The sequence below is a fragment of the Colius striatus genome, chromosome 23, assembly GCF_028858725.1.
Source record: "Colius striatus isolate bColStr4 chromosome 23, bColStr4.1.hap1, whole genome shotgun sequence".
Classification (NCBI taxonomy): Eukaryota; Metazoa; Chordata; class Aves; order Coliiformes; family Coliidae; genus Colius; species Colius striatus.
In genome coordinates this window covers 2,202,121-2,315,561 of record NC_084781.1, presented here as the reverse complement: position 1 = coordinate 2,315,561, position 113,441 = coordinate 2,202,121, and the positions used below count along the sequence as shown (strand labels likewise).

The 113,441-nt window shown below is 47.7% G+C and overlaps 2 protein-coding genes across 7 annotated transcripts; one reads left to right on the top strand and one right to left on the bottom strand.

Annotated features, from left to right (window-relative positions):
- The first annotated feature begins 20,783 nt into the window (after positions 1-20,783).
- Positions 20,784-30,091, top strand: FEZ1 (fasciculation and elongation protein zeta 1). Of its 2 annotated transcripts, none has more exons than XM_062014132.1 (10): positions 20,784-20,852; positions 22,278-22,604; positions 24,374-24,470; positions 24,907-25,005; positions 25,592-25,790; positions 26,963-27,231; positions 28,323-28,403; positions 28,660-28,735; positions 28,862-28,927; positions 29,732-30,091. In XM_062014132.1, the coding sequence occupies exons 2-10, from the start codon at positions 22,330-22,332 to the stop codon at positions 29,746-29,748; spliced, it is 1,179 nt and encodes a 392-aa protein (XP_061870116.1). In that variant the 5' UTR covers positions 20,784-20,852; positions 22,278-22,329; the 3' UTR covers positions 29,749-30,091. The 2 variants fall into 2 exon arrangements, with proteins under 2 accessions (XP_061870116.1, XP_061870117.1); XM_062014133.1 differs by having other exon boundaries at positions 20,787-20,852; positions 22,302-22,604.
- A 1,216-nt stretch (positions 30,092-31,307) lies between these two features.
- Positions 31,308-112,380, bottom strand: PKNOX2 (PBX/knotted 1 homeobox 2). Of its 5 annotated transcripts, XM_062014011.1 has the most exons (15): positions 112,320-112,336; positions 70,093-70,248; positions 68,661-68,767; positions 64,546-64,697; positions 64,162-64,247; positions 55,894-56,002; positions 50,872-51,011; positions 45,851-46,022; positions 42,850-43,038; positions 37,282-37,414; positions 36,281-36,378; positions 34,939-35,058; positions 33,955-34,031; positions 33,414-33,592; positions 31,308-32,594 (listed from the first exon to the last, which is right to left on the bottom strand). In XM_062014011.1, the coding sequence occupies exons 6-15, from the start codon at positions 55,975-55,977 to the stop codon at positions 32,341-32,343; spliced, it is 1,446 nt and encodes a 481-aa protein (XP_061869995.1). In that variant the 5' UTR covers positions 55,978-56,002; positions 64,162-64,247; positions 64,546-64,697; positions 68,661-68,767; positions 70,093-70,248; positions 112,320-112,336; the 3' UTR covers positions 31,308-32,340. The 5 variants fall into 5 exon arrangements, with proteins under 5 accessions (XP_061869995.1, XP_061869996.1, XP_061869998.1 ...); XM_062014012.1 differs by lacking the exon at positions 70,093-70,248 and having other exon boundaries at positions 68,661-68,784; positions 112,320-112,372; XM_062014014.1 differs by lacking the exon at positions 70,093-70,248 and having other exon boundaries at positions 68,661-68,765; positions 112,320-112,337.
- Between the last annotated feature and the right edge of the window lie 1,061 nt (positions 112,381-113,441).

Here is a 113,441-nt window from a genome sequence, read left to right as displayed (position 1 = left end):
GCTGTGAGCTTCAGAATAGGGAGGAAACAGTGTAGAGTCATGGCACTTAAAATACACCTCTGCTGTTTCTTGGCAACCCTTGCAATTACATTAATTTGCCTCCTACAGACCCACCTGTCTGACCGAGCTGGAGTGCTGGCTGCATCGACACGTAGCTAGGGCACAGGTAGGAGAATGGAAATCTTGTCACTGCCTGGCTGGAGTGGTTAGAAAAGGAGAGAAAAGCATTCTATGGTGTGGTGTAAGCAGCCACAGTTGGGGGTGCTGAGAGTTTCTAAACCCTGATTCTCTCATTCTCCTGAGGATCTTGTGTAGGGCTACAAGTGTTTTATCAAAAAGCATAATTGGGAGAGTTGTACATACCTGGCAAAGGCTTTGGAGAGAATGAAGTTTGAGATTTAAAGGCTTTTGACTCTGTTGATCTCCTGTAAATTTTGCTTCGTTGAAGACAGACAGCCCCTGTTGGGAGTAGGCAGTGATGCTTAGCAGACCATTACAAATCTAAAGCCTGTATGACTGTATATGAGCACAGACTGCTGCAAAGCTAAGGCAGGACTGCTAAAACACATCCCTTTGATGGATATCGAGCTTCAGACTTGTGGCTTGAGTGAATTTTTCCAAAGCACAACCATACATTTCATTCTATTTGAAACATTTTGTAGACAGCCTTAACAAAGCAAGTGCACCCTTTTGAAGTTTTCCCAGGGCTCACTTCTAGCATTTAAGCATTTTCATTCCTGACAGTAATGAAGTGCAATTTCTTTAGCACAGAGGAAAGCATCTGAGATGAGATTGAGCTCATAGCTACCGAGAACATAGTAGAGCAGGGAACAGGGTTCTCCTTCTGCACCATTCCTGTGTGTGTGATACCTTGTTGGAAATGAAGCTGCTAAGAGGAACCTGGCTTGGATTTATGTATAAAGTGCTTTTCACAAGCTGTTTCTGCATGCTGCATCTCCAGAGTCCTGAGCATAACTGTCAGCACCAGTCTTAGAGCAGAGATTGCTGTGAGACCCTGCAGGGGTAAGTGCAAGAGCCTCAGCTGCAGCTCAGAGATGTGGGTTTCAGTTACTCTGGGTTTGGGGAATCTGGCTGAAGATTAGAGAGCAACTCACGAGGCATCTATTTGTCTTATCTCACTTGAATCTTTACCTCTGACTGTTGAAATCTGAACTCTTCTATGCCAATTTTGAAGTGAATGACCTCACCATAGGAGAAGTGCTTTGTACGTTAATTTGTGTGGCTTCCTTTAAAAGGTAACAAGTTTTTTTCTCACCAAGTGCTGCTTCTTTCCCTGTACACACACCCACAATCTGCATGTGCTCATTCAGAAGGAGCCTTGCCTGTTAGCCCTTAGAAACCTAAGTCTGGAGTGAAAAGCCAAAGGCATGGCTTCCCGCACTCCTGTCTCTAAACAAGCTTCTCCACAGGGAGACAGGACTTAGACACAACATGTTATTGCAAGGAAGCAGATATTGGGGATTGTTTTGGAGAGTAAGAGTGTTGATGGTACTTCAGTACATCTTTCTACACATAGACTCTGACATTTTCCAGGCTGTTTCTAAGAAAAACAATGTCAGCTACAGACAGATTGAAGGGACATCGAATCAGTATGAGCAGTATTCACTTATGCCAAAACAAAGCAGAGTCCTTCATTACTTGTTGGCTTAAAAGCATTTGTGTCTGCAGTGCAGTATAGCTTTCAGGTTACCTTAGGCCCAAGATAGCCTCTGGCTTTGGTGCCTCTAGAAAGACAGAAAGCTGCTGGTAAGATGGATGGTCTGAATTCTCTGCAGGCAAGGGAGGTGTCTCTCAGGTGAGCATAGCTCTGAGTCAAAAGGGAGTAAGCAGAAGCATGGGGAGAAGAGGAGGGAAATCATGATGTGTTTTTGTGCTGGGAGAGGAGGTGACTCTCAATTCCAGGATCTTCTTGTTTTGTCTGTAAGTGAAGAAGACGTTGTGACACACAGACACACAAGGAGAAATGATCCCTCAGGGTTTGATGCTCCATCACTGCAAGGTGACAGTCCGCTGGCTTCGGAAGAGCAAGGTAAATTACAGTCCCAGTCCACTTAAGCATTTAAATAGTCTGCCTTTCCAGATACGTGTTTAAATTGCTCCTTAAGAGCTTATCCATTTTGTGTACTTTATGTTTGCCAGTTGCTTCTCTGACTCAGCACAGTGTATTTTATAGCCTATGTATTAATGGGGTGCACAGAACTGCCCTTGGAGAGTTTTTGTGCATAAACAAACCCTTTTCACTGTGTAAAACAAAACTGGAGAGTAAAGACACCAAAGCAGGGGGACTAATAGGCAACAGAACTCAGAAAACCAAAACATCTCTCCAGGGTAGGACTTCATCTTCCCACAATTTAAACAAGAAAAATAACAAAAATCCTAACAAAATCTTTTACATAACCTCAGCCTTGACGTGACAGCAATTATAAACAACAGTTATGCAACTGCCTCCTTGATTGAACTGAAATTAATACCGAGAAAGAAAGAGCCAAACCAAGAATGAAATGGCTTTGGGTTGACTTAGTTATGTTTAAAGTAAATAAATCAATAGGAAAATGCTCAGGTCAGCCTCTTGTTTCAAAAGTGAGCACGAGCCCAGGGTGAAAAATCCCCTTCAAGATCTGGCAAAGTGAATCGCTCTTCGTTGTGTGTCACAGGCACAAGTTGCCTTTTCATAAAAAGCTCAGGGAAATTCTTCATCTTAGCTGGCTGTGCCCAAGTCCTGCCCACACAGTTGTGCCCAACTCCTTTACTGCAACCTGCCTGTTCTGTTCACTGCCATTCATGGTTTTGTGAGGATATGAGCTAACCTCCTGGAATTAATTTGCCATCATGAGATAGGTGTATAAAACAATGCCAGGGTGGATCTCTCATCAAAGTAATACCTTGGCTTTTATGGCTCTCCTGTTGATACAGGGGATAATGCATCCAGGAAGAGATGAGGGATAGAAATTAAACCTCTTTTTGTTTGCTCCTCCTCACCTTTTCCACCCTGAGTGGTAGGAGACAGAGGAGCCTCGAGCTTTTGGCTTCCAGTGGGTGAGAAGGAAGCAGATTTTGGAGGCTGCTACACAAGATGTGTTGGCCACACTGACGTCTGCTAGTGTGAGTCATCCAGGGAATTCACTGCCCTGTACACAACAAGTTCAACGAGCAAAGTGCCAAGGTAAACCTGCAGAATATACCACACTCCTGCTTGTACACACATGCTCAGCTGGGATGAGCTCTTGTGCTCCAATCCCTACCAGGTTTGCCACAAGTAGGCATTGGATAGGCAGCTTCATCCCTTCTAGCCTTGTTGTTGAGGGGGGGGGGAAAAGCTGATCTCAAAGCTACTTAACCTTATCTGCCACTTGTTTACACTTGTCTTTCCCTGGCCAGTAACTCAGTGTTGCATACCACCACTGGCATGCTGTTAGGTGACGTGAAGAGAGCAGTTTCTGCAGCTATCTCATCCTTGCTTGCAGCTTTTCCTGCTTCCTTCTTTCCATCAGTCGCTGTGGATGGGAAGGGAGTGAGGGAAAAGTGAAAGCTGGCATGGCCTCTGACATCTCTCCAAGCCAGAAATAAAGCACCAGGAGGTTAAATTTTATGTTTTGCTTGGCCTCCCCCTCTGGAGACATGAAAAGAATTATGGGAGCTTGATCTATAGTGTGGCTAGGCAGCTGTGATGGGTGCTTTGTTAAAAGTCTCTAGCAATCGAGCTAACACAAACCAGAACCTTTCCCTGTAGCTTTATGTAGCCCTTTAAAAAGTGATGGATGTTTTGCAGCAGGAGTAGGGGGAAAATCAGTAGGTTAGGTCAAACTGCACAAGATGATAGCCACAACAATTAATAGCACTTAGTGTGAAATAGCAAGCTCTTGGTTCCTCAGATGTTCTATAGTTTATAAGGCAGGACAGATTCCCTTTAGAGCACACTCTCATCAAAACAGTGGCCACAGAGCCCCTGGTGCAATAAAGCTGTTCCATGGAGATGATCCTTTTCACTGCTACTGGCTTTGCCCCTCTTTGTCTCAGCACTGTAAGAGCTTTGAGGGAGAGAACAGGATTCCTTTCTCCTAAGACCTGGCAGCTGAACCTGTAGCTGAGCTCTGGTGGCAATTTTGCCTTTTCCCCATCAGTTGTAGCTGGTGCAAATTTACTCAATCAGCTGCAGAGCTGTAGCTGGGCTTGAGCTGGTTTTGTCTTTATTGGTAGTGATGATGCCAGAAAGCCTGCAGCTTGATTTCTCATCTCAAAGGGGGTTTGCAGGACTTGTGTTCTGAAAAAGGCTTTCTTTTGTTTGCTGTCCAACACACAGACGATGAGCTGGATGTTGGGAGAGACAAAGAATCTAATAGCACAGATTGCAACTTGCTTGAACGCACCAGGGCACATTTTCCTCTCTTTTCAGCACTTTGGTTGGTTTGATCCTTTAGTTAACCTGAGACATTCCATTTTCTAGGTACCTGCTAACAGAACCAGGCAGCTAATGATCTGTCTTCCTTCTTAAAGCCAGAGAAGGAGGAATCAACCTCCTGAGGAAATGAGAAGAATCGAACCACAGCAGGAGGATTCAAAGAGAAAGAGGCAATTCCTGCTGAACAAATGTCACTTTTACCAGGATGTTAAAAAGCAGCCTCCTGGATCTCCTTGCCATCTATGGAGGGGCTAGAGGTGTAAGTTTACACTCCCATCATCTCCTCATGCAGTAACTGGAACCTTTTAAGCCATGCTGTGTGCTGTTAGGGTTTTCTCTAGCACAGGGTGAAGCCACATCATCTCAGGGTTTCTTGTGAGACGGGAGCAGAAGTGCTCTAGTGGACTCAGAGACTGAGCTCCTCGTGCCTCTCATGCTTTGTATACAACTGCAGAGAATCCATTCCTTTGTCTTGCTTTTTTTCTAATCAGGCATGTCAAGTACATCCTCTTTTCTCATTAAAGCTGACTTTACCCTTCTGAAGGGAGATGGGGGAATGAAGAAGTGCAGTTTTGGTTTTCTAAAAGTGTCTTGGAAAGAAAATGACTGGGTGATTGTAATTATCCCCAAGCCAAGCACATATAAACCCCACCAAACTGGAAGACAAATTTTACTGCAACTTTTTAATTTAGAAAGGAACTTTCATTCTGAGCTGGTGCCTCATTTTGAAAAGACTCTTTTTTAATGACATACCTCTGTGTGTTTGAAATTGCCTCCTGGAAATGTCCCTGCTTTTTTTCCTGATTGCTGTTAAAAGTTTTCTTCCTGACTTGGAAAACAAGGTAATTTCAGATTAGTAACATTTTTCACACAGATGACACAGTTTCCCTGCAGGATTCAGGCTTTTGGCAGACTCTGGGAAACCAGCAGTCCCTTACTTGCATTCAAGTCATGTTTGGTAATCTGGCTGGAGGGCAGAGGGTGTTTTGTCACAGCTTTGAAGGCTAAGAAACAAATCCGTAATTCCCCTTTTGAGAAAGAACTGTGCTGGAAGATGACAACCCACCTTAAAAGTACCTCAAGAAGGGCAGGTATTTACAGCTTGCTTTCAACTAAGCCATGTGTAGTTCCATTGCCATAACCATGGAGCAAAATGCTCACCCTCCCTATTCTATTTATAACAAACAAATATCATTACAGCAGGAGAGAGGGATGGGCTTCATAAATTGCATTAGTATATTGGCAGAGTGTAGATTCCTGTCCTGGAAGAGCTTCCATAACAAAACAATCTGCTTAATTACCCCTAGGTCTAGCAGCCTGGAGTGAGAAAAGCCAGATTTTTTGCAGTTCTGCTGTTACCTTTGGAGCTGACTGTCCTTAAACAAAGCAGATACACCTCTGTGTAACCTTGTGGTGAGTGAACTTCAAGTCTCTAAGCCAAATCTGAATTTAGCCTGTGTTGGTTTTTTATCTCCAGAGGTGTTTCATTAGCTCAATTACAAGTGACATGTTCCACTATGAGCTGCTGGCTGAAAAACCTCAGCCAACCTTCAATCCCTCTCCAAATAGAATCCAATTAACCTCTTACTTCCCCTTGCTTTAATCCCCCTATGCCTCGTGACTTGTTCACAGCCACACCTTTTAAAGAAGACCAAAGTAAACTACCTGAGATGACTACATGTGTAACAACTGAGGTGTTTGTACTTGATTTTTCAGTGCTTAAGGTTAGGTTCAGCTCTTTGGGCTTAGGTGGATGTTGTTGCTGTTCAATAAGTAACAGACAATGGCTTTTGTGATGGTGTCCAGTGACAGTTCTGTTGCACAACCCACCGTTTGGACAAGTGTTGAGACTGATCCTGGGTAACATTGTTGGATACAGACCTGTGGGTAGCTGCTGAGACCACCCAGGGCCATAACTGTCCTTGCTAACCATTCCATTCACTTGCAGGAATTTCAGATCCCAGTTCAGCTTTGTTTGGAAGGTGGTTGAGGTACCTGGGTGTTACAGCAGCTTCCTGCTTAGGGGTGAGTTTTGCCCTAGATCCATTAATGATCTGGCAGCAGTGCTTCCTCTCTGGTGTTGTCTCAAGATAGTTAAATGCTAAAGTCATCAGCAAGGCACATAACCCTAAATGGATGGGTTGGATCAATGACCTACTTTAACATCCAAGCCATTCACAAGTCTGACCTTCTCACCACCATCCACCCTGAGACTGATCTCTTACTACCAAAGCCATCAGCTGGGGCCAGGAGCTGTGATTTGCCAACCCTGAAGTGCTTGATTTGGCTCCACCCTTGCTTTGCAAACCCACACAAACATCTCATTTTCCCAGGGCTTTTTTATCCCTTGTATCCACAGCCCGTGTCCTGAAGGACTTGTACTCCCCATGAATTAGTGGTAGGATTAGGACTGGTATTTTGTCTGCTTGCATGCTCAAAGATCTCAATCTGGATTGAGATTTAGGCTGCAGCAGTTATTGCATTTTGGTTTATTGGCAGCCAGTTGCTTTTGAAAAGAGTCATTTTCATCTTAAGAGCATTTTCCTCCAAACATCACCACCACAAATAAGCAGTAAAACAGAAGCAGAGGGGCATAAACGTGCTGATGAGGACAAAGCAGCCCTGGGGACAGATCAAAACAGGTTACAGCAGAGGTGTGGGTTACACCACATAAACTGAGGAAGACAGTAAAAGAGACAGAAACAACTTAATCTCTTCCAATAAGGATGCTCTGTGTATTCTGTGGGTCTTGGATCAGCACAATCCAGCTCCCAGCCTTCCAGCCAAAGCAGCTTTTGGAAGCATTGCTACAAATAACACCATAAAAATCCCATATCTTCATTGAGTTTCACTTGTTATTCTTGTAGATTTGAGCAGCCTGACAAGCACGTGGCCTTAAAACCTGCTGCAGGGACTGGGGCTGGCAGTTCCTGTCCAAAACGAGTTCGTTGTCTTACGTGGGGGATCAGCATCTTGTCTTGAGAGGCCTGACAGGATTTGGGATGAGTGCCAAGGGGGTGTTTTGGGGAGGTAACATGGGGGCAGATGGGCCAGACTGGTGTATGTGTGTGTGTGTGTGTGCCTGTGTTTAGATACGTGCTTGCATCTGTGCAGCTTGCAGAGAGATAAACTGGGATGAGTGCCCTGGAACGTGGGAAGGCAGCGACCAGGCTGTGCTTAACTGCAAAGTCAATACAGAGAGAGAACTAGTCTGGTCAGGTTTTCCTCAGACAGTTATCTATTTCTCCTCTTTGTATAACATCTCTCTAAATCCCCTTTTTGGCTTTCCTGCTTTTCATTCCCCTTTCCCTCGTCACTGCAGCCGTCAGCCCCCTCCTGCCTTTGCCACCTCCCGTCAGGACTCTTGGCTGATAACAAACCTTTACACAGTTTCTCTGCTTCTGGGCCCAGCTTCTGGCTAGCACTGGGCTCAATCCCAGCCCTGACCTCAGCCTGCCTAGAGGTGCTTTCCTCATCTCACAAACCAAGCTGAGGAGGTTCACAGGTGTCCTGGCCACTTCAAAGCAGGGGTGAGCCACGTCCCTCGGCGCTCCGGGCTGTTTGAAATCCACACAGCATTTCTGTGGCTTTAGCCTAGTTCTTCATTTAATGTTCTTGGAGATGTTTTGTTTCTGCCTATCCCCTTAAGAGGTCAAGTGCTTCCACAGTGAGGTTAGCCTGTAGTTTTCCATGCACCCTGACTACAGTGCACACGAGTGAATCCGTCCTGTGATAATCCAGCTGAGCAGTCAAAACCACAAGTAAATCGAACTGGGTTTGTTGGAGGTTTTTTTTTCCCCACTTTTAATAACAGTTTACTATTCTGTAAGTGCATGTAAAGCACATGCCTTACTCTCCCAGCCAAGGAGCTTGACAGCTTGTCAGCAAGAACTACCATAGGTCTAGAGTGGCTGATTTATACAAGCAAAAGCACACGTGCCAGGACCTGGCAGCAGCTCGCTCCCTTTTTTTTGTAATGGCTTGGCAACCTTCTCATTTCTCTTCTGCTCTATCCAAACTTTTGCCTTTTATAGCCTTTGAATAACACCCTTTTAGGTTTTTTTTTCAAGGTAGGTAGCAGTTTCCCCTCCCTTCTCTTTCAGCCATTTGCTCTCCATATCTGAATTGGCCATGAGATACGAGATCTTGGCTTCCCAACGAACAGCTCTTGACTGAGCACACGTAATCCCAAACCCAGCTGCACGTGGACTCGTGCTTTTGTGCATTGGAGTGAGTGCATCAGGCCTTCATTTCTCATCCTTACCTGTGCTCTGATATTCCCCATGCTTGTGCTAAAACTCACCTCCCTTCACAGAAGCAAATGCACATCCATCAGCTCACGCTGCTGCAATCAGGCATTAACATTGACCTCAAGGGTCTGGCGAGGAAAGTCCAATGAAAAGAACGACACAGATTTGTATCCCAAGTGGGAACTCTTACACACATGCATACACAAACAAATATAAACCACCCTGCATAATCATATGGCCTCCAGTGTAGATTCAGACTTGATTCTGTAGGAGGGTTTATCGATTTGCTGTACCTCACTCGAGGTACAGGCTCACACACAGCTGGGCAGCCACGCAGTTTCTCAGACAGCCTCTCACACATAAGCTTATAGATTTATGGTTTGTTGTGAGAGTGGAAAACAGCTGCTGCAGGCTAATCAAATACAGCAGAAGATCTAATGCAAAATATTGAAAAAAAACACTGTCTGCTTGGAGGGTGAAATCCTTGAAAACATGCTGCTCTCATGGCTCTAGGCCAGAGCAAGAAGGTTTGCACCTGGCCATGAGAAACGTCAGCAACGGGTCTGGAACAGGCTGCTTCGCCCTCAGAGGCTGCCAGACACATGGGCTAAAACTCACTTTGGATTTGGCCCTGGGATCGAGCTGCATAAGTCTGGGGCTGTGGTTTTTCAGGGATGCACAAGCAAAGCCGCCCAGTGTGGACTGGTAGGAAAAGAAAGTAAGTCCCAGCTTTGCGGTGCATTGGAAGAGCAGGTTGAAGTTCTTGCTACTGGCTCGCTTCTGCCCGTCTCTGGGGACGAATGGAAAGCCTGTTTCATCAAGGCTGTCAGTTCAGCACCTTTCACCAGTTCTGCTAAGGCTGCAAAGGCTTGGAAATAATTAACTGCAAAGGAAAGAATTTCATCTCGAGTTTCTGCTGCCTGACGACACAGGCAATTTATGATGCCACAAGGAGCTCAGGCTGGGATTATTTCTATGTAACTTCCAACGCTGCTGCTTGGCAGCTCAGTGACTGTGTTGGAAGTGACTGAACTAGATTAATACCTTGTGGATTTGAACTATAAACTTCCACGAGTTTTGAGTTCAGGGGCTCTTGCTTAGCTGAGTAAAGACTGGAGCCGCAGCGCTTGCAACGTCCTCGTCTCCCTTTGCCGGTGCTGGAAGGTGGGACTTGTCAGCATAGCTCTCCTCATTCTCACCCAGCAGGTATGACCTCACTCATCCATCTCCAAAGGTGAGACTGTGAAGGGATGGGATGTGAAAATACCAAAGGATCTGTCTTCAGAGTGTTCTTCCTGTGAAGAAATTGGCTTGGCAGCCTCAGCGGGCCTGTGCTCTCTGCAAAATGAAGCCAGTGGCTGCTGTTTCCTTGGGTGCTAGGCAGAGAAGATGGGATACCTGAGCAGGGTGCTCAGATGTTGCAGATAAAGGATGGGCCTGTTTTCCTCCTGCCTGCTCTTGGTCTGCAACAGGAGATGAGAGGCTGCAAAAAGAGAACACTTCAGCTGATGGTTGCGGGTTTAGTCCTTGTTATTTACCTGCAAACATGTATCAGCCTTTGTGATCAGAGACTCCCCAAGCACAAACAGCTCATCAGTTTTCTCATGCACCCTGCTGCGAGCCAAGAGAGAAGACTTTCTAAAGAGAAGAGCTGTGAGGCAGTTGGACCAAGCCAGCAGCTTGCCCTCAATTCTTCCTGGTCTGTCCTACCCACATGCGCTGTGAATACATCTCTTTCCCTCTTTGCTGTGCTTTTGAGGTCATCAGTGCTGTTCCATGTGTTCTTTGCAGCGAGACACCAACTGCACATCTTCACAGCAGTGAACCAACAGCTCTCTGACTCATGGCTGATGGGCTCCTCTCCCCTTTCTTTGTGGGTAGACAGCCCTGGGTGGCATAAAGTACACGTTGAAACGCGCCGTCTGGGGCCATGGGAAGCATCTGTTCCTTCCAGATGTTCAATCATCTCCTTGTTTGTTAGATTTCAGGACAGGAACCCCCTTCAGTTATGTGAGGCACTCACTGTTCTCAGATGTTTGGGAGAGTGTGTGGGGTGGTGGGGGAGAATTGGCTTTGTCTGACACCAGCAAGGAACAGAGGCAGAGGTTTCGTGCTTTTTGGAAAACACTTGAAAGGCCTTTGAGCTCTGGCTCATCTCCATTGTTCTTGTGTTTTCCAGCAGCAGAACGAGAAGGGAAGAACAGAAAGAGGCAAGAGAGCAGAGCTGAGAATTAGGACTGGAAACCTTTCCCGTGCTCAGGCAAGCTTGGCAGAACCCGTTGTGGCAAATGGATGCTGGATGCAACAGAATCCAGACTTAAGCTTGGCTCAGATCTTAGACCCAGCAGAGCCTCTTTAAATCTGCAGGAGCTTTGTGAGTAGATGAATGCATTTCAGCCGGCCTCCATGAACCAGACACAAGCACAGCTGTTGAATTCAGCTGTGGAACAGGGCAGATGGCAGCAGCACCCAAATTTGAGGCCTCTTTTGCCCACAGCCATTTTGTACCTCTGATTTTTCTGCAGACTTTCCTCCTCCTGCTGTAGATCATACAAGGCTGTCAGAACTACACACACATTTGCAAGCTTTCACCCATTGATCTGTACGAATAAGCTGAGGCACAAACCTGCACAGTGACACGTGCAAAGTTGCCAGTAAAGGTTTATCAGAGCTGTGTGTTGTCCCTGAAATGCACTCAGTTCCACATTAAACCCCTCATGCCCTCCTCTCCCAGCACACTGCAGTGGTGGGTTTGTCAGTGTGAAGTGAGTGGTTGGACTCAGTGAGCTGAAAAGTCTTTTCCAGCCATCATGGTTCTATGATTTGAGCCCCGTGGGGGCCATTTGCAGGGTGTCAATTTGGTCTGTCTGCATCACTAGATCCTATCTGACAGGTGAGTGGTTTGAGATACAGGGTTCCCATCTGAGTTTCCTTTCTGATGGAGACATTTCTAAGTGCAGTGATACCTGAACCAGCCATGACTTGAGGAATAGAGGCAGTGTGGCTCTTTAGTCTTCTGTATGGCCTCCACCAGGTACAGAGTAGAGCAAGGCCAGAGTAGAAAGCTGACATCAGCTAGAGGAGTGCCAGAAGGAGCTGTCCCTTCAGTATATCCCTCCCACTGAGGGAAAACACTATGCAGCCCTCAAAACCTTTCCCACTTCATCCCTTTTCTCTGCCACCAGCAGCAAAGCTTTCTGAAGAGTCGTTTTCAATTCAAGATGTTGAATGTTTTGTCCCTGATGGTGAGTCAATGATTTTTCCAGTCCCTCCCCCACAATAAACAAGTGCAGGCTGAGTGTGGTCCATAGGAAAATGTGAGTTCCACGTGTCCTGGCCACATGCTTCTCTGGTACCAATGATAACCATATGGTGGCTTTCAGACCCCATCTCTCCTGCTAACAAGCAGCAATCGATGCAAGCTCCTGCAAGGGTAAATATGTGACCCAGGCCTCGCCTGGAGCTGCTCCTGTGTTTCCAGTGAACACCTTCACAACTTCACAGGGTTGTTGGTACTTGTTTTGTGGTTCAGCTTCATCTAAGCTGAGGAGGATTGGGCTGAGGAGCTTGGATGAGAAACTCCTGCAGTACAGGAGTAACAAACTCTCTTTACTGAGCTCACAGCTCTGATTGCATTTCTCTGCTCCAGCACTTTGGATAAAAAACCTGTGTTTTCTCCTCTGGGAAAGGAGGTGATAGGGCTTGGGGGAGGGCAGACACAGGCCTTGGGCTAGTTTCAAGGTTTAGGGGCAAACCAAACACATTATCATGTTGGCACCTCACTCATCAATCATAGAAATACAACCTAGCATCTCCAGCTAGAGCAGCCCATCAGTTGCTTGTCAGATTTGAGGGCTATCGTAGAAGCAACTCTCCCAAAAGCATCATCATCACCATTTTCTGGAGAGTAACAAGAATTCCTTGATTATTATGAGGTTCATTGATTATTTCTAGTGTAAAATCTCAGCTAGGTAACCTTCATTAAAGCTCAAGCTAAATACACAGCAAACATGGGCTTTACTGAGGCAGCAGCAGCTCACAGGAACTTGGCAGAGGCTTGCCTGCATTTCAGAATCCCTGTCCTTTTTCTAGATGAAAGCCCTGCAGAAGGATTTGTTTTTCAGACAGAAGGCAAGCCAAGTTGGTGATTTCATCCCAAAGCAGGCTGTGTCAAGCTGGTCCTATTCAAACACGCAGGAAATCAACCTTGGAGCTCGTTCAGAAATGAGGATGGAAAGTGGGGGTAGAGAGGGGGCCCTGAGGAGGACAAGATCTTGGATTTGTAAACTGAGCTCTGAGCAAGCAGGGAAGATACCTGCTGTCAGAGTAGTGCTGTAGGCACCCATCCCTCACCCTTTGAAGGATTAACTGGCCAGGTTTCAAGTAGCATTTCTTAATCTGCAGCTCTTCCAAGAAGTTATCCCACCCCTGTCCCCATGGAGCCCTGCGAGGGCCATGCACAGCATTGCTCTGATAAGAGGTCAGGTGGCTGCCACAGGCACATTTTCCCACAGTCCCCTGATTTCAGCACTGTTTTCCTATTTCAAACAAGCCCTGTCCAATTAAAGCAGTTGCAAATGTGATTACTGAGGAGAGGAGAGACAACTTGCTTTGAACACGGGGATGGGGAAGGGAGAGAGGGAGAGAATCTTGTCAAGTTGTTCTGTCCAAGCTGTCACAGTGATCTCCACTAAAACATCTGTTGGGCAGCTATGGAAGGCAAGAGATGGCAGAATTCAGACCCTTTTCCTCTTGGGTTTACTACACAGTCTCTCAGATCTTTGGGCAGGGTGGAAACAAAACCCCCTTGGCATAATTCTACCTACTGCATTTGTGCAGCTGCAAGCTTGCCTGTTTGCAGCCTCCACTGCTATGGAGCACCTTGAATACAGCTAATCAGCTGGGAAATTAGTGAGGGAAACCTGTTTGTGATGGATGTGTGAGTGTGTGTCATTCTTCATCCCTGAATAACACCTGCAGGGGCTTCTCAGCAAGGCAGAATTTGCCCTTGCTGCTGGGAAAAGCTCAAACCTACCCCTTTACACTTTGTCCACAGCAGAACCTCAAGGACTCCAAGCTTTCCTTTCTAGCAATTGCTTTCATGGATCCAGATTTTAGTGGTTTGGGTTAGTTTGATTTGTGATGTGAATAACACCAACAAAATGTTTGTAACTTGGCCTGGAGGATGGGAAAAAAAGAAAACACAGACACCAAAAGCCGAGGCAATTTCTTCATGTCAGTGCTCATTAGGTGCTTTTTAACATTAGTGGCTGGTGCTGGAATCTGCCCACGCAGGCTGGAGGCTGAGGGAAGATTATTTGAGCACATCTGCTCCAAAGAGATACAGTCAGACTTGGGGAGCATCTTGTGGTAATTGAGGGAATTAATTTCCTTCTTTAGTGCAGCTGAGCTTTCCTGGTGGGGTTCTGTCTGTTTGTTTGTTTGTTTGTTTGTGTGGGATCCTTTAACATTTTCTTTCCTGTGTCAGGTTTTTTTTTCAACAACTGAAGGGCTCTTGGGCATAATTAAGATCCTGTGTCCACACAGAACCTTCTTCCCTGTTGCAAAGCACCTGGCAAAGAAGGGTTTTGGAAGTAAAGGAAGAGAAACTTGCAGCCAGGGGCTCGAAATACAACACAGAGCTGCAAGCCCTAATTGCCTTTCCCCTTTCTTGTCCCTGCCATATCTTCTGCCTCCTCATCTCCCACCCTATATGTGTGCCTCTGCTCTCCAGACAGAAAGCTCCTACAAGACCCCAGTGCTGGGGTTAAAGCAGGCCAGTTGCCTGCTTTGGACTCTTCTGTCCAAAACGTTGCCCTGATGGCTGTTGTTGCAGTGACCTGCACTTTAGCTGAGAGAGAAAAGGCTTGAACCACATCAGCCAATGTCTTGGGCCAGAAGTGCCTTCTTCCTCTCCATTCTTGCCAAAGGCAGGGTGGTACCTGTATCCCCAGCTCAAAACTCAATCCCCCAGCAACTTTCTTGGCCTCCTGAGGGCTACTTAACAAAATCCTTTACAAAGAGGGCGGCTTGAAGCCCTTCTCCTTTTTCTTTCTGAGAAGAAAGGGGGCCCCTGCCATAAGGTTTAATTAAAAGCTCCTTCTGCAGAGATCCTTTGCTATCAGCTTGGAAATGCTGTGCATTTTCTTGCCCTTCTCCTTCTTTTGTGTGTTTAAATCAGCCCATTGCCAAATAAGGGGCTTGTGTGCTCTCTGCAGATCTCTGCACTCACTCCTTGAGCCTTACTGCTTTTGTAGTGCCGAGCAGTGACAGGGTTACGTTCACCTCTCCGCTTCACTAGGCACATTTGTTCCCTCAAAATCAACACAGCAGCTGGAGGCACTAACATCTGAAACAACCCTGGCTCTCTTTTATGGCACAGACTTTCTCTTGGGGCCGTGTGGATTGCCACATCCTCGGCATGAGATCCAGGAGACCAAGCTGTGCTGCTTTCAGGATCCCGTGGTTGGCAACATGCAGGAGAAAAGCGAGGTGGGAAGGGAATGGCACAGCACAATGCTGCAGGACAAAGTGCTTTTACAATTGGGGTAGGTGGTGGAAAGCTGGGCCAGTGACTCTGTTTCTAGCTAGTCACACTCTGGGGAGTGGAGAGCTAGGGAATGCTGCTGGGAGAAGGGGCAAGGGTACGTGTGTTTTAGCTTCTGTAAAAGCCTGAGTTGAAGCCAAGATGTAAGAACATTGCAAAAGTCATGCAGGATTTCTTCCCCCTCCTTAATTTCCATTTCTAGCTTGACCAGCTGCTAGAGGCCTTGCTCAGGTGGCCATGGATCTAGCAGCTCTTTCCTCACCCTAAAGCAGGGGCAGACAACAAATGGCTGTCTTGAAGAAGTGAAGCTTCTCTTGGGGCAGCTGTTTTGTAGCTGGATGAATGTGCTGAGAGGACAAAGCAATGAGAAGGTGCTGACACAAAAGCAATGAAAGGCAGAGGGGAGGGTTTACCTGTGTGAGCTGTTTTAGGTGCCTGGGAGGCAGGCTGGCAGGGTGAGGGTGCTGCTTTGCTCAATACCTTTTGCCTGGACCAGGGCTGTGTTAGTGCTGAGGTCTGAATAGTTTTAATTTCATTCCTAATTCTGAAGCACTGTGCAGAGATGGTAAAAATCAGTGGTGTGGGTTGCCAGTGGAGATGAAAGCTTCTTACCTGATGTGTTGGGTGAATAACAATGAGAGCGAAGTTGCCCATTTTGGAACTGTTCCTGCTGTTCCAGATGGATGAAGCTCTGCCATGAGATGGTGGATTTCCTTAAGCTTTGCCTGTTTCTTTAGCATCCACATGGTTAATTTCCCTCTGACTTTCCCATATGCTTGTCACAGCCACTGGAAGCCAAATGCAAAGAGGTGACTGCCTGGCACCTGCCCATATTGCTTTGGAAATAGGGAAGATTGTGACCCAGAAGGATGAAATTCAGCTGCTTCCTATGAGGTATGGTTATGGGGGGAGCCTCTCAGTTAATGGGGAGCCTATGTTACCTTCCCAGGTGTAGTTCTGTGCATGGCATGACCAATGGAGAGCCCTCCCAGGATGGGGAATGGAGGCAGTGGTCATGGGCCCTGTGTCTTCAGGAGTCATTTTTGTTTTCTGGTAGTAAGAAATGAGAGGTTGTCATGGTTACCAGGCCTCCCCCTTCCTGGTCTTGCCAAATGTCTTCTCTAGAGCCTCAGGCTTGGAGTAGGATTCAGTGCTTCTCTCCAGTTGAGATTGCAGTCTGAATTCCAAACCTGCCTGCTTTGGCACACTGGTGTGACACTTCTGTGTGCTTGTGCATCTCATGAGCCTCTGGTGCTCATCTCCTCTTACTGATCCTTACAAGCAGGAAAGAAGTGAGTGAAGTAAAACTCACCTATGGGGATGTTTAGAGACGCTTTGCAAGCCAGGCAGAGGGTGACTGGGTGGGCCTGGGATCTCTTGGTTCACTGTACCTGATGCCTTCCATGGAAAAAAAGGAATCAGCAAAGCTCTGTCTTCTCTCTCATTCTTGTTTTCTGTGTTCAAACCACAACAAGTCTAATTATGAAGTGACCTGAACCATGGAGGTCAGCCTTTGCAAGCCTTTTGGCCTGAATTTGATCCTTCCCCTCCCTTTTCTTTCCCTTTTTCCTCTCAGTGCCAGTAGAGGAAGCTTAAGTGGGAAGTGAACAGGTTCACAAGGAGTCTGTTTGGGTTGGGGTTGTTTCCTCTAACCTGAGTTTGGTTTGCATTGCTTTAGAGAGTGAAAAAGGCTCCTGCAGGTCATGCTGTAGAAATGTGAGGAGGAGGAAGGTGAAGAGTCTCAAAGGAAACATGAGGTCATTTCCCTTTTACCAGGGTACATTTCAGAGATACTTTAACAGCTAATCCACATCTCAATCTGCAGCCTTGGCAATGTGTCATTTTATAGCCCAGCAAATGGGAGCCTGCCTGTGCTAATAGGTTGAATCCCTGAGCTACAATAAATGTTACTATCACATGGCAAGTGATAACTTGCTCCTCCATGCCCCTGTTGAGATGAGGTCAATTACATTTACCATTTATGGAAGATATTCTCCCCATTAAAATGACGAAGATGCAAGGAATCCACTTTTGCTTTCTTTGTTTTAAGCTTCTCAAGTAATAATTGCTACCAAAAAGCCAGGAACGAGGGGCAGGGGAATCTCTCTGCTCAGGCAGCCAAGTGTTACAACACTGCTTTGGCTTCAGGCACCCAGGCTGTTGCTAAGCCTCTTCATAGCCCATGCTGGAACATCTGGTCCATCTCAGGATGGAAGGTCAGCCTGAACAGCTGGGCAACCGAGTCTGGCCCTGACTACTGCATGAGTGCCTGGACTGTGGGGGCTGAACAGCTGTGTCTGGTGTATGAGGCACAGAGCTGGGAGTCTGTTGCTCCAGGGGCTCCAGGGGAAAGAGATGGGTTTCTGAGGTTGCCCTGGGAGGTGTAGGCTGCAAATTGTCATCCTCCCTTTACCCTTCTTCATGCTCCTTCCCCTTCAGAGTCCTGCAGCTGGCAGGAACAACCCCCTGCACCAGCGTGACCTGCTGGAGAGCAGCTCCAGGAGAGGGACCTGGCAGTGCTGGGTCATAATAAACTGCCCATGAGCAGCAACGTGGCCTTGTGGGCAAGAAGCCAACGGCAGCCTGGGGTGTATATAAAGCTGGGCAGCAAGTCGAGGGATGTTCTCCTCCCCCTCTGCCCTGGTGAAGCCTCATCTGGAGTCCTGTGTCCAGTTCTGGGCTCCCCAGCTCAAGAGAGACAGGGAGCTGCTGGAGAGAGGCCAGTGCAGGGACACCAAGATGCTGAGGGGATGGAACATCTCTCTGGGGAGGAAAGGCTGTGGGACCTGGGGCTGATCAGCCTGGAGAAGACTGAGGGGGGATCTTTAGGTACACAAGTACCTAAAGGGTGGGTGTCAGGAGGATGGGGTGACACTTGTTTCTGTAGTGTCCAGCCACAAAATGGACATCAGCTGGGACTCAAAAATTTCCACTGGCACAGGAAGAGAAACTCCTTTGGTGCTGAGGTGAGGGAGCCCTGGCCCAGGCTGCCCAGGCAGGGTGTGGAGGCTCCTTCTCAGGAGGTTTCCAACCCCACCTGGACACGCTTCTGTGCCCCCCGAGCAAGGGGAACCTGCTGTAGTGGGGGGGGGTGGGCTAGAGGAGCTCTGCAGGGCCCTTCCAACCCCCACCATTCCATGATTCTATGATTCTGGCTCCTGGATGGCTTTGTCTAGGAGAATTGTTGGACTTGCAGGTTGCCTGGGCCTCCCCAGCCCTCTGACCAGGGTGCCAGTGGGGTGTTCTTGGCATGACATGTGCCTTGTGCTTAGGGCAGCGAGCCTATTCTACTTTGCAAGCCTGTACTTATTGCTCTGCCCTGCTTGCATGGTTAAAAACAAGCTTGGGTCTCTCATCTTTTGGATTAACCAACACACTTCCTTCATTCTGCACAAAACCACATCACATTTCCCTAACTTCTGTCTGGAAGCTCATCTGGAGTAGTGGACAAGGAGCAACTCGTGGTTCTCTCATTAAGTAACCTGAGCCCCAGTGGAGATGGAACTGCCTGCTGCATCTGCTGTGGGGTTATCAGTGAACAGCCTCACAGGGCTGTAAAGGCATCAGTCACTTAATTAGCATTAATAGGGCAATGATTAGCTTAGCAAAATGACTGATTATGACACTGAAGTTGTGTCTGAGGTTTAACAGCTGCAGCAGACTGGCTGAATTGTGTGTTTGTTAATGCTCAAGGAGGGTGTCCTGTTTCCCTGAGTGATGTTTGTTTAACATGCAGTAAGTGTCTTGGTGAATCTCTGTGAAAGGCATATGTGGGAACCTTCATCTGAAGCATGACAGAAGAGACTGAGACTGTTCAATTCATGAAATCCTGTTTAAACACTGTGAGAGCCAGTGCCAAAGCAAACTGTATCCTGTGAGCTCTGTGCCAGCTGTCTCGTGTGCGCTACACTCGAGGTCCAAAGAAAATAAGGTCTGAAGGGAACAGTTTGGCCATTGAAGCTCCAACCCTATATAAAGGGGTTTCATTTCCACTCAGGAAATACAAACCTCTTCTATATGGATCCTGTTCCAAGTGTGTTTGCTGAACAACCCTGCTCAGCAGCAGCAATTCTCAGCCACACCTACGCCTGTGAAGGAGAAACTACACGTGGTGGGAAGCTTTGGGACATATCCTAAACCTTTCCAAGTCTGAGAAAGAAGAGACAGCAAACGGGTTAGAGGTGTCTCTGGGTGTTTTGTGGGGCACCAAGCAGCATGTCAGGCACCCCAGCTGTGCTCATGATGCTCTAGCTCAGATGAAGCCTTAGTCAACCTGAGTTTGTCTTTCCTGCGTGTCCTATGACTTGAGGTAACTTTACTACTGAGGTTTGTCATGGGCAGGCTGCTCCAGGACACTGAGGAATTCACTGAGATGGAGAGCCTGGCTTCACTCTGAACCTGGTCTATTTCTCCCTGAGTTGCTCTGTATGGTATTTTGCAGGTACATGCACGTTTGTTTTGCCTGTGTTCACACACATCTGCATGTGACCCAGGTCTGCACCAGCACCCTGTAGCTGCAGTGAACTCTGTCAAGAGGACAGATCCTTTGATGAAGATCTGACAGAGAGTTAACACAGCCACTGTCGGCCTCTGTGCTGGGAGCTGCTTTCACATTGAGGGAATCATAAAAATCACACAATCATTTGGGTTGGAAAAGCCCTTGAAGCTGCTGCAGTCCCAGCCCTCCCTTCACCCTGCCCAGCCCAGCACCACCCCATGGCCTCAGCACCTCAGCTCCAGGGCTTTGGGATCCCTCCAGGGCTGGGCACTGCCCCAGCTCCCTGGGCAGCCTGGCACAGGGCTGACACCCCTCTCAGGGAAACAGTTCTGCCTCAGCTCCAGCCTCAACCTCCCCAGCTTGAGGCAGCTTGAGGTCGTTTCCCCTTGTCCTGTCATTCATTATTGGGGAGCAGAGCCTGACCCCCAGCTCCCCTCAGCCTCCTGTCAGGGAGCTGCAGAGAGTGCTGCTGGCTGCCCTCAGCCTCCTCTTCTCCAGGCTCAGCACCCCCATTCCCTCAGCCCCTCCCCAGCCCCTTGTGCTCCAGCCCCTTCCCCAGCTCAGTGCCCGGCTCTGGCCACGCTGCAGCCCCTCAGTGTCCCTGTGGCAGTGAGTGAGGGGCCCAGCACTGACACAGCCCTGGAGCTGCAGCCTCCCCAGGGCCCAGCACAGGGGACAATCCTGCCCTGCTCCTGCTGCCACCCCACTGCTGATCCCAGCCAGGCTGCCCTTGGCCTTCTTGCCCCCCTGGGCACGCTGCTGGCTCCTGTTCGGCCGCTGGCACCAGCCCCTGAGGCTGCATCTGGCTGGAGCTGCCCTTAGGGCACCATCCCGAGGTCCAACCCCTCTCTCATCCCCCGCAGCCCAGCCGGGCCGCCTTCCTGCAGATGTGCAGCGAGGAACACATCGACACGGCCGGGGCGCGGAGTGCAGCAGCAGCTCAGCGCTCACAAAGGGCCGGAGCCCCCCCCCGGGTGTGTGTGTGGGGGGGGGGGGGGGGCAGATGACGTCAGCGCTCCCTCAGCCACCTTCCCGATGACGTCACCCCTGCCCCGCGCACGCGCAGCGCGGCACCGCTGCCCCCCCCCCGCGCTGCCCGCACCCCCCCAGCGCGGCGCGGAGGATGCGGGGCCGCAGGTGAGTGCGGGGCTGGGGGGCGGAGAGAGAGACGGGGGTGTCCGCGGGCCTGCGGTGCGGGTGCAGCCCGAGGAGGGGATGTGCGCTGCGGGGGTGGGTGCGGGGGGGCTCCCGGGCGCGGTGCGGGGTGCGGGAGGGGTGCGCTGGCGAGCAGGCGCGGGGGAGGGGTTTTTGGGGGTGCGTCGCAGTGCGAGCTGCGGGGTAGGTTTAGGGACGCTGTGTGTTGGGGGGGTTTGTCTCGTGCCGCAGCGGTGCTTTGTTGGGGGGGGGGGGAGGATGCCCGAATGGAGGGTGCGGGGGGCATCGGGGGTTGCGGTGACACGCACGGCGGGGGAGGCGGCCGTGTGTGGATTTTGGGGGTGCAGCACGGAGGGGAGGTTGAGGGGATGTCAGTGTCGGCGATCAGGGGATGGGAGCGGGGCGCTGCCTGCCCCGGGGATGCTGCGCATCGGCATCTCGGCGCGTCTGCTGCGGCGTGGGGTGCGCAGGCGCCGGCGGTGCGGGGGTGTGTTTTGAGGGGGGGTCCAAGCTCGTCCCCTTGCCTCACATCCCCCCTCCCCACCACACCTCCCTTTGCCAGGAGGGGACCGCGGAGGTCGCCCGCAGCCCGCGCAGGTTTGGGGGGAGGGTTGTGGGGGGGGATGTGCACACAAAGCCCCCAGTCAGACAGTCACAGAATGGCAGGGGTCTGAAGGGACCTTTAGAGATCAGCTACAGCAGGTTCCCCTGGCTCAGGGGGCACGGGAACGTGTCCAGGTGGGGTTGGAAACCTCCTGAGAAGGAGCCTCCACCCCCTCCCTGGGCCAGGGCCAGGGCTCCCTCACCTCAGCACCAAAGGACTTGCTCCTCGTGTTCCAGTGGAGCTCGTTGTGTCCCAGCTTCTTTCCATTACCCCTCGTCCTGCCAACCTGACCAGGGTTCCCAATCTGGTGGGGTTTTGCCCTCCAAACGCTCTCCTCCCCTGGCCCTGGGTGGCACCTTTACTCAGCTACTGCTCAGATACCACCAGGATACTCCCACCAGCCTCGTTAGAAGCTGTGAGATGCTACCAAGGCACAGCTGAGATGCTCTCAAGATGCTCCTGGGGTCAGGGTTGGAAGGGCCCTTGAAAGCTCACCAGTGCAACCCCTCTGCCAGAGCAGAACCACCTAGAGTAGGGCACACAGGAACTCATCCAGCAGGGGTTGAATGTCTCCAGGGAAGGAGCCTCCACAGGCTGCTCCTGAGCTGTCAGGATGCTCTGCCTCTGCTAAGGCCCAAAGCTCCTTGGGACACTCTTTGTAGCTCCTAGTAAAACACTCCTAGGACAGCATCACCTTGTCAGTACTGAGATGCTGTTGGGATAATCCCACTGGCAGCAGGGTTTTAGCAGGCACAGGGGCAGCGAAGGGAACGGGGAAGCCTCACGTTGTGACCTGTGAGCAGCCCAGCGCCTCTCCCCTCCCTCAGCTGAGGCGGCGTGCGGGCGCTGGGCAGCATGGAGGCACCTCTGGTGAGCCTGGAGGAGGAGTTCGAGGAGGGCCCCGGGGAGGATGGCGGGACCCCGCGGCGCGGCGCGGACCCGGCGCTGGCCGAGCTGGAGAGTTTCTCTGCCGAGATGATGAGCTTCAAGTCCATGGAGGACCTGGTGCAGGAGTTTGACGAGAAGCTCACCGTCTGCTTCCGCAACTACGACGCGGCCACCGAGGGGCTGGCACCCGTGCGGGGCCATCTGCAGGCCCAGGAGGAGGAGGAGCGGCTCCAGGATGAGGAGTGAGTAAGGCTTCTCCTGCTGCCAGATGGAATGAAGTTGGGTGTGAGGGCAGGAGGGCCCTGGCCAGGCTGAGGGCTGAGGGCAGTGGGATGAGGTTGAACAAGGCCAAGGGCTGAGTCCTGCCCTTGGGCCTCCCCAAGCCCAGGTAACAGGAGAGAATGACCCTGAGATGTTGATGGATGGCGGCTGAACAGGAGCCAGCAGCATGCCCAGGGGGGCAAGAAGGCCAAGGGCATCCTGGCTGGGATCAGCAGTGGGGTGGCAGCAGGAGCAGGGCAGGGATTGTCCCCTGTGCTGGGCCCTGGGGAGGCTGCAGCTCCAGGGCTGTGTCAGTGCTGGGCCCCTCACTCACTGCCACAGGGACACTGAGGGGCTGCAGCGTGGCCAGAGCCGGGCACTGAGCTGGGGAAGGGGCTGGAGCACAAGGGGCTGGGGAGGGGCTGAGGGAATGGGGGTGTTGAGCCTGGAGAAGAGGAGGCTGAGGGCAGCCAGCAGCACTCTCTGACATTCCCTGGCAGGAGGCTGCAGGGAGCTGGAGGTCAGGCTCTTCTCCAGATTAAAACAGCCTCAAGCTGCCCCAGGGGAGGCTGAGGCTGAAGCTGAGGCAGAACTGTTTCCCTGAGAGGGGTGTCAGCCCTGTGCCAGGCTGCCCAGGGAGCTGGGGCAGTGCTCAGCCCTGGAGGGATCCCAAAGCCCTGGGGCTGAGGTGCTGAGGCCGTGGGGTGGTGCTGGGCTGGGCAGGGTGAGGGCAGGGCTGGGACTGCAGCAGCTTTCCCAACCAAAATGATTCTAGACAGTACCTTGGACTAGCAGTGCAACCTCAAATCTCCCAAAGCTGATCATTTTGGGGGCAGCTGCTGAGTTTTGGTGGGGTTTTATTTCACCAAAGCCCTGCTGAGGCCAAACTGCTTTTTATAATTGGCCAAACTGTCAGTTCCTAAGAGAAAAACACATCCAGGCCCCGGGAGCTCCGTGCTGGCTCCGGCAGACGGCTCCCGGCGCCGCTTTGTGCTGCTGATTGTGTCATTTTGGGTCACTTTGGGCAAAAACAGAGCTTTTTTTTTCCCCCCTCTCTGTCTCTTGAATGAGCTCTGTGTGCAGAGGAGGGGGATGGGCTGGGCTGGGGCCTTAAAGGCGCTCGTTTCCCAGATTCTTAACCAATTCTTGCCCTAATTAACCCAGAAATCGCCGCTGCGAGGGAAAACCAAAGCAAATCTGGGGGAGGATAATCACTTAATTGCAGTGATTTCATTAAAATCGGGGACACAGGGGGTTGTGGCACTTTTGTGGGTTGGGGATTACTGGGTTTAAGGGAGAATTGAGATCAGGTGAGGAGGGGAATGAGGGAAATACTCAAAAATGAGCATTTTGGGGCGTGTGGGGAGGAGCAGGTGGTTTTGGGGTGAGTTGGAGGGAACTGGGAGGTGTGTGGATGTGGCACCACGTCTCCACTTCCCTCCTCTTTTCTCTCCTTTCCCCCATTTGTTCTCTTCCTCCTCCTTTCCTCCTTTTTGCTTCCCTTTTCCATCTTTTCCCTCATTTTTCCCCCCCATCCCCCCTTTTTCCCCTACATCTCACAATGATATTTAGAGAAGCTTTGAGGCCTTTTAGAGCAGCACTTGGGGGTCTCCCAGGGAATGATTTGGGGTGTTTCGGGCTGTTTTGGGCACCTCAGCGGTGTTTTGGGATTTGGAGGCATTTCAGGGTGTTTCCAGAGCTGCATTTTGGGGTGTTTTGGGATCCTGGTTCATCACCCACCTCCCTGCAGGGTCTGGGATGCTCTCACCGATGGCTTTGCCCCCCGAGGCTCCCCCCGGCCCTGGCTGCTCCCTGGGGCTGAGGCCCCCGACGGCACTGACCCCCAGGTACATCTCAGCACCCCACTCCTTGGCTCCCCACAACCCCTCTGTCCCTACATGATCCCCAAGCCATGCTTCACCCTAAGGCTCAACCACCATCAGGGCACTGCAGACCCCACAATGGCAAACGTGGGTGGCCACGTTTTGAGGTGAAATCACACTGAAACGGGCAAGATGAAGCGTTTGCTTTGGCCACGTGGTCTGTGCCAGTTTGCCTCCAAGGCAGGGGTGAGGTGGGGTATGTTTGGGGCTAGAAAACAGCGTTTTCTTCAGTGCAGTAAGTTCACACTGTGAATGGCTGCGTTTGGGGTTTGGGAGGGTTGCAAAGATGCCCCTAAATCCATTGAATTGAACCCATTTGGATGTTCCACAACCTGTTGGTGAAGGGAGAAGGGAAGTTTCTTGATGCCACTGAGGCCACTCAGCCTGTTACCTCCTGCAGCTCTGCGAGAAGGAGGAGGAGGAGGAGGAAGAGGAACTGACTGAGAGGAGTGAGCAAGACTCAGGCATCAACGAGGAGCCACTGCTGACAGCTGAGCAGGTACCTATGTGGTCCCCTGAAAGCCTGTGTGCCCCCCAGAATCTGGCCTTTGGTCCCATTCCCCCAAAAGGGACCAAATCCCATCCTCTTGGGGTGCAGATCTGGGTGCCAGTGGGGGGTTTGGGTTCGGGTGGGAATGTGGGGTGCAGGTGCTGGATGCAAACGGGCAGCATGGGATGAAGGATGGGAGGGTGGGGGTCAGGCAGGGGTGGGGTGTGGGTGCCAGATGGGGTGTAGGATGGAGGGATGGTGGGGCTGCAGGATCCAGGATGCAGATTTGGATGTGTCTGTGGGGATGTAGGATTGGGATGCAGAGAGGGATGTGGGATGGAAAGGGTACAGGTGGGTGCGAATGCAGGTGGAGGATGAAGGGAGCAGGATGCAAGTGGAGAGGAAAAGGGAGGATGGAGGAGAGGATGGAGAAGATAGAGAATGCAGGAGGAGGATGGAGGATGGAGTGGGAGGATGGTGGATATATGGGAGGTGCAGAGGGAGGATGAAGGGAGCAGGTTGTGGATGTGGGTGCAAGGAGCTGGGGGTGTAGATGCAAGGTGAAGGTCAAATGGAGCGTGCCACTGCCCTGCAGGTCATTGAGGAGCTGGAGGAGCTGATGCAGAGTTCTCCTGACCCTGAGGCTGACCCTGAGGGGGATGAGGATGATGAAGAGGAGGAGGAGGAGGAAACTGAAGGTGATGCTGAAGGGGAAGGCGGTGGCACGGAGCCCATCCTTCTGCGTGAGCTGCGTGCCTTCTCCCCTGCCTTCAACAACAACTGCTCCCACGAAGGTACAGCCACCAGAAGCCAGGCCAGTCCCTTTTTGGAGGCAATTCCAACCAAATATAACGAAGTTGGGGAAGGGGCTGGAGCACAAGGGGCTGGGGAGGGGCTGAGGGAATGGGGGTGCTCAGCCTGGAGAGGAGGAGGCTGAGGGGAGACAGGAGCACTCTCCTGACAGGAGGCTGGAGTGGGCTGGGGGTCAGTCTCCCAAGTAAGGACTGATAGGATAAGAGGAGATGGGCTCAAGTTGCCCCAGGGGAAGTTGAGGAAGGGTTGTCAGCCTGAGAGGGGTGTCAGCCCTGTGCCAGGCTGCCCAGGGAGCTGGGGGAGTGCCCAGCCCTGGAGGGATCCCAAAGCCGTGGAGCTGAGGGCTGTGGGTCAGTGCTGGGCTTGGAAGAGTGGAGTCAGGGCTGGGACTCCATCAGCTTCAAGCTGTTTTCCAACCCCCGTGCCAGGCTGCCCAGGGAGCTGGGGTGTTGAGCCTGGAGAAGAGGAGGCTGAGGGCAGCCAGCAGCACTCTCTGCACCTCCCTGACAGGAGGCTGAGGGGAGGAGGGGCGGCCATCTTTGCTCCCAGGTCACAAGCCACAGGGCGAGAGAAAAAGGCCTCAAGTTGCCCCAGGGGAGGTTGAGGCTGGAGCTGAGGCAGAACTGTTTCCCTGAGAGGGGTGTCAGCCCTGTGCCAGGCTGCCCAGGGAGCTGGGGCAGTGCCCAGCCCTGGAGGGATCCCAAAGCCGTGGGGCTGAGGTGCTGAGGCCGTGGGGTGGTGCTGGGCTGGGCAGGGTGAGGGCAGGGCTGGGACTGCAGCAGCTTTCCCAACCAAAATGATTCTAGACAGTACCTTGGACTAGCACTGCAACCTCAGATCTCCCAAATCTGATCATTCTGGGGGCAGCTGCTGAGTTTTGGTGGGGTTTTATTTCACCAAATCCCCGCTGAGGCCAAACTGCTTTTTATAATTGGCCAAACTGTCAGTTCCTAAGAGAAAAACACATCCAGGCCCCGGGAGCTCCGTGCTGTCTCCGGCAGACGGCTCCCGGCGCCGCTTTGTGCTGCTGATTGTGTCATTTTGGGTCACTTTGGGCAAAAACAGAGGTGCTGAGGGGTCAGTGCCGGCTGGGCAGGGTGAGGGCAGGGCCGGGACCGGGCTGTGGGCACCGCGAGCGCTGGCTGTGCCGCAGGGCTGGGCCGGCTGTCGGCGCGGGAGCTGTCGGCCGCAGCGGGCCGGGCGGAGGCGGCCAGCCGGGCGCTGTCGGCGGAGCTGGTGGCGCAGCTGGCGCGGCGGGACGAGCTGGCCTTCGAGAAGGAGGTGAAGACGGCGTTCATCGGCGCGCTGCTGGCCGTGCAGGGAGAGCAGCGGGAGCAGAGAGAGGCCGCCCGGCGCCGCCGCCGCGACCGCGGGCTCAGCCTGCAGGGCAGGCCCCAGGGCGGCAGCCACATGCCGCGGAAGGTGTGCGAGGGATGGGGATGGGGACAGGGGGCATGGGGCAGGGGGATGAGGGGTGGGGATGGGGACATGGGGCAGGGGGATGAGGGGTGGGGACAGGGGACATGGGGCAGGGGGATGAGGGATGGGGATGGGGACAGGGGACGTGGGGTTGGGGGGAGATGGGATGGGATGGGACATGGGGCAGGGGGATGAGGGATAGGGGGAGATGGGATGGGAATGGGGATGGGGACGTGGGGCAGGGGGATGAGGGGTGGGGATGGGGACAGGGGGATGGGGATGGGGACATGGGGCAGGGGGATGAGGGTGGGGACATGGGGCAGGGGGATGAGGGATGAGGATGGAGACAGGGGGCAGGGGGATGAGTGGTGGGAGGAGATGGAATGGGATGGGGGGAGATGGGATGGGATGGGGACATGGGGCAGGGGGATGAGGGATGGGGGGAGATGGGATGGGACATGGGGCAGGGGGATGAGAGAGAGGGGGAGATGGGAGGGGATGGGGGCATGGGGCAAGGGGATGAGGGGTGGGGAGAGATGGAATGGGATGGGGGAAGCTGGGATGGGATGGGACATGGGGCAGGGGGATGAGGGGTGGGGATGAGATGAGACAGGATGGGGATATGGGACAGGGACATAGGGAAGGGGATCAGAGATGGGGGGACATGGGATGGGACAAGGACATGGGACAGAGGGATGAAGGATGGGATGGGATGAGATGAGACAGAATGGGGACATGGGACAGGGGGATGAAGGATGGGAGGGCATAGGATGGGACATGGGCATGGGGGAGGGGGATGAGGGATGGGGGGAAGATGGGAGGAGATGGGGAAATGGGATGGGGCCATGGGGCAGGGGAATGAGGGATGGGGAGGACATGGACTGGGGATACAGGGCAGAGGGATGAGGGGTCAAGGGAGTGCAGAGACAGATGTTGGATGATGGGGGAAGTGAGGGATGGGGGGACATGCGACAGGGAGATCTGGGATGGAAGGATGGGGAACAGGGGAGTGGTTTGGGCAGATGGGGCTGGGGGGATGGAGGGATGTGGGAGGGAGTCTGTGGGGACGTTGGTGATGAGGGAGGTGTCCCCAGCGCTTCAGCATGGAGGGCATCTCCAGCATCCTGCACTCCGGCCTGCGCCAGACCTTTGGCCCCACCACCAACGAGAAGCAGGTGCTTTTTCCCCCTTTTTGCCCCCATATTGCCAGAATCTGTCCCCTTTCACCCCCCACCCCTCACACTCCATTCCCCTCATCCCCCAAGCCCCTTATAAAATGTCATTATACAACACTGCTCCAGCCCATGCAGCCTGCTAATGCAGCTTGCCAAAATCACTGGGTTTCTCCCCAAAATGCCCTCCCTTGCAAAAAAAAACCCCACCCCTGAGGCTGTTGTGGTCCATCTGGCTGTTTTTGGGGTGTTTTTGCAGTACCTGAACACGGTGATTCCCTATGAGAAGAAGGGCTCACCGCCCTCTGTCGAGGACCTGCAGATGCTCACCAACAGTGAGTTATGGGCTCAAGCTGCCCCTTGGGGAAGGTGCTTTTTACCATGAGGCTGGGTTTTTTTTGGGGGAAAGGGCCATTTGGGGGGCAATGGAGCCAAGCTTATAGCTGTGTTCCCCCTTGCAGTCCTGTTTGCCATGAAGGAGGGGAATGAGAAGGTGCCCACGCTGCTCACGGACTACATCCTCAAAGGTACCCACCTGTGTCCCTCCCATGCAGCCCCTCCTGCATCCTTCAACCCTTGTGGCCCTGTGCATCTGCTGTGGATCCCTTCTGTGCATCCCTCATGCATCCTCACACCTTGTAGCTCACTGTGCATCCTCCCTTGTACCATCTGCCTCCTCCTGCAGCCTCATGGGCTCCCTCTTTGCCCCCTTGTGCCCCATCCATCACACATCTCTCCTCTGCATCCCTGTTCATCCTGGTCACCTGTGCATCTCCCCACACAGTTCTGCGTCCCCTGCACACCCTCATGCATCATTGTGCACCCTTGCCCACCTTTGTGCATCCCACTGCAAGCCTGCACACCCTTGTGCACCCTCATGCATCACTGTGTGTGCTCATGCATCAGCATGCCTCCACATGCACCTCATGCATCCCTGTGTGCTCTTGTGCATCCCCTGCACACTTGTGCATCCCTGTGCACACTTGTGCCTCCTTGTGCACCCATGTGCTGCCTCATTCCCCTCTGCATGCTCATGCATCCTTGAGCATCCCTGTGCACACTTGTGCCTCCTTGTGCACCCATGTGCTACCTCACCCCTCCTCTGCATGCTCATGCATCCCTGTGCATGCTTGTGCCTCCTTGTGCACTCACATGCAGCCTCATCCCCCTATGCCCTCTCCTGCATCCCCACACACTCGTGCATCTCAGTGCACCCTCATGCTTCCTTGTGCAGCCTCCTCCCCCTGTGCATGCTCCTGTATCCCCACACCCCACATCTCAGTGCACCCTTGTGCACGCTGGTGCCCACCCCGTCCTCTCTCTCTTTGCAGTGCTCTGCCCAACCTGATGCCCTCGTGCCCTCACCCCGGCGCCCCCCCCACCCCAAAAAAACGAGGCCAAACCTGAGGAAAATGGGTCTCCTGCAGCACAACCCCCTCCTCTGCCCTCTCTCCTGCCCCCCCTGCACCACCCTCCCCTCCCCCTTTGCACAGCTGGGAATAAAGGATTCGTTTCATTAATTAAACAAGGTGTCTCTGCCCCTCCCACGGTGCTTGCTGACAAAAAGCCACCTTTTAGGGCAGAAAACAACACAAGCTGCTGCTGCCACGCTCAGGAACTCCCCAAATTAACCCAGATGCAGCTGGAAGTTCCCTCTTTGAGGGGGAGGGTTTCTGCTGCTTTTCCACAGCCTCATTTTTCTGCTTCAAAAGATGCTCAACTCACCTTTCCTTTTCCTCAATAAATCAACCTAATTGTCTCATTCACCAAGGTGAGGGGGGGTGGCTCTGGAACTGCTCAGCTTTGGGGCTTGTCATTCATTTTGGGGGACACTCCCTAATTTGGGGGGTGGGGAGGGGGGAAATCATTGCTCATTTTGGGAGAGCATCATCCATTTGGTGGGGATTGACTCATTTATTTTAGGGGAGCATCACTTTGGAGGAGGAAGAGGCAGATTTAGAGGGGAGGATCACTGGTTGGGGGACAATTTTAGGGGAACATCCCCTTTTAGAGGCTGTTTCTTGGATGGGGGGAGGTGGAAACATCCTGGTTTGGAGAAGATTTGGGGGCACCAGGCCAAAAGCCTTGATTTTGGAGGAGCTGCCCCTCATTTTGGGGGGAAAATACCCCTTTTATTTAGGAGGAAAACAATGAGCACGTTTTTGGGGGCTGCATCACTCATTTTGAGGTGGGTGACTTGTTTTTAGGGGAGCTCACTCATTTTGTTGAGGACACACAAGACAGTTTGGGGGAGAACCAATCATTTGGAGGGGGGAGATTGCCTCTTTTGGGTGACACAATACCTTTTTGGGGAGCATCCCTCCTTTGTTGGTGAGTATAAGTCATTCTGGGGTGAGCATCATTTATTTTGAGGGTCCATCATTGGGGGAGAACATTCATTTGGGGTTTCAAATGCAACTGGAGCTCATTTGGGGGGGGAAAACACTTATTTGGTGGGGGGAGGCATCACTTTAAGGAGTCTAAATTGTGGATTTGAGTCAATTCACTCACTTTTGGGGCTGATTTGCCTCCCAGAGGGGTATTTTGAGGAGGGTTATGCCCCTGTTTTGGGGTTTCTCCACAGGAAGAAGCTGTGAATAAAACAACAGCTGCCAAGCCTCGTCCCGTAGCACTTTATAATAAATGGCCAGGAATTAATACTAAATTACAATGAATCCTTTAAGAAATTACAGGTTACATTCACACCAGATCAGTATCCAAAAATAGGCCTTTTTCTGCCCATTGCATGTTTGCTTTCCCTCCCCTCCCTCCCCCTCCATTCCCCATCTCTTTGGGGGATGGGGGGGGTGGTTTGTTCCTCAACTCTTCAAGAGCCAAAAAGAACCCAATAAGGACCAAAAAAAGACCAAACCCTTCTTACACAAACCTGAATTTACAGGAGCAAGCTGCAGAAAGAAAAATGCCTTTATTATTTTTGCCCCATGTCACCTGGGTTTTGCTTTTTTTTGTGGTTTTTAAGGCGAAATTCACCCTTTTTGTTTAAAAAAACCCCCCACCCTGCCCTCCCCAGTGACTCCTCTGGGGTCAAACTCCACCATTTCCCCACAATATCAGGAAGAAACCATCTTTTTCCAGCAACAATCTTTCCCTTCAGCCCTTGCCCTTTCAATTTTGGGGTGGAAAAGCTGCATTTCTTTATAAACCCAGTTGGTTCTTTTTCCTGCCTTGGTGCCCAAATGCTGTGGGAAAGTCTCGCTCCTGTAGGGCTTTGCCCCAACTCTGCATCCAGTCTCAGCCCTTAAGGATGAGGATGGGGTGGGGAAGGGGGGTTTCACACATAAATTAAAGGATTTGGGGAAGAATTTCCTCCCTTTTCCCCCAAAAAAAGTGTCCGGAGTCATCAACTGGCCACAGCATCGAGGCCAAAGTGGGGAAGGTTTGAGAGACACCTAAACCCTCCTCAGATCCTCTGATTTACAACGTCCCCACCTTCCCTGATGATGCTGATGCCTGTGAATCACCTTTCTGGGGAGAAAAAAACACCCCAAAAAGCATCAGTCCTGGAGTTATTGAGGGGTTGTTGGGGGAGGTTTCTGCACCAAGAATCCAAGCGACGGCCGCGGTGGCCCACGGCGAATCCCCCCGTGCTGTGGGCAGCATCCATGGGGAGGGGGGCAAAAAACAGCTTCCCCTCCAAACATTGAAGGGAGGAGGGGAAGAGGAAGAAAAATAAGAACCCAAAGAAATTCATCTGGCCACAATATGTGCCTTGTAAACACGTGTCCTGCGCTTCCATGTGCTGGCGTGGTGGGGGCTGAGCTCCCCTGGGCAGCGCCTCCGCTTTGCTTCCTTCTCCCCAGTTTGTGGGGGTTTTGTTCTTGCCAGGGTGGTTCTTTTCTCTCTCTGTTTTGGCATTTGGGAAGGGGATTTTTGTTTCTGGTGCTGCCAAGTGATTTGTTTTTGCTGGGGAAGGAGGGAGCTACTCCAGCGAGTCACTGTGGTCCAAGCCGAGGTCGGCGCTGGGCGCCGTCGGGAGGCCACCGGGCTCTTCTTCCAGCTCTTCCTCCTCTTCTTCTTCTTCTTCTTCCTCCATCTCATCCTCATCCTCCTCATCCTCTTCCTCCTCCTCTGTGCCATCCAGGGAGTCGTCGTGGGCTGCCAGCATGGCCTGCTGCATGGCCATGGTGGCTGTGGCTGATGAGAGGGGTTGCAGGTTGTCCATGCTGAGAGCCCCTGAAATTGCAAAGGAACACAGAACTAAGGACTCCTCAGCCCATACAGAAAAGGTCCCCAAAGTGCATAAAACGAGACTAATCCATGTGGAAAGCTGTACCTAAACCAGAGAACCTGTCCCACCTGCCTCAGCCCTCCCCAAGGCCTCAGTCCTTCATTATTTTAGCTAAGGTGTCTTCATTAAACAAGCAGCAGCCTTTGCTTTGGAGGAAGGAGATGCCCAGATTGGTTGGGGATTCTTGTACCTTGGCTGATCCATGCTCACCTCTGCTCTCTTCACCTTCATTTTCTCTACTCAATTTTCATCATAGAATCACAGAATGGTGGGGTTGGAAGGGATCTTTAGAGCTCATCCAGTCCCCCTGCAGAAGGAGCTCCCACCTACATCAGGTCACACAGGAACGTGTCCAGGTGGGTCTTGAAGACCCCCCAAGGAAGGAGCCTCCACACCCTCCCTGGGCAGCACACTCTCCTCATCTCTCTTCCCATCTTGTCTCCTCTACTCTTCACCTCTTCTCCACCTTCTTTTCTCATCAGTCTTCCCATCCTACTTTCATCTTCTCTTCATTACCTGCCCCTTTCCCCCTCCCTCAGCACCTACCCCAAGTGATGCCCTGTAACAGCCAACCCTTGAGGGCTGTTCCTATGTCAGGTGTCAGTGTCCCACTGCCCTTGTGATGCTCAACTGGAAGGACCTTCCTGCACAGGCCATCTCTTCACCACTTTTTTCCCCCCACAGGGATCTAAAAGGGATCTAGAAACCCTTAATTACCAACCAAGGCCATCATTTCATGCACAACCATCAGGCTTTGTCCTCACCATCAGGATTTGTCCCTGAATTGCCTCCCTGCTGCTGCAGGACCCCGGCAGCGATGGAGTTGGGCCAGAACCTCTGGGTGGGTCGGTGCTGGGATTTGATTTTCTTGGCTTTGGGGGCTGGGTCTGGGTTACTGGCGTCCAGCATCGGCTGCAGGATGCGCCGCCGGGCGTTGATGAACCTGGATGAGAAAACAGAGACCTCTGAAGTCACTGCAACGACTCTCGAGGTGAAACAACCGATTGAAAGGGTTTCATTCTAAAACCCCTTTTGAAAAGGGTCCAGAAAAGCTCAGCTTCCCCCCCTGGGTTATTTCTCTGTGGCGTTTGAACACCGTGGTGTTGATTTTTCCAGCTGAGCTGCTACACTGAGGCTTGGCCAGGAGAGGGCACTAAGACACCACACAGCCGAGCCAGAAATCGGCCTCATCCACACAAGTTACCTCCCCAAAAAGCAGCATCCAGCACTAAAACGGCGTGAAAACACTTGTAAAGCCAACGAGATGCCTGCACAGACCCCCCTCCCCCAGCCCAGGGAGCTCACCAGTTGTTGACCTGCAAGAGGGTCAGGTTGGTTTGGGCAGCAATTTGCCTCTTCTCGTCCTCTGTGGGGTAGGGGTGCTGGGGGTGTGGGGGAAAGAAACAACAAAGAGAGATGAGGCAGCAAGATCTGTGCAAAACAGCATCCCAGAATGGAAAATCCTCCTTTTTTCTCTGCTTCTTCCTACCCCACATTCAGTGGCTTCTTGTATTTACAAGATACAGGCTTAGGGGTGGCATCTGAGAGCACCACGGTTCCCCCAGTGTGTCCAAAGGCTTTTCCACACAGGGAAATGCTGTTTCCTACTAATGGTTGTTGGTAAAGCTGGGATTTGGGCTTAAAAACCCCTTGTCACCTGTGTTTCTTGCTAGATGCATCCTCATCTATGTGAAACATGTGCCCTGGGAGCCTACCAGCACTCCCAAGTTTCACCAACCTCGTCCCAACTGTGCTAAAACTCCTCCTTCCCAACCCCAAACGTGGAATTACTCTCAGCTCTCTATTCTTGCAGCCCCAAGCTCAATGCTGTTGATTCCCATGACTTGTTTTCCAGCTGTTTGTCCCTAAACCTTGACAAAACTCCCCAAGGCCATGGCATTGCAGGAGGCTCCTGGCCTCAGGGATGTCAAACTGGTTCCAAAAAATGGCTCTTTTTGGGTTGTTTTGGCATCTTATTGCCAACATTTTCTTTCCTCCCTCCTGGAAGGAGATAACTAGAGAGAAATAAACACAGCATCATCCATCCACAATCAGTTTTGGAAACCCCCCTCTCCAGTTTTGTTTGCTGCTTCATCCTTTAAGGGAGAATTTTTGCCACCTGCAGTGAAAACTACTCCCAAAAAACCCCCTCTGTGCCTCTGAATATAAACCACAGGGCAAAGCACCACCTGGATTTGTTCAGGTTGGAGATTGTTTTGCCCTTTTGGTTTGGTTTCTCTTTCCCCACCAGCTCTGCAAAGGCTTTTTTGGGGGCTGCAGTGCTCTCACCATGAGGTGCTGGAAGAGCCACGAGCGCATGATGTTGGTGGCGTGTTTGGGCAGGACGCCCCTCTTGTTCTTGGACTTCTTGTCCTCACCATCCAGGAGGGAGGTGAGATCCAGGTTCACCTGCCAGGGATGAGGAACAGAGAGAGGATTGGCTGAAAACAGCAACAGGCAACCCAAACAAACCCAAACAAACCCAACCAAACCCAACCCAAGATGAGACTGGGCTAAGGGCAAAAACCTGCTACCTGCAGCAAGAGTCTAAAACCCATTCCAACCCCTCCCAGGATCATCCTGCTCTTAATAAAGCTGCAGGAACCACCCTGAAATCTCAGCCCTGGAGTTAAAAAAGGAAATTAATGGTTTTTCCCCCAGCACTTCATCAAAACCACTTCTCTTAGATGAATTAAACATCAAGCCAGCAGGTCCCTGCGAGTCCCCTGAGCTCCAGCTGAATAAATCATGCCAGTGGCACAGGAGGAGCATTCAGAGGTGCTTGTCCAGGGCTCTTTCCCTGCCCTGATATTCCCTGTGCTCGTGTTTTTTCCCCACCATGGAGGGTTTTACTGCAAGATCTAAGCCTGTGACAGACAGATACTAAAGCAAGACATTTCAAACCAACACTATATGGGCAAGAAAATCTGCCAGGTGGGTGCTACCCATTGCCCAAAAGCCATTTGGTTTTATTTGAGAGGCTCCTGCAAGTGAATTTGGGCACTGGGGAGATTTTTAGGAAGCAGCATAGCAAGAGCTGATGGGTCTCTTTTCCCCAGATTGCTGGGGAATGCTCAGGGCAATACAGCCAGCAGGGACAGCAAGGTGTCCTGAGAAATCCCTTTCTAACCTGGATTGTTGCCTTATTGCAAGAAAACAAGGGAGGGAGGGGGAAAACTGCACAGTATTAACTGCAGTGACCAAAAAACCACCCCAAAAGGAATAAAACCAGAGCAAATGGCTGCAAAACACCCCAAAAATCCATAAAGCAAGGGCCAAAACCAAGAGCTTCTGCCATGAGCTGTGTGAGTGCTGTACCAGGGAATGCCAGTGATCCCAGATCCATCAGAATGTCCCAGTGAATAGGATGTAGAATGTCCCACCAGATCAGACTGTGTGTGGGATCAGATCACATGGCATGTATGGCACTGTGGTGTGCTGTGTGCTGTGTGCTCAGCCTCCTGTACTGCAGTATTCAGCAAGCATCTGAGCCTTGCCAGGAGCTGTTATGTACCCCAAAGGCACCTGGCAGGTGGATTTCATCAGTGTTTCTTGCTAATTAAAAATGAAGGCTACTCCAAGGGTTGAATTGATGGAGAAATGGGGTTGGGGAGTAGGGGGAAGGTCTTACCTGGGCATTGGGGATCTGCAGGGCACCGGGGGCGATGGCTTGGGCAAGGACCTGGCCCTGCGACGTCACCATGGTCACAGGCTGGTACAAAGCTCCACCTGGGGGGAAAAAAGGCTCATGGAGGGGTACAGAAACCCCCACATTTTATCTGCTCCCCCTGCCAAGCCTCCCCAGACTGGCTGGTTCACCAAAAGGCTGTGCTGGCATTCAGTGAGATCTTGAGTGGCTTGAGAGATGGGCAGAGAGGAGCCTGCTGAGGTTCAACAAGGGCAGAGTCCTGCAGCTGGGGAGGAACAATCCTGCCCCAGGACAGGCTGGGGGTGACCTGCTGGAGAGCAGCTCCAGGACAGGGACCTGGCAGTGCTGGTGGGCAGTGAATAAACAGGAGGCAGTGAGATGGCCAATGGTATCCTGGGGTGTAATCAGAAGAGTGTGGGCAGCGGGTGAAGGGAGGTTCTGCTCCCCCTCTGCTCTGCCCTGGTGAGGCTTCATCTGGAGTCCTGCGTCCAGTTGTGGGCTCCCCAGCTGCAGAGGGACAGGGAAGTGCTGCAGAGAGGCCAGTGCAGGGCTGCCAAGATGCTCAGGGCACTGGAGCATCTTCCTTGTGAGGAAAGGCTGTGGGACCTGGGGCTGGTCAGTCTGGAGGAGACTGAGGGGGGACCTTATCAATTCTTCTAAGTACCTCAAGGGTGGGTGTCAGGAGGATGGGGTGACGCTTCTGTGGTGCCCAGTGACAGGACAAGGATTGATGGACATCAGCTGGGACACACAAGTTCCACTGGCACAGGAGGAGAAGCTCCTTTGGTGCTGAGGTGAGGGAGCCCTGGCCCAGGCTGCCCAGAGAGGGTGAGGAGGCTTCTCAAGAGGTTCCCAACCCACTTGGACACATTCCCGTGCCCCCTGAGCGAGGGCAACCTGCTGTAGCAGGGTGTTGGGGCTGGATGAGCCCTGGAGGTCCCTTCCCACCCCACCCCCACCACTCTGTGCTGCTGTGGCTGTACCTGGCACTGCAGGGGAGCCGCTGCCAGCGCTCATGGCCAGGTTTCCAGGCGGCAGCGCGGCCGCTGGCACCACGATGCCCGGCGGTGGGTTGGAGGGGGGCGGCAGCGCCGCGGGGGAGCTCTGCAGCATCTCCTGAGAAGCACAAAACACACACACACATGATGTTTGTGGGCCTCTCTCCAGCAGTTCCCTGCCTGTCTCCAACTAAGGAGCCCACAACTGGACGCTGCCGTGACCTGTTCCACCCCTGCAAGCGCTCCCGTGCTCTTCCCAAGTGGCCAGGCCCTTCTTCCACCTTCCACAGACTTTCTTCTTCCATCTCAGTTGTTTCAAGTGATTTTTTTCCCATCCAGAGCTGATGTGGGTACAGCATCCAGCAGAAAGTCAGGGTGCCCTGAGCCCCAAAGCCTTGCAACCCCTTCCTCTGCCTCTTCTGTCCTCTCCACTGATGACCTGAACGTTATTTATCCGGGAGCTTTGCTGCAGCTGCTGTGGGTTTTATCCCTTTGCCTCCCACATATTCTTCTCCAGAGCTAAAGCAATGTTTCTAAAACTGCAAATATGACCATAAAAAGACTTGTTAATACCCTTCCTCATCCCCAGCCTTTCGGGAGAAATGGGTTTCAGTTTGGAAAGTGAAGGTTTCCCAGCAAAACGTGGTTGCTTCTGCATGCCCTTGGCTTTGGCTAAGTGTCTGGCTAACAAACATGGGGAAACTCATACAAAACCAATCCTGCTCCTTGGAGAACCTAAAAAAGCAGGCAGACACTGACAGGAGCAGCAGGACTGGCTTGAAAGCCTCCAGCTTTCCTCTCCCACCTTGTTTTTCCATGATCCTTCCAAAAAGACATCCAGCAGACTGGTTTTTGGAGATGCATTTGTTAAGAATGGGATCCTGGAAAATGGGACCAAGCAACTGCTGTTTCCAGACACAGTGGTCAAAGCTATTTCTCAACAGCACTTCATGATGAGGAGAAAAAATCACATTGTTTTGGTGAGGTAGAGGAAAATGATCCCAAAGCACAAGCTCAGGGGTGTCCAAAACAGGCAGAATATTGGTATGGGGAGAGGAGGGGAGGGAAGATGGGAAAGAAAATCATTGTGTTCCTGCAATGACTCTGTGAAACTGAAGGTACCCAATGGTCATGAAGGCTCTGCCTTAAAATAGAGCCATCTCCAAGTAGATCTTCTTAATTGCTTTGGCTTGCAAATGTCAGCCAGGATTATATTAGGCCTGCAAGTTGTGCTGCAGTGGGAAACTGGGTTGTATTTTAAGGACTGGAGGAAGTTGGAAAGTTTAGGGCAAGTTTGGAGTGTAAAAAGATGAGGCATCACTAGGTGTCTCTGCAGATCCACGTCTTGGCACCAAACTCCTGTGTGGTGAGGACTAAAAGTCACTTTACTGAAGAAAAAGAGCTGGTGCAGATGGCATTGCACACCAGAATGAAATACAGAATCCAACCTGTCTTACATTAAGGGGCAAAGAGCAAGTGCTCAAGTATAAACCAGTCCTTTTCCCTTGGGCTTTATTGATTTCTTGGGGGTGGCTCACGTGTCGTTTCTGGCTCATCCTAAGGCTGGGAAATGTTATTTGTGCTGGGGAAAACTGGGCTTAGCTGCAAGCCATCAGTTGGCTCTGGCTAAAAAGTCATATGGGAGGATTCATAAGATCCTTCTGTGGATGGATGGAGGTGAGAAAAGAATTAGCTTTAAATAACAGGCCTGGCCACATGGCAAAACGTGGCTAAATTAAGGTCTATAGAGATGAACATTGAGTCAGGCCAACCCAGCCTCAGCAAGCTGGAGGAGGAATCCAAGGAGAAATGCTTGCCTTGGGAAGGCCCATTCAAACACTGCCAAAGCTGCTGCAATTCTCCCTTCAAACCAGAGCTGAAAAAAGCAAAGCAAGACTTAATCCAAACCAAACACCCCCTGGCAGTGCTGTGGTGGGCTGCTTTGTGCAAGCAAAGTCACCTGGAGAGCACTCAGGACCACTTTGATGTTGAAGGGAAGTTGATTTACTTGAAGCATTGGGTTAAGTTGACTTTCCCTGCCCTTCCACACATCCCAAACCATTCAACAATCACCCCCACTCTCCCACTCCTGTCTGAAAAACTCCCAAAACTACTCATTAAATGAAAGGAGGGAGTTAAAAAGGGTCTGATGAGAGCTGAGGGGAGAGGAATGAAGCTCAGCTGACATCCCTGTTATTGTGTGTCCATGATTTTTCTTAAGCAGCCTGTCTCATGGTACAAAACTTTGCAAGAAGACAGAAACCCTTCACTTTCATGATTCTCCTCACAAAACACCCAGGTCCTCCCCAAACCCTGACAAAACCCATTTGCTGAGAAACCTGGTTCATTTCTAGCAATCACATTTCCATCACTGACAAGAAACCCTCAGTCAACAGCCCCTTTGGCTGTTTCACAGGCCCCCAGCATGGAATTAACAGGATGACAATGAGCAAAATCATCCCACTTGCCATTTTTTCAACACTGATCCCTCGATTCTTCAGCTGTCTGGAGCCTCCCCAGCCCTTAAAACTCAACTGATGGAGTTAAAAGGAAGCCTTGGGTTGGTTTTTACAGCCTTGTCCATGCAAAGCCAAGTCAAAGCCTTCAGGCACTTGGCATTGCTCAGTTGGAGAAGGGGGAAAACATGCCACTGTTATCCCAATCCAACGAGCAGCTGAGGTGGTGGCTCCTTCTGGTGAGTGCTTCATGTCCTGTTGCAACTCCAGTTGGCTTTCACAGAATCACAGAAGGGTTGGGAGGGACCTGGGAAGCTCATCCAGTGCAGCCCCCTGCCAGGGCAGCAGCACCTAGAGCAGGGCACACAGGGACTCATCCAGCTGGGTTGGGATGTCTCCAGAGAAGGAGCCTCCACAGCCCATCTGGGCAGCCCCTGCCAGGGCTCCCTCACCTCAGCAGGGAACAAGTTTCCCCTTGTGTTGCTTTGGAACCTCTTCTGTTCCAGCTTGTTGCCCCTTGTCCTGTCCTTGGCCATCCCTGAGCACAGCCTGGCTCCAGCCTCCTCACACCCACCCTTGATGCATTTGGAACATGACTGAGCTCAGCCCTCAGGCTCCTCTTCTCCAAGCTGCAGAGCCCCAGCTCCCTCAGCCTTTCAGCACAAGGCAGATGCTCCACTCCAGCATCTCTGTGTCCCTGTGCTGAGCTCTCTCCAGCAGCTCCCTGTCCTTCTGGAGCTGAGGGGCCAGAACTGGACACAACATCCCAGCTGTGGGCTCAGCAGGGCAGGGCAGAGGGGGAGCAGAACCTCTCTGACCTGCTGCCCACAGCCCAACAAGGGTGGGTGTGAGGAGGCTGGAGCCAGGCTGTGCTCAGGGATGGCCAAGGACAGGACAAGGGGCAACAAGCTGGAACAGAAGAGGTTCCAAAGCAACACAAGGAAGAGCTTCTTCCCTGTTGAGGTGAGGGATTAGAAATCCCCCCCATGCTGCCATTGGCCTCTTGCCCACGAAGGCACGTTGCTGGCTCAGCCTCATCCTGCTGCCCACTCAGCACCCCCAGCTCCCTTTCCCCTACACTGCTAACAGTTCATTCACACTGCTACAAGGGGTGACTCTTTCCCAGATGCCACACTCCCCACTGCTTGAGTCCCCACTTATTTAAGCAACAGCCTCCACACCCTTCACTCCCAACTTTCCACGTCTGGCCCAGAAGGGGCCCGTCGGCAGCTCGGGGTGGCTCTGGCAGGGACTGGAGGCTGTTTGGTGCCTCTCCAAGGGCCTGATTATTTTCCCAAAGACTTGTGCTAATTTTCTGATACGATCCCCACCTCTTTGTGAGGCACTAAATCCTCATTACTTTCCCCTGACCGATGCATTCTAATTAGATCAACACTTAGAGAAGAGGAAAGAAAACCCCCACCTCACAATAGCCACAGGACAGCTTTCCATCTCATTAACTCCCTCACTTATTATTTTCATGAAAATTACTGATAAAAAGGAGGTGGGGGGGGGGAAGAACAAACCCACCCCAAAGCCCAGTGCATCTCCATTTGCTGGGACCAGGAGCTGCTATCTAACATCTCTGTCTCCTCAGCCTGGATGTGAGCCGTTGCCATGGTGATGCACAATAATAGAAACTAATAAATTACAAACGAGATGCTCGTTGAGCAATTATTGTTCTTCTTCTTTTTCCTCCCCATCCAAAGTGCCTTGCTAATTTTGAGCAGAAGGGATGCCACCAGAAAGCAAGCAAAGGGGATAATAAGTGTGTTTGTAAGAGACGCCGGGAAGCTGAGGCGTGGCGTTGAGTTTCTTTCACACCCCTGATTTCAGTGGTTTGGTGCTTCCAAATAAGAAAGAGAACTTTTTTGGGAGGGGATTTCCCTCATATTGGGCCACAAGCAGCATGTTGAGTATTGGCACAGGCTACCCAGGGAGGTTGGTTGTGGAAACTTTCTCTGGAGGTTTCCAAAGCCACCTGGACACGTTCCTGTGTGAGCTGATGTAGGTGGGACCTGCTTGGGCAGGGGGATTGGAATGGATGAGCTCTAAAGATCCCTTCCAAACCCTCCCATTCCCTGACTCTGTGATTCTATGACTATGTTGGGAGCTTCCAACTCCACAGCACTTGGTGCTGAGCTGCTAAAATCACTTTTTTCCCCTCTTTCCAGCCTAAAAACGCCCTGAAAGATCAACAGATCCCCAAGGGACACACACTGTTCCATCAAAGAAGTTGCTTTTTAGGGAGACAACCAGCCAACAGAATGGTGGGGGGTTGGAAGGGACCTTTAGAGATCATCTGCTCCAACCCCCTCTGCAGAAGCAGGTCCCACCTAGATCAGGTCACATCAGTTATTCCCTGCAGTGCAAATGCACATGGAGATCCCAAACCATGGCTAACTTGATTTTCCCCACACATTAAGTTTAAATCCCTGACTTTGCCATCAAGTGGCCTTTTCACTTGGTCTTTCTGCAGTTCTCAGGCATCACTTGGTACTTCCTCACCATGCTCACAGCTGCAAATGTTTCCTTCTGCAGGACAAACCCTCCAAATGATGCCAAAAGACCAACAATAAAAGACAAGGTGAGAATGTTGATCATGCTGGGACAAAAAACCCCACACAATGGCAAAGCCAAACAGGGTTATCTGAGCCCCAAGGATTGCCTGGAAATGAAGACAAGACTGGGGAGAGGGGAACTGGTGGAGAAAATCAAGGTGTTTCTGTTCCTCTCACTAGCAAATAGGATTTCTTCATAGGGAAAAGCAAGTTTCTTGTTGATTTCCCCCCCTCCCCATTTCACTGCTCGATGTCAGAGTCTGGAAGTTCTCATCTCTTGTTCTTTTTGCAGACACACAAACATTGGGGGCTAAAGCCACGAAAAATAAGGCCATGAGGGAAACATCTCTGAACAAAGAGGGGGGGAAAAATGACTGCAGCATCATTTATTGCACCATGTGAGCAAGGGAAGAGGGTTCCACACCTTGTTTTCCCTCAACTGGGGATGGGTTTGGATGAATTTCCAGGTGGCCACAAAGAGTTCTACAGCAACCAACTGACCCAGCTGTGACTGCAGGTGATTTTAAAGGTGTTACCTGAGGGTGGAGGCTGATGGAGGAGGGGTTGGGGGAGTAGGGCCCCCCTAGGTCGTTCCTGAGTAGGTTGTCACTGTGCATCTTGGTTTTGAGGCAGGTGATGTAACGGTTGCAAAAGTCCTTGCACAACTCATTGACCTTCTCCAGCTCCAGGAGGTGGATTCGCAGCACCTGGATCGCTTTCACCATCTGTGCAAAGGCCACACACAGTGGCAAAAAGACAAGTTAAAACCACCTTTTCCCTTCCCAAATCAGAAAGGAACACACCTAATACCCTCACCCAAAGCCTAACCTGGAACCAATCCTTAAGGTAAAATTAAATGTGTTTCATTTCTCAACACAAACTCGTTACAAATCAATCTCTTTGCTCAAAACCCATCCCAGAGCTCAGCCTTCTGCACCTCTACAGCCTTTTTTTGCCCTCTCCATCGCAGAGCTCAGCCCTCTGCACCTCTACAGCCTTTTGTTGCCTTCATCCATCACACTTTTAACATCCCAAGAGGCAAAAAGCCACCAAACCCATCGCTGCCTTCACGGGAACTGCTCCCTCTGCCCAAAATAACGCCTGAGCCAAAGCCCTGGATGTCAAATAATAAGTGGTTGGTTATTCTCCAGAGGCTACTTCTCCTAACAAGATTACAAGGCTGCAACTCTGCTGTAAGCTGGTGCTGGTGCAAAGCCTGGGCCTCATTAAAACACACCCCCATAAACGGGCCCAAATTTACACATAAAACCTTCGTCTCGCCGAGCCTGAAACTTAAAACTTTTACAGCCTCTTGTTTGAAATCTTGCATAATATATAAAAATTTCAGCTATTCACTCTGGGCCAATAAATCCTGGTTTATGGAACAAAAGAGCTTTTGCATTTCAAAGGGTTATTTGGAACTTGCAAATTTTAGTGGTCATCTTTTACAAACTGCTGGTCGCGCTCAGGGAAACTGCCCCAATGTTCCAAGGCCAAACTCCACGATGGAGAAAGTGATATTTTTAAGTGGTTTGGGTCAGAAAAAATCCTCTTTTTGGGCTTTTTTTTTGTGTGTGAGGGGCTGTGTTTGGAGGGGTTTCCTTTTGTCCCTACAGTTGGCACAAAGTGGAGGTGTCATCGCCCCGCCGGGGCTTTATTTGCACCCTCTTAAGGGCTCAACGGCCATGAAAGTCAATATTCAAGGGCAAAGGCAAAAAAGACCTGACACATACATGTATAAAAAAATAAATCTCTCAATTATCTCAGCTCATTTGCTTAGGGTCTCATTTTATGTCCCTGCTCCGCTGCGTCGTATATCTGTCCGGATAAAAGAGTTACAGTCGGGCCGGCGTACGTGCACGGGGTTGTAAAAAATACAGATGCTGAATTAATTGACTGTGTGGCACTCAGCAGCTGATTGAGTTGATAATGGTGAGATCTGACCTTTTTCTAATTTCTAATTATGTGCAGTGAGGAATACATGACTCTTATTCTAATGATAGCTAATGCCCGTGGCCTTTGCAGCCCTGCTTTGCCATCACCGGTCCTAAAAACAACCCCCTCCTCCCTCCAACGACCCTCCTCACACAACAGCCACCCTCCCCACACAACACCCAAAGAGCAACCAAAAAGAAAGACAATGCAAACAGAGTGTCAGCTCAAGAAAAGGTGGAAAGGTTGAGGTTTTGAGAGCTGCAAGGCTTGTCCTCACACAGAACTCCCTCCAGCTGGCGCTTCCTGATGATGGGAACTTGACCATCACATCACTACAACCACACTGAGTGATGCCTTTTGGAGAAGATCTGGGTGTTGGATGGGATATATACACACAGATCTAGCCTAAACATAAGGCAAAGATGGAGAGTTTTACATTAAAATGGATCAATCCAGTGCTGCAAGCTCATTGCAAGCACCCACGGCCGAATTTCACCTTGGCAGCAAGAGTTGCTCCAAAACACACCCCAAAAAACCATGATTGGTGTGAGGTCTTTTTAAGAAACCATTAAAAGGTTGCCTCTGTGGACACATCTCCTGCACTGCCCATTTGCTGGACATGTTTCAGCTTGATATGCATAGCAATAGCTTTTCCTCCCCCAAAATGCTGTGTAGGTTTTAGCTCCATCTTTCCCTCCCTGCATTTAATGTGATGGGAGGGGAGGTTCTTTTTGGTCCTCCTCAATATTTGGTTCATGTTCAGTCCCAAATAATCCAAAATGGTGCTTTTTTTTGGAGTGATTTCTGTTCTAGGCCAGAAGATGTTGCAGAATGTGTTTAGTAATCTCCACACTGGGCCTTCTCGTGGCCCTGCAGTGCTTGGGGAGGGCTTTCCACAGGCTGCCAGGTCACAAACGTCACAGAACTCTCCTCCAGGAGCTGAAATGGGCCACAAAAGATGTGGGATTTTAATCCATCTTGAAACTGCTTCTTGCTTTTTGGCCTTCAAGGTGGTTTTTGGCGCTTGGATGAGCGTGGCTTGTTCTTCTTCCCTTTGTGACAGGGTCATCAGACAAAAATCACCTCCTTGGTACCTGGGATGTCTGGGAAAAGCTGCCAGTGAATTGCCTGTTCTGCTTCTCTTCTAGGATGGAAATCCTTCTGCTGGGGACATGCCAACCCCAAAGGAAGGTGCTTTGCTCTTTGCATCATCAGAGGTGGGAGAAATTGCCTCTTTTGACCTCAGCAGCTTGCTTGTGGAAGGAAAGGATGCACCAGGATGGTGCAAGGTTGCAAGTTGAGGGGCACTTCCAGAAGACACATTGACTCCATGGCAGCTGTGTGGGAAAACTAGCCAAAAACTGGGCAGGGTTTTGTTTTTCCTCTCCCAGGGGATTTTATGATCAAAGTCTCAGAGAAAGCCCTGGAGAAGGTCTCACAAGATATACACACAACACTCCCAAGATAGCCAACACTACCAATGGAGCTCACAGATGTTGCCCAAGGTGGTAGGTCTCCATAATTTGTTCCTCACCCCCTACCTTCTCCCCACAATACCCTCTCACCCCCAAAACCCATCTGTCAAGCCCCAGCTGCCTCTACCAGGTTGTCCAGCTCTGGGTCATCGCTGAAGAAGGGTTTGTGCTCCTGCTCCTGCTGGTGGACAAAGTTCTCGATGTCGACGTCGAAGCTGGCTGAGGTGATGCACTCAGAGCCCTGGGTTGCCTGCTCACACTTCTCAAAGAGCAGAGTCAGCAGTGGGAACAGCGGGTGCCTGCAGAAGACAAAGGAAACCACCCATAACACCCACTGCTTTAGGTCCCATGTCCATTTTGATCCCCATCCATCCATTTCTCACAGAGCTGGTGGTGGAACAAACCTCACTCTCAAGCCAATGCTGGAAGTGCTCCCTCCACACCTTTACCAACAAGTTTGGTTTGGCTTTGGAGTGGTTGTCTTGGAGCCATCTGCTGTCCTGGGGGCTTTGCATTTTGGGTCATGACAACAGCATCTGCTCATTGATGGTAATATTTGACCTTACAAAAGATCCCTCTTGTTTGGAGACACTTGGATGGGGATGAGCTGCTATTTCTAACCTGCCCACAGCATCCAACTTTGCTATGGTTTGCTCTTCTACCAAGAGGTGTCTTTGCACACATGTGTTTATCCAAGGAGGAGGATCAAAGCCCACTTCTTTCTCACCACAGCATGACTCAGAAAACAAAGATCTGCAATTCTTCTTGCAAACCCATGCAAATACAAAATGCAGATCCACACACAACACCAAAGCACGTGGAGAAGGGGACAAAGAAGGGAAATGGGCTCAGATTGCTCTGGATTTAGACTGGAGATGAGGAAGAGCTTTTTCATTAAGGGGCTTGTTAAGCATTGGAACAGGCAGCCCAGGGAGGGGGTGGAATCCCCAGCCCTGGAGATGTTTAAAAGGTACAAAGATGAGGTGTTGAGGGCCATGGTGGGCTTGGTAGGGTGAAGGGAGGGCTTGAACTCCAGGAGCTTAAAGGGCTTTTCCAATCCAAATGGATTCTAAGACCATGAGTCAGTGCCTCTCGTCTTTCAGGGGAGAAATGCAAAGGGATGGTGTCCCCCAGCACTCCAGTGGAATAACATTCCCTCCACCATTTTAAGATAGTCCAAAAAAAACGATTATGAATCGCTTCCCACCCATCTTTTCCGAGCTGGAGTCAGGAGAAGGGGTTAAAGCCCTCGACTAAGTCTTCATTTGCAGCCGCTAATACCGCAGCATATTATAGTTTAATCTGTCCTGATCCCGGTTTAATGCAAGATTCAGCGAAGCCACAGCAGAGAACCAGGAGGGGAGGGGGCAGAAATCATTTCATAACTTCAGCAGCCCTTCCAGGGCTGAGCCCAGGGATATGAAAGGCAAATTCCAGGCATTGGGGCTGAATTATTGGGACTTAAGAAGCGGCGGCTCAGCGGCACTAACACGCTGCCATTTCCAGAGCCAATTAGGAGCTGAGGCGTGGAATTACCTGAGGATGGGGCTGGGAGGGGGATGGTGTAACCCCTGAGCAATCTGTAACCCCTTTGAGGGGTTGCATGAGCCAAGGGGTGGGATTGAAGCTGTTGTCAGCAGCATCCCACACTCTGCCATGTTAATAACTGGGGCAGTGCTGCTATTGATCGTTGGGAATGTCTTGGAGCACTGGCAGGGAAAAGGAGGAGAAGGGATGTGGCTGCAGAGCTTTGCAGCTGGAAGGTAAGTTACAGTGGAATTAGTGATAAAGGAAATAGACAGGGAAAATGACAAAGGGAAAAGGAAAGGGAGAGGAGAGGAGAGGAGAGGAGAGGAGAGGAGAGGAGAGGAGAGGAGAGGAGAGGAGAGGAGAGGAGAGGAGAGGAGAGGAGAGGAGAGGAGAGGAGGAGGAGAGGAGGAGGAGAGGAGAGGAGAGGAGAGGAGAGGAGAGGAGGAGGAGAGGAGAGGAGAGGAGAGGAGAGGAGAGGAGAGGAGAGGAGAGGAGAGGAGAGGAGAGGAGAGGAGAGGAGAGGAGAGGAGAGGAGAGGAGAGGAGAGGAGAGGAGAGGAGAGGAGAGGAGAGGAGAGGAGAGGAGAGGAGAGGAGAGGAGAGGAGGGAAAGGGGTTAGAATCCAATCCAATCATCACACACACAACAACTGGAATCAAATGGGAACGACAAGGAAATGAAACTTCAACTAAAACAACAACAAATCCCAACCAAACCAAACTAAACCAACCTCAGATCAAACAATAAAATGAAACAAGGGAGAGGTGCAAAACCTGCCGGGCTGGGGCTCAGGGCTGGCACTAAGGCCCATGGTGGAGCCTGGCCTGAGGAGCAGTGACGTTTGTGTTTCCATCACCAGCTCAATTCTTGTTGTTTTGGGGGGTTTATCCCCTTTTGTACAGCAAAAACATGCAGTTTTCTTTACTTCCAGCCTTCTTGTAGCCCAAACAGGCAGGGGAAGGGAAGGGCCACTATGAAGGGGTTGCAGGCAGAGTTTCTGGCATGACAGAGGGGAGCTAGGCCTCACTCTTGCTATGAAATGAAGGTGTGGGGGGATTTTCCCCACTGTGGGTGTCACAGAGGTGGAGACTCACCCCTATGGCACGAGGAAGACATTATGGGTGGAACAATTTGCTTTTATTTCCAGGGAATCCTCCAAACAACAGGCCCTGACATTTTGCTGCAGGAGCGAGGTCACTCACAGCCACTAATAAAAAGGATTGGACACAGGCTCATAAAGAGAAATGAATTCCTCTAATGGCCTAATTTCACACCTTCAGCAGGGCTCTGGCTGGCAGCCTGTGGCACTGTGGGCACCTCACAACAGGAGTTCATTCTTTTTTAAACTCAGCTCCAAAATACCCCTTTTTCCCCCCTTCAAAACAACCCCTCCACAAATAAAACTTCACACAAACCAAACTCATCCATTTCTAACTAGAGAAAAGTCCAGTTTGCACTGCTGGGATGGTTGAAACATCAGCTCCTGTCAGAGCATCATCTTTAAATGGTCCAAAACCCATCAGAAGTTCCAGTTTCACTGTTGCATAAAGTCAAAAACATACTTTAGCTGGGATAAAGACCCTGTCAGATGTCCCCACACCAAGCAAGGAAAAGGATTCATTTTATTCCCTTTTCCCTCCTCCCTGGTTTTTTAATGGGTGATAAAGCTCTTGTCAGAGCACAAATCTTAGAATCATAGGATGGTAGGGGCTGGAAGGCACCTTTAGAGCTCATCCAGTCCAACCCCCCTGCACAAGCAGCTCCTACCTACATCAGGTCACACAGGAACGTGTCCAGGTGGGTCTTGAAGAGCTCCAAGGAAGGAGCCTCCACACCCTCCCTGGGCAGCACACTCTCCTCATCTCTCTTCCCATCTTGTCTCTTACTCTTCATCACCTCTTCTCCACCCTCTTTCCATCTCCACATCTTTTCTCATCAGTCTTCCCATCCTACTTTCATCTTCTCTTCATTATCTGCCCCTTTCCCCCTCCCTCAGCACCTACCCCAAGTGATGCCCTGTAACAGCCAACCCTTGAGGGCTGTTCCTATGTCAGGTGTCAGTGTCCCACTGCCCTTGTGATGCTCAACTGGAAGGACCTTCCTCCACAGGCCATCTCTCCAACACTTTTTTCCTCCCACAGGGATCTAAAAGGGATCTAGAAACCCTTAATTACCAACCAAGGCCATCATTTCATGCACAACCATCAGGCTTTGTCCTCACCATCAGGATTTGTCCCCGAGTTGCCTCCCTGCTGCTGCAGGACCCCGGCAGGGTCACTTGTCCAGCATTCTTAATCTCTTCCCATCGTATTTGCCTGGTGATTTCCCTCCAGGTTGATGAACTGACTCTTAGAGCTTTGGTGCAACTATTGAACATCACTCACTGGGTGTGTTTTTAGAGATAAAACTCTACTTAGGGGGTAGTTTTGGCCAGCACCTGAAAATAAGCACCCAGGTTTGGGCAAGGTGTGGAACAAGCCAGGAGTATTTTCTCCACTCTTCTAGGTTGGATCTATCTCCCCTCCCAAATTTGTTGACCTTCAAATTAAGGCTGTTAAACCTCCAAAGAGGGTGTTTTTTTGGGAGGGGATTTTGTGCTCCCACCAACGCTGCAAAACTCCTCACAGAGGACAAAGAACAGGCAGCTTGGAGGTGGGTTTTTTTCCCCTTGAATGACCTCTTTTGCCTGGAGAAAATGATTTTCATCCTTGGGAAAAAACAAACCTCTTCAGAGCTACTGGAATAATTGTCTGCATTTTCCTGGGAAGCCAGTGGGTTTATTCCACACCTTCATCTGCCTTTCTAGCCCTTCCAGATGCATCATATTTGAGTATTTGGAGTAGATCTGTTGAATGCCTTCACTTCTGAGCTGTGCTGCTCACAAGCCCCCACAGCCTTGGCCATTAAAGGTGGGGAAGGTGGGGTATAATACTTAACCTTATACCTTAATTATGTTCTCACATTATCCTTTACTGTTAGAGCTTTACTGTATACATTATAACACTGTAAATAATTACATCTCACTTAAATCATTACATATTACTTATATAATTACACTATTTACATAATCATGTTACTTATTGCAATTATATGATCACATTACTGCATAGATTACAGTATTATAATCTAAACTGACAACTGACATCTCCAAACTGACAAAAACCCACTCAGGGAAAAAAAAGTTCTTCCTCAAGCTCCAATCTAAACTTCTCCTGGGGCAACTTGAGGCTGTTTCCTCGTCCTGTCACTTGTTATATGGGAGAAGAGATTGACCCCCAGCTCACTGCAGCCTCCTGTCAGGGAGTTGCAGACAGTGCTCCTGTCTCCCCTCAGCCTCTTCTCCAGGCTCCCTCAGCCACTCCAAGGAATTATTTTCATCATTGAAATCATAGATCATGGAATCACAGAATGGAGGGGTTGGAAGAGACCTCTCAGAGATTGTTCAGCCCAACCCCCTGCTCCAGCAGGTTCCCCTGGCTCAGGGGGCACAGCAACGTGTCCAGGTGGGTTTGGGAACCTCCTGAGAAGGAGCCTCCACACCCTCCCTGAGCAGCTTGGGCCAGGGCTTGAAATAATACATTAATGAATGCATTAATTAATGAACTTGAGCTTGAATCACCTGTAGACAGCTCTCTTGTCAGCCTCCAGTTGTGCCTGGGGGTCACCGGCCGCGGCGGGTACCGGCGCGTTGGCGGCTGCTGCCGGCGTGGTGAGATGGACGGACTGTGCCTTGGTGGGCTGCTGGGCTGTGGCTGTCATCTAGGGAAAGGGAAACAAAGCAGAGGATCAAAAAGGAAGAGAAGGAAAACAAAAAAGGAGGTTGGCTGCACTTTTCCCACCGAGTCAGCAGCCTCCTGCATCGTTTAGCAGGAGGCAGCCCTGCGAGAGGAAGAATGGTTTGAATTTCACCTCAAAACAGGGAGTTGAGGGGTTTTTTTTTCCCAGTTAACCCCTAATTTTTCCACATTTTACTCAGGGAAAGCACAAGGAGAAAAAAATCCTGACATCCTTCTTGCACCAGCAGCGAGGTGGTAATTTATTAAGGGCTGACTTCCAGCAGCCCCAGATTAAATCAGCTGCAACGCTGCTGCTTGCCAAGAGGGGTTTTTTTTCCAAAGCAGGTATTATTGTCTAGACACACTTTCTTCCAAAATTACATGAGCCTCTTCCAAGTCCAGGAATGAGTCATTTTCTGTGCTGTGAGAAGCCAGCCAAAAAAACCTAAGCCATCAACCTTTTTTGAGGTGGGTTTTTTTCTCTTCGCCTGTGCCCAAATCACCTGGCTTTAACCTCACTGCTGGGAAACACAACACAGCAGGGCTGGAAATCTACAGGTAAAAACAAAATGCACAGTGATCCCAAAGTGCAATAAAATCATTTTGCATTTGATTGAAAGTGCATTTCTTTCAGCCAAAGTGAGGGATGAAAGGTGTGAGCTTGAGTGTGAGAGCAAATCCCTGCGTGTCCTTCCACTCTCACCCCCCACCTGGGCAGGATCACAGGTATTTAGGGACAATTCCCACTGCAAATGAACAACTGCAGTCCAGAAACCTGAACTCTTTGCTACCAGGCTGCAGACAGCTCTGACATCCACATCAGCACAAGGTTCATCTGTAAAAACCACTCCAAAACATGAAGGACAGACTCATCTAGGTTCAAACACATCAAATCCCCCAATCTAGTGGCTTTAGCTCAAAAATCTCAGTGGAAAAAGAAGGTAAAGTGGGTGTTTCACTTGTTCTGCTGGGGAAATGTTGTAAAACAATTAGTATTTGCCTCTTATCATCAAATCTTCCATCCCTCCCTTGAGCTGGGGGGTAAAAGGAAGCCTCTGCCTCTTAAACATTCAATATATTACTTCTGCCTTTTGTCTCATAGACTTCATTTCTGTGTTTAGTTACATACAAATCAATCATCTTTCTGTGTCATCTAACACACATTTCTGTGCTTATTTATAGAGAAAAGAAATATTGACACAGATGGTATTTGTCTAATATATTGATGGATTTCTTTCTGTGTTGATACTCAAAGAAAATGGGGTTACAGATATGATTTGGGGTTATAGATATGATTTGGGTTTATAGATATTATTTAGCTAACACACATATTTCTTTCTCTATTTATATGTAAATAAAATGTCCTTTTTATACACACACACAAATACACATGTAGATGCCCACAGCCTTTTCCAGCCAAACCCATCCTTCCACTCACCTTCTTGCCACGAAAGCAAAAGCACATTTCTTGCCTCCCTTTAAAAAGCTGCTGGGCCAAAAGCATGACACCTTTTGCTTTTAAAATGTTTGACTTTAATATCTCCTGCCTGACCTTTTGCTGCTGATATGCTGCTCTTTTTTTTGTGTGGGTTTGTTTAAATCTTCTTTATTGTTCATAACTCCAAAGTTTGGCTCCAGCACCTGGAAATTTCACCCAGAGCTATTTCATTTCCAACTCTTCTCAACCCAGAAATGAGTTCCATTTCCTTCCTTCTTCCCCTCTCCAGTGCTAAATAAACCAGGGACAATTTGGGGTTCACTTGCTGTTGTCATCCCAGCACTTTGCATCTCTTTTGTCCCCTCATTTGCTATCTAAAACCCAAATGCAAGTGGATTTGGGGATGCTCCAGCCATACCAATGAATATCTCCCCATCCTTTTTTCCCCTATTCTCTATTACCTCCCTTAAAAGTTACTTTTTGGGGAGGGAAATTACTTTTCCCTCCCCTTTTTTATCCTTTTTCTCCATCACACTCATTCACCAGTTGCTGAAGCTCTTTTTGTATCCTGCCCCAAAATCCTGCCAAGCTGCTTCCAGCCAAGTCTGCAACTAATTGGGCTATTACCCAAAAAAAAAGATGTTTTCAAGCCATTACCTCACTTGGACTAAAGAAAATACCAAAAAATAAATACAAATAACCCCAAATCGATGGGAAAAGAGGCAAAAAAAGATGCTCAGATGTGAATATTTGCAGCTGGAGATGCTGGGCAGAGAGAAAAATGAAGGCCAAAAATGGTTTTACAAGGAGCAGGTGGGGATGGGATAAAAAGGCAGAAGGTTTGTGGCTCAGGAGTGGGAGGAAAATGTAAGTGGGGATTTTTTTCTTCTGTTTTATTTTCAGGGCAATGGGTAGAAGTAGTTCCAGGGACTTAAAAAAGGGGTTGTTCATAAAAGGTTAAAAAACCTCTATGTTTAAAAAATATAGAAGAAAAAAGGTAAAAAAAAAAAGGGGTAACAAAGGTGAGAACTAAAAGGTTAAAAATTGTTCAATAATCCTGTGAGAACAGACAAAGGGGGTCAAAAAATATGTGAAAGCTATGTAAAAAATGCTGGAAAACTCAATGAAATGAGAACAGTTTGAAATATGTTTAATATGTAAAAAAACAGAGGTTGGAAGTGTGGGGAAAATGGGTAAAAATGTCCCAAAAACCACCCCCATGTAAAAAACCCCCATGTTCAAAGGTGAGGTTTTTGAGGTGTCACTTGATGATGCCAAGCACCTCTCAGTTCTGATCCTTATTCTGTTGTCTAGATCTTATATTGCAGCTCTTTACATTGTAAAACAAGGAGAAAAACCCTCCTAAATCATCAATATTTCCCTTCTTTCACAGTGAAACTTCTCTACCACTGTCACAACGTGCTGAAAAGAAGGGTTCTGAGCCCAAAAAGATGCTGGATGTGAGGGGACTTTCATTGCTCCTACTGAAAACAAACCCCATCTCCACCCTGAGCTGCAGGAGACAGATTCAAGACTGACCAAAAAAAAGGTATTTGGTATGGAATTGTTTATGATTTCACATTTTTCTCCCTGCTGGAACCACCTAAAAAGCAGCTTTTTTTGGGAGGGGGGAGGTGAAGCTGCTCTCAGTGCTGGTAAAACCACCTCTTTCTGCTACTTTTGCCTTCCACTTGGGGTTTCTTCTTCTTTGTGCTACAGATTCTTTATGTTTCAACAGGTAGGGATGCTCAGCAGATGCAATAAGTGATGCTCAGTGTTACACCCCTTCAGCACAACCAGGTGAAAAAGCATTTCACCTTTAACCAGGTTAAAACATTTCCTTCTTTCTCCCTCCAAAAGGCATCTTTTCCCCACCATCCCTGCTCTGCCTTTGCACACTTCTCACAGTGAGGTGATTGCCTGCAGGAAAATATTCAACCAAAGCTCCCCCAAATCCCCTTTCCAGCATTTTTCTCCCCTCAAATTGTCCCCTTGATGAGAAGGGGAGGTTGTAGCTCTAACAATTGATTTACTCTTACCATTTATCACTGACTTGTCACATCTCTGGCTTTGGGGAGGTGAAACCTGTGCAAAATGCTGTTCAAAAAGCCTAGAAATCTCAATTTTTCCAGGTGAAAAGTAGCCACAGTGTTGAGTCAATCAAAAAACAACAGTTCTTAGCTTCAGTTTCTCCTCCAAGTCCATTAAACTGAAGGAAAAACACTCTAGCAACCCCCTTAAAATAGGAAAAGGGGAAAGATTTGATCAACAACGCTCCTGAGGGTCCCCAAAACTCAAAGTATTAGCACTAAGGGACAGAGGTAGGTTGGATGTGTCTGTGGGATGCTGCACAAAAACCCAGCTATTTGGAAAAGTCCCTGTAATGAGCCATTAGGGCTAAAAGGGCATCAGGGCTTCCTGCTGTGTAAGCGATTTCCACACAGGGGAAAGAAGGAGGAGGGAAAAAAATTGGGCCTAAACCCCCTCCCCCTTCCCCTCCCTTTTCCCACTTGGAGCAACGAAGCGAGCAAATGATGACACAGAAGTTGAAGGAGCCATAAAAACCCCACCGAGGTGTCGTTTGTGAGAAGTGACCTTTCCCCATCGAAGGAGAGCAGAGGAAAAGGAGGCTCCAGAGGCTCCAGGGGAAGGGGGGTGAAGTAAAAGTTGATTTATTTATTTAACTTGCAGAGAACAGGCTTCGTTTTTTGCTTCTTTTGGCCCAGGGAGGGGTGATTTTTCTGCTTTTGAACCAGATAAAGGGAGAACACACTCAAAATCTCCCATCTGAACGCCTCAAAAGGAGCTGTTTTGGACAGAGAATCAGTTCAAAGCTCACTCTGGATCATCCTCATTCAGCTGCTGTAGTGGAAACACCTAGGAATGGGCTGTGAGGTATGGGATCATCTCTGAAATCCAACCTCAAGCCTCACATCCAGCCCAATGGGGTTCACCAAGAGAGTTTCTCTTGGACAAGCTCCTCTCTTACATTAATATAAACCCATAATGATGCTCAGAAAAGTCATTTGACTCCTTAGAGCAACACTGGAGGTGAAGCCTTTCCTTTCCCCCCCCTCTGCCCTGGGTTGCCAAAATACACCACAAAACCAAATCAAAAGGCCATTCCTATGGCTAAACCTTGGTTCAGCCAGACATTTTCTCTTTCCAGCTTATTAACCTGCTGTCTGCAAACACACCACAGCGTTGGATTTCCAAGGAGACCCCAAAATAAGCCAGAAAGGAGGGGAAAAATAAGTCAGTTTGTCCTAAACCCCTTCAAATCCTGGAGGAATGTGTCCCAGTTGTTGCCAGTCTCTGAAATGAATGGGTTTTGGGGTGAGGTAATGATCATTATTTAGGAAGGCAAGGTAATTAATGCAGGGATTGGGGGTCATGAGGGGTCTGGAGGGTTTTGAGGGCCACTCACCTGTGGGGTGTCTTGGTAGGGAGGAGGGGGAACTGTCTGGGTGGCCATCATCGTCAGAGCCGGTGCCGGGGAGACATGGTGCATCCTGGGTGGGAGTCACATCGAGAAGCTGCAGGCAGGAGAAATGCTGCTGGATTAAAGGAGGGATCTTCCCCCAAAATCTCACAGGAAAAGGGACAGAAAGGAGAGGTGACATTCCTCTCAGGAGCACCCCAGCACAGAGCTCCACCTCCCGACCCCTGGATGAAACCCACATTGGTGTGATGGCCCTTTCTGGTGATTCCTCCTTTTTGGAGGCAGGAAGACAAGTCAGAAATGCAGCACTGTCTACATCTTCTGAAACTCCACACTAAAGGAAACCCCCTCAGGCAATGTGTCTCCTTGCCTTTGGCCACCATGGTGTCCCATCCTCCAGCCCTGCATGCACAATCCAGAAGGAAACATCTGATGTAGAACTGACCAACCCAGCTGACTCCTCCATTCAGTCAACCTACTCCTGGGTTTTGCACATCCCATATGGAAGTGCCTGGATCCAGGAGGCAGGCTGAGATATGCTGCTCTCAGCCTCTCTTGGAGCTGCTCTGTTTTTTGTAGAAGCATAATTATTTAGGAGGGAAACAGACTCTGGGGTTGGGTATCTTCAGGTCTCAAGGAGAAAGGGGGAAAAAGAGTGGCATCAGGAAGGGATAAATGTGTAGAGGAGTTCTTGGCTGGATGCTGTCCCCAAGGATAGACCTAGTGGTAGATACAACCAAAAAACAACTCTTGGCCTCAAAATGCCTCCCTTCCTATTGTTTCACTGCAGCTGTGTGGTTGCTTCAGAAGAAAAGCCAATCATCTTGCTTAAATCCTTGATAAAAACCATGTCCTGAATGAGCTCTGAGCTCTATATTGAGCCAACTCATAAAGCCACCTGACTACACCTCCCCAGAGCCTCCAAAAGCACATGTCTCCCTGCAATGACTCTTGTTTGGAAGAGATGACATCTCTTGAAGGCTTCACCCCGTTGGGATGCCCATTGTTGTGTTGCATTCCTCACTTGCTTCTCGTGGAGGGGATGCACCAAGACACGGTGTCAGCGTCGCTCTTGCCACGAAACGATGAAGAAACACCCTCACACAAAGCAGAATAATGAGGATCCCAGTGAGCTCAGGGGAAAAAAAATGAACATTTGGGGGTCTTCAAATCAGCCTCCACAGGTTTTGGGGGGAAGATTCACAATATTCATGTCTTGCTCTGTGAGGTCCACAGGTGTTACGAAGAAGATTTGTGACACTCTGGTCTTCTCAGTGAGATCCACGGTTGTCTGGGAGAAGATGTGAAATATTCAGGTGTTCTCCATGAAGCCTCAGGCTTTACAAGAACCACCAGGCACGGGATGAGTATCAACCACTCGTTATTTTGCATGAATATGCTCTTTTAAAAGCAATGCACAATTACCTTTCTCACACTCTGCATCAATATGGACGCCCCGTGGCTGGAATATTAAGAGAGCAGACCCAAAATCCTGTGCAGACCAAGGTCCTTACATGACACAGACCTCTTGCAGCCCGAAAGAAATTGCATTTACAGGATTAAAACTCATGCTTTTCATCTGGTGGTTTTTTTCCCTGACAGCAAATTAGTGGGAGGTGAATTTCTCGCAGCTTAAAAACCTTCCGTGGCCGACGTCAAAACTCAGCTTGCAGCTGCAGGCACATCCTTGAGGGGAGTAACACCAAGGGGAAAATCTCTCCACCAGAAATAGCTGCAGCTGGAGAAAAGCAGGATTCAGAACTGTGATGGTCTAGACATCTCAGTGGGAAGCTGAAAAAAAACCCGCCCCATGAGGTTGCTATTCTGGGAAATCCAAACCCAACCCACCCTGCCTGGTATCTATTGTTCATGCCAGGAGAGAACCTACCTCTAGTGTGTGGAGATTTATTGCAGGGTGTGAGGGGGTTTTTTTTTGGCTGAATATATTCCCAGAAGGTGGCAGTCCAGAGCCCAATTCAATTGCCAAATATCATCTAACCTGCTCGAATCAAACCCTGTTCGTGGAGGCTTTCAGGGTGTTGATTTGTTTGGAGAATAAGACTTGGAGCCAAATGAAAAGAGAGAGGGAAAAACAACAACCCAAAGGATAAAAAAATGAGAGACAGCTGTTGCCTGTAGCAGGGTTATGTATCCTGAGGGGAAATAAATGCACTTGAGTGCTGTAAATATCCAGAGAAGCTCCTGGTACCTGTGGGAAAAGCCGGACGGGTGTTTCACGCTGGAGTCCTCCAGCCATGAATCTCAGGGTGCAAAGCTGTCAGTCCCGTGGATTTATCAGCAGCCAGAAGCAGGGAAGGGTCAAAAGCTGATGGTTCATGCATTAATCCTTCCTTATTTTTTATATCTTTCTTATTTTTATGCATTAATCCTCTCTTTTAGTGCCCCCTTCCCTCCACCTCTTCAATCAACTGAGCTCTTGACCACAGGCATCCAGGTGACGAAAGGAGCCAGGAGCATCTCCAAACTCCTGCCAACCCAGCAGATCAGCTCCAGGCAACCACCAAATGTGAAGAGTGAATTTTAGGGTGGTAGGAGGATCGAGGAGGGGCAGGGAACAGCAGCCAACTCCCAGGGTGTTTGCACAGAGCAATAAAACCCATCAAGGGCTTCTTTCATTTCCGGAAGCTGCAGCACTTTGGGGTTTTGGCAACGACCTGAGATCAAAGCATCCTAAATTTCCTTATGAAATGAAAATTATTTCAGCTGCCTCTGGAATATTGCCATCAAGTTGAAGATGGATTTCCCAAAGAGCTTTGCATCTACCTAGAAGAGCTTCTGATTTATAGGCCCCCCTGTATTTTTTTGCCAGCAACACGTTACCTCTTCTTTCATATCAAAAGACTCAAACACTAAGTTGAGGAGTTGGGGGGGTGTGTGTGGGGGTTATTTTCAATGTCATCACTGATGTCTTAAACCATTCAACAGAATTAAAGTATTACAGATAGCCACTCAACATTTCTAGGTGCATGTGACCCTCTTTGATTAATAAACCAGCTGTAAAACTGTCTCAGAAGTAGAGCTGAACAACCCCCTCCCCGCCCCGAATCAATCACATTGTTGGACCCCAAGTTACCATTTCCAGCAATTAATATCAGCTTTGCAAAGTGCAAATCTGTGTTTCCAAATCAAGGGAGAAATGGGGATTGTTTTCTTCTAGCTCAGCTAGAAACAAGCAGCTTCATAGAATGGTGAGGGTTGGAAGGGACCTCCAGCGATCATCTGGTCCAACCCCTCTGCAGAAGCAGATCCCACCTAGATCAGGTCACAGCTTCTGAAGATGCAACTCATCAGAGGATTCAATGTAAGAAATCACATGGAATCAGCTTTTCAGGCATTTCCTCTTCTCTACCCAAAGCCTCCACATGATTAGAGCTGCTTGAGGATGCCTTTTAGTTCTCAGCTTGGCATTAAAACTCATCCAACCCCACGCCAGTCGGGTATTTTATGCCACCGTCTTCTCAGAGGGCTTGTGCAAGCTGAAGTTTCTGATCTATGCATTCATTATGTGCACATATCTAAGTTAAAATGAAGAAATATAGCTGAGGGGGGAGGGAGAAGCACCTCCAGAGGACGATCCATCTCGCTCTGATCCACGGGCAAGGACAGGCTCACCCTCAGCGGGTGACGTCGACTCTTCGCTGGCCATAAAGTGAATTGAGAACGACCCTCTCGCTCTTGTCTCATTTCTATCTGCCACCTTTCCCCTTTTTTCACCTGTTTTCATTGAAATTCACTTGGCACAGTGGAAGATGAACACCAGGTTTTCATAAGCTATTAAAGGAACCCCTCCTTATGCCACACTGGGCTGGGTAAAACTTAAACCAAATGCTATCAAATGGTTACAAACGTGGGGAAGAAACTCATTTCTGGAGACATCACCCATTCTTGGTCATTCCTCACCTTCAAGGTGAGGTCATTGCCTTGGTCATTGCCTCCCCTGAGGGTATCAGGAGCATCTGTGCCAGAAATACCACTGCACCACCAAAGATTCAGAAGGAATAATTGTCCTCTATCCAAAGCCAAGAAGGTTTTGGTACAAGGATCACCCTTTGCCCTCAGCCAACATGCTCATTTCTTTAAATGCTGAGCTTATTATTCATATATTCAAGTTATTTGTTATGATTCATCCAAAAGGATGAATTGAGCCTCTGCTTCTTGCTACAACCATGGGCTTTGATATTTCTTCAGGATAAAGCCTGGACTAGAACAAACACCTTGTCTCTTTTTCTCCTAAAACAAGCTCTTGCTCAATGCACAAGCAACTGTGGTAAAAGGGAGAGGGAAATGCCACGTCAGACACCACCAAAGATCAAGCACTAGTTTGGGTTGTCACAGGATGGGACATCTCCCCTGGGTTGCAGGGGGAAAAGCAGCGTGGAGTATTTGCAATCTCTCCTCCCAGCTGCAGCTCTGTAGGAAAGGGAGACCTGCTACAGTGAATTTCCAAGGAGAACAACAATTACTGCTAAATATTTCTCTGCTCTCCATCCCTAAAAGGCTCCAGGGATACCTCTGCAACATAAACACGAGAATAAAACCTGCAAGAGCCAGTCAGAGCTTTACTAGACAAGGTTAATGTACCTTGAACAGCAGCATTAAACAACTTTGTTCTTTTCTCTCTTCTTTTTATTTTTAAGTGGAGAGCTGAGATACCTACAGACATTTTCAAGTGTTATTTTTATAGAGGGAGACCATTAAATCACCTTCCAAAACAAACCAGAGCAGGGAAACATCAAAGAAGCTTCTTCAAAGTAACCTGGAAGGACTTGCATTTCACACAGTTCAGCCCCCAGCCCAACAAAAGTTCCCCCTCCCCAAAGAAAAGAGCAAATTGGGAATTGTTTTGGAAGGCATATCAAAAAGCTTTGAAGTGAAAAGGAGCTGAGGAACCCAATAAAACCACATCAGCTCCCTCTTGCTGGACTTGAATTGTCCAGGTGAAGTTCCTGATTGCCTTGAGAGCGCTTGCAAAGAAACGGGGAGCTGATGAATGTTCCAAGTCCTTCACTATGAGCGATTCATTGCAAATAATTCATGATCAATATGTTGCCTGATGCTTTCAAACCTTTGTTTTCCATCCCAACTGGCTCATTCCAGGAGAGAGGAATCGCTCAGCGCTCACACTTCCATCATGCAAACACCAAAGCTCAATCCCACGCCATGGGAAGGTCCCCAAGGTCCCATCTTGGGTTCAGAGGAGGTTCCTGGGGAATCAAGATGAGTTTTGGACATGGGCTGGCAGAGGCTGGCTCTGAGATGAACTAAATGTTGGGGAAACAGGAGATTTGTGGTTTCAACACATCTTCTGTCCCACCAGCAAAGGTGACATCAGAGCTGTCGCTTCAAACACAGGCAGCCCAGAAGGATCATGCCCAAACCCAGACTTGCTCAGCAAGATTCAGCCATCAGCCAAGTTCTTTCCATCCCAAACCAACAACTGCAGCCCTTCACCAAGTTTTCAGCCAGCAAAGGGCAAATTAAACCAATACCACTCCAAAACCCACCTGCAACCTCAACCCAGACACGTGCCAATGACTCCAGTGGCTATTTGCAACCACAGCTGCAACCCACAAACACCCCAGGAGCAGCAGGGAAGTTATTAATGATGCCTTTTTGAGGTGCTTAACTGACAAATCAAAGCCTGCAGATGCAAATCTCACCCAGATCTGCACGAGTCATTGCACCAGGTAAAGCCAAACAGGAACCTGCTTTTCTGGTGGGCTTGTAGGAATGTGGTCTAGGTGGCAAGTTGCTTTTTGGTGGGCTTGCAGGAATCTGATCTAGGTGGCAACCTGCTTTTCTGGTGGGCTTGTAGGAATTGTGCTCAAATCAGCAGATTTAACCCAACTGCAGAGACATGGATGAAGACACACAAGGTGCAAAGACTTCCCCACCCTTGGGAAAGCCCTGAAAGCAGAGTAATTCCTCAGCACACCCAATAAAACCTTCTTCTCCCTTAAATCTGCCTCGTTTCTTGCTAAATCCTGCCATCACACTTGCAAATTTTCCCTTTGGGAGAGGGAAAGAAATCCCTCTGGAGCAGGCTGTTTTCCTCTTTCCCATATGGCAGATAAATCAGAGCTCCCAACTCGGTGCAGTTTCCACTTCACATCCCTCCCTTGCAGCTCTCCAGCTCCTCCTGGTCTTACCTCCCCCCCTTCAACTTCCTTTTAAAACCCAATCAAAACCCAATGAGAAACAACCCTACAAACCAGAAGACTAAAAGAAGGTTTCCCTTGAGGCATGCCAAGCTTCTGGGGATGGGCAGAGAGTTGTTGCCATCCAAGCCCTAAGCCAAGACACCAAAGACTGTGACGTGAGCTGTTGGATTGATTGTCTCAATTTAAACATCTTTCATTTGAAAGCAATTTGGGCTCTTTTTTTTTTGCCACGTTTCCAGCCTCAGTGACAGAGATTTGAGACATGACATGGTGATTTATACAGCTCCAGCTAGCTAGGGAGTCTCAAATAGTTTTGAACTCCTTTAATTACATTCTCTTCTCCATTTACTCTGAATGATAGGCCTTAAGATATGTTCAGCCTGGTCTAAACTCAACACAGTGAGGAAATTGGGGCCAAAAAAAAACCCCAGAAGGGATTGGGAAGTGTTTATGGTGTGAGACAGATGTGCCAATTTTTCCTGCAGCTTTTTTGGTACAGTTACAAAAGGTACAACTTGGCCTCACAGGAGCATCTCTGCAGGTACAGGCTTCAGGAGGAGGAAAGCTGAAGTGGTTTTGTGCCTGGAAAATGAGGTGACCCACAGACAAGGTGGAAAAAGGCCAAAGGGAAGTGAGTTATTTCTCAGAAGATGTCTTCAGGATAGGTAATTTCCATCATTAGCCACTTAGAGCAACACCAGCCTTATGTTTCAGAAGGTGGACACTCACCGTGGTGTCTTTCTGTGCCTCTGCTGAGAGGTGTCTTGACCTTATTGACACAATTTGCTCAAGAGGTTGAGTTTGGTCTTTTTGCTGGAGATGCTAAACAGCCCAGGCTGTGCTTGTGTCCTCCACAGACATGTACTCATGTTTCCTCCAAAGCAAACCACCCAAAGTGCCCAAAGTACCCTTCCATGCAAGCATCAGGCAGCTGACATCAAAACACTGACTGACTGCCTGGCATCAAGGCAGGGAGGATCTCCCCTATAAGAGATCCTTGTGATGACTTCAAACCCCTGCAAACCCATCAGAGAAGTCATAACAAAATGAACCCAACATGCACCTTGATTTGGGAACCCAACCTGTACCTTTATTTAAGGTGCCAAAACCAGACTAAGGAGAAATGCAGCTGCTTCATCACATCTTGAAATCACATCTTTAATCCTGCTTTTTGGGGTCTGTTTGTTGCAGAGGGAAGGTCACCAGCAAGAACCAGAGCTGAAAAGGGCAGCCTGGAGGAAATAATCCTGTCATTATTGGCTACTGTTTATTAAAAAGGACTTTCAGAAGAGGCAAGACCTCAAAAGAAAAGGCACAAAGCAAAGATGCTCTGCTGAGCCATGGGCTGAATGAAGTTTTGGGGTTTTCCTCTGAGATACTCCCATCCTAAAGGAAACATTTCAGGATGCTTGCCCAAATTGAAGGCAGCACCTCCATTTTCAGTGACCAAAGATTTCTCTTTGCTCCTTTTAGCAGGAAAGTTGCAGCCAAAGGGGGTTTTATTTGCTTTGTCACCTGCTGGGTGCCTGTGGTTTTGGCACAGATCAAGCACGTTTGTCATTCTGTCAAGCCCTAATTTTAGCCATTGGGGTTGACTAAAGGACTGTGAGACCCTTGGTTTCACGTACATCTTATTTTAAGCTCCATGTTTCAGTTATTTTTAGCTGGTGACCCTCTCTCTGCATCCTACTGAGGTGCCAAAATCTCCCAGTGAGAGCAGCCCTGTACTTCAGGGTATTTTATCCAAAAGATATCTTGTGTTTTCCTCCAGGCTGCCCATGGCTTGTAGGCCTCATGACATGGTGTTTTTAATACTTGAGGTTTAAAGCACAGCCTGATTTCTAAAATACAAATGAAAACCAAGCTAAAGAGCCTCTAATTCCCCCTGAAATGCTCACTGCATTTACAGAAGGGGTGATATCATCTGGGTGTACTGGCAAGAAGAGTAGAAACTCCCCTCAAATAAAGCCCCACCAAGGTCACAACTCCTCCTATCCCACTCAACTAATATATGTAACTGCACAATTAACACATATAATTGGCTAATTAATATAAAGCAAAGCAGCCTTACTGTTTGGGGCGTGCTCAGGGAGCAGCTGCCCTGCAAGCGTCCTCCTCCTGCTCCCAAAACAAGATTTCCTGGGTAGGGATCACAACCTGGGAAAGCAAAGGATGAGATATTTGAGTGCTGATAGAAAAGGTGGAAAGGACAAGGTGAAATGTTAAGCAGAGGATGAAGCTTTTGGAGGCATTGCAGTGGGGGAAGTCTGCCCTTAATGCACAAAGAATATAGGGGGAAATAGGAGGGATGAAGGGAAACGAGTGGGAATGGGTTCTTGGATGTGAAAGCAGGGCTGATGGCTGAGCTAGATCAGACCCCAAGGGTTTGCCCAAGCAGGTTTGAACACCTCCAAGGAAGGATGAAAGCAAGCAATCAGATTTTGAGAGCTCAAACCAGGATGTGTGCAGCAAACAGCGGCGTGCTCGTTGCAGCTCTGTCCGTAAAGGATGAAGGGTGACCCGGTCCCGTCCCGTCCCTTTCAGCTCCTGAGGGGTGGCAAGTCCCCAGCACGGGATCTCACTCAGAGTTTGCAGTACAATCTGGGTCTGAAAAGGAGGAAAAAAGGGATAAAAGCAATGAAAGAGCATTAGCCATTGGCTGTGGCACCGTTTCACACCCCCTGGTTCATTACAATCCTTGCTTGAGTCTAAAAGCACTTTTACACTCGGGCTCAGATGGCAGGATATACAGAAGAACCATTAACTCAAAACCAAGAGAGCTCACAGCCTGTTTTTTTAATAAGGAACAACCCACACAGGATGTCAGAGATGATGCTGCATCTCCTAAGGGTCTGGCCTTTACAGAGGCTGAGGCTGGGGTCTTGTGGATGGAGATGGGCTGAGCAAGGGTCGGCATGGTGACAAAGGTGTTTTGTGTTTGGCTGCAAAGGAAAGGAATAAAAGAGAGAAAATTCCCCAGATCTCTGAATATACATCACCTCTAGTGAGCCCCTCAGATCTCCATTACATGTCTGATAAATATCCCTTGATATACATCACCTCCAGATATCACCTCTATCTTAGGTGATAAACATCACCCAAGATCTCCAATATATGTCTGATACATCCACCTTGATATATATCACCTGGTAGAGAGCTCCTCAGATCTCCAGTATGTGTCTGATATATGTCCCTTGATACACATAATCTCTGTCGAGCTCCTCACATCTTCAGTATACATCTGATACATCTGCCTTGATATAAATCACTTGTAGGCAGCTCCTCACCACTACACATCTGACACACACACCTCTGATATATGTCACCTGCCTGAAGCTCCTCAAACCTCCCTGATATATCTGATACATCTACTGTGATATACATCAAACTCTAGAGAGCTCCTCAGATCTCCAAGATGTATCTGATACATGTCCCTTGATACACATCACCTCTAGGGAGCTCCTCAGATCTGCAATGTACAGCCAACATCTCTTACTTTGATACAGCAAACCCAGTGCAGAGCTATGCTGATATATGGCTGGTACATATGTACCTTGATCCCCTGATTCCAGTGTACATCTGACATACCCTACCATGCTTCACACCACCTCCAGAGAGCTCCTGAGATCTCCACAGCACACCTCAGGGATGCACCTCTGCTCTATGTCAGCTGCAGAGCTATGCCTCCTACACTGAGACCCGTGAGGACTGTTTCCCTTGGTTTTAATTCCATCCCAACCCCCTTGCAATAACAACACTAACTTCACAGACTGTATCCATCACCATAACCAAGAGGAGGGAGTCCAAAAGATGTGAGTGTATGAGCAAGCCAGCATAAGAAATGCCATTTCTGGTAAGCTGGACATCACTGAGCTTATTGGCCAAGGAGAGATATGGAAGCAACTGGGTGATTTCAGGGCAGAAACACACAAACATGGAAAACTTAGTGACAGGTCAAGATGCCTCTGGACTTTTTGGGCAAGAGGTTTAGAGACCTGATTTGGGTTACACTACATGGGACTCAAGTCCAAACCTCTTCCATCACAACAGCAGCTGAAATATTAAGGATATTTATGCTCAAGAACTCAAAAAACCCTCCAGGCTCATGGGGGAGCATGTATGGGCTGATGCCAACAACTCATCAAGGACCCAGGATCTCATCTGCATTGGGTTTGTCCTGATGACATGATGACAAAGCTCATCTTTTGGAGCTCCAACACTGCAGACTCTTTTTTTATCCGTTCTATTGGAGAGGCTTTTGTCATCTGGGCTCACTGTGTGAACAAAACATGAGAACTGGAGGAAAAGGAGTAGGTCAGTAAGGCTCTGGCACACTGATTCTCACCCTTGGAGGTGATCAGAGCTGAGGATGCTGCATGCATGGCAGACAAAAATGCAGCTTTGTGAGCTGCTGCACTAAAGCTGCTGTTTTCATCCTCATCGTGAAGAGCACCAAGAGCCATCCCCACCAGGGACATCTTCCTCAACACCCCTGCAGAAGGAGATAAGTCTCTTTTTTTAGGGACTTCAAAAGGCATCCTTTGAAGTTTAGCAGAGGCCTTTGAAGTCCTCCCTATGTGAAAAGGAATGGAGGAGATGTCTCCTTCAAGATGCTCCACCCAAGGCAGTGAGACACACAGTGTCCCAGGGACACCCCTCCCACCCAAAAACACCCTGATCAACCCCCCAAAACGCCCTAAACCACTGATCCAGTCAAGCTGAGTAACACCCAAGGGTAGAGAGAGGAACTCAGCAATCCCAAGACCTCTGCCTGTAGGCAGGTTGCAAAAAATAAAGCCAAGGGCATCGCTGTTAATAAAGGTTTAATTAAGTGTAAGGGAATGCTAATAAAGCTGACATTTGGTAACGAAAAAAGCCACCCAGGATTTCAGCAAAAAGTCTAAGATTCTAAAGAAAGAAGCTTCTCCTGTCGTGTCACCTTGTTTCCAACGTGAGCAGCTCATGTTTCCAAGCTCATCATCTCAGCGCTGATTAATTGGGACTGTGATTTGTTAATAAACGGAACGCCAGCTCCTCTGACTTAAATAGAAACAAGGAGTGGTGAAAGCCCCTCCCAACGCTGCTGGGGTTTGCTGGATTCCCTTTTCATACCCCAATGCTAAGCTGTGGTGGCCCCAAACTGTAAATCCCTGGGGACAACAGGAGAAACACTACACATGACCAAATGAAGGCAGAAATAAAAGCTGAAGCCACAGTTTAAAGAGCTCTAAAGGGTGGTTTTGACTCTCCAAGCCATAAAAAACCCTTTGATTTGTTGGGTTTTCCCCTCCTCATGCTGCAATTTCTGTAGCATCTCCAGTCTCTGAGTAGAGGCTGGGGCTGGATGTTGGGGATGCTTGAAGGTACCAAAGTGAAACGTGCTATTTCTCATCCTTTTACCTGGTGGATGCACTAACCCCATCCTTGCTCAAAGAGAGTGAAAAGATCCAATGCTTCTACTTCTGAACTTCAGTATTTCTATACTTCTGCAAAAGGCAAAGCCATTTCACCACCAAAATCAACCCAGGAGAGACAAGTCCATCAGCAGAAGGCAGCTACAGGCCATTTGCATTAACCAAAGGGAGGGCAACGTATGGAAATACCAGTATCCACCTCACACAAACACACACACACAGCCCTTGGATGCACACATATGTGCACATCTGGGCCCAGGGAACAAAAGCAGCCTGGTTATGCTGTACAGATAAACACCAGAAAGTCAAAATGCCCCACAGAAGCAGCACCACACTGCTCAGCCTCGGGCGAGACGGAGGGAAATTGGGTACCCGTGAGGTCTGGAACAGTGGGATTAATAACACATCCATTTTAATGCAGGGTGGGTTGTGAGGGCTTGGGTTTGGGGTTGGTTTTTTTTCCCTTGTTTTTTTTTTTTTCCCTGCTTCACAAACAGCAAAGTGAATGTTTGAGCATCTCAGCAGGGGGTTAATGAGGACTCTGATTAGTTATTCAGATTTGCCGCTGCTGCTGCTGCTGCTGCTGCCTCCATCCATCCTGGAATGGGGGAAGAACAGGAAAGGGGTTTGCAGCAAAAGCTCTTCAACATGACCTGCTTGGCTTTCACAGCTCAGGATGGAAGTTTCTGGGGGGTTCATGCTGCAGGGATCCCCAGAATCAAAATCCTAATGGCAGCTCTGGGGTGGTAAAAGGATGTTTTCCCATCATTTGGGAAGGATGTAAAATGCTGCTGTGCACTGGTTCCTATAAAGGCTCAAAAGAAAATAGCTGGATTTAGGGGGTGGGGGGGTTCATGTAGGAAAAATCCCCAAAATCTTGAGTGGTTTGAATGAAATTCATGTGCAATCATGGTCAGAGCTACAGGGCCAAAAACAACGGATGTATGGAGGAATGGAGCAACAGATGCAAGGATGCACAGACAGAAGGCTGCAAGGCTGCAAAGGAGCAGAGATGCAAGGATGTAGAGATGCAAGGATGCAAGGATGGAAAGAAGGCTGGACCATCCCATAAGCCTCCCCTGGGCTGCATCAATGCAACCCCTTCCATTCTTGCAGTGCTTTACACAGCATCCCATAGAAATCTCAGACAGCTCACCTCTTTGCTCCCTGGCACAGGAATATGTTACAGCAGGTTGAGCTCATCCACTGATGGAGAGTTTTGGGGTTTATTTCCAGATGTAGCCTTCTGTTCTTCACCTCCCTCTAAAAATAAAGGCAACCTAAGAAAATAGATGGCAGGTAATCCCAAACGAGGCTACAGAAAGGCTTAAAGGATGAAGCCAGAGCAGTGTTTTGTGGACTCATCAACAAACAAACCCAGGCATTACTTTAGGATTCGTTATTTCTTCACCAAGAAGAAATATTTTAAGGATAGACAGCGTGGTGCCAACATTATTAAGGGTAAATTCATCCCAGTCAGGTCTGGAGACCCAGTTGGATGTTGCTTGAGCATCACTCGGTGCTCAACGGAGGTTTTGGGTGGGGGGAATAAACTCCCATGTCATTCCCCAGGACGACTGCCAGGAGCTCAGAGGAGACTCAAGCTGGAGTTATCCACCCAATTTTGCACAAGCCAGAGCTCTCCATCCCAAAAAGGCTCCTTTTTTTTTCCCCAGGACCCCCTCCATATGCTCCGTCTCTGTTTGTTAAACGGCGCGTTAATTGTTCTGAATTAACAGCTCCAGCTGGAGGAGAAAACAAGCAATTTGCAACCTTAACATAACACCCAACTTATCTCAAGTGATTTAAGTTGGGGTTTGGTGCTGGGGTGGGGTTGGTTGGGGGTTTTAAGGGGAAAAAAAAACCCCAATCTTTCTTGCTTGCAGATGCACTGCTCAGAGCTCGGCTCAAATCACATCACCCAGAGGACTGATGCACTTAGCAGAGTGGGGTATTAGCCCATAGCCACAGGAGGAGGATGGTAGGACATGAAATAAAAGGAAGAAATAAGAAATCTCTGCATTTGGCTTTGCTTTAGTGACAGGAGAAATATAATCCCTTCTCTTCATTGCTGGGCAACCCAATGATTGCAGTAGGGCTCATGAATATTTTCTCCCCAACACAAGATTGGGGGGGGGAGTTGTGTTACATTTACATTTTTTTCCCCTAAATATTCATGCTCTGGAAGAAACACCCAGAAATCCCTCTTTCAAGCTTTATCCCTTTGCCTTCTTTCATCTCCTTTTCCCTTTTTTCATTTGCTGCTAGATAGAGGAGGTGAGAAAGAGACACCACAGTGATCATTTGTTTACCAGCCTGGGATCTTCGACTTGGGATAGATTTGGGTTTTAACTGATGTTTTCATCACTTCAAAACCCTTTCTAATATCACCCAAAGTGAGGGATTCAAGAAGCAAAGTCCTTCTCCATCTCTCCTGGTTCCAAGAGGAACCCAACAGAGAAAAGGACTCTACAGAGATGTTATTTCTCCTGTGGGAATGCATAACTGCTTTGGAAATGCAAGAAAAGCTTTTTTATGATGATGAGCAATTGTCTGCTGCTAAATGGAGTGGAAAATCCTCTTGCTACCCTGCCAAGGTTGAGTTGGGAGTCAACGATCATCAACCCCCAAGAGCTTCCTAAGAGCATCAAAGTTGGGTTCCATCAGATGACCAGGGTTGTGGATGGAGTTATGGTCCTCCAATGAGGCAGTCTGATGAAGTTGAGGCAGTTTGTCTCCATTTTCTAGGGGAAAAAAGGAGTTGCATTGTGTCCTGAAGACAAGAAGAGACACCAAAACCCACCAACACATCCTTCTCACTTCTAAAATACACCCCCAATGGCTGTGGGCAACTCATTGGTGGGCTGAGCCCTCCTCAGGGCTGAGCCACTCTACCTGACAAGCTCCTGGCTCACGTATCAAGTAACAGGAGAAGTGATAAAATCACTTTGGCACCTTCCCTGGGCACGACAACCCTCGTTACAAGAGCGAAATTGAAGGGAGGCAGCCTGACACCACCCGATTCCCAACGCACCCAGCTCCGCAGATTAATCCTTCTTGATGGAGAATTACAATTAGGGCCTCCTGTCTTAAGGAGATATCAGCAATCAGATATCTTATCAAATGCCACCTCAATTATTCAAATAATCCCTGGCTCTTAGGTTTGGGTGCTGTTTAGAGAAAGCAGTCCCATTAATGTGCTGACACTTCCCCATCACGTCCCACCGTCCTCAACTTCACGTCTGATTACAGAATTTGCATTCAATTTCATTTCTCTTTCCCCCCTCCCTTCCCTTTTCCAGCTGGAGTAAATGAATAATCCCAGTACCTACCCCAGCCTTAATTACATTTGTTAAATTAAAAACCCAGGATGTGAGAAATTTAAATGCGTGGAGCTCCCGTGGCCAGACAAAACCTCCACCTTCAACCTGCCGCAGCCTCTGCCTTCTCCTTGCTCCCAAATTCCTTCTCCTTCCTTCCCCACAGCCAGGCATCAAAGAAATTACAACCAGACAACAAAAACCCTTTCTAAACGATGAAACAATAGATGATCTTTTGACATTTCCAGGCGCTGTTTGCAGGGGGAACGAGATAAAATGTAATAAATTCATATACTTCTGTGTGTTTCTTGGCTCCAGCAGCTCAAATTTCCATCTCTTTATGCAGGAGTCCTGGGGAGCAGAAATCCTTGATAATGCCAAACAATTCGACACTTTATTTTCTCTTTACCCCCCGCACCAGGCAAAAACACAGGCTTCAAGCTGCCAGCTGCTGGGAGTGAAACCAGATGCCACATCCCTTTTCCATATGGAAACAAGAAATGGCCTTGTCTGGGGGTGGAGCGTGTGGACTCCCCTTGGCTGCAGCCCTCTGTGACCCCAAAAGCAGCAAAACCTCTCCTCAACTGCTAAAAATACCACCCCTACATTGCAATGCTGTCAATTGTTAATTGTTTTCAGCCCCAGATCCTGATCCAACCAGCCCCAGATCCTCGTCTAACCAGACCCAGATCCTGGTGCAATCAGCCCCAGATTCTGGTCCAATCAACTCCAGATCCTGGTCCAACCAGACCCTGATCCTGGTATAATCAACCTCAGATTCTGATCCAACCAGCCACAGATCCTCATACAAGCAGCCCCAGATCCTGGTCCAATCAACCCCAGATCCTGGTCTAACCAGCCCCAGATCCTGCTGCAATCAGCCCCAGATTCTGGTCCAATCAACCCCAGATCCTGGTCCAACCAGACACAGATTCTGATCCAATCAGCCTCAGATACTGGTGCAATCAGCCCCAGGTCCTGGTCCAACCAGCCCCAGATCCTCATACAACCAGACCCAGATCCTGGTACAAGCAGCCCCAGATCCTGGTCCAATCAACCCCAGATCCTGGCCTAACCAGCCCCAGATCCTGATGCAATCAGCCCCACATCCTTGTGCAATCAATCCCAGATCCTGGTCCAACCAGACTCAAATCCTGGTACAATCAAACTCAGATTCTGATTCAACCAGCCCCAGATGCTAGTGCAATCAGCCCCAGATCCTGGTGCAATCAGCCCCAGATCCTGGCCAACCAGCCCCAGATCCTGGTGCAATCAGCCCCAGATCCTGGTCCAACCAGCCCCAGAGAAGACATCCCAAGATATGCCCCAGTTTGCTTGATTTTAAAGGAAAAAGGTAAAATAAACCACTGAATTTGACACTTTTTTGTTGTTCAGTACCTTTGCAGAAGCTTGCTAAATTCTCCTTCCTTTGGAGAAGATGAAACTTAGAAGGCTGGAATGAATTGATAGGCTCAAGGTGGTGGCAAGCAAAGGATCCATGTTAATTAAAGGAATGATTAAACACAAATGGAAGATAAAGCATTTCCACCTCTGGCCACTTTAGGAGCAATACCCTGTACATCAGGTGATGAGGAAACACCAAACCAATATCTTTGGGTGTCACATCACAATGGAAATGTTGAGGAAAGTCTGTTCTTAGTGCTCCCAAAGACTGAGTTAAATAACCTACGTGTGAGTGAGCTCAGTGGTAACAATCCCCCTGTCTGAGGCTTGCAAGAGCACTAATAAAACACAGCTAAAAATATTCAGGAAAGCCATGCTGGGGTAAAGTGAGACAGGTGAGAGCAGAGCTGAAAATAGCTTTTGCCTTTGCCTCCAGTGTGCTCACAGCTCAGGCGACATTTCTGCACTCTGGGGAAGCTGGATTTGACTCCTCACCCCCCCCAATAAAATGCCTTTGGAGGGGTGGAACAGAACGTGGCACCTCAGGATTTGGCCCATCTCCTCCAAGCTGCTGTCTGATGGAGGTTTCAGTTCTTCAGCCTTTCTGGCTTTCTTCTGCCTTGTTTGGAGTTAACAGTTGTGGTGCCGGAGGAGAAAACATCATGTTTTAGCAATGAGGTCCCCAGTGAGGCTCTTTAAAAATTAATTAGTGCCATGCAACATATTAGTGATGAATAGTAATTGTAGGGGTTTTGTACCTACTTCAGCACCTTCCACACTGCTGTTCTTCCAGCTTTTGCCATGGCCCTCTCAGCCAACCAGGACCTAACACAAAGAAACTGTTGCCCGTGTCTCCTGGAAATAGCCCATTTGGTCACAAGCACACACCCCAAAGCGTTTTCTGTCAAGCTTCTGAGGAAGCTGTTGTGCTCACAGAACATGTTCCAAGCAACCCAAAACTGCAGTTGGCCAGTGGTATGAGCCTGGATAGAATCATGGAATGGTGGGGGTTGGAAGGGACCTCTAGAGATCATCCTTGCTAAAGCAGGTCCGTCTAGATCAGGGGGCACAGGAACGTGATAGACCTCTCATGCCTCCTGTACTAAGTAGATGTTGTGCCACAGAGGACGTTGTAGGGCCTGGCTTTATCCAGGGTGAAGGATAGGAAGATCCTCCATGGGTGAAGATCCCCCAACCCTGAGGATGGAGAACTTTCAAGGATGGAGAGACCCCCATTTCCAAGGATGAAGATTCCCCTGCAAAGCTAAGGAAGAAGATCCTCATAACCCAAAAATAGAGACCTCCTTTTCACTGAGAAGGTGAAGATGTTCAAGCCTTTAGGATGGAGCACCACAAAACACAAGGGTGGATATCCTCCTAACTCCAAGGATGGGAATATCCCCTAACCTCAAGGATGGGAAGCTCTCAATCCCAAGGGTGGAGATCTTCAAAACCCAAGGATGGAGATCTCGTGAACCTTGAGGATGGAGATCCTTTTAGTCCCAAATACAGGGATTCTCACAAACCTGAGGATGTAGATCTCAAAATTCCAAGGACGGTGTCTCAAAACCCTGAAGGATGGAGATCTCAAAACTCCAAGGATGGTGTTCTCCTAACTTTGAAGATGGAGATTCTCCTAATCCCAAGTACAGGGATTCCCCAAACTCTGAGGTTGTGGATTCCCAAACTCCAGGACCCTCACAACACAAAGGATGAAGATTCCCAAACTCTAACAACACAGATCCTCCAACCTAAGAATGGAGACTTACCAAGGAGAGGAATCCCCTCCAGACATGAGGATGAAGATCTCCCCAAAACCCAATGTGACCCCCTTCTTCCCCAATCCCAAGGAAAGCGATCACTCCCTGGGACTTGGGCTGCATCCCTCACCCCACACTGCACTGGGCATGACCTGGGAGCATCACCCTGCTGCATCCCTCACCCCACACTGCACTGGGCATGACCTGGGAGCATCACCCTGACCTGGTGACGGCCACCCCTTCCCAAACTGCAACCCTAAAGGAGCCACCATCCCGCTCCTTTGGGCAGTGAGCAAGGCAGCAGGGACTGAGAAGCCTCTTGCTGCAGCAGCCACCTTCAGGTGGATGGCAAAGCTGAAGGGAAATTTGCAGGGACATCTGGAATATATTCATTTTATGGCATGTTTCATATCACAGACAGGTACTTTGAAGCAGTTAAGTAGTAGCAGGGCAGCACGTCCCCATGGGTGGGCTGCGGTTTGTGCTTTCAGCCCCAGCTGCCCTGGCATGACAAAGGGGCTGAGGAGATGGAGCTGACGTTTTCCAAACACAGCTTTATGCCTCTGGGGGCAAATCCAGAAAGAAATTAAAACCCAAAAGGCCAAAAAAACACCTCAAAACCAACCCCCCAAAACCCCCCCCAAACCAACAACCCCTGAAGCAGAAACCCGACCCCCACATCCAACCAACATCAATCCCCACATCAGGCTATTAACAGTCCCATCACAAATTGTAAATGACTCAGACAAATTAAATGGCTTAGCAGCTGTGAGGAAAGGCCCTTCTGAAGATTCATTTGTTTCGTGGAAAAGAAATTAGGCAGGAGTTTTAAATCTCTTCCAGCAGCTCGACGCAGACGCCCTGCCAAAGCCCACATGTTGCTGCTCGTGCATGCAGCCCGCTTCCAACAGCAGAACTCCTCCAGTGAGCATCCCAAAGCATCCAGATGCAAGGGAGGGGTGTGAGTGTGCAATGCTAACTGGGGGGTTGCACCATCTATTAAAAGCCTCAAGCAAAGCAAAGGTGTGAAAACAGGAAGATTTTGACCCAAAAGAGTGAGGGAAAGCCAGGGACTGAAGGGGGTGGTAACACAGAGAGACAGGTAAGGCATTGGGGTTGCAGTGAGGTGCAGTGATTCATCCCCAAACACAGTGATTTAGCCCAGAAGCAGGGAGCCACTGTGATTCAGTTGCAGATGCAGTTGAGACACGATGATTTTCTCCCTGTTGCAGCACACCTGAGGCTCCCCACAAAACCCCAAACCTCCCCACTTCCCTAATGCTTCCTAAGGTGCTCATCACCCACACCCTTCCTCCAATGTTCACACATGAAATTAGTGCATTAAACCCCTGCTGTGTTTAGAGGCTTCCCTGGCAAAGACCAGTTTCCCCTTCCACGCTCCTTTTAGCTCATGCAAAATTGAGGTTGGTTTTTCACCTTCAGACACTATTTTACAGGCAGCAGCATCTCAAAACCCCTTTTAGTGGAAGTTCAGAGGTATAAAAGATGCAAAACGCCCCTAAATTATTCACATGGTGTTTCAAATGAAGCCTTGCTATGGGATAAAGGGAAGGATCTGGCAACAGAGCCACAAGCCTAAGATGTCTCCACATCTGTTTGGATGGAAAACCCCTTCTTGTGTGGAGAATGGAATGGGGGAGATGATAGGATAAAAGGGTTTTCCCCCCATCCAGAAAAGGATAGAGAGCAAGGAAACACATTGAACACCTATTTTTCAGGGGCATCTAAAGAGAGCAACCCAGTTGCACTCACCCATGGGCAAACACTGAAGCTCTTGTAAACTTGGACAGGAGCAAAACTGAAGCGAGGCACAGGGAAGAGAAATTACAAACCAAGAGAAATGAATAAGAAGTGATTTTGCATTTCAAACATGGGAGATTTTCAAAGAGCAAAGGAAAAAAAAAACCTGGAAGGTCTCTTTTTTCCCCCCATCCAGTTTCTCCTCTTTGTTTTGCTTCATTGAGCACCCAGGTGCTCCCAAGCTGGGATTTCCATTGCTCCTGCTCCTATTTGGGGCAACCCCCCCCCCCAAAAAAATCAACCCCAAAACTGAAAGTAGGACACCAAGCCTTGCTCAATCCAAACTCAGCTTGATGCTCACTAATTACCCTGTAATAGTGTTTCTGTGCTGCTGGCAGGCTTGGAAATGCAGCTCCTAATAACCGAGGTCCGCATCAATATTAATATCCCGGCTTGACTCTCGATACCCGAGGACTGACAAGAGACAAAGAAACATCACAGCAACGTGGAGAAGAGGGGCAGAAAATGAATGTTAAAAGGGTTATCTTTCTGTGTTTGGCAGGATGGGAGTGCTTGAGATGAAATGATGGGATTTCCCCTCCTCCCTCCCTTGGTGTGTATCAGCAAGAAAAGCAAATATAAACTGTTAAGCTCCCGTCGCTGGGGTGGGAACTTCCAGCAGCAAGAAAATTGTTCACCACTTGTATCCCTTTCCCTAAACTTGGAGTTTCCACACAGGAGGCTGGAAAAAAACCTTTCTTGTTATGGGGACACACTTCTAAAGTGTGGAATGTCCCCCTTACCCGAGTTACTCCAAGGTGACTGTCTCCAAATATTCACTCTTCAGTCACTTTAGGTTTTGGTTGCTTGTGCAAAAGCCCAGCTTTTGAGTTGGCTCAGCAAGAAACACTGCTTTGAAATGACCTCCTGAGAAGCATTTGCCAGTGATGCTTCAAATCCTTATGGAAAGAAAGAGCATATCCCCCCCGCCTCAAACTTCACCAAGGCACAGGAGAATATGCACACGCAGGAACACGGCTACACCGAGCACAGCACCACGGCTCAAAACACACCCCAGCACCACTCCCTAACTCAATTAAAAACCTCTTTCCTTCATAATTTCTATGCAGAGACACTTGGCACACCGGGAGCATTTCAGCAGAGTTTAAATGGAGTTAATAAACTATTAATAGCCTGCAGTAAGGCTGTGATAGATTTGAGCTGCACGCCACCGGTGAGCCTCAGTGCAAGGTGTTAGTGCCAATGTCTGAGGTAAAAACATCACAGTGCTTCCTCCATGGAAAAAAAAACCTCACAGTTCCAGGAGTTTCTCATGGAAAGATGTGTGTTTTCAGGATTTTTCTCCACCAAAATGCAATGTGGCAACTCGAGAGTAAGGGTGGAATGTTGGGTTGGGCATTAACCTGCACCATTGACCTTGTTAATTCAAAGGAAATTAATGGAAGCCAGAAAATTCACCCCCAGAAACTCAACATTTGGGTGTTCTCAGACCATTTGGTACTTTCATTTCTGTTGAAGTTGAGAATTTGCCTATTTTTTGGTCAAATTCCAAGTGAGAAGAGGCAAATTCTGGAAAGACCTTGAAAAATGGATGTTCTGCTTCCCCTAAAACACATGGTTACAAAGCATTTGGTGACACAGATTTATCTGAGCAGTTATTAAACAATGGCAATGAGTAATGCACTGACCCTCCAGAGAAAGAGCCAACCTTGTGTTGATGGCCACTATGTAAGAGCAGGACTCAAGCCAACTGCCTGAAGGCTGCCATAAAAATCAACTGCTGCTATAAAGTGACCTCAGATATTGCAAGAAATCCCCAGAAAGAGACTATTTCTAACCTCATCTGGTAATTTGGGTTGGAAGGAGCACTCTGCAGTTGTAGTCTTGGCCATCAATTCTGTTCAATCCTTCTGAAGAGCCATTGAATAACCCATGGAAATGGCAATTTTTCATACAGATATATTCACAAAGCTTAAATCACCCCTTGATTAAATATTTCTTAGTTCTAACTTGTGGAAAGAAGCCACGAGGCCGATTCTGAGAGAAGTCATCAATGAGAAGAGATCAGAAGGTAGAAATGAGCCTTTCTTGGGGATAACAGGAGGATTTCCACTCAAGAGATGTTGGTTGTCATCAAAGGAGGACTCAAAACCAAACTAAAAGAGTAGTTTTCTGTCTTTCTTTGTTGGACTGATGGAAGAAGAACCATGAGAAGAAGCAAAACCTTCCTCCAACTACTCCAGCTGCAGGTGCTCACTACCTTTTGGGCACTCAGAAATGCAGCTTCTCCAACCAAAGCCACGTTAACCCATGAGAAGACCGTTCCAACCACGACAAGTGAAAAGGGAACATCCAAATCACCATGACTTCTCAATCCCTCTCTGCTTTCCCCTCTCCTAGTGACTCAAAGAACCTCTAAGATGCCCCAAACCTGCCCAAAATCAAATCATGGTCTACCAAAAAAGAAACAACCACAACCAAATGGGAAACAGAGCCAATAACACAAGTCAAATCAACTTGCCATGCAGCCCCCTGTGTTGAACACGGTTGGTGTTGCCTCCCACTTTATTTACCATGGCATAGGAGCTGCAAGGACTGGGATAAATCAGAGTAAAAGCGATATGAAGGGTTGCTGTAGCTTTTCAGCTCTCTGTTGAGATATTATTGGCTGATCTCCTACACAGCTGCTCCCTGCTGAATAGACACATCCCACCTCCAAAGCCGTTGGCCATCAACCAACGTGGGAATAAATGCAAGTTTGGGGGGTTATTGTCCCAGTTGCTGTGACTTATTTGGTGATTTCTGTATTTGGGGGAGAGGAATACACAGAGATTTCTCTACCAATGCAACCAGATGAGCAAAATAAACCCTTTCTCCACTGTCTCACTGAAGTAGAGGGGGTCCAGCATGGTTGAGCACCATCCCACAGTCAAGTGGGTCAGGACCAAAACTAAGGGGAAACACTTGATTCCTTCAGCCATAACCACTGAAATTGGTTGAGAATGGAGAAAAGCATGAAGAGTTTTGAACTGCCTCGATGAAATTGAATTTTTGGTTTGAATCAACAGCTTCACTTGGTGCCATTTTATTGCTATTTTGTGTTGAAATGTCAATTGGAAACTAACATTTAAAAATGTCAAAACATTTCACGTCTACAGACGGAGCTGGTGGGGTGGGGGGGTGGGGTTTTCTTTGCTTCCATGTGTCCAAATAGAAAATGCTTTTGGAATTTTACCACGAAAAAAAAAAGGGGGGGAGGGAATACATATAAAAAAGTCAATATTTTGACTTCTTGGAATGAAAACAAAGTTAAAATGTAATATTTCCTCCAGGATGCAAACGTTTTCTGACAAGCTGTAATCTGAACCAAATGTTTGCTGACAGGGTCTGTCATAGCTACGTAGGAAGAGAAGAGAAATAGGGACTTTTTGGATTTGGAGGCTCTCTGAACCCTTTTTTTTGTTGGCCAGTTATATCCATATTTCTACAGCTTTTCTCCTTTATTGTATCCCAACAGGAGCAAATCAGGGTATGAGAAGCCCCATCCACTACGCAGAACCATTTCCAACGCATCGATTCGCCTTAATAATCAGGGGATAAAAAAAGCTGGAAAGCAAAACAGAAGCATTCTCCTCTCTTGTAGAATAGGCAATATTTGATTTGGGAGGGGGGATTTCTCACTCTATTTTGCACCAACATCACCTTCTCATCCCTGCTACTCTGAAGGACTTGGAGGATGGAAACAGCACGGGGAGTTTTTTCCCGCGCTCACGCCAGCTGAAGGGAGCACGTGCATGGGTGGGCTTTTTTAATCCAATATCCATGTAATTTCCCAGTGATCTCACCTTTTAAATTCCTGCCTTGGCCATGCTTTCACCTTATCCCTCCCCCTCCTCCAAAAAGAAGAAGGCAAAATAAAACATCATAAAAGCAACCCAGGCTGGACGTAGGGAAAAAAAAACCCAAATCCAAACAGAATTTTCCTGACTTTTCCAGTTCCAGGAGCAGAGTGTAAAAATGCAGCACAGCAAAGCAGGATGAAAATCAGATTTTGAGCCATCACTATGCTGTAAAGCAAGTTTTTCATCTCAAAGCTCACAGCTCCATCATCCTGGACCAAGCAGCTCGGTCGCCCTCCATCACCTTTGCACCTCCCCCAAATTTCTCTCTTTCTCTCTCTGGTTTTTTTTCTTCTCCTGAGCCTGGGCTCCAGCCCCACGTGGGGAATAAGCACAATTATCTCGTCTCGCCACATTTTTCCAGCCCTGCCTGAGGTTTAATTAAAGCCAAGTGAAAAACACAGAGGAGAAGCGTTCAGTCCCGATATCGCCCCGCCGCATGCAGTGGGGAAGGGAGGGAGAAAAAACACCAGGAAAAGACAAAACAGTGGGGAAAAAACACCTTTATAGTAGACTTTTTGATCTACCAAACCTGCTCCTTCAAACATATTTCCTTTACAAATGCATATAAATACAGATATATGAGGATGTATGCACACAAGATGTCTATGCACGTATTTATACACACGCACGCTGGGATACACACACAGCTTCTCTCTATAAAAACAGACATACAACCATACCCTAATCCCCTGTAATCTCCTTGAATTACACCTAAACCACCTTCCTTGCAGGTGACCTTTCCACAAAAGGCTGTTTCTATGCCAACAGCATTGTTTGAGGCAGGCAAGAGGAGAAAAAAAACCCAACCACATGGCACAAGAATAGTTTTTGCTTAATTTGGGTTTTTCATCAGTGGTTGGGAGATGGATTATGAGAGAAATGCCCCCACCACAGGAAAGAAAATGATATTGCAACTTAATTACTACCTGTAAGGTTTGAATATTAGAGGGAGAGCGTGGTAATCTCAACCCAATTTAGATTTTGCCTCAATTCATGACATTGTTATTGGGTGAAGTTCCCCTCGTTTTGGGGTTCAAGAGAAAGATCTTATCATTTTCGGCTCCTTTTCACCTTCAAATCTGCATTTCCATCTCCTGCACTGCAAGTGGAGGAGACTCATGAGCATTGGTTCCTACTGAAAAGTCCAAACATGTAAAAAGCTGAAAATCCCAACTTGGTTTGTTTCCATTTTCGATGACATTTAGGGAATTCTGACAAGTGAGTTCTCATCCAACGGGGAAAACAGACAAGAGAGGAAACCATTGCAATAAATAAGAGACCAGAACTCTGCCAAAACTTGGGAGAAATTGCTGATAAACAATACAACCAAAAAGAATCAGGTGATGACAAGATCTGGCAGAGTAAAAGCAGTTCAATATTAATCCTTTCCCACAGATGAAAAGGGGTTTTTTGTGTCTGGGTAATTGTAATCCTTTGATAGTTTGGGATATTTTCCCCTCGTCTTCTTGAGTTCTTTGAGTTCCAACTCATCCCAGAAAGCCACAGCCCATACCAAAGTGCTTAAAAATGAGACACAGAAGGAAAAATGAGATTGTTTTCCACCACAACTGTTCCATTTTCATGTTCCTGGGGGGTTTTCTGTTGTGTTTTAGAGCGGCACAAGGACCTGTGGCCTTGTTGAGTTCCAGCAACCCCAAAACCACCTTTTTTTTGCCTTGTTACATTTTGATGTAACAAATTCTTGTATGTTTGGGGTTGTTTTTTCATTAGTGGGTGGGGATGTGTTTTTATTCCTCTTCTGACCTGACCCCAACACCTTCACAGGTCTCAAGAGGGAAGATACATCCCGATGGCTCCATCTCGCAAGGCGCCGAACCAAGAGGCTAAAAATACTGGTTGTCATGGGAACACAAAACTCCAGAGTTTGACAAGATCAGAATTAAACCTTGCACTAATTTCAGCCCTTAAACCCCCCGTTATTGTGTCTGTATTTGGGTGGGTTTGAGGGTTTGGGAGGCAAAAAAAGCTGAATTTTAAGCAATGCAACCAGGGTTTAACATCTTGGTGGGTGTCAGGAGGTTGGGGTTGGTGTTCAGCAACAGGACAAGGGGTGATGGGATGAAGCTGGAACACAAAAAGTTCTATTTAAACATGAGAAAGAACTATTTCACTGTGAGGTGTGAGAGCCCTGGCCCAGGCTGGGAGGCTGTGGAGGCTCCTTCCTTTGAGATCTTCAAGACTCACCTGGACACGTTCCTGTGTGACCTGATCTAGGTGGGAGCTGCTTCTGCAGGGGGGTTGGACTGGATGAGCTGTAAAGGCCCCTTCCAACCCCTCCCATTTTATGATTCTATGATCTTTTATTCCCCAAATCAGGAATAAATGTATAAATAAGGTGAGGTTTTCATTAAAAACAAGGATTAACCCCAAAGTGTGGATGTGGCCTGTATCAGCTGCCCAGATCAATGCTGGCACTGGGACGAGGAGCACCCAGGGCTAAGAGATATAATAAGACTTCTTGTATATCATCTGGAAAAACTGCTTAATGTTATTTGCCCAAAATACACTGTGATCACTTAACAAATATTAAGTTATAACAACGAGGCCCCCAGCACTAACGAGGCTCAGCCAGAGCATCCCCTTTCCCAGCAGCATCTAGAGCTTGGAAGAAGTTTACAACTCCTTTTGGAGTTGGGTGTCTGCAAAACTGCTCAGCCCAAGGAGGGGGGAAAAAACAGACTCCAAGGAAAACTAATCATTTCTAAACATCATAATAAGCAACGGATTTGGGCTCACAAGCAAAGGGACAGGCAGCAGGTCACATAAGACAAGCTAAACGGTAATAAAAGGATTATGAATTAAAAGGGGGGCAGGGGTAATCCTCCGTGCAAAGGAAGATTCCCATCATTAAACTTGAGTTTCCAAAGGCAAAACAGAAGTGGCAATTCATTCCTGGCATCAGAAAAAAACACGAGAGTTACTGGAACTAATTTGTCAGCGACGACAATAAATTAACTCAGCGCCGGCACCTGAGGAACTCTGTGTGTTCAATGGTTTCCCCAGAGCCACGTGCTGCCTTTTTCTTTGCAGCTTTTGCAATGCAACACATGTGTTTGAAGTTGTTCTTGGAGTGCAGTGTGCTCGTGGGTTTGCATGTGCAGGCATTGCAAGGGCCTGGTTGGGGTTTGCACTGCCAACCCCTTGCTCGCAGGTTTTGCAAAGCACAGCACTTGCATCTTTTGGCAACTCCCCCATGTCCTGCACTTCAGCAGCTTCCCAGTCCAATGTGCATTTGCATTTTTTTGGTAGCTTTGCAATGCAATGCCTATAGAATCATAGAAGCATTTCAGCTGGAAAAGGGCTTGAAACTCCTGTAGTCCAAGCTCTCTCCTCACCCTGCCCAGCCCAGCACTACCCCATGGCCCTCAGCACCTCAGCTCCACAGCTTTGGGATCCCTCCAGGGGTGGGCACTCCCCCATCTCCCTGGACAATCCATTCCAGTGCTTAACAACACTCTCATTGAAAAAGTTCTTCCTCCAATCTAAACCTGCCCACCCCCATTCCCTCCCCTTCCCTGTACAATTTGAGGCAGTTTCCTCTTGTCCTGTCATTCATTACTTAGAAGAGACCAACGCCACTCCAGCCTCCTGTCAGGGAGCTGCAGAGAGTGCTGCTGGCTGCCCTCAGCCTCCTCTTCTCCAGGCTCAACACCCCCATTCCCTCAGCCCCTCCCCAGTCCCTTGTGCTCCAGCCCCTTCCCCAGCTCAGTGCCCAGCTCTGGCCACGCTGCAGCCCCTCAGTGTCCCTGTGGCAGTGAGTGAGGGGCCCAGCACTGACACAGCCCTGGAGCTGCAGCCTCCCCAGGGCCCAGCACAGGGGACAATCCCTGCCCTGCTCCTGCTGCCACCCCACTGCTCATCCCAGCCAGGATGCCCTTGGCCTCCTTGCCCAGTTGGGCAAACTGCTGGCTCCTGTTGATTAACATTCTCAGGTGTTAACTGACTTTGCAATGCCTGATTGCTTGCTCTTTTTCTGCAACTTTACCTGGACCTTTGCAACTTTGCATCTCTCCAAACACTCCCACTGGAAGCACAGAATCAGTTCAACCTTCTCCACAACACGGGTTAAGCTTCCTGCAAAATTCAGGCCAATGCTTTTGAAACCATCCCCAATCCCCAGCTGCAACAACTCCAGGTGACACAGACAACGTGGCACCCCGTTGCTTCCACAAATTACTATTTCCACTCTCTTTTTTTTCCCAAAATAGAGAGGGTTCTGCTCTCTAGAGCAACCAGGCCATGATCCTGCTGCATTTTGCAGGGGAAACAAGCTCTGGTTTGGGGCATTTGTGGAGGTTAGTGGGACGCAGAAGAAACCACCAGAATTTACTTACCCGGGCGATGCTTTCCTTTCGCAGCAATATCCCTCAAAACACCACGGTTTAAGGGTGAAACGAGCCTTTGTGACCTAAAAGAGTGGTTTACACCCTAAATTCCTAGCTGGGAGAGGAAGCCTGGCATGTCTCAACAAACAGAAAAAGCAAGGAAAAGCAAAAGAAAAGCGAGGGAAAGAGGGAAGGGAAAAAGGAAAAAGCGAGGGAAAGAAAAGCCAAACAGCAGAAAAGCAAGGAAAAGTGAAAAATAAACAAAGCAAGCAAGAAGCAAGCTGGTTGGAGCAGTTTGGGGGGGGGAAAAAAGAGATTGAAATCAGCTTTGGCCGAGCTGCTTTCCCGTCGCCCCATAATCCCTCGCTGTCCCCCAGTGAGCTTGTGCAAACAGCATCGGCCGGGCTCCGGCCACGCTCCTCAGAGCTGGGGGTTTAAATAAATACATTCAAGCTGTTGTGGATGAGGGGCTTGGGGAGGGATGCTGCTGGGGTAGAAAGGGTCTGGTGTCCTCGTCCTGGTGAGGAACTGGTGTTTCAGGGGATGCTGAGGATGGTTTGGGAGGATTTTGCTCCCCCTGCGTCTCGATGATTTTTCCGGGTAGCACGGGAAGAGGAAATTCTGGCTTCAAAGGGAAAGACAGTGTTGCAAATGGATTGTGTATGGCATAGATGGTATACTCAGAACTAATTTGTTGTCTTTTTAGTAATGTGGCCAGAAAATTGAAGGTCTGGGTATAGCAGAGAGGTTGGGAAGAGGCCACAAGGTCACTGAGTTCCCATGTATTAGATATTCTAATATGTATGGGAAGAGCATCTATCCTGCATTATTCCAATAAGATATGATGCCTTGTTCTCACATATTACATATTTATTGCACTATGTGAGATTGTATGATGTAATATATATGGGAAACATCAATCCTTTTTGCTCTATTATTCCCATATATGGATATAAATGATATGATGGGAATAATACATTATATACCATTCCAATCTAGATCATCTACTCTGTCCTAGCCTATCCCATTCCACTCCATTATATGTATAGTATGGTATGGCATATAGAGGAGCAATATGCAATATATATTATTCCCATTTTTGGGAATGTATTAAAGAGAATAGCACAGAATAGATTCTATCTAGTCTATATCTGAATGTCTTTTTTTCTCTCACACATATATGTGTTTCTGTATGGGTGAGTTTCATTCTTTTGCTCGGGTATCTGGCAGGGAGGAGGAAGGTCTTTTGACAGCAACACCTGATGAGAGACAGCAGGAGAACATTGGAACCTTGTGGGATGAAGAAAGAGCTGCAGAAAGCAAATTTGAAGGGTGAGGGGACTATAGCACTTACATGACAGGTGAAGGACGATGCCAAAGGCCTTTTGCAGTCCCTCTCACCAAAACCACCTCTTTTTTCCCCCCTAAAGAAAACCCCTCCACAAGAAACCACATGTACCCAAGGTTAGAAAACCACCAGATTTCTCATATTGAGCATCATCCTGATGAAAAGGAACCACAATTCCTCACCCTGTGTTTTCACCAGGACCTGGAAGGGGGGTTTTCAGCCCTTTCTGAATCAAAAAACAAACCTCCCCCGAAAAAAAAAACCCAAGCCAATAAAACGAGGATGAAAATATATTCATTAGGATTGATAACGCTCATTAAAACCCACTGTGTAGGAAAAGCATTGAGTCTGCTTCAGAGAAGTAAAAAAAGGAAGGGGGGGTTGGGGGGGAAATGCAAATTCTTCTGCATGAAAAGAGGAGATTTCCCTAATCGCCCCAATCGCAATTATCTGTGGCCAACCCAACGGGTTAAAATTATCCTCTTCATCTCCGGACACAGTAAGGAGCCAGCAAGAAAAAAACCCACAACCAAGGGAAGAGGATGTTTCATTTTAATAAAAATGAAATCTGGACCCTGCAGAAAGAAAAAAAGCAGCTTCACTAATGACGTGTTTACACAGGGAAAAAAAACCAGAGAGACAATTTCTATTTAATGGTGATTACCAGCGAGAAGAAATTAAACTTCCCGGAGTATATGGGTTAGAGATAATGGGGAGAAAAGTAAGTTATTGAGGGTGTGTAAATCAGGATGGAGAAGGAGGAGGAAGGGGAGGGGTGGGGGGTTTGCTCCTCACTTCTCAGGAGCGCGCATCCCTCATGGAAAAGCATCCATGGGTTTGCTCTGAGGGCTTTTGTGCAGATGTGATGTATTTGCTGGAACTCAGCTTTTGACCTCACTGGTGTTAAGCTTTCCTATTCCTTTGAGTTCTTTTGGGTTTCTTTCTGAGGTGAATTTATCTAGGTGGAAAAAAAAAGGCAAGGTGAAACCGTTTGGCTCCTGTATGGGATGAAATAAGGTTTTTTGGGGAGCTGGTTTTTTGTGCCAAGGCTGTTCCCATCCCACGCCGACCTGTGCAAACCCATCCCGGGGCAAAATCATCTCGACTTTAATGTCTGCGGAGCAAACATCTGCAGAACAAGCCCAGATGTGAGTCTTCTTCCTCCTCCCCCCTCCCTTACCCCAGTTGAGGAATTTCAGCTCGGAGGCACAAAATAAAGCAGCGTCTGGGATGGTTTAATAATAGTAAAATTAAAATTGGTACCGAAGCATAATGAAGAATGAGCTCGAGAGGAGGCTGGCAAAAAGAAAAGAAGAAAGAAAAACCCCACCAACCAACCCAAAGCCCTGAGCTGAAGTCTCCAGGGAGCTGTTGGTTCAGAGGAACGGTAAACAAGGCGCAGAAAAGCAACTTAATTATCTTTACAAGCGGAGGATGCAAGCGGCTGCCGCAGCTTTCAAGGGATGTGGGAGAGGAGAGGTGTGCACAGCCTCTGAGCCGCCCCAAAATGGCAAGCAAAAGACTTTTTTTGGGGGGGGCCTTCTCCTTGAGGAGCCTCATCCTGATTTCTTACTCACCTGTCTCCAGGGCAAAACAAAACCCAAAGGTTTGGGTTGAATTTGGGCACACAGGCGACTGCTCTGCCCCCTGCATTAACACAAGCTGGGGGTTTGCCACCCAGCACTCACTGGGACAATCTGCTGTGACAAATTCAGCTTGTTTCAGAAACTCCAGATACAGTTTGTGAAGCACAAGCCCTTTCACTTTGTTTTTGCATCAGCTAAAGCTCCAACATGAATCCAGATCAAAAGCAGGAAGGTGCCACATCACGGCAGCTTTGGGAAGGAATGCTTGGTTTTTAGCAAAAGGCTAAAGTTTGTGCAAAAGAGCTGCTTCAGAGGCTGCACCCATCCCATCCCAGCAGCTGCAAACATAGTGTTATGTGTATTTATGTATTTATAGATAGAATATGGAAGTTGTGTTAATTTAAACTGAGGATGCTGGCAGGGATGCTGGCTAGAAGCAAGGAAGGTTTAAACTCAAAGTGTGAGCATAACTAGGATTAAACCAGGGATGCTGGAGAGGATCAATGCAAAATGGATGGATTGGATAAAGCCAGGGATGCTGGAGATTAAACCAAGAATGCTGGAGAGTATCAAGCCAGGGATGCTGGAAGGGATTAAACCAGGGATGCTGGAAAGGATTAAACCAGGTTAGGACTGAACCAAGGATGGTAGATAAATTGAAAGGGAAGATGCCAGTTAGGGCCAAAGAAAAGATGCTCTGTTGGACTAAACCAAAGACATTAGGTAAACTCAAACCAGGGATGCTGGTTTGGACCCAAGTGAGGATGCTGGGTAGGATTAACTCAAGGAGGCTAGAATCAAGCCATGGGTGCTGGCTCTTGTCAAACCAAGGCTGGTAGCTCAATACAAATCCAGGATGTTTGTGAGGGTCAAAGCAAGGATGCTGGCCAAGATGGCAGCAGGGATGGTACCTAGGAGCAAGCTGAAAATTATGTCTGGGATTGACGGAAGCTAAGAATCAAACCAGTGATACTGGCTAGGGTTCAACTAAGGATACCAGTTAAAATCAAACAGAAGACACTGGCTAGTACAGAACTAGGGATGCTGCTGAGGCTCGAATCAAGGCCACTAGCTAAAAGTAAACCAAAGGTGATGGCTAGGATCAAAGCAAAGACACTAGTTAAAAGCAAAGCTCAGCAAGTTCTCATTTGGATCCAACTCCTTAAAAAAACCTGTTAATCTCTCAGCCTCTGCAGGCTGCCAGCAGCCTGGCGAGGCTCAGCACCGCTCCGCAGCCCCTCCGGCAAGGAGGCAACGGCGTTTTTATTAACCCAACTGAACTAGCTGAGAAAAACAGACTCTTTCTGGCACAGTTTGGATCCCAAAAGGTCCATCCTGCTCTTGGCTCTGGCGCTAAAGGCAGCCTGGGGCTGTCTGCAACCCGCTGCCTGTGTGGTACAGGCATGCCTGGAAGTCGGTTCAGCTATCCAAAACCCCACCGGCTATTCCTTACCGTGGCATGAGGGGAGGGGGGGAAGGTGTTCTGCAAATATCATTTGCTGCTGCTGCTGAACACATCACACAGGCCCAGCACACAAATTCAGGGGTATTTCAGTCAAAAGGTGAGTTTTTATCTCAAATTTCTTGCAAAACACACTGGTAGTAATTCCTGCATCGAGCTTAGAACAGCGATATTCAGCTTTAATCAAATGCTTCCAGCAATCTCCAATCTGTACCAACAGCTAATTATCCTCAGTGACCCCCCTCAAAAAAAACCCCTCTACTTAGTTCTCAAGCTCATAAGAAAACCTCAAGGTTTGGGTTTTGGGGGAGTTGTAGGTTTTTGACAGTTGTTTGCATTGGTAAATCATCATGTAGAGTAATTCAGTTCAGCCGTGTCCTTTATCGACCCTCAAAAAATCCCCCCTCCTGCTCTGAAATACAATTAACTGCCTTTTTTCTTCTCTATTCTTAAAAAAAACCCCTGACTTTTGCCAGAAATACCCGAATTTTCACCATTCCCTCAGCACATCTGAGCACACCTGAGCTAGATTTAACCCTCACTTGCACCTCCAGGATTGAGAAAGCTGCAAGAAACAATGTTTTCCCTCCAAATCTCATCATGATGCAACAGCTGGAGGGAAAAAAAACCCATGGTCCCCAGCCACAGGCCCAAACTACACCCAGTTTCCAAACAGGACAGAGAATAGTTTTTCTGCTGAGCTTTGAAGCCAACAAAGCTGCTTTACAACATTTTTGTGCCCCGGGATGAAGATAAATGAAGTCCCAGGTGTCGCTAAAGCCCCGTTCAATGTTGCATCCTAAAAACAATATTAATTGCAAAATGGTTTTAGGACCATTTTAATAAGGATATGACTCTGCTACAATGAGATGTGATGCTCTGCAAGCACACTGGGCTCTTTTTTTTTGTACTCATTTGAGTGCTGTACCGTTGTGATCTGGAGCTACAGAGGCTTGGATGTGTGGTTAGACGAGCTGTGTGCTTAATGATGGGTGCCTAATTAAGGTTGGGGAGTGCTGGTTTCATCAGAAGACCCTGCATCAAGTCTGCCCTGGGTTGGGGGTTTTTTTGGGAGGTGAGTATCCCTGGCTGTCTGGTCACTCAGCCCAGCAAGGTCACATCTGCAGGAATTACTTTGGCTCATGGGCTTGCACCATCTTTGCACCATCAGGTCTGGTTTTAGCTCTTCACTCAACCCCAAATAACATCCCAAATTATCTTGCTGATCAAGGTGATGTTCCCAGGGAAGTAAAAGGAAAACAAGGATGCTCTTAAATTCCTTTGGAAATAAGGAAGGCTGAAAGCTTGGATGTTTTAAATAGGATGAGGATGAGGATGCTTGCAAAAGGACAAAGGCAACGGTGTGCATCCATCCCGGCCAGTCGCCGGATGGCAAGGAGCCCCGAAAGGACAGGACAGATATTAGCAAGAGCCATCAACTTAACGAAGTAGAGGTCTGGTGTCATCCCACTGCTGGGTTAATGGAGCTCTGCAGCAGCAGCTGGTGACCACCTTCATGAAAAACACCGGATTTTGCCCCAAATCAGACACTAAAACACATTTTCAGCACAAGGTGAAGATGCAAATGGTTGCACATCATCACAGCTGGTTGTTGCTTTCTCTCCCTCTTGGGTGCACAAACCTTTGCAAAATCTATGTAGGGGACAACTTTTTGCAGGTTCCCTCTCTTGAGTGCACAAACCTTTGCAAAATCTATGTAGGATCCAGCTTTTTTGGAGGGGCAGAGGCTGAAATTGCACGTCTCAGGTGCTTCAGCATCATCCAGAGCAGAACTGTCGCTGTTGCCACACTGCTCAGCATTTTGCCTTCCCCATTTTTTCTGTTTCCCAAAGCTACAAGTGCAGCTCTGTATGATTAAAGCAAATCTATGGTCCTCTCATTGTGAAGGGGCCATAATTCACCCTGATTTTGCAAAGCTGTACCTATAAGCATTTTCAAAAGCTCACATGCCAAAAAAACCCCACAACACAGTTTTTCAAGGAAAAATCCCACTGCAGGCACCTTCCTGGAAGGTAAGGCTTGAAGGCCTTTTGTTTCTTCAAAAGAGAAACTTTGCAGAGGCTTTTGTCGTGTGTTTCATCTCCTTTTTATCTCTTAGAAGGAATAAGGGTGAGAGGCCTCGGGCTGGGGAGAGCACAGGGGAATTTCTCACTGCTCTCTGGATGCACAGCTCAGGATTTCCATTATTATGTGGAAGGATAAATATATTTACATCAAGAAATCCTTGTTCCTATGGCCAAAGAAACCAACTCTCCTTTCTTTAATGGGGCACAGTTTTGGGGGGAGACACTTGATGCACACAAACAGAGCTAAAGGAAACCACAGGATGCAACGATCAACAAATCATATATGTGTATCTTCATCCAAATGATCCAGTTATATCCAGCCAATCTACATATTGCTGGATTATTATCTATAGATTATATATGTGATGTGTCTTCATCCACATTACCTAATTGTATCCAGTAGATTGCTTATTATAAATATACTGTTACAGCATATGATATTATTATATTAGATAGATATGCTTTAGTCCATATAATCCAATCAAATCCATCCAATATATACATTATTGGATTATTATATATATTATATGGACAAAGATATATATATATAATGTTTATATACATACACCTATCCAAGAGAGAAAGACAAAGGATATATCTTGGGAGAGAACAGAGAGAGAAGATGTATTGTTTTAATGAGTAACAGATATTGGATTGATATATTGAATATATTATTCTATATATTGGATATATACATATATTTTATATATTATATGGATATAATAGTGTGGATATATCTGACAGATAAATATAATAGACTCGATTCATGGATACAATACCTATTTGATATATCCAATGTATGTCTCCTCTCCTGTAAGCACTAAGACTTTCCACTGACATTTTTTATCTCCTTTACCAAACTTTCACACTTTTCTCAAGATTCTGGCCTTTGGAATCCCTCCAGGGATGGGGACTCCATCACCTGGGCAGCCTGTGCCAGGGCTCAACAACTCTTTTGGGGAAGAAATTGCTCCTCTAAACCTCCCCTGGTGCAACTTGAGGCCTTTTACTCTTGTCTCATCACTTGCTACTCTGGAGCAGAGATCAATCCCCTCCCCAGCCACAACCCCCTGGCAGAGGGTTGCAGAGTGATCACAGCTCCCTTTAGCCTCTTCTTCTCCAGACTGAACACCTCCAGCCCTCAATATCTCTTTTTTAGAGTGAGGGGCCCAACACCAAACACAGAACTTGAGGTGAGGCCTCACCAGGGCCCGGTACAGGTGGTACCAGGATGGATCCCAGCGCCTGGACCACATCATGGGAAATGATGAGAAAGGGAAAATGCAGAGAAAAGATGGTGAAAATGGGAGATGTTTCAAAACCAGAATGGTTGTATAAAGAAAATGAACACTGAAATACTATCTGTTGGAGAAGCAAGACCTCAAATATCCAGAAAGAACCCCCAAAAGCTTTGGTCCTACCCCTGGCTGCTGAGCCAATACTTTTGTTAGCAGAAATAGGTGTTTTGTAACAACACATAGATTATATTGCCATAAATACCTATTATAATATATAAATCAGCATAATTATTGTTATTATAAATGATTTATGCTACCTGACATGTAGCCACATAACCCTCACTGCCAACATATCAAACATTACATATCAATATATTGCTTCTGTCAAGATATTTCTGTAGTATAGAATCATGTAGTGTAGTTATTTGTAGATATATGTATGTGCTATATTAATAATAATATCATACTATGTGTTCTATACTATGTTATAAAGCATTGTTATTATATTGCTAGGTAGCATCTATTTCTGTAATATATGAATGTAGATAGTGTATTTCTAGTAATAAATACAGTATAAAGCCCCTCAAAAAGGGAGGAAAAGCCAGCTTTTCCAAACCAGACGAAATTCAGAGCAAAATACTCCCATAAAACCCCCAAAACCCCAAAAAGGTTGAAGCTTGGATACATGGAAAACCCCATACACACCACAAATATTAACACACACACACACCCCCCACACACACCCCTCTTTATACCAGGGAAAGTTCTGCTGATGAAATAAATAAGTTGTTTAAATATCTCCTTTTTTTTTTCCCCTTTTTGAGTTTGGTAGTGTGGGGTTGGGTTTTTTTTTTTGCCCACAGAGCTGGAGCTGGGAATCCATTAGCCTTTAATGAAGTGAAACCCTCATCTTGCCGGAGCCACCTCATTTAGCGCAATTGTTTCGCAGCCATTAAGGAAAGACAATTACAAGGAAGCGGCGAGAGTAATTGGAAATGCTGGCGGGAGTTGGGCGAAATGATAATAAATAAAAATATTCCCCCTAATAAGCTTGCCAGGAGGGGGGTGGGCTGGAGAAAATCAACATAATTAGAACTGAACCTCAGCGAGGAAAAACAAGACAGCGGGGTGGCGAGCACTCGGCACGGAGAAGAAGAGGAGGAGGGGGGGGAAAAAAAGTGGAGGGAACTTCATTTTTGGTCCCCAAAACCACCTGTATAAAGATATTGAGAGTCAACAAATGGTTGGAAAGGGAGATGCAGCCCATGGGGATGCAGCTGATACTCTTCTGCTCCCCACCCTACATCTTCTCCTCCACTGAAATGAAAGCCAAACAGAAAAAGGCCTAAAAATGCGATGGTTTTGCTAAAGGGATGGCATGGAAGAGCATCATGAGGTAACACAAACTTCCCCACAGCACACTGAGGTGTTTTGTGTGTGGAAAATGCAACTATTTTAGGCTGTGTTGTTTTAGTAGTCCTTAAGAATAAAAAATAACAGGAGAGATGGGGATTTCAAGGCTTGGTGAGGGAAAGGAAAAGGGTTAAATCATGTTCAAAACCATACATAGGTGGGACTCGGTAGGTTTTCTCCTTGCTCCTAGAATCCCAGGTTTTACCCCTAAAATAAACCCTGTGTCTTGCACAAGCATCCAGGTTCTGGCCCCATCCTTACCCTCCCCAATTTTGCTTTAGCAATGCCCACAAAGTGGTCTGTAGTAAGGAAAGTCCTTTGAATTGGGGGTTGTAACCAAAATAAAACCATTCAGGCTAAGGGTTTGCAGCAGCAAAGTCCTTAAAACCAGGGCTTGCACACAAAATTGTCCTTCAAGCAGAAGCCTGCAGCAAAAATACATCCTTCAAGCTGCACTCAAAAGTCCTTCAAAAAGGGGTTTGCACCCAAAACAACAGTCACTCAAAAAAAGGTTTGTACCAAAAGATGTCCTTCAACCAGCAAAAAAGCAGCAGAAAACACCCCACTTTAAGCAGAGGGTTTGTCCAATAACAAAAAAAGTCCTTCAAGAAAGGTCTGGCAGCAAAAAAAGCCCTTCAAACAGTAGGTTTGCCACTAAAAAACAGCCCTTTAAACAGTCTGCAGAGAAGAAAGTCCTTCAAATAGGAAGCTTTGCCCAAAAAAAGGCCTTAAAAAGCAGGTTGCACTGAAAAATAGCCCTTCAGAACAAGGTTTGTAGCAAAAAAAAAGGCCTTCTAACAAGGCTTTTGCACCAAGTAAGTCCTTTTAACAGGAGTTTGCAGCAGAAAAAGTCCTTCAAACAGGGATTTGCACCCAAAAAGCCCCCTCAGCATCTTCCCTCTCTGCTCCTAGCCTCCATACATACAAGTTTGCCTCAAAATTCATCTCTTGCACCTGATGCCAGCATTTTGGATGTCACACAGGGAATCATAATTCCTGTAATTTCTTTCCTACTTGGGAGTCTTTGCAATGCCTTTGGGGTTGGGTGGGATAAGCCAATGATGCTGGAAGTACCCCAAGCCGTGATCACGATGCTCCCAAACATAAAATACCCTCCAAAACCATGATAAAATACCCTGAATACATAACAAAATACCCCAAATGAATAATAAAATTCCCCAAATACATGATAAAATATGCCAAAAACATAATAAAATACACCAAATACATAATATGATACCCTAAATTCATCATAATATACCAAATACATAATAAAATACCCCAAATTCATAATAAAATACCCCAAAATCATAATAACATACACCAAATACATAATAAAATGCTCCAAGAAGCAATAAAACACACCAAATAAATAAGAAAGTGCCCCTCCAATGATAAGACATCAAAATAAATCATGAAATGCCCCCCAAAAAACCAAAACACCCCAAATAGATCACCAACTATCCCCCCTCCAAGAAAGAACAGAAGCAGCCAAATCTCAGCTGCAACCCTCTGGAGGGAAGGCAACTTTCATTTAAAAACCACGCACGTTTTTTTCCTTTGCCATTTCCCAACTCCTTTAAGATCATTATCACAGAACGAGATCGGAGATAAAACATTTTTATCTCCTTTTCTTTTCCTCGAGGTGGGTTTTTTTTTTTGCTAGCTGTGTACACTCCCCCCACCCCCCCTCCCCAACCCTCCTCCCAGCTCCCATGGAAGTCAATTCATGTTGAGAGTTAATGTTTCGTTAATTTATTATTTATTTTCCCTGAGCACATCGATGTATTTTGGGTTTATTTTCCCTGGTTCTCCTCAGTCACCAATTATTTTGCTCTCAAAGGGCTTTGTCGCAATCCTCTCCTTAACTTTTTTAGCCTTGCTGCTTCCCATAAGCCACAAGTGATGTTCAATGCCACAAAGCCACCTCTTGAAATAGTAAATAACACTAAATTGTATTAAATGGTGTGGGATATTATTCTGTATTATGAAATATTATTAGTTATTATTAAATGTTATCACGTTTGCTGCATGTACAAATATTGAGGAGATGCAAAGTACCCCTGGTACAGAGTGGAGATGCTGCACAGGGTACCAGTAAGAAGAAAGTCCTGCCAGGAAGATGTTGTTGGGCAAAGCTTTTGCAAATCAGGGGAAAATTGGGCTATTTTGGAGCTATTTGGAGTTCAGTGGTGGTGGAGGGAAGAGGAAGGAAGGGAGGAGAAGCAGCAGCAGAAGAAGGAGGAGGAAGTAGGATGAAGGAGGAAGAAGAAGCAGCAGTAGCAGAAGAAGAAGGAAGGAGGAGGAAGGAGGAGGAAGGAGGAGGAAGGAGGAGGAAGGAGGAGGAAGGAGGAGGAAGGAGGAGGAAGGAGGAGGAAGGAGGAGGAAGGAGGAGGAAGGAGAAACAGCAGCAGCAGCAGCAGAAGTGATATAATGTGAAATAGTCTCCCTACATAAAAAATACACACAATATACACATATAGACTATAAATATTGCATATAGAAATAGATATACTATATGAAATCTATATTGATTCTGTATTTATATAAAATATAGGACATTTAGTTGTACAAATATATTAATCACAGAATCATAGAATGGTAGGGTTGGAAGGGACCTTTAGAGATCATCTAGGCAGAACCTGCTTCTGCAGGGGGGTTGGACTAGGTGATCTCTAAAGGTCCCTTCCAACCCCTACCATTCTATGATTTATTACATGTAATAATATTATCTATATCACCTATCTTATCTATATCATACATTCTAAATATAGAGTTGATATCGTTTATCTTCCATATACACATTGTATAACACTGGTTTTATATTACCTATTGTATACAATAAATAGAGTCAATCCAGTTTCCTCCACACAACAGACACTATATTGCACATCTCTTACACAGGTTATACATTATCCATATATATCTATTATTTATGTCTTCTATATGATGAACACACAGAGTTAATAGTGTATTCTACATAGACACACACTATAGGACATAGGTACTATGGATGATGTAGACAATACTTCACCTATTAAGATCAAAACCCCAGAGTTCAGCCCATATTTTACACAAATGTTTTAGGCAAACCCCATGGTTTGGTCCCTATTTTATAAAATATATATATTTTAAGTCAGAAATCACAATTCAACTCCTAAAGACACCCCAAAAGATCCCAAATCCACGAGCAGGCAGTACATTCCTCTTCCCCCACTCAAATTCGCTTTATTTCAACTCATTTTACAACTGGGATGAGATTTATTTCCAGGGTCAGGATCTGGCACATGAGCCTTTTCTACGGATCATTTCTCATTTGACAGAAATACGTAATAATCATCTGTGAAACCTCACAGATCTCAATTCCAGATCGCAATTGAGATATAGCTAGAAATAATAATACCTGAGATCGTTGAGAGTATCTCAGTTGCAGGGATCTACTTGGTTCATTTTATTCTATTTAATCCAACATTTGCTCAGAGATTCCTGTCGGGATTGGTAGAAATCAGAGGAGAGAAGGAAACGTAGGAGAGAAAAGAAAAATGAGGGATTTTTAGGAGAGAAACCAGTGCTGAGATCTAGAGATGCACAACTTCAGCTCGACTGGGACTTGTCAGAATTTGCAAGAATCTCTTTTCTGAATTAATTTTCCTGAATTTCATTAATCTACTGGATTCCTTGTCCCAAATTTCCTATGTTTCATGAATTCATTTTCCTGACTTTCCTCGCTTTGAAGGATTTTGCCATCCTGGCACTGTCACCCTTCAGAGAAAAATCCAGTTTATTCTTAAGTAAACCTGCCTTTTGCTGCAAACAGTCCAAACCCCCGATGACAGGTTGGGGGTTTTGAGCCTCAAAACCCCACTTAATTTTTTTCCCCAATCAATCAACACCAAAGAAGCCAAAACCCTCCTGAATTTTACACTTTGCAACCAGACAGACACGTGAGGTATTTTTTTGATGCATCCTGATGTGAGGATGTGCCAGAGTAAAAAATAAAGAGGACATAGGGAGCAACCCCCCTATATTTTGGGGACATGCAAAAGTCATTTTAGGCTTGCAAAACTGAATTAATTTGCCAAGGTGGTTTGCATCCCGTGATCCCCATGGAGTATTTTTTTGGTAGCCAAGTGGAAAGGTTTATTTAGCTGGCGGCAGCAATGGCTTCACAAACATTTTTCCCCCCTTTTATCCTGCAGGGAGAACCACACAGACCGAAAGGAGATTTAATTAGCGAAAATCTCGTTAGGCAAACGAAATTATCCGTAAGACAATACTCCTCTGGACAGGGGGTATGATTAAACAAAGCCATTAATTGAGAAAGGCGCTCCAACAGTCTTGGATGGGGGGGGTATTATTTTTTTTGGGGGGGAGGGTTAATGGTAAGACTTCTCCACAAGCCCAAAAAGCCCTTGAGTGTCTCATCAGCCTGCCTTGATTGCATCATGCAAATTGCAAGTGCTGTTAGTTACTTAAACCCCAAAAACAGAGGGGAAAATCCTCACATATTTTGGAGGCCTAGGCACAAGGAAACCCAAATCTAAGTGAGGAGTCACACTGGTAACCACCAAGACCACTTGCCCACTGAGCATCAAGTACAAATGGTGTCTTTTTGAAGTGATTTTAAGATATTTTGGCATTGTTTCTAGCTCTTCCTCAAGGTATTTTTTCCACCTTAAGGCTGTGGACGTGTTCACGCTGGTCCCTAATGACACCCGGGAGCGTTGCGGCCTTCACGTGTGTCGTAATGCAAACGGTGTTCGTTTAGACAGCACGGCACTATGGGGAAAGCTAAAATAGCTGATAGCACAAGCTGCTGTACTTAATAATTCCCCATGATTTAAAATCAGGGGGTTATAACAACCGGCTGGAGGAGAGGAGAGGAGAGAGAGACGCCACTGTTCTGTTAACCTTTCGCTTTATTAGTATAGTACGGAACAGCCTATAAAAAGCATCAATTCAGGGTAAGAGTTTTTCCCTTTTCCAGGATGGCTTAAAAATGGGAGAAGAAAGAGCAACAACATCATAAAATAGGTAACCAACAAACAGGGAGGTCATATATATATATATATATAATCTCATTCAAGAGGAATGACTGGAGACCTTGAGCTTCCAAACCCTAAAAAGGACCTTTACTTCCCACTCCATGGGTTCCCAAGGGACTACCAGAGGAAAGAATCCTAGAATCAGACCGTCATTTCAGTTGGAAAACACCTTTAAGATCATTAAGTCCAACCACTAACCTCACACTGACACACAGTATCACGGCCACCCAAAAAAAAAGGGGGTAATTTGGGGGTTTTTGGGTGCAATGTGATGATTCTGCTGTCCAAAAGCAACCTATGGATGTGTTAGGTACCAGTGGAATGGAGTAACAGGAGATGCAAAGGAATGATCCACCTGATGCCAGCAGGAGCAGCAGGTAATTAACAAATCCTAATTAAATCCAGACTGGCAGAGCCCTGTGACCACAGGAGAGGGTTTACAAACACCCTTCTCAACAGCACCCTCTAATTTTGGGCATAGTTGAGGCCATTTTGGTCAAAACACTGGCAAGTCCTTGCATGAAGCGTTGTGCCTCAGCTCCTCCCTAAACCACTGATGACAGTTTTTCCCACTCCAGATTGAAAAAGGTCTTAACTCCAGGAAAAAAATGGGATTAAAATCGAGGGTGGAGAGTTTGTATATTTTCAATATTCAATCTTTTAATGTATTTTGTTTAAATATATGTTTATATTTGCAACACTTAATCTATTACATTGATTTCTCTCTCACACACATCTATTTCTCCACATATATTGCATTCCCAAATATATTCTCTCAGTATATCCCCCAACATTACATATCTGTATATACAGAGATGTAAAAAATAGTATATTCCCACATATATGGGGAATATTATAATACAATATATAGATATAAGAATATTGTATATCATATTGTATCACGTATTTATCATGTTTATTATATCATTTATTATGATCTATCATATTCCCCAGTTGATTATATTCCTCAATACAATACCCAGTCCCTAATATTATATAAAACATATATTACATCCCCCTATATATATATATGGGTAATATAATATGATATTCCACATACATTTGAACTATATCATATTGTCACCTATTATACAATTCTATTATTACCTTAAACTTAGAATTGACTCAGTGGCTGCAATTAATGGAATCATTTAGGGTTTTTTTTTTACCATATCTATCAATTTTTACACCTTTCGGGCTCAACTTGCTGTTGTCCCATTTCTGCCTCAAATCTGCTACCAGTTTTGAGCAAAACTCACTTAAATTTTTGCAGGCAAAGGGGGTTTTTTCCTGCTCTTGGGACACAAAAACCCCTTGAATAATTGGGTTTTTAGTTTAAAAATTCATGAGGCTGCAGTTGTTGAGGTCTTCAGTTTGAGGGCTCTGCAAAGGTCTTTAGCTACCTGGCTAACATCTTATGGTATTTGGTAATTTGGGTGCCCTGCAAGGGTCTTTGCTCATTTAGATGTCACACCAGGGTCTTTTAAACTGGGTGCCTGGCTGGGGTCTTTAATTTGGGTGTCCCGTGAACATCTTTGCTGAACTGAGCACCATCCCATGATCTAATTCAGGTGCTACACTAGGGTCTTTGCTAATTAGAGTGTCCTGCAAGGATCACTGCTAATTTGGCCTGTTGGGGTCTTTCAGTTTGGGTGTCCTATGAGTATCATTGCTGGTTTGGGTACCATCCCATAGCCTTTGCTAATTTAGGTGCCACGCTGAGGTCTTTCTTTGCTGATTTGGGTGCCCTACAGTGATCTCTGCTGATCTGGGTGCCTTCCTGGGGTCTTTATTTTGGGTGCTCTGCAGGTTTCTTTGCTAACCTGGGTACCACTTCACAATTTTTGTTAATTTGGATGCTCTCTTGGGAGTCTTTCATTTGGGTGCCCTACATGGACCTTGGCTGACTCTTTGCTACTTTGGGTGTTTATTTTGAGTGCCTTGGGTGCGCTGGGAGGATCTTTGCTAATTTGGGTGCTCTCCTGAGGTCTTTTATACCTCAAAACCCCAGGAGGAGCAGGCACAGTACATCCAGCATCCCAAAATCCAGCCCCCCGCGCCGCGTTAACAGCTCCCTATTTTGCTAATTGTACAAACCTAATGGGGGAAGGAGCTGGCAGGGAAGGGAGGGGGAAAAAAAAGGGTAATGGCCATCAGGCCAGCAATAAACCAAAATTAATGGTCCATGGGAAGAAATCATGTCCACTTAATACCAGCTTTGAAACTCTAATAGAATAATGGAATACCGAGGGGGGTTTCTCTGCCAGGGGGTGAGGAGGCTGCGTAGGCCACAGCCCAGCCCCTGACACAGATTTGGGGAGGTGGGCAGAGAGAACAAGAGGGTCTTTCACTGCCCAGGTCCTTTCACCATCCTGGGACAGGCAACCAGGAGGAGGGAAGGATAAATCCAGTGGGAGCTGAGCCCCTTCCTGCTGCTCTGGTCTCAGGAAGGGTTGAGCTGCTGGAAAACACCTCGCTGGGGCTGTGGCCAGTGCTGGGGGGTATTTGCTCTTTCTTTTCCTTTCTTCAATTATTTTCTTTAAATTTCTTTATTCTTTTTTCTTAATTTTTAATTTTCTTTTTGCTTTTTATTACTTTTTTTTTTTGCATTCTCTTATCTATTATTTTTTAGCTTCTCCTTTTTTCCTTTTCTTTTTTCTTCTTTTATTCTCCCAATTTTCATCATTTTTTTAACCAATTCTACTCTATTCTTATTTTCTGTTTTTCTAATTTCCCTTCTCCTTCCTTCCAATTCCTTTTTTCATCCTCTTTTTTCCTCCTTTTATTCCCTATTTTCCTTTTTCTATTTTCTTGTCTTTTTTAACTCCCTTTTTTCTCTTTTTCTTTCCTTTTTTTCCCCCCTATTTCCCTTTCCCCCCCACCTTTGAGAAAGGAAAATTTCCCTGCAACATCAAAGGAGAAAAAAACCATCCAAACCTCTAACACAACAGCATCCTCAGCACTGTGGCCACACCACCCAGAGATTCCCAATCTCTCTTTCCAGTATCTCCCATTACCCCCCCCCCAGATCTGCTTCACCCCCAGGCACAATTCAATCATGTGAAGATTTTTCCTCACCCTGGGACAAAAAAACTAAAGTGTACAAATATCCCCCTTCCCAAACTTTTCCTTCTGTGATGTGAGAAGCTTTTGGCCAGGAATGTTTGGGCACGAGCAAAGCCCTTAATTCCAGGAAAACTGGGATTAAAAGCGGACGTGGAGTATTTATATGAAGTTGTGTAAACATAGACACTACAACCCAGCAGACATCACCAGCCCTTTGAAAAATCTCAACTATGTGACAGAAAAAAATCCACATTTTCCAAGCAATCTACACCACCCAACAGCCAAAAGAAAACCAGCAAAAAAACAGTCGTTTTTATGTCCCAAAATATTGGGTAATGCAAGGATGGTGTTGGAGACAGCATCCCAAAAGTAGGCTGCAATCCCCATCTCAATAGTTCCCTTCCAATAGTGCCAAAACTCCACCACAGAGGCTTGAGAGCATCCTTCCTATGGGAAAATACTATCTTTTTCCCCTAAAAATGCCAGAAGTGGGACGTTAAAAAACATTCCCGCTATTGACGAGCCACTTGGATGGGGATGATGGATCAAGGGCACTCAGGGATGCTCCAGCTCTTCATTCACAGGAGAAAAAACAAACACCAAGCCTGGATTTACTCAATTCCCAATATTCAAATGGAAAACTCAACCAAGACCGCAGGGCAGAAACTGGTTTTCATCCCCTTGCAACAGCAAAACGAGGAGCAAGAAGCTCCAGGATATAATCAAGGGATGTGCTGGACCTCGTGGCACAGGATCCGGCCTCGCTGAGAGATTTCATAGCCAGGTCCTATTTTAAGATGAGATATTATTCCACCAACAATTTCCCTCGGTTTCATGTGACATCAACCCCAGCACCCCTAAAATAAACAGGCGGCCGCTCCTGTCTTTATAACAGCATTATAAATGTCAGATATAATAACTCAGACACACCAATAACTGATATCAATGATTTCTCTTCATTTAGGTTATTTATAGGAAGGAGAATAAAAGCATGCTGAAGGAGAAAAACACTCTGGATTTGGGCAAATATTTGGAAATCCCTTTAATTAAAGGTAGAGTGGACTCAAGGATGCTGCTGCTATCTGGAGCTTGGGATCGTGGAGGGATCTGGGAGATTTTTATCCCCTATTTGGGGAGTTTAGGTGTGGAAATGAAACAAAAATAAAGCTAATCAATCCAAAATAAATCCATCTTTACTCCCTGAACAGGATTGGTCCCTGCTGGCCACACACTCAGGGTTTTCCTACCAGAAGCAGCAACAGAGAGGTGATGCTCCATGTGCCAAAATTGTTGGGAAAATTATTGCTCACTGATTTCTTTCCCTTTTTTTTACCACCCACAATGACCCCAAAAGGGATTTTTGCTGTTTGGAGCTAAAAATCTCTTGCTTTAGGATTATCCCCATCCTTGCAGCTGTGTCACTCTTTATTATTGTACATTATTTCCTATTATACACATTATAAACTAAAAGAATGTCACTAAAACAGCCCAGTCTCTCGACTGAAAACTATTTTATCAGCTGGGATACTTGTGGAGGACAAGCATCACTCTTTGCAGATGAAACTCACTTGGCAGCAAGTCTGGAAGTTATTTCTGATTCTATTTCTGCAGCTTTAGGGAGCTCACCCTGTGTTATCTACTTTCCTCGCTTGCAAATGGGACATAAAGCTCGAAATTTGTGTCGTAACCAAAGAGAAAAGGACAAGGGCAAAGATTTCACCAGGAATCTGAGCATCCACATCTACAAGCACGTGCATGTATCTCAGTAATCACCATTATTCACCATCATACAGCACATTGGGATGTTTCACTTCCATCAGAAAAGTTACTTTTACTGATGAGCAAGTCAGGAGATGACAATGATTTTCCTGCCTCAAAGCTGTAACAGGGAAGACAAGGCACCCTCAGCACTCATCCTGCTCTCCTGCTTGATTATTTCCTATTACAAATCAACCCAGTGATATTTCCTATTACAAATCAACCCATTGACAATTCCTATTATAAATCAATTTCTTGATGTTTCCCATTACAAATCAATCCACTGACATTTCCTATTATAAATCAATCCATCAATAATTTGCTATTACAAACCAGTCCATATTTCCTATCATCAATCAATCCATTGATATCTCCTACCATAAATCAACCCACTGATATTTCCTATTACAAATCAATCCATCAATAATTTCCCATTACAAACTGATTCATCAATAATTTCCTATTGCAAATCAATCCACTGCTATTTCTTACTACAAACCAATCCATTGATATTTCCTATTACAAACCAATTCACTGATATTTCTTATTACAAAGCAATCCATTGGCAACCTCCTATTATAAACCAATCCCTTGATGTTTCCTATTATTAATCAATCCATTGAGAACTTCCAATTACAGATCAATCCATCGATAACTTGCCATTACAAATCAATCCATTGATATTTCCTATTATAAAACAATCCATTGATATTTCCTATTATAAATAATCCACTGATATCTATTATAAATTAACCTATTGATCATTTCCTACTATAAATAATCCACTGATATCTCCTATTATAAATCAACCTATTGATCACTTCCTACTATGAATCAACCCACTGATATTTCTTATTACAAATCATTCCACTGATAATTTCATATTACAAATCAATCAACACATGATCTTCCACTATAAATCAATCAATCAATAGGTTTTTATTATAAGTTACTTGGAATTAAATCAAGTTTAATTACACTTAGGTTCAGTCACCACCAGGCTAAACAGCACCATATCCATTCCCCCTCCCTCCAAAAAAGCAGGTATTTATAGCCATCATGTCTCATCCCCTCTGCCCTCAGCCTCAGTGATTAATTAAATTAGCACAAAGAGTGGCTTGTTGAGGACTCTGGCCTCGTGAAGTCGAGCTGGCTCACAGGAAACAAAGGGTTGAATTCTGTCTGGTTGGCTGATGGGTGCTGCATGTCCCAGCCTGGTGCTGGAGCAGGGCCAGGGGGAAGGAATCACCCCATCCCCAGCACCACGGTGGGATGTGGTTGGGTGAAGGGAGTCTTTGCTAAGGGGGGTTTTAAAGGGGGCTTTGCAAATCCCACCTCAGAGAGGATTCCCAGGCTCATCACTCCCTAGATTCGTGCCAGACTCCATCACAACCTGACAGTTCACTGTTAAAGCAGCCAAGGGAGAGACACCTAGAACCCCTAAGCCCTCCTCAAGTCATCACAGGAGCACACCAACCCCCCCTCTGAGCATAATTCAGGGTGAAAAAGCTCCAGGTAATTCCCTGCAGGGATAACAGGGGCTGGGAATTTCTCTGGCTCCCCCCCTGCCCCGTGGAGCCAAATCCCAACATAAATGGTTGCAGGGAAAATAAAACCCTCCAGTGTCTATACCTTGAGATAACCTTGGCCACTTTCCAGGTGGCTCTGCTATTAAAGATGCTACTAAATTGCTTTATTTGGTGGGTTTTTTAGCATAAATATTCTCACTGGGCCCTTCAGCACCGCTGTTTGAGATGTTAATTTTAAAAAGAGAGGAAGAGAGGGAGAGGAAATAAAACCCTCATGTTTTTGGGGGTTGTTTAGGTAAGGAGGAATGATTTAGCGTGGTGTAGGGTGGGATTAAAGTGGAAAAGGTGCTGTTAAATAGAAGGCAGAGCTCCTGGAGTGTGAGAAGTGGCTGCCAGGATGAGGAGAAAACACTGAAATGCTCAAAAAGAGTAAAAAGCAGCTCAATAAAATGACCAGGCGTCATTAAAACAGCACCAGTGGCACTCAAATTGGACAAGCATCAGCAAAAGTGAATGAGCATCCCTTAATATTGCACGAGCATCCCTAAAACTTCAATGGCATCCCTAAAAATCACACCAGTTATCTGTCAAAAATCATAGGAGCAGCACTAAAATGGGACAAGTCTCACTGAAAATGGACAAGCATCCCTAAACAAATGCACCAGCGGCCCTGAAAGTTGCACCACAATCCCTTAAACCCCTAAATATTGCACTACAGATCCTCTGCATTGCCCCAGAGTCCCTAAAAATTGCACCATCAACCCCAAAATTGCACGAGCATCCCTAAAAATGGCACAGGGCAAAAAAATGACCCCACTGAACACAGGGGAGAAGGGAAGGTGGGGACCATCCAAGCATTTCCTAGCCCTATCCCAGGAAAATGAGGAGGGAGGTGACTCATCTCCCGGAGTATAAAATCCAAAGATGTCCTTTTTTCCCCTAAATGTATTTATTTAGGAGCACAAACGACGCAGGATCTTCATCCCCTTCCTCACTTTAAAACCCTTTAAACTCACATCAAAACCCTCCCACGCTGTTTAAACCCCTGAGAGAGGGATGCTCCAGCCTGACCCCAGGAAACATAAAGTCAGGAGGAAAATTGAAGCTGGATTTAAACTGGAGGAAGGCTCTGCTTAAAAATTCTGTCTCTCAATCGTGGTTTCTTTTACCCCCTCAGATCCTTAGAGGAAAATAACCCCTCAATCCCATTACTATTTCTTCCTTCTTATTTGACTCCTACTGTTGTCTTTTTAACTAATATTTATGATTTCTTATTGATTTTACTACTGCTGATAATAACAACTATCATCCTGTTTGTTCTTTGCCTCCACACCAACAAAATACCCCAATTCACAAAGCTATTTGCTTAAAGCCAACAAGCATTTATATCTGACCATTTCCATCCAGCAAACTACTTCCAAATGTATCAAAATGTATTAAAAAAAGCATTACAGAAACAGAGTAGCATCAGTGTTTCAATACCTGACAAACTGCCCCACTCCAAGGGTGGGTTTTGTGGCAACTAATTAATTGCTGGAGTTAAGAGACCTTGGCTCTGGCACTGAGATATAAAGAAACCAATTTCTGCACATAAATGTATTTAAAAGACCTTTCTGGGCACTTTATTGAAATGGGATTTTCTTGGGATTGGGATAATAAATAATAATAAAAGTTCCTTTTTCTTCTTTTTAACTCTTCCAGCAAAGTTTATGGACTCAGGACAGAGATCTGGGGAAGGGCTGAACTAATTGTATTGAAATCGGGTGAGTTATAAGGAGGAGCAAGGTCAAAATGCAAGAGGCAGGATGGAGAATGTGGGATGCTCCAGAGGGTAGACCCTCACTCACCACCTCCAAGCTGCTTATTCCCAACTATTTATTATGTGCTGATGAAGGGACTAGTAAAAATTCAAGACTCTGAAGGGGTTTGGCTCATTGATCTTGCTCCCTTTGGAAAAAGACAGCAGAAAAGTGCTCAAAAAGAGAGGAAAATACCAAAATAAGGATAAAAAACTCAGATGAATCAAGTCAGAAAAGCCATTTTTTCTGGGATAGGCACCAAAATGCTCAAACAGGCACCAAAACTGCATCCTGGTATCACCAGCAGCATTTGGAGGGAGAAATCAGCAGCTTGCAACAAGGAATTTTGCTTCTAAATTTCCTACTCGGGAGCATTCAAATGGTCTGAAGGAGTTTCCATCCACCATAGCAGAGGGAATTGGTGTGGGGATAGGGAAGCTGGTAATTGCTCTTCTCAAACTTGCCTTGGAAGCTTCAAGGAGTGCTTAAAAACCTCATATTCAGGGCTTTATAAAGCTGTAAAGTGCCTTCTGACATGCCTAGAAGTGATGTATCTGTAAGAGCAGTCCGAATAATCCGAGGGCTAACCTGCTGCTGAGCAGCTCATGTGAAATGAAAGCACTAACATTCAATATTCTCACTTTTTAAGAGATTATTTGGGGAAGTTTTGACTGGCTGGATGATTGGTGATGTTCTTGCAGCATGGGAGGGGGGGAGAAGGTCAGTGGGTATCCCCAGGGATATGGAGGAGCCCTGTTTGAGGGACATGTGGGTGTCTCAAGTGGAGAAAGGGGTAAAAAAGGGGAAAAGAAAAGGGGGGAATGTAGAAAAAATATTACAAAGTGAATCCAAAAGAACAACAAAAGGAAAAAAATCAAAATGGGGGGGGAAGGAGGAAAAGGGAGAGAAAAAAGACAAAAGGGGAAAAAGGGAAGGAAAGCAAAGAAAAATGAAAGAGGGAAGGGAAAAGAAGGGAAAAGAAGGGAAAAGAAGGGAAAAGAAGGGAAAAGAAGGGAAAAGAAGGGAAAAGAAGGGAAAAGAAGGGAAAAGAAGGGAAAAGATCATTAGAAAATAAGCATGCAGACATGGGGCTCAGGGACATGGCTTTTTGGTGGACTTGGCAACTGGACTCAGTTCTATTAAAGGTCTTTTCCAACCTCAGTGGCTCTGGAGTTGCAGGACTCTATGAAACTAAATCGGGATAAAAAGAAGAGAGGAAGAAAATAAAGCTACATCAAACAAAAGAATCATTAACAAATTAAAAGCTGATGAAATAGGGCTTGAATTAGGTTTTCATTTTGAATGAAATGTGGTATTTGAAGTCAAAAATGACCCAAATCTGAGCATTGTGGAGAATTGTCTCTAGCTGAGGCAGCTCCTGAGCTGGAGTTTTAGATATGCCTTGTCCTCTTTGTGAGCTCTCCTTCCTCATCCCTCCCTCCCAGCATCTGCACCTTGTTAGTCACAGCAGCATCCCCTACAGCAGCTTTGACCCCCCCCCCCCAAAAAAAAGCCTTTTTTTCCCCTTAGAAACCCCTCAAAACAAAACACCAGAAGCTCACAAATATTTAACAGACGCTGGTTTAAATCACAGCGCCGCGTTAACAGAGGTTTGTTCCCTCTTCAAAGAGGAACCAGAAAGAGCCAAAGAGACAAAAATATTGCAACCAAAGAGCCAAAAGAAATGAGATAATGAGGCAGGGGATGAGCTGAGGCCAAATTCTCCCCTTATTTATACAGCTGCAAATAACAGCTGGGCCGAGGTGACCTCGTCCCCTCCATCCGCCCCGGAGGGGTTGGGTTTCCCCTTGGGATTACCTGGAGCGTCACCTCTCTCCTTGCAAAGCTGGAGACAGGGACAAATCATGCCTAGATTTAACCAAAGGTACATCCCCATCCCTCCAGATTCTTCTTTTGAGTCAAACACCTTAAATGTTCCAACTAACAGCGGCAGGGAATAAATCCACCTTCGAAACTGCTTTGGGAATCCTTTTGGGATATTAAATCCGCCTGAGAAATGTCTGGATCCAGCAAATTAACCAGTGAACACTCCCCAAAAAGCAGTTTTTCATATTTCAGAGTAAAGAAAGGATGGAGAACAACTAGGGGAGGGATGTTGAGATACATCAGGGGGACCCACGACCGTAAATATAGAAGATACTGATGCTGGGTGCAGCTTTCCCATCAGCACCAGGGATGGCAAATTTCTCGCTAATTTCACCCTAATTGTGGCAAAAGTTTCCTCTCAACTCTCAGAAACATGTTTGAATGTGGTATTTCTACAAGGAGAAAATGAAAAGGGTCACAGAAGAGGTTGGTGGGAGGATATAAAAGTCATCTCATCGCTCGGAGGTTTATGGGTGTTGTAGATCAATGTGGGGGGGGGGAAAATCCAAACACAAACATTCCATCAGTTAAAAGTTCACTGGAAAGCAAAAAAATCACCTGAAATCCAACACTTGCTCCATTGCAAGAACTCAGTTTTGTCCCAGAGTTGAGGGAATAAAGGTTCATTTCCTGATGGTGCAGCGGGATAAAAGCTGCTCCTCACAACGCGACTTTCGGCGTTGACTTAAATAAATACATTTATTTCCTTAAAATAAAGGAGATTTCCTTAAAAAGAAGGAATTTCCTTCGAAAAAAATATCCTTCTTTTATAAAATAAACCCTTTAAAAAGGAGATATCCTTTAAAAATGAGATTTCCTTAAGAAATGGGTGATTTCCTTTAAAAAGAAGCAATTTCCTTCGAGAAAAAGGCACCTAAAAAAAATAGGGGGAATATCCTTTAAAAAAAGGTTAAAAAACAAGGTGATTTTACTTTTTCAGAGGGATATTTTGGGTTATAAAATGAAAGATTCCCTTAAAACAAAAGGGAAATTCCCCATTTTAGAAGAAAAAGCAGTTTCCTTTGGGGAAAAAAAAAGTGATTTCCTTTAAAAATGAGCAATTTTCATGGAAAAAGGGCAACTTCTTCAAGAAAAAAGAGGAAATTCCCTTAGAAAAGGCAGATTTCATTTTAAATATGGGTAATTTCCTTTAAAAATCCGTGATTTTCTTTGAAAAGCGAGTGATTTCCTTCACCCCTCCCCCAAAAAGGCAGGAGCTGGAATGGGGACACAGCAGCACTTTTGTGTTTTGCCCCCACTTTATGCTCTTGGAGGGGTTTAATGTCAGATATAGAATGTGTGACATTGATCATGTTATAGATTCATCACTATAAAATAAAGGGGGTTATAAGACATCTCCTCAACGCTGGTTTAGGGGGAGCTGGGGCTGCAAATTGCCTGCAAAAAAGCCCAATCTGGGGACAATGGGGGAGTGGAGCATCTCCAGCTGCCAGCTCCCCTATTAACCTAACCCGTAATTAGCCTCAAGCAATTAACTTTTGCCACCTAATGAAGGAATCTGGGTGCAGGGACTTCAATCAAATAGGAAGAAGGGGGGAAAAAAAACCCTCCAAAAACAATTAAGGGGGAATCCCATCATCATCCATCTGCTCTGAGAGGGTTTAAATCCCCCCCTCTTCAAAAAAGGTGGGTTTAACCCAGTATCCAATTAATTCACCCAGATCCCTCTCCTTATCTACATGAAGCCCCAAAACATCAGACACTTAAAACCCAAGGTTTTTAAGGTGGTTCGTTTTTTTCCCTGGGAGCACCCCACTTCTTTTCCCACACCAAGGAAGATGCCAAAGCTGCCGAGTCAGCACTTTTTGAGGCGTGATACCCACAGGTTTCACCCAAACCACGCACCACTTTCTCTTCCCCCTCCCCTCCCTCTCCATTCTGCTTCCCCAAAACCTTTTCAGATTTCAAGGTAAAACAAGGCAGGAAAAGAGCAACTCAAAGCATTTCTTGCCTCTTGTTTTTTGTGCTTCTCCCCAGCAGACAGCTGCCCCCACATCTTGGCCAAAAATAATCCATCCCACACAAACATACACACACACACATTGACACACACACCCCTTTGCCTTTAATCTAATCTCCCCGGCTGGGAGTTTGAAAATATCCTGCCGGGTTTAGGGTTTCCCGTTATCTGAGAGAGTGGGAAAAAAAGATCCTTGAGAGGGAGGAAAGAAATAGGAAGAGCCCAAACAAAGAGCAGGAGCCAAAAGAGCCCAAGTTGAGCTTCGATACCCAAGGAGGAGAGAGGGATGAAGTAGAGGAGTGGATGAGGGGGGAGGGATTCACAGAGATCCTTCATCAAAACTTCCCAAAGCCGAGCGATGCTGTCGGTGGAGTCACCCTCCTGCTGATGGAACCGCGCTCAGAAACTCCAAACAAATCCCAAGCCACAGCAATTCCTGACAAAAGTGTGTGCTGGGTGTCCCCCCACCCCCTCCCTTCCCTGAGACCCTCGTAAAACCAAGGGGTTATGAAGGGTTTCTCTCACCTTGCAGGCACTGGGGTGGACGGGGAGGTTCCCTGCAGAGCTGTCCCAGGGTGCGCTGGGTGGGGGACACACGCTGGGAGAAGGGGGTGCACGGGGAGAAAAAGGGGTGCAAGTTTGGGGGAAGGAGGTGGGGGAGTTACCCCTGGAGAAGCGTCAGGCTGCGGCACGTCGGCCAGGGCCGTGTTTTGGCACTGGCATTGAGCCCGTTTGGGGCCCTGCAAGGCACATGGTACCCCCCACCCATCCCACCACCTCGGTGGGTGCTCTGGGGGAAGCAGGAGGCACCCCAAAAGATAAAGGGGTGCTGAGTAAAGCTGGGAGGCTGAGGACAAAGCAGCCTCCTCCTCCCCAGACCCACTTGTATGGGGGTCAACTTTGCAGCTGCAACATGCAATGAACTGTAGAGGGGCTCCAATCACTTAGAGGGGGAAGGTGCAACTGGTAGGGGGGACTGCAAACCCTGGGAGGGGTGGGGGCATTGCAAGCAGCAGCACAGTTAGGGGGCTGTTGCAAGCCCATTGCAACTGGTCAATGGTCTGCAGCACGTCTGGGGACACTGCAACTAGCTTAGGGGTGGAGGGGGAACTGCACACACACCTTCCCCCTGGGAGTATTGCAATCGGCCGGGGGTCTGCAGGGAATTGCAAACGGCTGAAGGGGGGGGATTGAACCCCCCCACCCCGAGGGGAATTGCAACCAGTTGAGGAGTCCACAGCCAGGCTGAGGGTGTTGCAGGCAGCCGGTGGAGTGGGGGGGCGGCTGGAAACCCCCTCGGTGGGGCATTGCAACGTTGAAGGGGGAGGACTGCAACTGGCCAGGGGGTCTGCAGCAAGTCTGAGGGCACTGCAACCGGCTGACGGGGTTGTAACCCCCCCGGGAGAGGCAGAGCAAGCGACAAGGGAGGGTTCTGCAAGCAGTCCGAGGGCATTGCAACGGGATGGGGGGGGGGGGGGAGGTCTACAACCAGCCGGGGAGGTGCAACCAGCACTAGGAGCACTGCAACCCGCCAAGGGGTACTGCAACCGGACAGCGCGGATTGCAATCGGCCTGAGGGGAGGGTCTGCAACCCCCTGGGAGCACTGCAACCGGCCGGGGAGGTCACTGCAACCCCCCTAAACCACCGTAGCCCCCCGAAATCATCGCAACCGGACGCGGAGGAGGGGAAGGGTGGGGGGGGAGGTGTCACCGCAGAGAACCGCAACGGCGGGAGCAAACCGCAGGCAGCTGGAGGTCAGCCCGGGGTGGCGAGGGCGGGGGGGGGGGTGTGGGGGGAACCGGACACCGGGGCCACGGACACACACACGCTGCAACCGAGGCCGTGAGGGGAACCGCTGCTCCGGGAGGGGAGGCGGCGCGGAACGGCAAGTTACTTCCCACACCGGAGGGGATGGGGGGGGGGGGGGGGGGGGGAGGGAGGGAGGAGGAAGGGGGGGGGGGGAAGGTTGGGGGGGGGGGTGTCCCCGTCGCCGCCGCCGCCGCCACACGTGCCCCGCCGCCCGGGCCGCTTTGTCCGCGGCTTCTCGGCTCGGGCTCCGCCCGCCCCCGCGCGGCGGCCCCGCCGGTGAGTGACAGCCTACCTGCCCGCCAATCTTCATCACACCGACACCGGCCTGACAGCGCGGCCGCCGCCGCCGCCCGCCCGCCCGCCCGGCCCCGCGCGCCGCCGCCGCCGCGCCCCGCCCCCGGCCCCGCCCCGCCCCGCGCGCCGGCCCCGCCCCCGGGCCCGGCCCCGCCCCCGGGCGCGCGCCCCCTCACGCACCGACCGGCCCCGCCGCCCCGCGCGCGCGCGCCATCCGCCGCCCCCTGCCGGCGCGCGGCGACGTGCCGCCCCCTCACACAGCACCCGCGGCGCCCCTCCGGGTGCGTGTCAACCCCCCACACCTTTGTGCCCCTCAACACCTTTGTGCCCCCCCAAACACCTTTGTGCCCCCCAAATACCTTTGTGCCCCCCAAACACCTTTGTGCCCCCCCAACACCTTTGTGCCCCCCCAAACACCTTTGTGCCCCCCAAACACATTTGTGTCCCCCAACCACCTTTGTGCCCCCCAAACACATTTGTGCCCCCCCAACACCTTTGTGCCCCTTAAACACATTTGTTCCCCCCAACACATTTGTTCCCCCCAACACCTTTGTGCCCCTTAAACACATTTGTTCCCCCCAACACCTTTGTGCCCCCCCAACACCTTTGTGCCCCCCAAACACCTTTGTGCCCCCCAAACACATTTGTGCCCCCCAACACCTTTGTGCCCCCCCAAACACCTTTGTGCCCCCCAAACACATTTGTGCCCCCCAACACCTTTGTGCCCCTTAAACACATTTGTTCCCCCCAACACCTTTGTGCCCCCCCAACACCTTTGTGCCCCCCAACACCTTTGTGCCCCCCCAACACCTTTGTGCCCCCCAAACACCTTTGTGCCCCCCCAACACCTTTGTGCCCCCCAAACACCTTTGTGCCCCCCCAACACCTTTGTGCCCCCCAAACACCTTTGTGCCCCCCAACACCTTTGTGACCCCCCAAACACGTTTGTACCCCCTCAAACACCTTTGTGCCCCCTTAAACAGGTTTGTGCCTCCCAAACACCTTTGTGCCCCCCAAACACATTTGTGCCCCTCAACACATTTGTGTCCCCACCAATACATTTGTGCCCCCCAAACACCTTTGTGCCCCCCAAACACCTTTGTGCCCCCCAAACACCTTT

Bases quoted from the DNA above. Each gene is read 5' to 3' on its own strand.
- FEZ1 (XM_062014132.1), top strand. From the start codon at position 22,330: ATGGAGGCACCTCTGGTGAGCCTGGAGGAGGAGTTCGAGGAGGGCCCC. The intron at 22,605-24,373 runs GTGAGTAAGGCT...ACCTCCCTGCAG, and splicing joins GAGCGGCTCCAGGATGAGGA to GGTCTGGGATGCTCTCACCG. The intron at 24,471-24,906 runs GTACATCTCAGC...TACCTCCTGCAG, and splicing joins CCGACGGCACTGACCCCCAG to CTCTGCGAGAAGGAGGAGGA.
- PKNOX2 (XM_062014013.1), bottom strand. From the start codon at position 55,977: ATGCACCATGTCTCCCCGGCACCGGCTCTGACGATGATGGCCACCCAG. The intron at 51,012-55,893 runs GTGAGTGGCCCT...CCCTTTCCCTAG, and splicing joins CCTACCAAGACACCCCACAG to ATGACAGCCACAGCCCAGCA. The intron at 35,059-36,280 runs GTAAGACCTTCC...CATCCCTGGCAG, and splicing joins TGCAGATCCCCAATGCCCAG to GTGAACCTGGATCTCACCTC.